This window comes from Cetorhinus maximus, chromosome 19, assembly GCF_964194155.1.
Source record: "Cetorhinus maximus chromosome 19, sCetMax3.hap1.1, whole genome shotgun sequence".
NCBI lineage: Eukaryota > Metazoa > Chordata > Chondrichthyes > Lamniformes > Cetorhinidae > Cetorhinus > Cetorhinus maximus.
The window spans coordinates 35701210-35845388 of NC_135897.1; the positions used below are offsets into that span (position 1 = coordinate 35701210).

The following is a 144179-nucleotide window of genomic DNA, read 5'->3' on the forward strand; positions in this document are numbered from 1 at the left end:
TGTACGACTGACAATTAATGTATGCATTGAATACGAAATGTACCACCTCAGAGTGCAACATGATGTACGTCGATAACGCCAATACCATTGCACTGTCTGACTATCTGTAATGACCATATTGAAATGTCTGTAATATTCATTGAATGTGTATTGAAGCACCTCAAGATCCATGTGTAAAAGTTGAATATGATTGCACTTTTTGTGATGGCCATTTAGAAGTGTTTTGTAATGTTCTTTCAGATATTTTATGAATAAAGTATATTTTTCCTCAAAAAAATTTGAAGAAGATAAGAGTAAGTTAAGTGAGTGTTGGTCCTTTGGAGAGTAACAATGGGGAGTTAATAGCAGAGAATAAAGAAATGACGGATAAAATGAACAAATATTTTGCCCCTGTCTTCACTATGGAGGATACAAAAAACATTCCAGTAATAGCTGTAAATCAGGAGGTGGAAGGGAGAGGAGAACTTGGTGGAAATACAATCACCAGGGAAGTGGTACTGAGCAAACTGATGGAGCTGTGGGCTGACAAGTCTCTGTGTCCTGATGGACTTAGTCCTAGGTTCTTAAAAGAGGTGGCTAATGAGGTAGTAAATGCCATTAATGTTTAATTTACCAAAATTCCCTAGATTCTGGAAAGGTCCCATCAGACTGAAAAGTAGCAAATATAACCCTTCTATTCAAGAAAGCAGGGAGGCAGAAAACAGGAAACTATAGGCCAGTTAGCTTGATGTCTGTCATAGGAAAGGGTTAGAATCGATCATTAAGGAGGTTACAGCTGGTCACTTAGTGAAACTCAAGGTAATCGGGAAGAGTCAGCATGGTTTTGTGCAAGGAAAATCATGTTTAATCAATTTATTGGGGTTATTTGAAGGAGTAACATGTGCTGTGGATAAAGGGGAGTCTGTGGACATACTGTACTTAGATTTCAAGAAGGCATTTGATAAGATGCCACATCAAAGGAGATTGTGGATAATAAAAGATCATGGTGTAGGGGGTAACATATTAGCATGGATAGAAGATTGGCTGGCTGGCAGAAAACAGAGTATGCATAAATGGGTCTTTTTCTAATTGGCTGGATATGACAAATGGAGTACCGCAGCGGCCTATCTTGGGGCCTCAACGTTTTACCATTACACCAATGACTTAGATGAGGGGAGTGAAGGCATGGTAGCTAAGTTTGCAGGTGGCACAAAGATAAGTAGGAAAGTATGTTGTGAAGAGGACATAAAGAGGTTGCAGACGGATATAGACTGGTTGAATGAGAGGGTAAAAATATGGCAGATAGAGTATAACATGGGAAAATGTGAAGTTGTTCACTTTGGCAGGAAGAATAAAAAAGCAGAGTATTACTTAAATGGAGAACGGCTGCAGAATTCCAAGCTGCAGAGGGATCTAGGTGTTCTAGTGCATGAGTCACAAACAGTATACAAGCAATTAAGCAAGTAATTAAGGAGGCTAAAGGAATGCTACCCTTTATTACAAGAGGAATTGAACATAAAAGTAAGGATGGTATGATTCAGATATATAGGGCATTGGTGAGGCCACATCTCAAATATTGTGTGCAGTTTTGGTTTCCTTATTTGAGGAAGGATGTAAATATATTGGAGGCGGTTCAGAGGAGGTTTACTAGACTGATACCTGGAATGAGTGGGTTGTCTTATCAGGAAAGGTTAGACAGACTATGCTTGTTTCCACTGGAGGTTAGAAGAGTGAAGAGTGACTTGGTTGAAGTATATAAGATCTTGAGTGGTATTGGCAAGCTGGATGTGGAAAGGATGTTTCCTCTTTTGGGTGAGTCCAGAACTATGGGGCACTGTTTTAAAATTAGGGGTTGCCCTTTTAGGACAGAGATGAGGAATTTTTTTTTTTCTCTGAGGGTTGTGCAACCTTGGAACTCTCTGCCTCAGAAAGCAGTGGAGGTGGGGTCATTGAATAGTTTTAAGGCAGAGGTAGGTAGATTTTTGTTAGACAAGGGAATCAAAGGTAGATGGGAATGTGGAATTTGAAACACAAATTGATCAGCCATGATCTTAATGAATGATGAAGCAGGCTCGAGGGGCCAAATAGCCTATTTCTACTCCTATTTCATACGTTCGTAGGTGTGTATTCTCTGCACTGGTGGAGGATGTGGGTGACTGCTGTGTCAGTCTTCAATTGTGGTATCATCAGGTTCTTCTTCTGAGGTGTCTTCGGGGCTTGAGTCAAGGACCTGGGTCATGGACCCCCTCGGCTGCTTCCCAGGTGTGTCTGCGAAAGCAAGGAGAGATAATTAGTGCATGACAGGGGACTGCGGAACAGGGGAACTGACTCACAGCAAGGTTGTCTGATACATGGTGCACTGCAGAATCCTCACTTGGTTGAGCACCATAAACCTCTCCGTCAGCACAGGAACAGTCCAGATCCTCACCGGCCAGCTGGATGACCCTATATTCAAAGTCTGTGAGGACCTTGATGCCAGGCATTCCTCCACCAGTCTGCGACCTCTCCCTTTTGTTGCGTGCCAGCTTGTCCTGCATGAAGGCAGATGGAAAGATTGTAAGCAGGACGCCTGTCAGGCCGGATGAGAAGCATGCCTGGCATATGTGGGTGATGAGTGGTGCCATGGATGGAATGAGCGCACAATCCACAGGGCAGATGAAGATGTGTGTGAGAGAGTGAAAGGTGATGTCTTTTGAAACTGACAGTGAGTGAGATCCCTGTGAATGTGTGATGGGTTTGTGATTGTGTGAGTTGAGAGTGATGAGAAGAATGATTTACCCTGGCGGAAAAGAGATCATTGATTCTCTTTCGGCCCTGGGTGGCTGTCCTCTTTTACAGGGCATTGGCGCTGACCACCACTGCCAATGCCTCCCATGCTATATTGGTGAGCTTGCTTGCTGGTCTTTGCCCAGAAGTGGGAGTAGAGGACTCCACAGCAGGCCTCCACTGCATCCAGTAGGCTCCCAAGAGAGGTATCGCTAAATTTGGGGCAGCATGTTTCCTCCCTTTGGCAGCCATTATTTTTCAGCACCTTCCAATGCCTTAGAGAACGCTAGCTCTTTGCAGGGGTGCCCTTTAAATATGGCATCCGGATTACTGAAGGCCTGAGGTGATGATAAAGCTGGTGAGTCAGAGACCATCCGCAAGCGATCTGGTATGTTTGCCAGGAATGGGACAATATAGATTGAAAGCCCGCCATTGCAGCTAGTGGGTAAAACGCCCTTTTTCCTGCCAGCTACTGCACTTTGTGCAAATCTGGGATGACTCTGCTCTAAGTCTTCTTTTTTCTAAAGAAAACATGTCCAACATGTTCAATCTTTCCTAATCACTGTAATCTTTCTGTTCTGGTCGATGAAGAGTATAAGGGAGCCAAAGATCAAATGTTGGTCTCACTGGGCTTGACTTGTGAAGGAGAAAGCATTGCCAGCAATGATGATATGAATGGAACCATAGAAGTGAACCATAAAGGAGAAGTACAAGAAGAGGAGAACATTGTTGACCATGTTCAATGGTACAGAGAGGTTAAGGCTGACAAGCATGGACACAGAACGTTGTTTTTGACTTTGAACGGGATGTTCTCATTGCTATGGTAGGGATGGAATCCAGTCTGGAGGGATTCAACAAAGAATAGTTAAGGAGATGAGCACGGAGCTGGGTGTTCATGACATATTCCAAAATTGTAGAAAGGAAGGGGAAACTGGAAATGGGGCAGTGGTTTTCAAGGACAGAGAGGTTAAGGGAAGGAGTTTTAAGGAGCATGGTGATTACAGTAACTTTGAAAGAGGGAAATAAATAGCTGAAGAAAGGAAATTGACAAAAGCAACACTCAGTAGTGGGTCAGGTAGGGGAAGATGAGTAGTTAGAAGTTAAGTTGTCAGAGAGTCAAAGGGGCATCAAATGGGTCTCTTGTTGGAGATGAGTCTGGTGAGGAGTGGGATAGGGATAGGCGAGAAAAGTATTGTGAGGCCTGATCTGTGGAAGGAGGTGATCCAAGGGTGATTGAGGCAATTGCAGCATGTGAACGGGAATCCACAAGTCTATTGCATCTCGTGTAAGGACAGAGCTGGCAGAGGAGAGGGCTCAAAGTGGTTCAGAGAGGAAAGGACGAGGCTGGGTGTGTAGCATGTAACAGAAGTACAGGAATCTACCAAAGGTGCAAAGTAGGGTCTAACCGACTATAATAGTTTCTACAATGACTTAGAAAGGGTAATTCAGGACAGCACAATGTTGGAAGGGTGAGAAAGATGTTTCATTTTGTAAAACACTTGCCTATATCTCCTTGCCACTTATTGATGATCATTAGCTCTGATTATGAAACTTGTTTCTATTTAATACAATGCGATAGATTTTCAGCTTGCAATTTGAGCGTAAAACTAGCATTGCAGATAAGATGCCCATTACAGAAACCAGCTGGTTTTCATCCCCAAATCTTTTACTATTAAGTTGTTTTCTCCATAGCATTATAACAATTGCACTGGAATAACACAGGTTATTGTTTAACAAGTCAAGATTTTATTTATGCTTTCATTGCATTTTCCAGAAAACCCATTAAAATTTTAAAATCGGAGATTAATGTGCAGAACAAGCAATCATCACTGGGGCATCTTGATCACCTCTTGCAGTTGACTGGAGAGCAGAAAGTCAGAAGGTTGAGAACCTGTTTTCTAACAGTCACAACAGGGGTATGACTAGAAAGAGAAAAGAAATGAAATGGACGGATGGAATCGGAGCTTAACATGCCTTCATCAGAAAGATCAAAAACTAATGATAGAGAGATCACCATGTGGTGGATTGTACTCGGTGATTGATATCCATTTTAAAAACACTTTTCAGAAAGTGTGATGAATTATATATAATGTTATTGAGGTAGTCCTCTGCAACTGGCAATTTAGGCCAAAATAGTGTGAGCAGGAGTTTATTTGACAGCAGGTTTCTGGCAGGAACCTGATGTTTTCGTGAGATTCCTGCTTGCAACTTAAAATAGCAGTCAGGGTGTCATCAGCCATGCTTTACATACTTAAATAAAGTCTTTATGGACTGCAGACAGGTTCATAGCTACCTGCTCAAAATAACAGGTTAAGATCAAAGACATCAGAATCCAGGCAGTACATCAGCTGGTATGTCATGTGGTCGATTCCAACTGCCTACCTACCCGGTTTCCCAGCCGGTAGGATTATATTTTACTCTGCTATACCAGTTTGTATTTATAATTTACCCTGCTATACCGGTTTATATTTATAATTTACCCTGCTATACCAGTTTATATTTATAATTTACCCTGCTATACCGGTTTATATTTATAATTTACCCTGCTATACCGGTTTATATTTATAATTTACCCTGCTATACCGGTTTATATTTATAATTTACCCTGGTATACCAGTTTATATTTATAATTTACCTTGCTATACCAGTTTATATTTATAATTTACCCTGCCATACCAGTTTGTATTTATAATTTACCCTGCTATACCAGTTTATATTTATAATTTACCCTGCTATACCAGTTTATATTTATAATTTACCCTGCTATACCAGTTTGTATTTATAATTTACCCTGCTATACCAGTTTATATTTATAATTTACCCTGGTATAGCAGTTTATATTTATAATTTACCCTGCTATACCAGTTTATATTTATAATTTACCCTGCTATACCAGTTTATATTTATAATTTACCCTGCTATACCAGTTTATATTTATAATTTACCCTGCTATACCAGTTTATATTTATAATTTACCCTGCTATACCAGTTTATATTTATAATTTACCCTGCTATACCAGTTTATATTTATAATTTACCCTGCTATACCAGTTTATATTTATAATTTGCCCTGGTATAGCAGTTTATATTTATAATTTACCCTGCTATACCAGTTTATATTTATAATTTACCCTGCTATACCAGTTTATATTTATAATTTACCCTGCTATACCAGTTTATAGTTATAATTTACCCTGGTATAGCAGTTTATATTTATAATTTACCCTGCTATACCAGTTTATATTTATAATTTACCCTGGTATAGCAGTTTATATTTATAATTTACCCTGCTATACCAGTTTATATTTAAGCCAAATTGAGACCAGCAGCAGGATTTTTCAGTTGGCACACAGGGGCGGGCCCGACACGCCGATGCATAAAATGACACACGATGACATCGGGCGTGCATCCCAATGTCATTGCGCTGAGTTGCGGTGTTTCGTTCGGCGAATGCGCACCGGGTCGGCTGCGCGCCTGCCGATATGTAAATGGCCTATTAAGGCCATTAAGAAAGTAATTGAAACTTAAGGTTGGCGGGCAGGCAAAAAGGCCAAGCGGCCTTCAAGTTTTTTAAGAGACCTCATCCACGAGTGGAATGAGGTTTCCGAAAGCTTTTATTAATTAAATTATTAAAATTTCATAAATATGAACACATGCCCCATCTCATGTGACACAGTCACATGAGGGGACATGTTTAAATACATTTTTCAACCATTTATTTAATTATTTCAACATCGATTCAATCCCCCTGAGGCACGGAGCTGCCCTCTTCCCCCTGCCTGCCCAGATAGCGCTGAGTGCTATGGCTCGCGTATTACGCTGGGTGGGTCTTAATTGGCCTGCCTGTGTAAAATGGCGACGTGGAGCCGATCGCAGGTGGTGATCGGTTCCATTACCTCCCCCACCCACTCCCAGTGAGTCCACATGCTGCCTGAAAAATTCAGGCCCGGGAGCACTCTTGTGAATTTTAAAATTACCTGCCATAACCCCTTGTTCAGATCAGCTCACTCACACACAAAGAAGAATAGAGCTGGAAAGCTTCTTGGTCTGTTTGCTCAGTTCAACAGTACATAGTGAATTTACCTAATGAGTGATTGGAGAAGTGCAATTTCCTATTTTACCTTTAAGTGGCTGCAGCCCCTTATATATTCCCAAAAGTATACCAAATGTCCTTTCCTTTCCCAATAAATATCCTGCCACATCCCCCCCACTCCCTGTATAAAAGCCCACCAAAAGCCAGTGGGCCATTCATTCATTTTTGACCACAAAACCAGGGCCAATATTATTTGACATCCATTGCACCATGCATAGCATTATATGACAAATGGGACTCATATTCGGTTGGTTGATTTTCTTAGCTGTTTTATTTTTTTATTATAAATAGTAAATATTCACTGTGTTTGTACAGGAAAGAGAATCTTTACATCAAGGCTGTATTTTGCAGTCAAATGTCAAACAGAAGGTTGGATGACAGACACCACAAAACATTCAGTTCCATCACCCTTTAAAACCAACATGTGACAGAAGAGGTCATATTATCTAGATCATTGTACTTAATGGCAGTAGTTATCTAATTTGTTACTACATGCTAAGCAAAAATGTACATATCATGAGATACATGCTAAATTCTAAAATAGTTGAATATATAGGAATAAATAATAGCCTCTCTATGAATATCTATGTTGCAATGCAACAACTTAACAGGTTGATATTATAATCATAATTAAGTTTATGGACAAGGTCATGAGAAATGTTACCACAAACTCCTACAAGGATATAAACATCAAACTACCAATCTTTCTGTGTGATTCTGGAACCATATTTGTAAAAGGTTATATGGAAATGTCCAAATTGCCACTATATTTTAAGCACTTAGCAGAAAGGTAGTAACAGTCCATTAAGAACAATTTCTGAGCTTCCTGCTGTCTACACATACCATTCCTCTAGTCTTACTAAAATAAGATATGGTTTTCAGTCTGTAATATAAATGTTACAATGTTGTTTTTCTACACATCAGGTTTTACAGTTAAGAATTTATGTACAATATGAATGTATATTTTGCTCAGCTCTTGTATATCCAATGCCCAAAGCACCTGCCAGTAAACATCTTATATAGTCAACCAATTAAATTACAATGATGTCAAGAAAAATAGAATACAGTACAATACTTTCAAGGAATACCATGGTAGACACAGAAGTACATAATATTGCACATTGCTGTTTCATCACTAAAGGTGGAGTTAATTTGTTGCTTTTGTTCTTTTTGCATTGAAGATATTTTGATAATGTACCTAAATATGGAACTTTAAACAGCTCCATTTATTTCTGACTAAACAAAACAGTTCCTTCGTATTACTTGGTCCTTTATTTGAGTAATTTTTATCCATTCATCAGCAGAGATGGAAATCAGAGTGGCTCTTGTGGTAAACATTTAGATTTTTTAAAAACGGTGGTTGTTCAGGTGTTGTTTTGTCATTGACTACTATTTCAAAATGCTTCAGTTGTAGCTTAATCTATTTACATGACAAACAATCCTTCAAATGATCGGTGAAGTGAGCCCTTAAAGTTAATTTTGGAGCTAAGCCACATATGGATGTCACAATTTAATGAGAATCAATGAAGCATTGATGACTAAATGAGTATTGTTTGGTACACTGGTAACTAGCAAATAGGAATTAATGTAGTAAATGGCTACCATGTAGTGGATAGGATTCCACTAGCCGGGTCATTCACACTTAAATGAGTAGGATGTTTAAAAGTAGAATTGTTTTTCTTTTATGAGAGTGGTCCAATTGAACACATACTTGAATTAACGTTCGCCAGTAGAGTTAGTTGTAAATCAGTTTTTCTGATATAGTTCTGATCAAGTTACACAGACATGATTAAACTGAATACTTGAGAAATGCACAATATTTCATTATTGTGGCAATAGCTTAAAAAGAGTTTTTACTCATCATTTACTGAATGCTTGCCACAAATCCTTAATCGTCTGTGTGGGCCACAAGTGGGAATTAATTTTCTCCTTCTTCTCTAAACAGAAGAGTCAACGTCTAAGGCAACAGAAGTAATATTTATACCAAAACTTAGAACAAAGGACTCTTCCTTTGATCACAAATGAAAACCATTATCAGAGAAAGACAAGAGTTGGCTTGTTTCTGGGGAACAGATCCAACCGTTGTGGGTACCATAGTCCCATTATGTTTGTAAGTCCAGAACAAGGGTCGTTTCAACTTTTTATGGACATTTTCACTCATGCTATATCTGGCTTCAGATAATGAAAGGCACCTGTAATGGAAGTAAAAGAAACTTAGGAATGCTTCTTGTGACAACATCGTTGCAAGGGGCCATGTCAAATGCAGGTACAATGTTGTCAGGGCTAATCATGACCTGCCAAAACTATGAGGGTTACTTTGTTTATATTAGGACAAGTTTGACAGTACCACACGGATCCAGGAATATTGTCCAAGATGATGCCTGATTTGGTTTTTATCGGAACATGTGTTTTTAATAGTGACATTCCAGTGGCTGTTTTATTTTTTGACAGACCTTGGCCTTAGGTTCTATATAAATGGCAAGCATATATTAGGTCTCGGCAATTAATCATATCAAGATGCTGCTGACTGCACTGAAGATAATTACATATAGTGCTTTAACTTAGCCTGTCAACAAAATTGTTTTATTAGAAATACGCAGAACTTTTAAGTGCATGGCAAAGTTTTTTCTGGGTATTTTGTACCCATTATCTGAACAATCTAGCCCAATTTGTTGACTTTCCAATGAGCTCATTATGATGAAGCTTCTTCTTCTGAAAATGAACTTTTATTCCATTTATGCTAACTCTCTTTTTTGAACCAACAGTTGCACTGTAATCACAGCCACGGGTTTATTTGGCTTCCCACTTGAGGAGGAAGGGAAGTTTAAAAGGAAAGATTTACCAATTAATGTGAACATATCATTTGTAGCGTCTTCATAAGTATAAAATAAGCATAATGTGCAAAATCGTTAACAGGTTGAAATTCCACTCTGTGCACTGGTTAATGTGTCCTCATCAATTTCTTCTGGATGTTTTCTTAATGGAGTTGTAAACCTGTCGATTTTAAAGGAGTTGGTGACTGATCAAACAGGATTTGACTTAATGCATTAACCAGTGCATTCATAAAAAAAGGCAGAGAGATTTCAATCCCAGCACTGATTTACTGAATAAAACTTGTGTCTGAAGTAAAATAAGTTGCCATTTACCAAATTTCCATTCCAGTGAAAATTAGGATTAAAAAATAATGGGGTGAAGTTTTGGATTGCACACCAATAAAAACAAATTCTATGTCATGTAGTTAGAAAGGAATACAATAACAATGCTGACTAAGCTTTAGTTAGCATAGTTCAAAATAAACATTTCTATAAAAAAATAACTGGTTTAAAAATATAATAGGACAGCCTTTAAATAATTAAACAGCAATGTTCTTTATTCATTAATTAAAACTATACCCCAGCTATTATAAGGAATAAAATATCATCTGGCTGCATGTTATAAAGACAGATGTTTACATCATAAGATTAAAGTATTTTCTTGGTAACAGATTTTTGGCAGCCTAATAGAACTAGAGGGGGAGAAATGCTGAATGTAGTCTGTCCAGAATGTGATAACTTCCAATGTCTAGAATGCTATCCTAATGCAGGGCAAGACATTATATTTTCAGTTGCCACAACAGCGCAGTATAGAAAAAAGTCAACTTTTATTTTGTTTCTCAAATTCAATATAATCTAATCCCGAAATGTCTCTATGGTGTTATTGACTCCTCCCCTCATCATGGTTTCTCTGAATCAAGTTTAAAATATTGACCGAATACTAACTTTTTTCCTGTTAACATTTGCATGCTCTGCTTGTGCATATGGCTGGGATGTTGCACTATGTGCCAAAACATACTAAATGAGCAATATATGTTGCAATTATTTCAAAACATATTTGTACACAAGATTAATAAGTCATACTGAATTTCACATTCATCATCAAAGTTTGTACACTGAGTCACACATTTTAATACAAATCGATGAAGGATGGGGTGGGTAGGCATTTTTATAGCTAAATGTATTGCTTAGATTTACATGGCACTTACTTTGCCCATATTGTCCATACTGGTATCCTGCCACTGAATCCATGCTGTAACCTGAGGAGCTGTAAGTTGATGGGCAGTATGTTTGGGTGGTGGGCAAGCTGTCAAGAGGTTTCATAGGGTCCAGCCGCTGACTACAGCTGGCAGAAACTGAAGTGGAAGGTTCCAGGCCCCCAGTTAATGGTGACAGAGCATAGTCAGTTTGTGGTTGGTGCGGAACACCACCAGGATTTGCCAGGAGTCCCATTACCTGCAGATATGAAAAATGGCACAGTTAATAATGTAACAAAGTCAAGCTTACATTTTATTCCCATATGCATGACTTTTTTTTTTGTACAGTATTTTGAAACATCTTCTCATAGATCATTATGCATTGGGGTTGAGATCCCTAATGTTAATGTTGCAATCTTGCCCAGCACTCTCTGTGGATCCCACAATATTAGCACAATAAGAATCACTGGTAGGTTTTTCATCCTATACTTCATTTTCAGTTCAAGCCAGGTGAAAAAAACAATGAAATATGATGTCTAATATGAGGAAATGGTGATGGAAACATGACCAGTGAAAGAAGAACTGATTTGATTCTGAGGCAGGATGAAGCTGGCACTGTGGTTTGGATTTTTCTACACTCTCCCACCTCAAATCAGGCAGGCCAGGGGTTGACGTAGTGAGGAAAAATCAGGCAGTAAGGCCTACCATTGCCTTCTCGCTCCAACATCATTTCCCTCCAGCACCAACCTTTGCCAAGTCAACTGCTGGCCACACTCTCCCTGCATCTTTTATGGTCCTTTTTCCTCCTGCCTGTCACTCTTGCCACTGCTCCCCCGCACCTCCATTTGAAACCGGGTGGTAATCTTCGTGGTACCAGAGCGAACATCGCAAAATCTCCTGATGGAGGAAAAGGGACTAGCACAGATTTTTAGCCCTCCAGTTTGGCTTAATCCCTTGCCCTTTGAAAGTCTCAACCAAGGGCTTCAGTAAGTGATTTGCTAAAGCCTGGCCCTTTAAAATGGCTATCTACCTCTTCTGGTGCTACGGAGGTTATGTGACTGCAGTATTGCCTGGATTTTCCTGATGGCCTCTCCTGAGCCTTCCCACCATTCGTAGATAATAACATCTGACCCATAAAACTGGACTATGGCCATTGAGGCACTGGGACAGCAGGTAAGAGTCCTGCCCCAATCCGATAGAGGCAGATTAAAGAAAATCCAGCCCAGCCCAATGCCAGAACCTGAAACAATACAAAAAGAATGAGCTGAGTAGTACACATGACCTTTTTCTTCTTCCTGATAGTCCTTTTATTCTCATGTGGAGCATGTAGAAAAATGAGAATGGTTGCTACTGAATGTAATATTAGGGTGTTCAGGATTGTAAGGGTTAATGTGGGACTGGAGAAACAATACCACCCACATTATGATGTAGAGAGTCATATGGGAGCAGTAGACTGCAGTGGGGGTCTGGTAGAAATCAGCATGGAGGTAGCACCTAGTCAGGACTGTATCCTGTATATTGTTACATAATTATGTGTTTTTAATAAACAATTAGTGTTCAACCATACTAGCCTCTTCATGAGACAAGATTCAATCTTATAACATGGTGGCAGCAGATGAAGGACCCCAAGATCCCTAAGAATTAAGAAGTAAAGAAGCACAGCTGGAGATCACCTAAGAATCTTTATTACAGACGTGGAGGCTGAAGGGCAGAAGAAAGATCTACTGTGCAGCATAAGAGGACTCCACCAGAGCATGTGGAGATTCATTGCAAGACCCGATCAAAAGCAAAGTCAAAGATCTAGCCAGATCACAAGAGGATGAGCAAACTCCCAAATAAAGACTGAACTAAGTTTTAAAATTTGGCGCAATAATCAGGCAGCGCTAGCAGACCAATTGTTTTAACGAGCTTGGGTGAAGAACGTTGCAGCCCAGACTACACACAGACAATAAAAAAATTAAAGAGAAGTCAGAGCAAAAAAAATCAGTTTCAATTCGATTGTCCAAGCTTAGGAAAGCAACTAGCTGACCAAAAAGATTCGTTCAAAGATTTTCAGCAGAATCACTGGAGTTTAAAATGTCTCTGTAACTGTGATGGGAGCCCACAAAATCCTGATAAGCATGGAAAGAGAAATGAAACGATTACCGCAGTGCCATTTAAAAAGAATTAAAGGTCTATTCCCTTGTGCTGAAAACAGCCATGGATGGTAAATCAACAATGCTGGACAAATTAAGGAAGATGGAAGGGCCCAACCAGGCACAAAATTGGGCGTTATGGAGAAGGAGATTTTTAAGACACATGATAGCATCAGGTTTGAATAAGAAAACAGAGGCTGAACAAGTAAATACACTATTATATTCAGTAGATCCAATAGCCGATGACATAATTGCCAAACGAGGAATAAGTGAATCTTCCAATAACTTTGAAGAGGTCATTAAGTCCTCTGACACCTACTTTAATCTAAGAAGCAATAAAATTTTGGAGCAAGCAAAATTTAACAAAAGAGTTCAAAAGCTCAGGGAACTTGTAGACTCATAAACAAGTTATACAGGTTGGTGACCTTAAGTCAGAGTTCATACAAGACCAAATAGTAGTGGGAGTGACCATTGCTACTCCTTCAGATGCACTCCAATCTAAAGAAGATCTGACTTTGGAAAAAGCCATCCAGACAATCGGAGGTCCCCAAGCAAAACCGATCCATTTTGTGTCACAAAGTTAAACCATGGTACAGAGCAATCACAACGATCCAGCTCATCGCGCATCATTTCGATATTTTGTTTGGTGGGCGTGCTCTGGTGGCGGCTGCGCACCCACTGAACTGTCAACAGCCTATTAAGGCCATTAAAAGAGTAATTAAACGAGTTTAGAACACTGCTCGTCCAACCTTAAGGTTGGCCGGCAGGCGAAGAACCCAAGTGGCCTTCACGTTTTTCAGGGAAACCTCATCCACGAGCGGGATGAGGTTTCCTGAAGGTTTCATAAAATAAATAAATACATTTTCCATACTTCACAAACATGTCCCAGCTCATGTGACACTGTCACATGCGTAGACATGTTTAAATATATTTTTACTTTATTTATTGAAAAGTTTTATAATCCATTCAATCTCCCTGAGGCGGCTCCGTGCCTCAGGGAGATTTCTGTGCTCTTTTACACGCATGCGCGAAAGACGCAAGCCCTGACTCTCCCTCCTTCCCTGCCCACACAGGTAGCACTGAGCCCTACTGGCCGTGCGTTACGCTGGGTGGGCCTTAATTGGCCAGCCCATATTAAATGGTAGCGCACAACCGATCGCGGGCAGTGATCGGCTCTGCGCCCGCCCCCACCCGCTCCGGCCCAGCCCGCTCGCCATAGGAAAAATTCTCCCCCATAAAGCACAAAAGGGCAAGGAAACTCCAGGGTAAGGAAAGCAATACCCAAGCAAAACACAAGATGATGGCAGACCATGTTAGTGCTGTGACGCCAAAAGACCTCACAGGAGCAAGCATTGTCCAGCAATCACTGTGAGGTATTTTCACTGCAACCGCCTGGGACACTTTAGAAATATGTGTAAGTCCAAAATTTCAAGCCCTGTAGAGGGTCCCAAATGAGTCCATAAGATAGAAGAAGTCCAAGAATGCCTCTTGGGAGAAATTAAGGATCCCAGATTCACATTTTGGAATGTCGACATATCTTTGAATGGTCACTTCACAGATTTCAAGTTAGACACAGGAGCTAGTGTGATGGTCCTGTCAGATCAGGAACAATAGCTAAAAGACCTCTGTTTACAGATGACAGACACACCACTGTATGGTCCAGAGGAATCCAAATACCAATCATAGGCATGATTCAAGAGCCACTCTGGTATGACGACAAGCAAATAATCAGAATTCTGTGTCATCCACAACCAACCCTTTTCTCTCCTGAGCAGAGATGCCTGTGTTTCCCTCAACCTTCTAAAACAGCAGAAGATGTCAAAACAACCAGTGTGGTCAAATACATTGAATTGGAGACTTCCAATAAATCCCCCAATGCTGATGATCTCAACTGAGACTTCAGCTCTGAATTGTCCTCACTGTTTGCAGAGGCTCCTTTGCAGATGGGAGAAAATACTCTTCTTTGGTCAGACCAGCCAAACCTCCAGATAAGCACCAACATACTTAAAACAGAAGATACAGACGAGAAGGAGCAGCAACAGAAGATTGAGCCCGCACTTCAAAGTCAAACAGTTGTTGTCACAGAACCAGGAGAAACTATAGCAACAAAGCTGGAGCTTCGAGCTCACACACACAACATGAGCTCGATCCTGGAGCAGGAGAGAAGTGACCACCAACTCATCAAGACAAAGCTCAGGGAGGCACAAGTGCACATGAAGAAACAGAGTGCAGCATTAGAAGCCGAACTGCAGGTTGAGCTCAAGGATGAGGAGCACACAAACATAAGGGAGGAAAAACTTCCACTTCCAGAAAGAACATGACGGACCCCACCAAAAAAGAAAACCCGGCCCACTCTATGAACGAACAGAGTGAACATTCCCTCCAGAACGAGAGGGATAAGCCCATGGTATCCGACCAAGGAAGTCAGATTGTCAATAAAGAAAACATACAACACTAAGGAGCACAGGAATCGAACCAGAAGTTGTCTCCCGAGTATTTGGAACACCAGATACCACAACTTCAACTCCAGATCAACAAAATCAGTCCAAAGCAGCTGAGACTACCACTCCTCCAAAGCTGAAAAGAATGAGATCTGGAAGAGTCCTAAAGCCTCCAGACCATCTGAATCTGTAAAGTCAGAGATGTGGTGGGGGAGGAGGGGTCGCATATAAGTATTATTGCAAATACATTTGGGTAAAGACTTGGGGGATGCAGAGACATAGCATTAGGGTGTTCAGGACTGTAAGGATTAATGTGGGACTGGGGAAACAGAACCACCCACATTATGATGCAGAGAGTTACATGGGAGTAGTGGAGTGCAACAGTGAGTCTGGTAGAAGTCGACATGGAGATAGCACCTAGTCAAGACTTATCCTATATGTGTATATAGTTATGTGTTATTAATAAACAGCGATTGTTCAACCATACAAGCCTCTAGGCCTCTTCATGAGGCAATATACAACCTTACAACAATGACTGACTTGGGCCTGAATTTTTCCTGTGTCGGGCGGGCTCGGCGGGAGCAGGCAGGGGCAGTCGCGGAGCCAATCTGTCATTTTATGCGGGCCGGCCAATTAAGGCCCACCCAGCATAAGACATGAGCGGTAGCGAGCGCTACCTGTGCGGGCGGGGGGAGGAGCGGGAGCCAGCGCTCTTTCGTGCATGCGCGCTTCAGCACGGAGCTGCCTCAGGGAGATTGAAGCACTTTTGAAATAAATAAATAAACAGAATAAAAATGTAATTAAACTTGCCTCCTCATGTGACTGTGTGACATGAGATGGGTCATGTTTTTATATTTCATAAAATGGTTTTATTCAATTCATAAAAGCTTTAGGAAACTTCTTCCCGCTCGTGGATGAGGTTTCCTAAAAAAAAGTAAAGGCCGCTTGGCCTTTTTGCCTTAAGGTTGGATGGACAGCGTAAAGTTGACCTTAATTACTTCCTTGATGGCCTTAATAGGCCTTATAAATATCGGCGGGCGCACAGCTGACTCCAGCGCGCGCCTGCCGAATGAAACATCGCAAGACAGCGCGATAACCTCGGGACGCACGCTCGCATCATTTTACGTGCTGACGTGTCGAGTCCACCCCTACACACCGACTGAAAAATCCTGGCCTTGGAATTATGGTAGGTATCCATGTCATTGTGCCAGGATGTTGAAGCCAGGAGTACACACAAACACACAAGTGAAGGTCAGGAAAAGACTAGCTGATCCATTGAACTTGTTTGTTTGACTTCTACACACATCACCCTATCAACCCTTCCCCCAACCCCATCCCATACACACCAATAACAAGGAAGAATCTCCACTTGAACCAAACTAATGTTTCTATATTTTCCAGATGTTGATAATTTAAGAAAGACTGCTGGATAATACATGATTCGTTTGTATTCAAGGTCAACTTCTGTGATTCAAATTGCTGACTTTAGAAAACATTTTTTTTTAATTGTATTTTTTTAAGAAATCCCTTAGTTTCAGATTAAACTTTAGACACAAAAGTAAAAGAGTATTGTCATCTCCTACAGATTTCTGTCAATTTTTGAAAGGTTACAATGGAATGTGTTTCTTTGCTTTTAATTTGTGAAGTATCATCTTCCACTAACATAAAAAGCAGCACTCGAAAGTAAAATTTCTGCCAGTTTATACACAGGCACAGACAGGGCAGTCTACTGAAGAGTCATTTCTTGTCAAAAGCAATTTACATCTATGGACCAATTTTGGGATCAAATAACAGTGAAAAGGTGAAATCCTCATAAGAATAATTTTAATTGAGAGTAAGTTTTTTGCTTCAGAAGGGACAATGCTACTTTTTCTGAAGAGGAACTCGATACACTCTACTTGATATTTCTATAACCTAAGGCTTTGGTATTCTTTCAATTGTATGAATCTACCCTCAGGCAAAATCTTAATATGTTTGGAGGAATGCCAGTGAAAGGATTAAATATTTTAAAGTTTCCTGTTGCTTAAAAAAGTCAGCTTTTGACCCTGAATGTCCACCAAGGCAATTTCTTAAGTGCTAATTATTCTTTGGCATTTTCAGAACAGGGAAAACTTGCAAGGAAAATTTTGCAACACAACCTCCAGTTCTGTGCAAGCTATTAAATGCTGCAGCATAAACAACCAACCTTGTGGCCTGGACATTTAGATAACTTAAAATCAACACATTCAATTTTAAAACTCTCTCTGGCCGGGATTTTCTGGCTCCGTTGTGGCAGGACCTGCCATGGGAGATTTGGATGCCCAGCCAAAAGTCCATTGACTTGCTGCGGGACTGGGCTGTTTCCTAATCGGTGCAGTTAGGCCAAAATATTTGCACTTGGCTTTCTATAAACTAGAGATTCTATTTTTTTTTAAATCAAAATCTTTGTGCCACAATCGGGTCATTCAATTGAAGCAAATGTGATGAAGCATGTTGAACAAAATTTTCTACTTACACAAAATGGATTGAACTTCTAAACTGAGCCACTCCCTCGAGGCACAGTTTTGATAGTGGATTAACCATATTTAGTTTGTTGAGGATTAAAATGAGATAAAATGGGAAGGAGGAGGATTGTATATTTAAGTGTCACGTTTAGAGCCTAGATACCAAATTAGCAGTCAATGGGAGTTGATTTTATATGTTGAAATTCAATGCCTGAATGAAGATTTTACTCATAAAGTGGGATGAATTTCCCCGCAGCTAACTTTGCACTCTTAATTTTTAATACTTTTAGCAGTTGATGTTTTAGTGCCACTTCAGGCTCAATTGGTAAATGCCACTACCCAGTGCTGAACTCAGCTCTACAGATCAGCAGGATCGTAGATTTGATCTTTGGTGTTTATTTTGTTAATTGATCTCAGCAGGAAAGTTGTGCACTATACTTCTTCACTGTGCCACTGGAATAGACAGGAGAGTAGGGGTGGCTGGAATGGTCAGGGGAACGATATTAACCAGGTACTTTGACCCTATCATTATTCATTATTCCTTTTGTATGTTCATTTGTGGGGTGTGGACATGGCTGGAAAGGTCAGCATTTATTTGCAATCCCTAATTGCCCTAGAGAAGGTTGTGGTGAGTTGCCATCTTAAACTGTCACCAATGGTATGGTGAAGATACTCCCATAGTCTTGTTAGGTAGGGACTTCCAGGATTTTGATTCAGTGACGGTGAAGGAACAGTGATATATTTCCAAGTTAGGGTGGTCCATGACTTGAAGGGGAACTTGAAAGTGGTAGTGTTGCCATGCACCTGCTGTTCATGACCTTCTCAGCAGTAAAGAGCATGAGTTTGGGAGCTGCTGTCGAAGGAGTCTTCAGGAGTTGCTGCAGTACATCTTGTAAATGATATAACATGCAGACATGGTACGATGGTGGTGGAGTCAGTGAATGTTTAAGATGATGGATAGAGTGCCAATCAAATGAGCTGCTTTGTCCTGGATGGCATTGAACTTTTTGAGTGTTGTTGAGGCTGCACTCATCCAGGCAAGTGGACAGTATTCCATCACAGTCCTGACTTGTGTCTTGTATATGTTGGAAAGGTTTGGAGAGTCTGGAGGTTAGTCGCTCGCTGCAGAATTCCCAGCTTTGGACTTGCTCTTGTAGTGACATCATTGATGTGGCAGATCTGGTTAAGTTTCTAGTCAGGATGTTGAGGTTGGGGGATTAGGTGACAATGGAAATAAAGAGGAGGTAAGGCTATCTCTGATGGAAGGTAGTCATTGATTGACCCTTGTGTTGCATGAATGTTACTTGGAAAATGTGTGTCTACAGGTGTAGGATGGCATACAAGGTGAAACTCAGCTCTAACACTACCAAAAGTCCAATAACTTGTTAACATTCACAGCCTAGGCTCATACATCCAGGGTGACAATTCGGACAAAGTTCTGAAGGGTGACTAGTTCCTGAGGATCTACAGTCAAGCTTGAGTCAGCACCTTCAGGAGGAGAACAGAGATAGTTTGAGGGTAGGTGGAAACTTGTTTAAAAGATCCAGAAATGTGCAGCATGTTTTATGTTTGGCTTTTGTTGAATAAGTTTGGAAACTTCATTCGTTTAATTTGTCACAAGAGGTTTTTTTTCTGAAAAGATAACTCAGATTATTTTAAAAATTAATTTCTATGATTTCATGCAGAATTTTATACAGCCTGATCATAAAAGTTTTTTCGGATTAAATGCACCTTTTGTGTGTTTTAAGATAGTGGTCCTGCCAATACCGTATTATCACAAGTTAACCATCTACCAGTGATAGCTATTTCAAACGCAGGTTGACTATGGAGTTCATTAACTGTTTACATTGATTTCCAATAATATTTTAGCATAAAAATTCAGAAAAATCAATTCTTTTAGAACAATTTGTGATAAACCCATACAAGTCTATGGAGTAATGTTTTCTGCTCTGAGTGGTTTACTGCTGATAAGAATGCTCCAGGAATCAACCTGCAGTTGATTAACAGCAAAATAATTAGATTTTAGTAATTTCTGCATGGTTCTTTGAGAACAAGAAAAAGAAAGTAGCCTCGAGGCACAGTGTGTCAGTTAAGGTATTTCAATGTGACCTTCTCACTTAAAGCATGGAGTTACAGGAAGGGCAGAACTAGTCTGCAGCAAATCATACTGCAAGTACTGAATGAAAGCAGGGCTAGTCTAGAGCATCCACCCCCTGCCTCTGGTACCAGGGTGTTTCCATCGTAAAGAGATGATTCTCGAATGCCCGAGAGTAAAAGATGAATTTCCTGGAGTATTGACAATTTTCAGTTTTGAATTTTGCAAAGCTTTATGAAGCAAGGTACAGACAAAATAACTAAATATGTATGTTGGCATTCAATCAACAGTGCAGTCATTACCGCTTCTCGCTGAAAAAGAACCTTTCCAACATTTTCAACCTCTGGCCTCTCTCAGATGAGATTACTAAAAAAGCACCATTTTATTCAATAGAATAATGTCCACTGGGAACAAAGTTAAGACGGGAAAAACTCATTTAACTTGGTATTAAGCATTGAGATGAATTCATAAGTTCATGGTGAAATTTATAATGAATGGGAAAGAAACTAAAACCTTCTCAATAGTTGAAAGATTGTATTGGTTTTCAATTTTATGGCAATTTAACCTCAGATCGTTTTCAAAACGCTAATAATTTTATGATCTGCTTGTATGACATTCTGAACGAAATCCTGGAAACGTATTATGTACTTATTAAATCATATTAATGAGAAAGGAATGAGATAGGTACCTTTACTATGATATGAGTTGTATCGATCTTTTGTACACTATAAAACGGCAAACACTCTCAACGCACATTCCAATTGCAAAAGAGTTTGCATTTCTGGCAAAAATAGCCTGTGATTTGCCTTTTATAAAATTTGATATTTAAGTCTGTTCATTATTGCTTAACTGTGCCTACAAGAGAAATGTAAGCTCTATACTAGAAAGCATTAGCAAAAACAATGTTTCCTTTCTGTAAATGCTGCAACTCGTGTTCAAGGGAAATGCTGTCGGAATCAGTTGAAACACTTCTGCAAACGCTAAGAGCTAAATCTCAGTTTATTAGTTATGTCACGTTAAATGTATTCTCTACAGAAAGGCTAGAGGTTTTGGTTCCAAGGAACCCTTGTTTACATGAATCTATACAGCATTTCATATCAGGAAGTGACTGAGCATTGCTTACTGACCTTTAACAAACTGAAGGCAGTAACAAATTTGTGTTCAGTTACAGTTAACATCTCAGCTTAGGATTGACCAAAACAATTTTATGGTACTACTTTGGCAACTGTACTTTGTCCAGAATTTTAGTGTGCTAATAAAAAAAGTTAACGCTAACACAGCCTCCTGTATATTATATTTTTAATATTCCAAAGAGTGACTACCTGGTCAACTTGTCTCAACAAGTAAAAATTTCATGAGCAATCAGAAGCCAGTCTAATTATGGCCTTTGCTCATTCCACAACTATTCTAAAACACAGCATTAAAAAACATTGTCCCCAAAAGCATACAGGTCTTCTGGTGAACTCCCCCATAACTTCAGCTCAAGTTCAGCAAAAGGTCCCACAAAATATGCCGGAGCTTGGAAACACTGGGCCACAGCCTTCCTTGCAGGTTTTGAGAAACCCTGTATGTCCCTACACATGGTTTCTTGCAAAGGGTGGAAGGCAAGGAAATGGAGTTTCTGCTTCTCCTGCCTGCTAGCTCAATGTTAATAATGTGCTCTTTCACTGACCTAGCAATCCTGGCATAGTCAGCGCTGGGGATACTGTAACTGCAATTCCAGGGTAACTGCTGGGATGGTGGCCTGTGACAACTCGGAATCAAGTGTGACAACTTGGAATGATCTAAGCTTAACCTGAAATTGACTGCATCTGTGGCAAGTATACATACCATGAAACCATTTCCTGTGGCTGAAGTGGAATCAATGTTTTAAAATGTGTCATAAATACCTTAAATATACTTTGAGACCTACATCATAGTGGATCTGCAACATTATTCTAGCAACCTAAAGTTCTAGTCACGTTTAGTGTGTGCAACAGTGCTTGGAAAAGATGATCCTGCATCACAGCATGTGTTTAAAAGATCTCCTATAGCTTCCTATTATAATTCACTTTCTTATCAACTTTTCTAATCATTTGGAAGTCTTATTAGTTGCCAGAAGTCAGTACCTGAAAATCTGTGCCTGTGTTTGTGCGTTTCATGGTATTCTACTCTGCAACAGTAGAACTACGCAACATAGCTTTATCTCCCCGAACACATTATATTCAAATTAGTGATTGCTTGCTACAGTATATCTTCAACATACAGTATAAGATTCAGTGAGAGTGGAGATTATATGCTTTAAGATTCAAGACACTAGTTTCCATTGATCTGTGAGATAGATCGACTCCACTTTATGGACTAACAGTAGAGGATTAGCTCTACCATGGTAGGTAGTCATTTCATTATAATAAGAGCTGTATTTCCAAATTCATTTAAATTGTAAGTGAAGTGGGAGACTGGAATTGTTTCACTCTAAATGGAAATTCACTATATCGAGTTCACTTTAAGCAAGTTCCACTGGATAAGCCTTAATGCTGCATCTGTACTGATTGCTGGAAGGTAAAGTAGTAAAAGCTAAAATGATATGAGTATTAAATTTAATCATTTGACTTAATTATATTCAAACTTCCATTGTAACAAGGGAAAACACCTGAAAACCGAACTATGGAACTCATCAAATAAGCATTATAAATTCTTCCTAATTTACAAATGACCCAGAACTGTATGGGGACTGATAACACCAAAGAAGAAGTATACAATTTCTCTTTTCCTGGCCAATATTTTCAACTGGCCCTACAGCTGGCTTAAAGTAAATAAGCAAATAAACTTGAAAACATCACAAACTGCTCCCAGTGCATGAAATGTAATATTTGTCGTCATGGTTCACAAAATTGATCATCTATGCAAACTTATTCCAGCTGCTACTGACTAGGACAATAACCAAAAAAAAAATCTACACTTAAATCATATAAATCAGACGGAGATCATCGTATTCAAGATAAACAATCCTAGTCTACATAACAAATGTGCAACCTTAAAGTGCAGTTGACTAACAAGGATCAACTAACACCAGAACCCAGGTATCATTCTCATTACCCCTGGTACAGCAGTAAAATGCTTTGATGTTAACAACACCTTGGGTGCATTTACTATAGACTCACATGGCATAAATTCTTTATAATTCGGTGAAACAGTGCTTTCGTCAATCACAAGTTTTATGTTTTTTTGTAAAAGTACCTGATACCATATTATTTTGTCTTCGGTTTGTAACAGAACTTGTAAGAACTTGAGTTATATGTAAATCTGAGGAATGAAATGAAATCTGTTCTGTGACCTTTTGTAACTTTAAATTTAGAGTGTACACATCTGATGGTGCACCAGTACATCCAAATGAGTTACTAGCAAATTGAGGTTTTTTTCATTTTCTTATCAGTGACGTTATAAATATTTTGCTCTCTTCTGCTCATATGGTCTCAATCATCAACCTTCATAATATTTTCATATGAAAAAAATTTACATTAACTATGACTATACAACCTTTTTTTAACCATTGTATCATTTTACATTTTTAATATATCCATTCTGGCCGCTACATAACTTGAATGCGGATTTGTTTGGAATAAGTCAAAATACGTCTACATAAAAAACGTTGTGTCAATTCTACGTCAAAGAAAGCTAAAGGGGGAAATTGTTAGCATGAAATTTAAATCAATGTAGGCATTTATTCCATTTCAAAATTAGACAGAATTACATAAATAAAAATAAACACTACAATGCATAGTAATCACTGGGCTATAACTTTGAAAAATAATGATTAAACTCAATCTTACCAAAAAAGTATATTACATATTGGATTTTAATTTGTATATTTTACTTTGCATGTTATGGTTACAAAATACCTTTTTACTTTGAATAGTTTTCTAGTCATTAGTTTTGTATTCCATATTACAGCGTATCAATTTAGCATGCTAACGAATTATCTGATTGTTTAATGTATTAGATTGATAAATAAATAAAACAGATATGAACATTTGGATAAATTAGATTTTAGTTATCCTAAGATAAACTGGATAAGTCAAAGTTCAGGTCAAAATAAGGAGGTGCTCTTGGAACACATCCAGGATTGTTACCTTAATCATGATACTATACGATCAAGGAAGATGCAGTCCTGGATCTAGTTCTAGGTAATGCAGCAGGTAATTTACACACAGAATGAAAATGGGATAGATTCTGTAAGTGGTATGGGATCCATTCTCCCTAGGCAATATTTAACCAGACAATAAAAACTAAAACGTCGCTAAAATGTAACAAAGGAGATTGTTTTAACTAGCTGGTGAATTAGTACCAAGTGGGTATAAACTGGATAGTTCCTTGAAGAATGGAAGGGGAAGTTACAAGTTTTTCTTCACAAAGAAGCTTAATAGAACATGAAACACTTTATCACATGAAGCTGTTAGGCAGAGACTATGGGCCAATTTTTTTCTAAGCAGACCCGCACACAATGGGGAGGACAGTAATAGGCTGGAAACCTGTTTGTTCTGTCAGTCTGCTTTGCCATGGATCTTTAACCCCAGCCACAGTATTAGCATCCCGCTTCTGGGTTTCCTCACCAATCACAGATAGTGGGCAGGATGACATGCCAAATCCGTCAACAGAATTTTCATAATGGAAGCCTGGTAAGAGTCAGAATGGCTGAACTACATTGATTCATGAGGCATCAACAATCACCCCAATGGAAAGGAGATGCAGGAAGTCTGCTCCCCAGTCTCTCAGTCTTGCCTGGAGGTCCTGCTGGAGGATCTGAGGGACTGAATGAACTAATGTTTGCCAGGAATACGAGGAAAAGGCCATCCTGTCCAACCAAACAGATGAGAATGGAAGTGGCCGAGGAAGTGAGCAGTAGAGAATGGTCCCTCCAATCTGGAGACACTGCATTGAGAGGGTCCAGAACCTCAGGAGGGTGAAAAAGGTGAGTGGAGTATCACCTTCAGGTGCCAAGCTCCACACTCTTTGACTTTCCCAGCATTCTCCTGCACAGTACTACACAAACCAGCACATCTCCCAACTCCACTCATTCGTCTCTTCCCAGGCACTTCCTTACATCCCCATTTAAGCAGCCAACAGCCACATTTACCCTCAGCTTTGTGCCATTTCATACTCATGCCTCACTGTCACACTCCACAAGTGTTGTTCTGTCCTTAAGCCATTTCAAACATTCCTTGGAGGTGAAAAGAGCACACAGAGGCAGAGACCAGAGATGAGGGCGGGGTTGGGGGGTGGGGGGGGGTGGGTGGGCCCTGGGCCCCCCCAGTAATGGCCATCTTGGTAGCCAGCGACAATGCATGCCTGTCCGATCCACTAGGAAGCAGGTCTTGTTCCAAAGCGCTGGAGATGTCAGCAATGATATGCCATGAGAGCCTGAACTCATATGTTGAAAGAGGTGTTCCTCTGCCTTTAGATCAGGTGGGGGGCGGGCGTTTCACCTCCATGAAACAGCATCTCAGTGCCCATGCCAACTGCCTTGTGAAACAACATGCGGCTGCATAAGCTGCTCCCATGCCACAGTGAAGGCTGCCAACAGGGAAGTGAAGATCGAGGTAAATGAAGTTCAAGACAGGTGAATAGCATAGCGCTTCCTTGTGGGCGTCATGCCTTAATTGGCCCGCCCATGTAAAATGGCAGCGTGTCCCCGATTGGGAGCAGTGATCAGAGGCGCATCTCTACGTGCCGGTCCTGAACTTCACCCCCAATAGGGGGAAATTCTGACCACAATGTACACAGATTAGACCTGGTAGGAGCAGATCTAAACTTTGTGGAGTCCTGTGGAAATGTGGGGTACCCTTTTTGATGCCCGTTTTGATATGGTCCTGATTGGGACACTTTTGGGGGATGTCAGATGCACTTTGGGAGAGGAAAGGTACCCCTTTGGGGAGGTAAGGTGCCCCTCGGGATTGTTAAACGTAGGCATCAATGTGTGTAAAAAGTTGCATAAACTCATTGACTGTCAAACTCATTGGAACTGTCAAAAGGGTCAAAATAAACTGTTAAAGGCAACTGTCAAAAGCAGCTGTCAAGCTGTCGAGGCATTTACAACTTCTGCTCTTTAAACCTTTGAAAAAAATGTCTGGCATGTTTAAAAAAAATCATTGCTTGCTATTTTACCCTGTCTGTTGACAAACCTAAGATCTACCATTACTGGATTGGTGCTGCATGAATGATTTCACAACCTTCTATTATCACAGTAGAGTGCCTGTCATTACACAGTTTGATTGACAGCTCCAAGTGTTATAGACTCTTTGAAGCGGGATTATGAATTAGAATGCTTGTTTTTATAAGGAATTATGCACTGCAATGAAATATTTGTCCTTATAAGGGATTATCTAGTTGAATGAATGCAAATGTAATTAATGGGATTTTAAGAATGTGGAGTTTTTTTTAAAGTCTGCAACAGACACTTGGAACATTATCTTATTTCAAATAAATGACCACTGAGGTCTGCCCATAGTGGATACTGGGTGAGTTGGCATGGTAAGCATAAGGGCAAAGGGTGGTGGGTTGGAGGACATGAGTTGGCATGAGTTACCACTAAGTTGCCATAGGGGCTATAAAGGGCCATGGGGTGTGTGGGGCATGGGTTTGCATGGATGGGGCATGGGTATGTGTGTGGGGGCGAGGGAGTGTGTGGAGTGAGCTCTGGAGGAGCCAAGTTTTACTGTTTTTTTTAATAACTTCAACACAGTGCTGGAACACAGGCAAGCCTTCCACCTCTGCACCCGGCAGCCTCTGCACTCGTTCTAGGTTCACCTGACCAGACTCCTAGAGAACCCTGCCATCCCAGATCAAAAATGCCAACTTCCGGGCACTTTTTCCCAGGTTGGGTTTGGGGAGCCGGGAAATATCCAAACTCCATGCTCCCAACCTGGGAACAAAAATCCAGGCCTATAAATATTGTAATTACTTACCCCATAGCTCCACAGAGGTTTCCCACTCACCTGTAAACATACCCAGGTTAAACCCATATTGGCTTCACAACCTGACACCACTTAGCAGAGCTTTAGCCGCCCCCCGCCTACCCCCCAGCCTGCACCCAAACCCATCTCCCATTGACAGTTAAACTTCTGTCCTATGACTCCATTTAAAAATAAATTGTTTAAACATTTTAAAAGGAGAGAGTAAAAGGTAGGAGAATGGAATTAGAGTCATGAGTTCCAGTTAAACTGTTCACACTGGCAGAACACAATAGAACAAATGGCCTCCTTCTGTGCTGAAATTTATATAAAAATCAACTATCTTGTTTTAAGTCACCACACAGTGCAATAATTACCTCGACACATTTTCCAATATTTGAAGTCTATGTTGAACATCATCAACAAACCTGCCTTGAATGACTTCAACTCCGTGGAAAATGTAATCAACAACTACACAACTTGCCACCAAGTGTTAAAATTAATCTCAAATATGATGTGCCTATCAGATCTGTGTCATTCAACTGGCCTACGATAAGTGGCTCAGTAATAGTTCAATACTATAATGAGACGGTTGTAGCTTTGAATGAGAACTATAATTTGGACACACTTCATGGCTGTGTTAATTATTTTTGGGATATTATAAGAATACTGTATTATCAATTTTTTTAACAGTTGTAGAAAATCTTAACTTTATTCAAATAACTTAATTATTCATTTATATTTATTGGAAGATTTTATTCTCTGAAAATTTCATTTTCTTCACTAAAACCTCTGGTAAAAATAAATAATTAAGAGGTGTTGTAAATTTTCTCACTCTTCAGTACATCTTTTTTAACATGATAAATGAAGGGTTCAAAACATTTGTTTTTGGTGGATTGAAGGTATCCATTACAGATTTTACAAGGTTTTGATTGCCTATAAATTTATATAACTACTTGCACAGTCGTCAGCCACATTGCGGTAAGTATTCATGCTTGAGGAACAGGAAACTATGGGCTGCATTTTGCAGGGTGGGGGGGGGGGGGGGGGGAGGAGTGTGGGAGGTGTTGCGGACTGCTCACCCAACCCTAGCGCCTCCCTGCCCCCAACAGAAGGAAAGTCAGCCAGAAGCAGACACAACCAGAACAAGCCCGCCCCACAGCCATAATACGATGGGGGCGTGGGGCCAGCTAAATTGGTTGAGTGTGGTACTCAGTGGCTGTAAGTCTTGCCTCAGGAACTCCTGGCCAATCTGAATGGCCAACAGCTCCAGCAGTCCCGCCAATGCCAGAGTTCAGAAGTGCACATTGCCAGGATTGCAAGAAGGAGGACAAAGATGATCATGCCTGCCCCAGATAGGTAAGTCCCAGGGTCTTAGGGTGTGGAGGGATCCCAGAGTCTAGGGAAGGGGAAGGAGGGTCAGGGGGTGGGTTTTGGAGGCCAGGCAGTGGTGACACCTTGGCAGGGGGGTGCCCATGATGCGTGTAGGACACCCCCTCCCCCCCCCACCACAAGAGGTGCCCGCTTCATACCAGCCCTTTTTCATGTGTGCCACAAAAAACAGCCTGCCCAGTCTTGCCTGTGCCTGCCCACGCCAGCCATATCTTGGCATGAGCAGTGTATTATCCTGGTTATTAGGGTTGCTAACAAGCCTAATTAACCTTTTATTATTTATTTGCACACAGCGGGTGGGCTTCCAATTTCAGCACCCACCCACCTCGCATGTTATGGCAGTCAGCTCAGGGTGGGCGGGCAGCTCGTAGGCTACCCACCCGATCTATTTCATGTGCCCTTTCCCCCACCCCACCAAAAACACAGCCAAAGCAGCTACCAGTATTTCTAGTTTTAACTGTATTTTAATAAGTGAACTTGAAACAAAGCAGCATAAATATTTTGCTATTACTTTCATTTTGTAAATTATACTCTTTTTAACTTTGAGCATTGACAGGGAAGAAACAAAACTTTATATTTTTAAATTCATGATCTTTAAATACTATATTGAAATAATACTTTTTTTTAATCCAAGCAATAAAAATGTTACATTGGCAAAATAAAACCTGAAAACAAAGGCCCTTAAACTATACTGTGAAACATTGATACATGACTGTTTAACACAAATCTTTCAAATTCTCCTGTTAATTTAGCACAGGCACGAACCCAGTTAAAATAAATGGATTAGGTTTTTCCTTAAAAGAGTAGGGAGAGGAATTTCAGATAAATTCTGTGTTTGGGGACTCAGAACTGCAGTGTAATTTCAGAGCAAATTAAATTGTTAACCTGGCTACTTGAATTACTGTAGGTGAATGGCATTCAATGGATACAAACAGAAGCTGGAAAGTCAGTAAGCAAAGATATTAACATTTTTATTAGCATAACTACAGAATAAAATCTAGAAAAGTGTCACTCATTTTCTCCTAGCCAGGTTAGTTTCCCTTACATTTACATTTGAAAGCTAGAAAAATTCAGATTTCTGCAAAGAAAGGCATTGATCTGAATAGGCAGGCAGGAGAGATGATTGTACCTCCTCCAAACTTAATTGAATGAAAATAAAAAAGGGAAATCCTCAAAAACACACAAGACATTTCTCATGCACACTGTTCATTTGCCATCAGCTGATTTAAAAATAACATCTAATATCTGATGATCCTAGTATTCATATCTTGAAATTAAAATTTTAGTGTTTATGAAATGTCATGAATGAGAGAATTCTTCAGAAGTAATGAGAAATTATTGAAAGATCTAGAATGTGAAATTGGTTTTTGACGATTATACAAAACAGGTGATTAAGAATTAGTAGTACATTTTACACCTTACCTGATTATTTCATTCTGATTATTTTGTTTTTATATACTGGCAATTATTAATCGATAATTAGAATCAACACCGAATAAGCAAATTAAAAACAATAGAAGTAGAAAAATTGGAATCTAATATGCTAACAGGAATGTAAATTAAAGGATCACTGTGCTATTTGATTCTATCTAAATGCTCCTTTGTTTTCTGCTAATATTTTGCTTGTTTATGATTTGTAAAAAAATACTTTGAAGGTAACATGATCGTGTTACTTACGTTATATTTAGATTAGGTGTCTAGATATATATCTAAGTAAAATGCACAATCATCACGTAATTCACTTCTAGTGGTGCCAATTTAACAATATTCAGGGTTGAGACTGAGCAGCATTTTAATAGTGACAGAGAAACAAAGGGCTCTTAGCATAAAATTTGTGAAATCAAGTTCTAATTTGAAGTAAATGAAACAGTATTGCAATGCCCGCACAGATTCTGTGAGGAAGTGTTGAATTAAATTGCTCCTGACATCATTAAAATCACAGCCGTTAAGAGTAATTTGATGTGAATAAACAGTAAAATTTTCACAGCTAGATATCACACAAAAAGCCCATGGTACTGGTAAAGTCAGTGAAGGAATGCTGCCTTTAATACTGAAGCCCATCTGTGAAAACCATAGACCATGTTAAGTGAATCAAATTTTCTGATGGACGATTATATTTCATTTCCCTTTCCTCTGAACCAGAAAACTGCACTGTATTAAAAAAATACATTTTATTCACAGATTAATAATCCATCTTTTGCCGCTGTGGTGCATCATCTCAGGAATCAAATTGCTAGCAAAAGCTATACCATATTTCATTATTTTCAACCTAAATAAGGTCTTCCTCATACATATTTTCATGCAGTGAATTAACATTCTTGTTTCAAACTCCACTGACAGTTTTTAGATTCAGAAATGTATTATACAGGAGCTGATGACATACTCCTTTCTGACCCTTACACATTTGCTTTCTGTCACTTACAGAACATGCTGTCAGTGGAATCCTGATAAATGCTCTTGAAGATGTCACAGCAAAGCTTGGCCTTAATGCGAAACACATGCGGGTCAGTAACCCTCCATTCATCATCAAGAAGAGGGTCAAGCTACTGCTGGATCATTGATGGTCAAAAGCAATTAACCCTTTCATTTACTATTTCTGACAGAAGTATTCGGAGTGGGATTCTCCATTGCCCTAGATTAATCACCAATACTGGCAGTTTCATTTTTTTATTGCTTTACAAGCTGTTAAAGTCAGAGTAAACCTTGACAGGTCAAAATAATAGGAAAAAAATATAATAATTGATTTCCAAAACTGCATTTTGTATATGGCTTGAGGCTATTTCCTCTTTAAAGATCTGTTAAATATTTTGACATTTACCTTGCTTTTTTCACCTTATATAATCTCAATACTTCCATTAAAGTCAAAGGGAAAAAAATGAGCGACATGTAAAACAGGCAGACGATCCAGGCCCGTCAATTTCTTGTTGATCGGGTTAGGTTAAAAATATCCCCAGAGAGTTTCCTTTCTGTGGGTGTCCTTGTGGACTAGTCATCTATGTGGCACTTTATCAAAAGCTTTGCTGCAAGCTGATTAAACAACGTCCACTGTGTTCCCCGTTCCACAGAGTTTGTTATCTCCTCAAAGAACTCTAACAGATTTGTCAGGCATGATCTCCCACTTATAAAGCCATGCTTTAATGCCGTGTTTCTCTAGGTTCCTTCAGGACGCCAAACATTGCTTTCCTGATCTTCTTCATCTCAGTTATTTTTTAATGGATTGGGTGATTACACCTAAGATATTTTTAGATTTCTCTATGGTCTGTAGAATGTCTCAGTAAGGTCTCTGGTGTACACATTCCCACTTTCCATAGGTTTTCCACATTGCTCTGCTGCCTGATCCAGGGTGTCAATTTTGTTTCCCTACTCTTCACTGCAAAATGTTCAGTTAATACAGTGATCATAACTATACACAATTTTTGTGATGGAAGGGGAACAGACCTTGTTTTGAACAAGTTCATTGTCACTTTCTCAGACTTTTAAACTCAACCCTCCAGTGATGCAGTTCAAGATGTTGTTTTGCCCTTTTGTAAGGCTGCCACACACTGTTTTCAGTGAGTTATCTATGAGTACCCCCAAATAATTTTCCTGTGCTCTATTTTGTACATTAATCCCTTTTACCTTGTAGGTGAATCCAATGTTCCTATTTTTGGATAAATTTACTGACAAGCAACATGTAGCACTGATTATCTGACCAGTGTTCCCTTTCAGAGTGGGCCAGTGAATTTAGCCTCCTCGCTCAACTGCTTATTCCCCTTCCCCAGTCTGATCATTTGTACTATTCCACCACATTAAATGGCATGTGCCACTTGCCAGGCTAGCTGCCTATTCCAATAAAAGAAATTACCCTTTGTTTTACATGAAGTTTCAGAAATATTTAGATTTTCTATACAGTATTGTATCACTGATGTTATTTATTAGGTTCTTTAACCCTTTGCAGTTACTTGCCCTAGTGGTTCAATGTACAACTTAAGTACGATATTGCATCAATGCTTTTGGAGACTAAAATCAAGTATTAAAAAAATCACAAAGTCAAAAAATGAAAAGGTGGGACATGCAATTTTCAAAAATTTGTGGTTTGCTAAATAGTGGCGAGCATACTGCTTTTGACAGACATATTATTCTCAAATATCTATGACTCCCTTCCTTATCAACTAAAATATGGCTAAACAATATGTAAATTAGAGAAAAATTGCATGAAATGATTTGTTGCATCTCAATTGCATCGTTACTCAATCAGAAGTGAAAATTTGGATTACTCCAGTACCTGGGACAAACTATTTAGTTTAAAAAATCAGAACTCTGATTTGGAACTACAAATTAGATATCCAATAAGTATGGAACAGGGTATATTCAATAATTCTGCAGTTACAGAGATCAAATTTTATTTTTCCTACTAGTTGAAAAAACTTCCATTTGAATTCACAATGTATGAAGTTGACAATTACTTCAATTTGTGGTGTTATACTCCCTCCTACTCATGCACTGGAAACTTTATACTGATATCACGTTTTTTTTTAATTTAAAGAACACTCCTTGCATGTTAATGAAAGGCAGAAAGAAAAGGAGAAAAAACTGTTACTCATAATATTTCAAAAATGGAGACCTTAACAATTGTTAAGCAGCGGAATCAAACAACAAATAGTTGATTTGATGTTTCAATGTATTGTGACACAAAGGCAGGATAGGGTTTTTCAATATTGGCTGCACCTTCAGGAGAAGTACCAGTTGAAGAACATTTACAGCATTACTGGGAGATGAGAATCATTGGGAAAGTCTTCCAGGCAGGTTTTATTTATCTCCTAATTACAAGCTTTTACATTGCAGTAGGGACATGTGTCAGGTATGTTTTAATAAGCCAGCCAGTCTCCTATGATATTGGTCAAGGTAATCTCCAGTCTAGCTTTAATATTTAGTTGATAGGGTAGCATTGCATTTAAACTATCATGTCCCTTTAAGGCCACTCCTCAGGTATATCCTGTGGTATAGCCTAAATAAGCACATTCTAAGATTATTTAGAGAGTAATTATTGAAGATTGGTAACCCCTGCTGTTGTGAAGAGGCAGAATATCGGGCCAGAAAGAACTAGTAGGAAATGACTAGTTTTCCTTCTCTTTGATTTATACTTCTGATGGATAGAAGCTAGATTTAAGAATTTTATTATGAATACATGTAAACTATTTTCATAAAGAAACTACTGAGATTTTCCATGATGTATTAACTTTGTAACAGTGGCTCCCTACAAAAGAAAATGTACAATGTTGTTCTACCAAGTATTGCCATTTGGTATCATGCGTTGTAATATTTTTGTCACAATGGCTTGAAATATGTATTCATTCAAAACACAGATCATAAGGCAACAGATCAGCAACAAACTCCAAGGACTCTAAGACTGGGAAGTCATTTAGAGTCTTAACCTTTCACACATAAAAACTGCATTCACATGACACTCTCAATAAGGCTGTCTTTGGAAGCTACACAAAAAGTATGTTAGTCAGGGATGAAGTACAAAGAAGTTATTTTACTTGTTCTTATATTAAGAGTCATAAGCAATGAGGTATTTCAGACGTAATGATTTTTCTGAGTTTATGCTAAGTATATAGTAATGTATACTTTAAACCTATTTTTAAAATATTTTTTAACAAAGTTAAATACATTAGCATAACTTTGAATTTCAGATGATGCAGATAAAATTGTTCCAGCTTTGGTCTTGTGGTTTATGACATGATCTAAATGCTTCGACACTGCGTGCTTTGTAACTCATTCCTGTGTATCCATGATTCTCTATGTATCACATGGAGTTGAACTAGATCTTATTACCTATAATATCATTGCTTAGAAGTGAAAGGGCACTTAGTTCCCACACCAATATGGACATAAATTCTAGATTCCTTCATGGTTTCAAAACAGTAAAAGACATTTAATCCATACAGTAATAAAACTAAACTTGATGGATTACATACCAGAAGAGGATTCTGATCAAAGACTTGTGCGATATTACTGCAGTGTATATATTTTAACAACTGCTTATATCACTATCAATCAGGGAATGCAGCTTGCAGAACAATAGTCAAAAATAAAACTAACCTTGAAAAGTAGATGCATTGCAGCATCTCATGGAAAGGCCAAATAGTTTTTTAAATGTAATTGAAATGTTGGGATTTGTTGAAAATTATCAAATGACAGAGTAGAAAACATTGCCTATTTTAGAACACTAAATTTTTTTTATAGAATGGCCTTTATAAAATTTCTGCAACAATGCTGTTAGCCTGCACCTATTAATCTTATTCCAAGAAAGCAGCATTTGAAAGAAAATGATTAGCACATGTAAATGGTATATTAAAATGAAAAATGGGACCTGCTGCAATTACACAATTTATGTACCATATTCGTCCCATGAGTCAGTGATGATATAACAACCCTGGTTTAGCTCATCCTTCCTGTGTTCTAAAGCCCAGGGTCATAAAAACAAAGGTCCTCCCTCAGAAGCTATAAGGATGAAAGTAGATCAGAGACTTTCAGCCTGTCACCTCTGAGCAGACACTGGCTGATAACATCTACAGATGTGGAACTGCAAGTTAATTCTTTATTTATTTTCCAACTAAAATCACACTAACATTTATTGACTTTTACATGGATGCTGTTATAAATGGTGATTAAAATATTAGAGGAAAAGACGTTTCAGATGCTAGTATTTTGAATGCAGAGGTGACAGGCCAAATGGCCATTTCTCATCTTTTATACTTTCCTATGTTCTTATAAGATTAGCAAGAGTTGAAAGAGCAGCTTGTTTGCAGAAGTGTGTTTTTTTAACCGATTCCCTGGTGATATTTGTGATACTGAGGAGTTCCTTTGAAATAAGATGACATGGGTTCACAGGATTTATGGAACAACCAGCATCATTCTGGCATAGCAGGTCTAGTAGCACAGAAAGTCCCCAAAATTTGAAATTGATATTGATATGTCCATTGTGTTGGTGTATGACTCGATATTCCCACCACACCTGATTTTGGCCTGGCCATGAAATACACATGTGCTGAATTCCTGATTTTAGTTATCTGTACCCCATCCTGCACTCCCAGCTGGTTAAATGTATGCAAGAGCTAAAGAGAGCGCAAAATATGAAATTTTAAAAACCAGCAAAAAAATAGCAGATAGAACTGAAATATCACAAGCTTTTTTTTAAATCTGAGCCTTTTCTCAAAAGGGCTGGAATATCAAAAAGTAGGAGTTAGGCTTCAACTGTAGCCTTGGTCAGACCAAATCTGACGAACTGCATTTAGTTCTGACCACCACACCTCTGGAAGGATATATCAGCCTTGGAAGGGGTGCAGTTTAAGTTTCCAGAATTGTAGCAGGGCTTAAAGGATTAAATTGTGAGAACAGGTTGCATAAATTTGGCTTATATTTCCTTTAGTATAGAAGGTGAGGGGAAAGTGTAATCTAATTGAGGTGCTTAAAATGATAAAGGGATTTGAAAGGGCAGATAAAACAATAATCTACTTACTCTGGGTGGGGAATCCAGAACAAGAGGGCAAAACCTTAAAATTAGATCAATCTTTCTTAGGTACGATTATCAAGGGATATGAGTTAAAGGTGGGTAAATGTGAAGGAAATGTAGATCAGCCATGATCTAATTGAATGACATTCCATGATTGAGGGGCTGAATATCCTATTCCTGTCCCTATATGCTATAGTTTTACATAACTTGTGGGCATAATTTTAACCCATTCAAAACCATTCCACCTGCAGAATGACAATCAGCCCCATGAGTACATTTTCACATTCCTGAATGGTGAAGAGTTAAGATAGGCATATAGCAAAAGTGCACAAATGTAAATCATTTCTGAATAACGGACCACAGCTTGTCAATAATTATTCTTCATCCCAACCCAACAGTTTCCTCAACAGAACTAAAAAGCTGTAATACATGATGGTGCTGCTGTCATTATTTCACTTGAGAGGTGATCTTCATATCCTAACTCAGAAAATGACAGTATCAAAGCATCCCCATTGCAATGATACATTTGTCACATACAGGGGTCACAATATTCATAACAACAAAAGCAATAAATGAGATGGCAATGGGAAGAGCATTTGAATATTTTCAACACAAGAACATTCAAAACTTCTCATTCCATTTGTTTGATACGGCTATACGCCTAATCAAGTTCTTGTGGAAAAGGAAAATAAGATGTCAATTAATTGTATGCTCAATGTGAAAAGAAACTAGGAAGGTTCCTATTTGCCCAAAGGGGGAATTTGTTTATTCAGTCTTTATAGTTTTTACAATACTCTGAACCATTGGGTCTGTGAGTTATCAGTGTGCTGCAGAAAGCGGAAACAACATTGCATGATGCAACTGCACATTAAATAAAGAATAAAAAGCCACAGATGCAAGGAGTCATTTTGACCACCCTTTGTGCCATTAGAATCTAATTTTCTGCCTATTAAAATGTCCCTTACTGTTCAGGCGGTAGCAGTAGCCAATGATTGGTGTGTAATTGACTATAATTGTCTTTTCACTTTTCATTTATGTCATTCCGTGCTTCCTTCTGTTCTTTAATTTATAGAAAGATTTTCAAGAAATCGTACCTTTAACACTCTATCTCCTAGCTTTGAAATGACTCACTTTTAATTATAGGTTCCAGTCCCTTGTGACCAATATCAAAAATTAACTGGTGTACATATCAGATGACACCTGTGTCCAACTTATCCTGGCAAATGGAGACAGTAAATTTTAATAAAATGATAATGTCAACTTTCCACCAGCTGGTAATACGTTCAAAAAGTTTAAGGCTCTCCCAATGCTATCTGCGATCATTCCATCTGAGGATAATTTACTGACCCTCTGGTAACAATATGGATGTTCTGCAGAGTAGCAACATTATGATATTAAATGTTAAAATTGCTTAACAAAGCATTGAAAGATAACGCATACATTTTAATCAAAAGGGCAAGTTGATATTGACAGTTCCCATTTATGCACCGAATATCATTTCCGGAGCTACATTCAGAAAATAAAATGGCTAATAATCATGTAGAATCAGTTCAATCGCAAATAGAAAGGTTCTTGTAGTAATGCCTCACTAAGCATACTGTTTGTGAAGTACTCTTCTCTTTTTATTGAAATTCCCTGTTCAGTTTATAGATTTACTATATATCAAGTAGCACTGTTGAATCACATCTTAAACATTGTATGCTGCATATATCAGTAAGTGCCTGAATCAAAATGAAGTATGATAAAATATACCTGCTAGACACAATAGCAGAAAAAAAATTAAAGCATGCGTTAAAAAATAGTGAATTGAACGGCTATGAACATATATGAATTGTGATGCTACAGTAACTTAATTGTCATTGAATTTCACATTGGAAAATGGTTTTAGTCCCATTTCAAATATTTCTTTGTAAATGTTGTCAATAATTCTTAGCAGCTGTTCTTCATATCATGTCCTCAATACTTATCCACTGTGACTGAATTTTATTTTTTCCAATATTCTAAAAGATGATAGATGCAGCAAAATGTTTGTCTTAAAGTGTCAAGGAAAGCAAGTGTCTGAAAGATTAGTTTGAACAATGAATAGCCAGAAACTAGCAGTCACATGAGCTGCACAGACAGATTTTTGCAATGATTTAAGTTTAGAAATGCTTCTTTAGTTTTGCCTTGGGTAGTAAACTATTTGGTTCACAGATACAGTAGACACCCTGTTTTGAATCACAAAACTGACCTGAGGTGAGAGGCCGTTGCTAACTGTTGGGTTCATGGGATTGGTAGACCCTGTAGGAGAGACAAAGCTGTCTGTGTACCCTGAAAATCCATGCCTGCTGGTGGATAAGCAGTAAGCTGAACTGCTGTCTGGAGTAGAAGGGAGGCTGCTCTGGTGAACTGATGTCGGAGGCAGAGGCTGTGGCCTGTGAACTGTGTTGCTTGGATCTGAGATTGCTGAAAGCACAATAACATTTATTGTATCATTAATGCCGCATCATTTTCATTTCTTAAGAAACAGCTCAACTAGGTCCAAAAGCAATATGCTCATGTAACTGTTAACATTTAAAGTATTTTTTGACAATTTTTCACATTCATCACTTTTTATTTCAGAATTCAAAATAGCTTAATGATGCAGTGTCCTCAGGAAAAAGTGACTGGAAAGTCTTTTTTTTAATTTGTTTATAAACACATGTTGTAGTAATGTAAATTCCATCAAAATGTACCATTGTGTCCTTTGCAATTGATGTTACAGTGAACAAATGATTCAAAGACAAATTATCTGAGACTATAATGTTGGCATGGAGCCTTAATAGACAGAAACACAGATCAGAAGATCAGGCTCAGATCAACGTACCTGATTAGGAACCCTCCAATTTTCCAGTGATTTGACTTTAGAAGCTAGAAAACCAGGAGTGCTATAAATTGGACACACTATCCTGGATTTTCTCTGAAGAGTGAGTCCCGATGCCAGGATCACATGTGGGCCTCAAGCCCACACAGGTGGGTAGCAGGACTGCAGCGGCAGCAGGTAGCCTCTTATTGGCCCCCGCGGGGCCCACAGCCAAGGATGGCATGCTGGTTCTCCACTGCCAATCCAATCAGAGGGCCAGCAGCTCTGTAGCCTTGGCAGCGCCACTGAGAGAGATGGCCGATGCTGAGGCTGCAGGGAGAACAAGAGGCTGCCTCCATTTTTGGCACCCTCACAGGGGAGTAAGGAAGATTTTTTGATCTTCCAGGGCCAGACAAGCAGACCCTGATAACCAGAGGAGTAATCCCTCTGGACCCATTGGCCATGGAGATGTCCTTTTGCAGCGAGGGCCCCCTCCTAAGGGCATGGAATCTCTGGCTCTGATGCTCCCCTCCCCCCCGCACCCCAGATACTTCCTTGTAGCTGGTAACTGACCCACATGGCAGGGGCCCGTCCGCCCGAGGAAAATGCCAGCATATCCTCAAAGTGGTTCCTTAAAGGGTCCTTAATTATTTAAACTCATTGCCCATCTCCAGGAGGTTGGTAACATGACCCATGCTGCCATGGCTCCCCAGCATTTTAACAGGCACTTGCCTCGTACCCTGTCACCTGTGGGCAGGTAAAATTCTGCCAAATATCTTCTATCCCAAATCTTCAGTCTGTACTCTATCAAGCAAGGGTCCATATTGGGAGTATAATTTTTTCAAAGTTTATCCTATTTTTAAATTTTTTTTCCGTTTTGAGCAAAATTAGTATTTGCCAAATGCTTTTTCATTGCTTCTATAAAATCCGTTCAATCCTACTTACTATTGCAATTGCAATTACACCTCATTTAAACACCAGATACGTGTTATATGAAAGGCAGCCTCAATGTGATTAAGCCTGGTGCCTTAATAATGTCTTGTTGTGATATATTGTTGGATTGAACACACCACACTATAAACACAAAATTTAGCACAATAAACAAAATTCTGCATGTTCTCTGATCACAACTAAATATTTACAAATAATATTGAACTTCACCTGTATTGAAACATGTATGCATTTATTTTTCATCCCATTATCATTTTCTATCTGCATGAAGGGTGCAGGTGTAGAAAAATTCAAAAAGCCTGGCTTATGACCATTCAAAACCCATTCACTTCACAGAGTTAAAACTGAGCCCAAGCTTCTGGTTTGCCTGGAAATTTTGGAGATTTGAAGGTTGATTTTATTCTTCCACCATTATGCATCACTACCTATTTTAGTATCAGTTCCTACTATGTGTATTATCCCTCTGTTCTTTCCACTCTGGGGCCTGGCTTAATATCCTGCGCATGTTGATGAGATGAAAGTCTCCAATGTTTGCTGGCAGCAAGGGTCCCATACAGAAATGTTTGGCCCTAGTGAATGTAGATCCTTTGAACTAATTTGAGCTAAATTGGACATTAAGGATGAAATTGGCTTTCGGTTGTAGTTCGGAATGAGCAACTTCAACAGAAGAGAAAATTGAGCACAGTGTAAAATGGGCTGCCAATTCGCTTTCACTTGCTCTTCGGCTATAGTGTAAAATAATTTCACCCTACCCTCCATCCTTCATTCCTTATTTAAAGTGGAAAGGTAACATGAGAGCAGTAGAGGTGCAATTAGGTAAGGCATCTATGCGGGGGAATATTTCCTCCATGAGCTATGTTATAATGAAACACTTAGCATTCTTTAAAAGCAAAAGTTTATGATTTTGTTCCACATGGATTGCAGAGGCAATCTTCCACCATGTGAGGTAGTGCAAAGTGAGTTTAATTCCATATCTAATGTGATTGATAGTGACACTGGGTCCTAAAATGGTAAGTGTTCCATTTCCTGGTGCCAACATCTTGAGGATAAAAATTCACCCGAGAATGTTTTCTTAAATCTACACACTAAAGTTGTTTGATAGCTATTTAGCATAACTACAAATTATTTCAATGCCATGAAACATCCGGAAGGAATGACTGCAACAGAAACTTCAAAATGCTTTTTAGGAATCGTGCAGAAAAGCCTCATAGGCACGGAGACCAAGTCAAATGGGAAAACTTTATTTCTGGGGATTGGAAACAAATTAATAGCAATTAGTAAAACCCTTTTTAGTTTCCCCACAATTTTAAGAACAATTGAGATATTCTTAAATTACTTTACAGAACAGCCACTTTACCACCAGAATAGGGGGACTCCAATATTTAAATAGTAGGGGAGAAAAATTTGTCTTGGGGCATTAGCACTAGGCGAGTGTTATAACATCAGCCAATTGTTATATGCCCCACTTTTAGTTCTACTGAGGTGAATGTAATGAAACATCAGGCTGGGAGTATAACAGGCAGCCCAAATCATAATGACCATTCAACACTACCACTCAAGAAGAATTTCTACCCCTATCTTTATTCTCCCAAGCTGGAGTAACACAGAATGCAGCTGAAGGAAATATCACAAAAGATGGTGTAACCATTGCAAATCTGCTATATTTTTTCCTTTCTTTCTGGAACAGTCACCTATTTTTTTTACTCCACTGTTACAACACAAGTTTTAAAAAAACAAACAAATGCTAAATTCTGTTTCTTTTTTGGAAGTTTCTCGGGTTACTCTGAATGATTCTGGAGCACAGGTCTAGGCAGATGCATTTAATTGACAATTCTGAAATCTCATGCTGTAAGAGATACAGACACCAAATGTTCACATAGCTTAAATAGAAGGATTTGTTTTACCCTGTGGTATGGATGTAGGAGGATAACTGGCATCAGACAGCTGATAAGGAGACAGCGCTGGCATTGCTGTGGGTGGGAATCCTCCAGGGATCAGGTGATTAAATGCCAATAGTTGATTGGCTCCTGCTTGTTTCCTCCAACGAGCACGGCGATTGCTGAACCAAACCTAATAAATTAAACAGGATCACTTCCAGGACAGTTTTAATTGAATTGAATTTATTTTAGTACAATTATCACCATAATTAAAGTATGAATAATAAAATGAAAATAAACAAGGATGAACAGAGTAATGTACAGTTTATGTGTTTTTAAAAAAACCCCAATAGATATGAAGTGAAATACTCCAATAAGCTAATTCAATTTTGAGATATATTTACTTTTTTAAGAATGCATTGGGACTTGAAAATTAGCATTATGTAACTCAGAATACTCTGAGCCAAATATATATTTATCTACCAGTATTAATAATGCATTAAAGATTTATTTTATTAGGCAATTATTTGTAGCCATCCTGACAGCAAGATTTATATAAATTAAGCTGTTAAAAATGGTCTAAAACTCTCCAGGACCATATAAAGTAGATGCCAAATGGTTCCTGCAAAAGTCTCCTCTCGCCCTCTTTATCCAAATATTGCAATTCTCAGTTTGAGCTGTCACTGAGATCAGTGACCTTTTGGCTAACTCAATAGAGCCTGCTCAGACTCACTAGGAATGAGGAATTTTAGAGGAAGGAAAACCTTCAATAATCTGGCACAACTCTGGGCACGTTCCAGTTTACATACAGGTGTCTGTGCAGAACCTGAACACTTTCTGAACCAGTCCAAGGTCTATTCTTTTTATGAGTAATGTGTTTTTTCCCTAAAAAGATGTGCAGCTCCTGGTTTATTTCTGTACAAATGATAATTTTGTGGAATTAAACTTGTTGACATTCTTCGGTTAACCATTAGGCATTTTACTGTGGCGCAGATGTTTTGGGATAACATTCTAGATTTAAAAGCAGCAAAGAATCTTAGTATAACTGTCATTTAAAAATGTTAAAATTTATTACAAGAAATAAAAGTTTGCAGATTTGGTATTCCTACTGTCTGAGGGAAGTTAAATTCCCAACACTGAACCATCGTGAAGAAGTCACTGATTGACTTAAATCTGTCATTCATGCTGGGTTTAGTAAAAGATCCATATGTTAGTTGTTCTGGGGAATTTAGCAGGGAAGTAGATCACAGCAAGCCACATAAAAGATGATAGGCCTCATGAGACCAAATGAAGCTGTGAGGAATGCAGAGAAGTCACAGGGTTAAAGCTACACTGTGGCAGCTGCTGCAGTAATGTGGCTCCTGCATGCACTGAAGGGCAAGTACTTAGAAAGTGTTAGTGCTTGCACTTCACTCTTGATCATTCTTTGAGCTCTGAAAGTTGAATGTTTGTGTGGATGATAAAGATTTTGGGCAATGACAATTGCATTATGTATTGCAGCTTTGTTATTTTCCAGCACTCTTCTGTAATGTTAGACAAATGCTCCAACCTGCATGGGATAATACATACATAGAGAGAGGCAACTACCCTAAATGACTTCACCCCCCCACCACATGCACCACACCCCCCCACCCCCGAGCCAGCACTTTTCCTTCCTTGTCATCCCACAGGTGTCAGTAGCCCTCTAGTACCTCCACAAATCAGCCAGTTCCTTGTGTGCCCCTTGACTATAGAGTGTTGGAATTGATAGACTATTCAACATAGGAGTATCACAGTTGAGTCTGACAAAGTTCTTATCTGATGGTTGTTCATGCACACTTTCTAACTTGGTTAATTGCTCCCCTCTTGAGATCAATTTGTAGTTCTTAACCAAGATCAACTAACTCAACAAAATATAGGGATCAAACCTGACACCATTCTGATACATGTTACTCAGGATCCTCTTAGATAAGGCTGATAAGCCATTAGGGCAGCTATGTAAAATTATTAAGAATTCGATAATCTGCTTAAATGTCATAGTGGTGCTGGGGTGGTGCTGTCTTGTGGAGAAACAAACCATTGATTTTTGTTCATTACTCCTAACTCTCTTAGTTTTTGAGATCAACTATGCCATCAGGGAGAGATGGTGGCGGCTATTTTGATGTGGAGCATACGTTCAGTAGGCAGTGATAGAAGGCACGGACCATTTTGATGGCTTCACTTATATTTAAGAGAGGAGCTGTCCGTGCCTTCCCAGTGCTGAGTCACAACTCACTGACTAGGCATGGTGAACTGGTGAGAAATCCATCAGCTCATCACTGAGTATGGCCTGGAATTCTGCATTATAGGCGAGATCCAAGCTAATTCAGAAGGGTCAAGAAAGTGAGTAAGTAAACGAGTAAGAGAATTTTTGTTGTATAGCTAAATGCTAATATGCTTAGGCTGGCCTTGAAAAATGCTCCTGAGAGCATGCAGCAGCCATTTCATCAGTGACCTCCAGAAATCCCTTTAAGGCTGCATTCCTTGCAATGGATAGGGATTGTGCAATGCAAATACTACGTGATTACCCTTAAAAATTGTAGTAAGGTGTTATGTGCATCATAAGACCCCAATTTGCAGTTAGCAGTGAGATAGCACAAATTTAAGGCATCAGGACTATGGGTGGGCAAATATGCTTATAAGCAGCCGCTTTCTGCTGTGACCTACTCCTGGGCCCCTGCAGACATACTGCTCTGAAGAGGGTTCCAGCATAATCTCCACTTCTAACTTTCTTGGGTCACCCTTCCACTGGTGCATGCCAAATGTACACATAGAGAGGAAAATAAAATGAGAGGCCAGAGATGGACTCCCACCTCGTTTGGAGGCGAACACAGGGCCTGTGCTTAACACAGTGCAAGTCCAGTAATGCTGAATTTGAGAAGCATTAAAAATCCTGAAGGAACGGAGAAGTGACACAACAGTCTCTGCCTTCATGTTCTCTTCCCTATGCAAAATGAACAGAAAAATCTTTAATACTTTCAGGGAAAGAGCAGATAAGTGAAAATAGAGCAAATGGCTCTAGAGGAGGAAACTGATGCTGACGCAGACAAAGTCACCATGGGTTATTTTCCTCTCGTACTGAAATTCTAATTGTGATGCCGGGATGCACACCCAACATCACCGCGCGTCATTTTACGCATCAGCGTCAGGGACCCCCCTGCACACTGAAGAGAAAATTCTGCCCTAAGACTGCATTGTTCTCATCTACACTCAACCGCATGCTTAATAGCATTTTGTCATAGGTACTAAATGCATCTTAGCACAGGTGAAATTCCTGTGTGAGATATCAGATCAATCTGCTTTAAATGCTTGAAATTTCTAAACTATTACATTGCATCCAAAAATATTACTAAACAGGAGATCGGTTTATCATAGGACACTGTGTTCAATAATGTAATGAATTGGATTGTATTTATTAAATCAGCAGGAGATTTAAGCCCCACAAATTACTTCAAAATACACTCAACGAACCAAACTGACTAAACTAGATTTTTCATATAATGAACAAATCAAATTAATTTTGAAATAATTTCTTCAATGAAATTTCAGAAGTGATTAGTGTTTAGAATTTAGTATTGGTATTTGGAACATAATATGTACAGTGTACAATTTCAGCTAACAAATCATCATGTTACCTGTACTCGTGCCTCTGTAAGCTTAGCTCTCTGTGCAAGTTCCTCTCGAGTGTAGATATCTGGATAGTGAGTTCTCTCAAATGCTCTTTCTAATTCCTCTAGCTGTTCTGCTGTAAATGTTGTGCGACTACGACGCTGTTTCCGCTTCAGAGGCAGGTCTGGCTCCGAGTCAATATCTGATGCCTCATCTGAATTGTTTGCTGTGGAAAGCAGGTTAAGTTAATGATCTGTAGTGCAGAAACATGTGACGACAATTTCACAGTTGGGTTAATTCACAAAGCAAATGTTTGAAACCTGATTTGTGTTTACATGTAAACCCTTCACAAGACATCCATTCACAAATGAATTTGTATAATGTGTATTCTTCAAATTGTAGCAGAAAAGAAGTTTGCCAGCAATAAATAGTAAAACTTCAGTGAGCAAGAATTTTTGTTTAGGTACCTGTTGATTGCTTTATATACAGTTAAAAATAAACAAAGACTTGCATTCATATAATGCCTTTCATAACCTCAGGACATTCCAAAGTGCTTTACAACCATGAAGTGATGTAATCACTGTTGTAATGTAGGAAAGGCAGCAGCTAATTTATTCACAGCAAGATCCCAAAAACTGTTTTTTAATGATATTGATTGAGGAATAACTATTTGTCAGGACACTGAGAAGAAATCTTTTTTGAAAAATAATGCCATGTAATTTTTTTTTACACCTTGGAATGTAGAGAGAGCCTTGATTTGATGTCAATCTGAAAGATGGCATCTCCAACTGTGCAGCTTTCTCTCAGTACAGATATTCCTCATTTTGGGCATCGTGTTCAGAAAAAGTGTGCTAAATGAAAACGTGCTAAATGAAAATAACTTTCCCATAAGAAGGCATGTTACATGAGGGTTACATTCCTGACTTGTAATTTTATGTATTGATTTAATGTATTTTACAATTGAGGTCTGTAAGATTATTATATTTTGGGACTGTAGTTTTAAATTTGGGGTAAATGAAGGGGTCATGTGATCTGTTCTAAAGTCTGCTTAACTGCAAGCCTGGGTGGTTTGATTGTTAGAGATCAAAGGAAGGCTTAGATTTTTTCACCTAGAAGAAGGTGCAAGGTAGTCATGCTTGAAAACAATAGCAGCAGTCTCTGGATTTGCAATGAGTAGACTCTGGGTCTCCCAAAGTCCCAGAAAGGTGTTGAAGATATCGGTTTGTGCTATAAATGGCCCATTTACTTCTATAATGAGATTCAGTTGGGATCAAGGATAGCAAATTAGCATTTCTACCTTGATACAAGGTTAATGTGTTTTACATTGTCATAGGGTGGAGGGCAGAGGAAGTTATTTTAGGGATCAGATTACAGGCTTCCCTACAAATCAATGAACATCACAGACAACAGACGTTCTGCACAGTCAGCAGAGAGACTACTTGGCTTTGCAAGCTGCCACAGATGGAAGCAGAAGGGAGACAGTCTCTAGTCAAAGAGATGCATCCTGCAACCTTCTACAGATTCCAGGAGATTTTGTTCTGGCATGGCCAGGGGAAAGAAGATTCAGTGGAACAGGCTTTACTGCTGGTGGTGGATTTAAGAGACTCTCTGAAAACTGAGAAAAACACTTGAAGGTGGTCACTTGAAGTTACTACTCGGTGAAACGGAGATATGGGAACCTACTGGAAGCTGGGAGAAACTCTGAACTGTTTGCTAAAATTCTGTAATTCCACGCAGAGCGTGATGTGTAATAAGGATAAAAGGAAAATGTTCCTCTCTGTAGTTGAAAGTGTAAGTTGCCTACAAAAAGAAAATAGTGTTTATTCAGTAGTGCTTTTAGTCATTTCTCACAAAAGTTTTAAAACATGAAATCTTGCCACGTCATTCCATCAGCTAGTAACTGGAAGTTCAAATCTCTTTGTAAAAGTCTCCACAGGGACTGTAATAAATAGTTATGCTAATTTCATGTATTTAATTAAACTCAGAATCACAAGAACAGGTAATAACTTACCAAATTCAGAAACTCAGATGATTAGTTTTTAAATGCTGCTGTGACACATCAAATCACTTGCCTAACTGCTGGGACTAAAATTCTGTGATGAAGCTCGGGAAGTGTCAGTCGGGCCCCAAGAGACCTGGTAGAGGTGGGGTTTCTGACAAGGCCAGGGAATGCTGGGCCTTCACTCAAAATCCTATGTGCAACCATTTTCCATAATTACCTCCGCAGGTGTAAATTTGGTCCACTCCAAAAATGGCTCCCGATTTCAGAAAGAGTGGAGTAGCAGAGTCAGTGTCTGCCTAAGGGTCCAAGTTTGGACCTCTCATCAGAACACTAAAATCAAGAGAGTTATTTGGGCAGCAGGCTAAAATTGCACAGGTGGGCCAAAGAGCATCTTACCTTTGCCACAATGTGCACTCTCTCAATATGCCACTTAAATAAGGTGATTTAGCCATGACTCTGGATACTGTTGTGAGATCGGAAATATGCACAATAATGACTGACCAAATGCGCTTCTTGACTTATGCACAGTAACCATGCTAAATCGAAATTTTGAGGTTGTGTGTGTGGCAGCATTACTCAGGCAGTTCCCAACACGGTCTGAACAGATGATTTTCATATTGCACAGGAGGGCCAGCCTAGGTTCTCTGAGCGGATGTTTGGAGTGGCCTTAAACCCATGCTAACTTGGGGGCACGAGTGCCATTGCTGATATTCTATGTGTTCTGATTAAAGGAAAATTGGCAAAGGGTAAATAAACTCAAGGAGTTAAATGCATGGCTCAGAGATTGGTGTGGGAGGAATGAGTTTCAGCTCATGGGGCACTAGCACAAGAACTGGGGTAGAAGGGAGCTGTTCCGGTGGGACGGCTTTTACTTGATGGGTGCTGGGACCAGCGTCCTGGCGAACTGAATAACCAAAGCTGTAGAGAGGGCTTTAAACTAAATAGGAGGGGGAGGGTTCTAGAAAGGGGATACATAGGCTTACAAAGCAAAAGGAAATGACAGCCTTGCAGAGCAGCTATTTAGGTAATGGTACCCAGAGTGCGACAGGAAGGGGCAGAGCGCACAAACATTAAAAAAAAAGCAGCAAATAGGGTCAAAGGGGAAAAAATGGTAAAAAGGCAAAATTAATGGCACTTTACTTAAATGCACGTAGGGTTCAAAACAAAATAGATGAATTAACGGCACAAATAGAGGTTCATGGGTAAGATCTTAACATCTCAATAATGTGGTTACAGGGAGATCAAAGCTGGGAACTAAATATTCAGGGGTATGTGACTGTTCGAAAGGACAGGCAGGAAGGAAAGGGTGGTGGGGTAGCTTTGTTAGTACGAGATGGAATAAGTATGATAGCAAGAAAGGATCTTGGATCAGAAAATGTGGAATCCATATGGGTGAAGGTAAGAAATAACAAGGGGAAGAATACATTGGTGGGAGTAGTCTTTAGGCCACTGACAGTCGCTATACTGCAGGATGGAGAATAAATCAGGAGATGATGGGGGCATGTAAAAAAGGCAGTATATTAATCTTGGGTGACTTTAATCTTCATGTAGATTGGGAAAATCAAATTGGCAGAAGTAGACATGAGCAAGAATTCATAGTGTATTCGGGACAGTTTCTTTGAACAATATGTTGATGAATCCAACCAGGGATCAAGCTATTTTGGATCTGGTAATGTGTAATAAGGCAGGTTTAATAAATGATCTCAGAGTAAAGGATCCCCCAGGAAATAGTAACCATATTATGGTAGAATTTTGCATTCAGTTTGAGAGTGAAAAACTTGGATCAGAAACATCTGTGCTAAACTTAAATAAGGGTAATTACAATGGAATGAGGACAGAGTTGGCTGGAGTGAATTGGGAAAGGAGTTTATCAGAAAAGACGGTTGATGAACAATGGCAGACGTACAAGAAGATAGTTCATGACTCTCAGCAAAGATATATCCCAGTGAGGAAGAAGGATTCAAGGAAGGAGATAAACCAACCATGGTTAACCAAGGAAGTTAAGGACAGTATCAAATTGAAAGAAAAAACATACAATGTGGCAAAGATTAGTGGTAAACCAGAGGTTTGGGAAAGATTTAAAAATCAACATAAGATGACCAAAAAATAGGGAGAAAATAAACTTTGAGGGTAAACTAGCAAGTAATATAAAAACAGACAGTAAGAGCTTCTTTAAATATATGAAAAAGAGGGGAGAGGCCAAAGTGAGCATAGGCCTCTTAGAGAATGAGGCTGGGGAAATAATATTGGGGAACCAGGAAATGGCAGAGGAGTTGAATAAATATTTTGCATCAGTCTTCACGGTGGAAGATATTAACAGCCTTCCAAAAATACTAAATAATCATGGGGCAAAAGTGGGGGAGGAAATAAATACAATAACTATCACTAGAGAAAAAGTACTAGGGAAACTAATGGGGCTAAAGGCCAATAAGTTCCTGGACCTGATGGGTTGCATCCTAGGATATTAAAGGAAGTAGCTGCAGAGATAGTGGATTCACTGGTAGTAATCTTCCAAGAATCCTTAGATTCTGGAAAAGTCGCAGAGGATTGGAAAACTACCAATGTAACACCCTCATTCAAAAAGGGAGGGAGACAAAAAAAAAGTAATTATATGCCAGTTAGGTTAACATTTGTCATTGGGAAAATGTTGGAGTTTATTATAAAGGATCTAATAGAAAAGCATTTAGAAATACATATTCTAATCAAGCAGAGTCAGCATGGCTTCATGAAGGGGAAATCATGCCTAACAAATTTATTAGAATTCTGTGAGGCGGTAACAAGCAGTATAGATAAAGGGGGACCAGTAGATGTAATATATTTGGATTTCCAAAAGGCATTCGATAAGGTACCACACATAAGGCTACTTAATAAGATAAAAGCCCATGGTGTTGGGGGTAGTATATTAGTGTGGATAGAGGATTGGCTAACTAATAGAAGACAGAGAGTTGGGATAAGGGGGTCATTTTCGGGATGGCAACCTGTAACTAGTGGAGTGCCACAGGAGTCAGTGCTGGGGCCTCAATTATTTACAACATATATTAATGACTTAGATGAGGAAAGTGAATGTACTATCACCAAGTTTGAGAATGATACAGAGACAGGTGGGAAGGCAAGTGGTGAGGATGACACAAGGAGTCTACAGAGGGATATAGACAGGTTAAATGAGTGGGCAAAAACTTGGCAGATGGAATATAATGTGGAAAATGTGAGGTTATGCACTTTGGCAGGAAGAATAGAGGAGCTGAATATTATTTAAATGGAGAAAGACTGCAGCACAGAGGGGTTTGAGAGTCCTTGTGCATGAATCCTAAAAAGCTAACATACAAGTTCAACAGGCAATAGGGAAGGCAAATGGAATGTTGGCCTTTATTTCAAAGGGAATGGACTATAAAAATAGGGAAGTCTTGCTAAAACTATACAAGGCACTAGTTAGACGACACTTAGAATACTGTGAACAATTTTGATCTCCTTATCTAAGGAAAGATATACTGGCATTGGAGGCAGTCCAGAGAAGGTTCACTAGGTTGATTCCGGGTATGGAGGGATTTTCTTATGAGGAGGGGTTGAGTAGATTGTGCCTGTACTAGTTGGAGTTTAGAAGAATGAGAGGCGACTTATTGAAATATATAAGATTCTTAGGTGGCTTGACAGGGTAGATGCTGAGAGGTTGTTTCCCCTTGTGGGAGAGTCTAGGACCAGAGGGCATAATCTCAAAGCAAGGGGTCGCCCATTTAAAACAGAGATGGGGAGGAATTTCTTCTCTCTGAGGATAGTCAATTTGTGGAATTCTTTACCGCAGAGGGCTGTAGAGGATGGGTCGTTTTGTATATTCAAGGCTGAGATAGACAGATTTTTAATCAGTGAGGGAAACAAGGGTTATGGGGACAAGGCAGGAAAGTAGAGTTGAGGATTATCAGGTCAGCCACGATCTCGTTAAACGGTGGAGCAGACTCAATGGACCAAATGGCTTACTTCTGCTCCTATGTCTTATGGTCTAAAATATTGATCACAGATTTGCTGAAGCAATCTGATACAGACAGAAGTCTCTATGAACTAAGAAGTATGTTTTATGTGAGTGTTGAATAGTTGAGCCATTAACTACAATTTATATCAACAAGCTTTAGAAAACTTGCTTTACAAAAAGATTACTATTGTTCTCTAGCCCTTTGGTAAACTTTGTCCCCTGTGTGTAAAATGAACAGTTCAACACTAGTGCCACCCATTAATGAAGCTAGTTTAACAGCACCGGTCAATTCCAGGAAGATGTAATTTGTGACTCTCTACTCTCTGACCTTGGGCTCTGGAATTAGAGTTTTAGCAGAGTAAGAACACAAATTAAGTCTTCCCGGGATTGACCTCCACAGTGAAAAATTGAATAGATTGATAATGTACAGCATTAGGAATTAATTTTACAGTCACTCAGTCTGGGTACTTCTATTTTCTGCCTGTAGATTATAACACTTCAGCTTTATATATGAACAATAAAAGGAACTATGATCTTATGCTGATTATCCTTCTTAGCGGATGGTAATTCCAATGAGATTAAATAGGTGTATTTTAACTAGTGAAGTGAGATAAAAACTAATCTTTGTGTGAATAGTGGAAACACATCGTTCTAAATCAAATTTTAAAGGAAGCTGCAGAAGACTAAGTTCAAGCAACAACAGTGGTTTTAACTATGGCTCCAATACAACAGCTACATTGTGACTGAAGCTGAATAGCTGTCGTATGATTGTATCCATTCTACAAATTCACTTTCACTCAAACTGAGTGAATTCATAAACACTTTTTGTAGGTGTTACTAATCTGTTTGCGCAGACTTATGGAGGAGAAAGTAACAAGGCCTTTTAGAGGCAATTCAGCAGAAGCGCATCTGAATTGGAATCAATAAGCTTTTCAAGCTGCCTTGCTGCTGTAGCAGAGTTCCCCCGGGTCACAGGCTATTGGCTGGCAATGTCATTTTTAATTCTATGGACCTGAATTTGTTCACTTGTTTTGGCATACTTTCTGCCTTAAAGTGTACCAATGTTTTGGAAGGTGTATCCTGGAGCAGGACTTGTTTCTGCCCTGTAATGATTGAAAAGTAATTTACAATGATCTGGTATGAATTCCATACACAGATAACAGGACACAATGTAAGTTTTATGTTATATAATAAATAATACAAAATAAAAACAGAAAATGCTGGAAAAACTCAGGTCTGGCAGCATTTGTAGAGAGAGAAACTGAGTTAATGTTTCAAGTCTAACGTTTCAGAGTTGTAGAAGTCTTATGGACTGTATGAGTCATATGGACAGAATTTTGTAGAAGAGTCATACGGACTCGAAACATTAACTCTGTTTCCCTCTCCACAAATGCTGCCAGACCTGCCGAGTTTTTCCAGCATTTTCTGCTTTTATTTCAGATTTCCAGCATCTGCAGTATTTTGCTTCTACCGTAAGGTTTATGTTACTGACACCAGGAGCTCAAAAATGACCATAAGCCAAATTATCATTTCCTTACCACCATGTGGCCCCAGGTGTCCATACCTGCTCTTCCTTCCTCTTTTCATGTTTCACTTTGGTGCAATACAAGAGCCAATGTTGCAAGAGGTAGTTGGTTGCTCCTGTGCTTTAAAAAGCCTCATTGGATGGATTTGGCCCTCTTTGCTCGGCAGTTTAGTGCTGGGAGGGAACCATCACTGGCTGCATCTCTGAAGCAGGTGCCTGGGCACTAGGTATCAACTCCTATCTCCCACTTACATGGTGTATGATTTAGAAGCCTGATTGATTTAATAGCATATACTTGATCCTGAAAGATCCTGAGTGGCCCGCCACCAAACCCACTGAATCGAAAAGCCATTAGAAAGGTTGCTGTCTACTCCAACCCCTACTGCCACCAGGACAGCAGGCTACACTTCTGGATATGGTAGATGATGATTCCAAAATTCCAACTGTCAATTGTAGCACATGCTTGGATGCCGCCCTCACTGCTTTCAAGTGGGGTGAGATGTTCCTTTTCTGACTTTATCACCCAATTGCCAGTGCATTTCAGGTCCTACAACACTGAGGCCATGACAAATAGTACTTCCTCACCATATTTCTCCACCTATCTTGTGCTGTGGGGTTACCCAGTGCCAAATCGTCACTGCCATGGTCTAAATGACTCGACAAGGGTGAATGTTACTGAGATGGTGCATGGCAAAGGCAAGAAATGGAGAAATGTTCAGCAGGGAGACGTGGGATCAGATTTTATAGCTGGAACTCTTGTGCAGGCTAGTTCTCAATGCCAACCTCCTTATCATCATCAGAGCCCCGCAGCAAGAATTTTCTTCCGTCCTGATCCTCCTCCTCACCATCATCATCATTTTCCTTTTCTTCTTCTTCCCCTGCCCCCTGTCCCTTTGATGGATCTACAAGCAATTAAGGGCATAATCTAAGAATGTATGAGCATAACCTCCTTGGAAATAAGAAGACGGAGAAGGGTATGGGAGCTTCTTCCTATGTGCTTCTTCACAAATTGCCATGGCTACTTTGCAAATGTCCACACCTTATCTGACACCTGCACTGTATGACCATTTCCACCATGTTTCACAATGAGAGCAGAATGTTCTTTCTTGGAAAGAACTTGCATTTATACTGTGCCATTTAGTGACCTCAGAACATCACTAAGTGCTACGCAGCCAATGATGTGCTTTTGAAGTATAGTCTTTTTTAAATTCATTTATGGGATGTGGGTGTCGCTGGTGAGGTCAGCATTTGTTGCCCATCCCTAATTGCCCTTGAGAAGGTGGTGGTGAGCTGCCTTCTTGAACTGCTGCAGTCCCTATGGTGTAGGTACACCTGCAGTGCTATTAGGGAGGGAGTTCCAGGATTTTGACCCAGTGACAATGAAGAAACAGCGATGCATTTCCTAGTCAGGATGATGAGTGGCTTGGAAGGGAATTTGCAAGTGGGGGTGTTTCCATGTATCTGCTGCCCTTGTTCTTCAAGATGGTAGCGGTTGTGTGTTTGGAAGGTACTACCTAAGAAGCCTTGGTGAGTTTATTGAAATGTAAGGAAATATGGCAGCCATTTTGCACACAGCAAGGTCCCACTAATATCCAAAATATAAATAATTAGATAAGCTGTTTTAGTGATAGTAGTTGAGGATATAAATTGACCAGAATGTTGCCCCCTCAGTACCATACTGAAATATCAGAAATATGATGGCTCATCTGCTTTGGGGTGGAAAAGGTCTATATTTTAATTTTGGGATGGACATATAAGAACAAGGTTTCTCTCAGAGTTGATTTCTCGTAAAGCATCTGGCTTCCAGTAAATGATCAGGTGACCAAGTTGCCTGGGAGATGAACAATAGAATAACAAAGGGTCAACAAAAAGTTAATTATAGAGTTGAGTATATTATGGGTGTGACTCTGGTCTCAGGCAGGGTTTTTAGAAAAAATCTGGCTGCAGAGCAAGGAACATATCTTTCCTGCAGAATTCGTTTGAAATTTGGTGTTATGGCTTAAAGAGTTTTAACCTCTTGTTAACTAAAGGACTCCTAACAGTGAGTTAGACTTCTGGGAAAGCCAAGCTGAGAAGAGAGAGAAAGACTTATAGATAGAAGTCTCCAGAGTTAAAGAATATTAGAACCAGGAGAGTTCTGACCTGAGGTGGCTATGCTTAAGATGCTAGCTACACCTATGTTGAACTGAGAGTCTGCAATTGTGGGGCAGTTCGAGGAGGTTTGAAGTGAAAACCTTGCTGCAAGTAAGTGGAAAGTGCAAGAAATCTTCACCCTCACACAAATCTTCTTCGAAGCAGTACTTGGACACAGTGGTTAACCTTTCAAATTTTGATAAGTGACTTGAGTTTTAAGGGTGCAAGTCAAATGAGTGTGGAAGGAAATTGAAGTTTGGTTTAGAAAATAAATAACTGTGTTCATTGTACTTTTAATATTTTAATGTAACATTTAAGATAGTGTAGTTGTGAATATTCATGCTCTTTGATTTTTGGTTGGTAAAATTCTTTTGATTTCGACTGTGAACATTCTTTTAGTAAACACTGGGTTTTCAGACTCTTACAAAAAATAAATAAACACATTACTGGCCTTTACTAAGATCATAACAGAATACTTATGTGTTCAAATCTCCTAGAATGGGCTTGAACCCACAACCTACTGACTTAGCACCTTTCATGACTACAACCTATGTAAATGTGAGTCTTCCTTTTTTTTTGAAGAGGCCACCACTGAGCAAAAGCTGACATCATTCTTTCTGCCTCTTTACACTGACCTGCTGCCTCCTTTGTGTGCCTTTGCATCTTCCACTTGAGGACATGCTTTAAAAACATCATGAAGTTACATGTGAGCCACCCATTAAAGCTATCTGCAAGGTAGCAGTTAACTTACTGTATCAGACACTTCCCTACATTTCTGCTGCTCCTCCAGCCAGCTGTTAAAATCTGCAGTTTTTCTTGCCTTTTTAAAGGTGGGTGCTCCTAACTTCCAAGCCACCTCCCCATAGGTTACACTGCTGAACTGCAAATAGATATTTAAATGAACTGACCCCACAATTTATGGCAGGGTCAATGCTGGGGAGGATCAGTGAACAAAATGTTTGCCTCCAGGCACAACAGCAATATAAATGGCCCTATTGATTTTCAAAGCCTGTAACTTTACTGAATATGAAGCAAACTCATGGGGCTGCATTTCATAGGGGTGGGCATATTACTTGCCCCAAACCCCCAAGCCCCACCCTTGCAAAGAGTCGGCCGACAGCTGACATACCTAAAAAAAAAGCTCACCCTGCAACCATAACACATTGCCGGTGGGCTAAACAGGCAGAGAATGGGACTTCCGCCTCTGTGGGAGGAAGTCCCGCCCTCAAGAGCTGCCAGCCAAGGACAGCACCAGAACCTGGTAGCAGGAGCTATTGGCACTGTAAGCAGGCCCACGCAGAACTTCAATTGATCAGGTAGGTCCCTTGCCTTTAGGGCAGGGAGTGATTAGAGGGGCAAGGGGTTGGGGGAGTGGGTTTTGGAGGCCGAGCAGGGAGAAACAAAGAGGTGGGGAGCAGATGTAACATTTTGGGGGTGGAGGGGCTGTCCCAATATGAACAGAGCACCCCATGAAGGACATTCCCCACAATTAGCCCCCAACCCGCCATTTAACAACTAGCATTTTAAAAAAAAAGGCTTGCCCAACCCTGCTTACCCACGCCAATTGTTTAACGATGTGGGCAGCATATTATTCCAGTCAATTGGCTTGGTAATGAGCTCAATTGACCATTAGCTATTTATTTAAAAACTCTGGGCAAGCTGCCAATTTCCAGCACTTCCCACCACACCCCCCCACCCCCACCGCCTATTATATTATAGGGGACAGCTCGGGGAGAGGCAGGAAGGTGGTGAACTTGCTACCCTTTGTATTTTACATGCCCCCCCTACCCCAGCCAAAAACATGCCTGGCAGGGGGGTGGTAAAATCCATCTCATGGTGTGCAATTTTAAAATAGAGCAAATGTTTTCCTCTCTTAAACATATTTGCTGTAGATGAAACTTTACACTGTGGAATTCACCGTAAATGGACATTTTAAAAAGGGAAACTCATCGGAAAAGGATATTTAATACAGCGGAAGGATTCATATTGAACAGAGTTTACATAGAGAGCAGCGATAAATGGATACTTAATTGTGTAGGATTACATAGGATATTGGGCTTAGAAACAGCCTATCAGCCCAACCAGTCCATGTTGGCGTTTATGTTCCAATTGAGCCTCTTCTCATCTTTTCTCCTCTAAATCTACAATTTGAACCATTCTGCATCATATTCTCGTCCAGCTTCCCCCTAAATGCTTATGTACTTTTAGCCTCAACCACTTCCTGTGGTAGCAAGTTCCATATTCTTATCAGTCTTTGCATGAAAAAGTTTCTTCTGAATTCCCTATTGGATTTTTTGGTGACTATACTGCATTGACGTCCTCTAGTTATGCTCTCCTCCACAAGAGGAAACAAGGAAATGTAGCAGGGGGATTCACGGTGAGTGGTAACTTTACCCAGGGGGAGTTTCACCATACCTGTACACTTAATTTACAGTTTGTCTCACTGCTTAAAGTGTACATTCATCGTAAAACCTCCCTGCACAAAATTTTCATTTATTGGGAAATAATCCCTTGGCATAAAATGTCAGTTTAGAGCAAATCTTCTGGCATAAACATTTCATACCTAGTAGAACTTATTGTAAGTGGGCAAGTTTTACAGGCAATTTATTGGTAAATTGACAATTTCCAGAGGAGGTTCGCTATAAATAGACCATCTAGACAGGAGCAATTCACTTTACTGGAGTATTCAATTGGGAGAAGGTTCACTGTAAATGGACACTCAATACAAAGTGAACTCACTGTGAACAGACACTATATATGGCACGGAGATTCATTAATTCAATATGTTCTATTGGGGTACACAAGGACATTTTATTGAAGGAAGATTCACAGTCAATAGATACACTCTATTCAAGTTAAGCAGGGAGGTCCGCTATAAATATACTATTTATGCAGGGAGATGTACTATAAATGGGTCACTTATACAGAAGATGCATTTTAAGAAAATGTTTCGAGGGGCGGTTCATTGTAGATAAACAATCAGTGCAAATCAATCTCACTGATAAGTGGGCACTAAATAGGGAGATTTGATAATTCAACATTTTCTACAGGATTCACAGTAAGTTAACCTTTACATGGGAAATTCACGTAAACAGAGACTTAATATAGCAGGGAAACACTGTAAATGAACATTTATGCAGGGGATTCCAATTTATGCTTTGCTGCCGAGATTCAGTGTGAATCATACTGAACGATTTGGGATTCAGCATAAACACTGCAGGGAATTAACTATAGAGCACTGTACGTACAGCAGTTTTCTTTAATTATATAGGAGAGAGGGGAGTGGTTTATTGTACATGCGCTGTAAAACCAAATTCATTGTTAATGGACTCTTTGTAAAGCAGGCAGATTCACTGAACTGGCACATCATGTAAGGGGGATTTATAATGAGTAGACTTTATACAAGCAGTTAACCACCATTTATATAGAAGATTCACTTTAATAGAATATTTTGCAGCTGTGGGTTACTATAAACATAGAATGTGAGTAAGTAGACATGTTTTAATCAGAAGAATTTACTGTACTTCAGGATGTCCAAAAAAAGGAAAATGCCATCTGAACTTTGGCAAATGAACCTATAAAAACCCATTGACTTTCTCCCCTCTAACAGCTATCCACCCACTACTGTTTCCAGTTATAAATTGCAGGCTGCTGTCTGAATTTGGTGAGACAGGAGATTCTGAAAAATCTGTTCTCTGATCTGACAGATTTAAACAAGTGCATCCTGGAGTATTAAAACATAAATAAAGCAATGAATTTAGCAGTCCCACTAAATTCAACAGCTTAAATTGTTAAGGGATGCTTTTATACATTCTAATGTAAAAAGTATAATTAAATTTAAGTCAGAATCTTAATTTGAGGTATGCTTTTGTGGGTCTATTTAACTACACAAGATTTTGATTTGGTAGAGATTATCAGTTAGGACAATAGTTTTGCATCAGTCAAAACATCTCCTCTGTCCAGTCTGCAAACATGACCCTGAGCTTCCTGTCGCCTGTCAAAGGTGATAATGTTGTCATTTTTATACATGGTTCAAAGAAACAAAGCAGTACACCAAGACAGAATGTTTGGATTCCACTCCTTTTATGGGGGAGAGCTCATTGTAAATGAACATATTTTTGCAGATTATACATATACACTAAAAATGAGTGCCTTATGAAAGAAGGTTCATTCCAACTAGACGATTTGTAGAGGGAGAATCACTATGAATGAACAATTTATATTGGACTAAAAACAGGAAATGCTGGAAACACTCGGCATGTCTGGCAGCATCAGTGAAGAGAGAACCGAGATAATGGCCCAGATCTGTTGGTCTCCAGATGGTTGTAGACCAGACGTACCCCAGAGGATGCACTATGGGACCCCTTTGAAGTCCCAACGCCAGGACTCCGCGGAAATTGCCTGGGAAGTTTCAACTTCCAATGGGCAATTCTCCTGCTTCCCCGGAACCCACCAAAAAAGCCTTCAACTCTGAGTTAGAGTTGAAGACTTCAGAAGGTTCTGACTTATCTTATCAGGAAATATGAGACAGGGAAAAAAAAAGCCATGTCTAACTCCTGGGCAACTAAACAACTGACCCCAACCCCCGACACTTCCACTCCACCCTCCAACCTTCCAACTCCCCTCAACCCGAACTAACCTAACTTACCCACCCTGCAACCCTACCCAGCTGGCACCCTACATACTCTACCATGCTGCCACCTTATCCAGCTGGCACCCTACCACTCTACCCACTTACCTCACTCACACTCATTTACTAACACGCTGAAAAGCTATTTAAGTGTCCCAAAGCTTTTCAGCTAGTGCCATAAAAAGGGGGCGTCCTCCATCGATCCTGCACCATGAGGAAGGACTCCGAGAACAGGTACACTCCACATTTCTGAAGAGACCCAGTTCGGAAGTCCGGCCCAGAAATGCACAGCTCTATCTAAGAGCAGGGTGGCAAATTGGCAGTGATTGCCACGCCTTGGAAGATTCAGCCCAATGTTTCAGGTCTGTGACCATTTGTCAGAACTGGGAATTGTTAGAAATGTAATAGGTTTTGAGCAAGTGAAAGAGGTGCGGGGTGAGGGGAGGTGCAAGTGGGAAGAAGAACAAAATGGAAGCTCTGTGATAGGGTGGAGGACAGGAGAGATTCAATGACACAAGGTTTTATCGTGTAAGGCCAAAAGGAGTGGTAGCGGGACAAGTGAAGAAACCTCTTCTACAGGAGGTGTGAATGGCAGGATCTTGAATAGCTGCTGTCTGGAAGCAAAGTAAAGGAAATATGAGAGAATCGGGAGCAAAAAAAAACAAACCAGCAAAGAAAATTGGAAGGGAAAGGCTGCACACATTATAACCTAATATCGTTGAAATGAACATTGGGTCCAGGAGGCTGTAGTGCCCGAAGGATGAAATGTTCTTTGACCTTGTGTTGCATGTCATTGGAACAATGCAGCAGGTCAAGGAAAGAAAGATCAAAGTGGGCGCAAGGTAGAGAATTAAAATGACAGGTGACAGGAAGCTCAGCGTCATGTTTGCAGAGGTGATCTGCAAAGTCTGCATTTGGTCTCCCCAGTGTAGAGGCAACCACATCATGATCAATGAATATAGCATACTAAATTGAAAGAACCATAAGAAAATCAGTTTCACCTGGAAAGATTGTTTGGGGCCTTGGAGAGTGAGAAGGGAGGAGGTAAAAGGGTAGGAGTTGCATTTCCAGCCCTTGCATAGAAATATGTTTGACGAGAAGCCATAGATCCTGATCCCCTGTGTTTTCAGAAATCCATTCTAACTTCTTGTCTATAAGTATTTTACTCACAGAGGGGTCACACAAGTAAGTAACTGGTTACCCCATAATACATTGTTTAAAAACCATGGAGACTCATTAATGATTAAGGGCAAGATATTGACTTTTGGGTCAGGCTTCAATGTCAGAGTTAAATGGGGGTCTCAGCCCCCCCACTGGATGGAGCCCAGTAACCCAGCAGTGATTTTTCCCTGAATTTGCCAACAAGTCCAATTAAGGATGATGGGTGGGCTCTCGAAGCTGGAGGACCAATTGGCACTGAATAGGGAGAGACTGTGGCATAGTGGTAAAATCACTGAGCTGGTAATCCAGAGGCCCAGGCTAATGATCTGGGGACATGGGTTCAAATCCCATCGTGGCAGCTAGTGGAATTTAAATTCAACTAATTAACCTGGAAATGAACATTGTTGTAAAAACCGATCTGGTTCACTAATGTCCTTTAGGGAGGGAAGCCTGCCACCCAAAGCAATGTGACTCTTAACTGACCTCTGAAATGGCCCAGCAAGCCACTCTGTTAAAGGGCAAATAGGGATGGGTAATAAATGCTGGCCCATGTCCCATGAAAGGATAAAGAAAGAAAAAAATAAGCAGCAGGCAGCCTTTTCAGCCAAGATGGTGAAAGGGTGCCTCAAAATGGAAGAAAGAATGCCTCAAGGTGGAGGTGCCCTCTTGCTATTTTTTTAAACTTTTACATAAAAAATAGACTCGGCAGTTGGGCCACCATTGTGGAGGAAGGCCGAGGGCTGCAGCTGGGCAAATGGAGAGGCCTCAAAGCCTGTCTGGAAAGCTTCCCCCCACCCCCAACCTTGGTTTGTCACCAGGAGGATGTCACTAGGCAACTGATCTAGTCCCCAATGCCTTGGGTGGGCAGAGGATGTCAGGAGACAGCCTCTGACAATAGGCCTTAATTGGTCTTTAATTCCCATTTAATTATCTGCTTGCCACTGGTGCACAGGTAGTAGCCCTGCCATCCCCCATCCAACCACAAGGAAAATAGCCCCGAGGGCAGGATGAATCTGGCAAGCCAACATTCCAGCCAGCTGCAAAAAAATTTTTGTGCCCAATCAGGGGCTAAAAATGCTATCAAGGTTTCCTTTGGGGCAAGTGTCAATGTAGGCAACACTCAAAAATCTAGCCCCTTGTTCTGTTTCAAGCTATTGAATATGGAATTCTTATTCCTAAACTCCATATGATTCTTGATTCAGGGTGAGCACAAGAATGTAAATGATGATCCCTTTCTTTATGAAAATAATCATGGGCAGGATCTTCCGGTTGGCGAGCGGGGAGGCGGAGCCCGCTCACTGGCGTGTAAAATGACGGGGGATGACGTCGGGTGGAACTCCCGACGTCACCCGGCATCATTTCCATTTTCAGGTCGGCGGGGGCGCAGCCTATTGAGGCCATTGAAAAACTAATTAAAGCCATTAATGGACCTGCCTGTCCATTAAGGTTTGCGGGTAGGCCAGGAGCCCTGGTGGGCTTTGGAAAAAGCATGAAACCCCATCCACGGGTGGGATGAGGTTTCATGAGAGTATTTAAATTTTTAATAAAGGTTTCAATAAAAGTTATGGACATGTCCCAACTCATGTGACAGTGTCACATGAGGGGACATGTCATGGAAATTTTTTTACCATTTGTATTACAAATTTTTATTCCAAGCCGATCTCCCTGAGGCAACACTTGGCCTCAGGGAGATCAGTGAACTTTTTCGCACACACGCGTGAAAGAGCGCACTCCTGGCTCCCTGCCACCCCACCCCCCGCCCCACCCCCACGCCTGCACAGGGAGCGCATAGTGCTTCCAAGCAGACGTCACGCTGGGCGGACCTTAATTGGCCCGCCCACGTAAAGTGGCGGGCACCCCCGATCGGGGGCGCCAATAGGAGGCGCAACCACTCCCAACCGGGGAGAATATGTTTCCTCATAAGTTTGTCTATGTAGACAGGCATATCTCTGATATATCTGAATCATACCAAAGTTCATCTAGTTTATATTGGAATCACTAGTCATTTTAAATAGATTCCATTGTCTTTAATGTTTTAAATAACCATAGAATGATACAGCACAAAAGCAGGCCATTTGGCCATTATGCCTGTGCCTGCACTTTAGTAGAGCTATCCAATTAATCCCATACCCATGCCCTTTCCCTGTAGCCCTCAACTTTTTCTTTTTGAGCATTTATCCAATTCTGTTTGGAATGTTACTATTAAATCTCTCTCCACCACCTTTCAGGCAATGCATTCCAGATTACAGCAACTCACTAAGTAAAAATTGGTTCCTCATGGCACCTCTGGTTCCTTTGCCAATCTCTTTAAATCTACGTCCTCCGGTCCTGAGTCTTCTGCCATGTGGGAACAACTTGACCTTTATTTACTGTGTCAAAACCATTCATGATTTTGAACACCTCTATTAAATTTCCCCTTAACCTCCCCCTGCTCTAAAGAAAACAACCCCAGCTTCTCCAGTCTCTCTGCATAACTGATACCCCTCATCCCTGGTACCGTTCTAGTAAGTCTCTTCTACAGCCTTTCCAAGGCTTTGACATCCTTCCTAAAGTGTAAGGCCCAAAATTAACACAATATTTTAGCTCACATTTTCACTCCAGTATGTAAGAATGATTACTTTCAAATTGTTGCTCAATTTAGTTAAATGAATTGATGCATGCAAATTTTATAGAATTTCAGTATACTGTCACAGGGAGCCAATTTAAACCATACAAATAAATGCTAGACAAAAATAACCATCTTTCTGGACATTGAAGGGAGTGCAACCAAATGGATACCTATCTTGAAAGCATCTAAGCAATGAGGAGACATTAAAGATCCTCGGATTGTTTACCATGGAGTTGAGAAGACTTGGGAAGACATTCAAGTGTTCAAGTTTCTGTTATAGGGTTAAATAAAGGGGGCAATTTTCAACAGTCATGGGGGCAGAAAACTTGTCAGTAGCAGGTTGTCCATCCATAATACACCAGCCTGATTTTCCTTTCTAATTAAAGTTAATGGAAACCAGGAAGGTTTATACTGGTGATAGAGGTCATTGATTTGGGAGGTGTTGTCGAAGGAGACTTGCTGAGTTATTGCAATGCTTAGATTCTCTTTATTCTTTCATTCATGGGATGTGGGCATCGCTGGCTAGACCAGCATTTAATGCCCATTCCTAATTGCCCTTGAGAAGGTGGCGGTGAGCTGCCTTCTTGAACTTCTGCAGTCCATGTGCTGCAGGTACATCCACAGTGCTGTTAGGGAGGGAGTTCCAGGATTTTGACCCAGTGAAGGAACAGCAATATATTTCCAAGTCAGGATGGTGAGTTGATTGGAGGGGACCTTCCAGGCGGTGGTGTTCCCATGTATCTGCTGCCCTTGCCCTTCTAGATGGTAGTGGTCATGGGTTTGGAAGGTGCTGTCTAAGGAGCCTTGGTGAGTTCCTGTAATACACCTCGTTGGAGATGGTCATTGCCTGGCACTTGTGTGGCGTGAACGTTACTTACCACTTATCAGCCCAAGCCTGGATGTTGTCCAGGTCTTGCTGCATATGGAGACAGACTACTTCAGTATCTGAGGAGTCACAAATGGTGCTCATCATTGTGCAATCATCAACAAACATCTCCACTTCTGACCTTATGATGTAAGGAAAGTCATTGATGAAGCAGCTGAAGATGGTTGGGCCTAGGACACTACCCTGAGGAACTCCTGCGGTGATGTCTTGGAGCTGAGATAACCGACCTCCAACAACCACAACCATCTTCCTTTGTGCTAGGTATGTCTCCAACCAGTGAAGAGTTTCCCCCCTGATTCTCATTGACTCCAATTTTGCTAGGGCTCTTTGATACTATACTCGGTCAAATGTTACCTTGATGCCCAGGGCAGTCACTCTCACCTCACCTCGAATTCAGTTCCTTTGTCCACATTTGGACCAAGGCCATGAGGTCATGAGACCTCCACATTGTCCCGCACAGCATTCTTCAGAACAACACACTTTTCAGTCCCATTCATTCCTCTCTCTCCAGGTACCTCTCATTCCCATCTGAACAGCCAATGCTTCATTCACTCTCATCTCATTCACCTCTCACATCCACGTCCCACATTCAAGCTCCACAAATGTTGTTCGTCCCTCCTATCCACATGAGCCTTTTCTAACACTCAATTCTCCTGTTTGTCTCCTTACAGAGGAAGAGAACACAGAACTAAGGAGATCTTGTTCCAGGAGGTGCAGATGTGAGCAATAACCTGCAGTGAAAACCTGAGCCTCTTGTGGCACTGATGCTCACATATGTCAGGACAGCTGATCCTCTATCTTTAGACCCTGGATGTGAGAGGGGAGTGGGATGAGAGTGAATGAAGCATTGACTGTTCAGATGGGAAAGAGAGGTACCTGGAGAGACAGGGATGAATGGGACTAAAAAGTGTGTTGTTCTGAGGAATGCGGAGGTCTCCAGTATCACAGATGCCAGTCTTCAGCCAAGTTGATTCACTCCACATGATATCAAGAAACAGCTGAAGGCACTGGATACTGAAATGGCTATGGGCCCTGACGACATTCTAGCAAAGTACTGAAGACTTTTGCTCCAGAATTAGCTGTGCCATGAGCCAAGCTGTTCCAGTATATCTACAACACTGGCATCTACCCAACAATGTGGAGAATCCCAGTTATCTCCTGTCCACAAAAAGGACAAATCCAACCTGGCCAATTACCGCCCCATCAATCTACTCTCCATCATCGGCAAAGTGATGGTAGGTGTTATTGACAGTAAATTTCAAGTGATGCTTACTCAGCAATAATCTGGTCACTGATGCTCAGTTTAGATTCCAGTTTAGAGTGAGTCAGCTCCTGACCTCATGGCCTTGGTCCAAATGTGGACAAAAGAACTGAACTCGAGGTGAGGTGAGAGTGACTGCCCTGGACATCAAGGTAACATTTGACCCCCTGTGCTGAGGGTCTCACCTCCTTTGATCTGAATCTCTGCGCCCATTTCCTCTGTCCTGTGGCTGAGAAGGGGGAGGTTGATATAGTTGCTACTAGTGCTGTTGCTATTGGTGATGCAAGGTAGAACTGCAGAAGCTGTTCCTATTGCATGGTGAAGGCTGACAACAGGGAAGTGCAACTTAAGGTGAGTGAAATGGAAGATAGGTGAATTGGCTTCCAAGAAGCTGGTAATCACCTGTCAAATACTGAAGTCACTCTCTGAGAAGGAGTGCCATGAGCAACAGCTTCTCACGTGGTCATAGCTGAACTCTTCAGTGAAATTGACAGGCTAGGAAGTCTTTGATTAATGAAACTGAAGTAGCAGTCTCCACTATGCACTCACCTCAGTAACCCTGCCGAATTGCTGACAGTTCGAGAAATGGGTCCACTGGCTGGTAAAGCCAGAATCCTTGGTTAAAACAGTACTTGATTGTCAATTGGAATAATTAAATATCTTACCTGAAAGTTGCAAGGGGATTCCATACTCACCTGCAAACCTACCCAGGTGAAACCTGGAAGAGAGCTGGAGGATGTTGGGATCCCAACCCAAGGTCACTTTTAGGAGACTTAACTCCTTGCACGCACCCAAAACCCACCTCCCCTTGTCTATTAAAATTCCCACAATGTCTTTCTACAGTTGCACGCGTTAGCTTTCACTGCTATGGTTACAGAACATGTTCTCGTAAGCATTACACGATAGTATGAGTGTCCTTCAAATCACTGTTAAATTCTTGATTTATGATCATCAAGATCCTATTCCCTGATTTGAAAAGCTATTTATTGTGGTGTGGGAAACCTGCGTGTGCGCGTGTGTGTGTTGAATGTACATTTTTGAGAATTCAATAAAAAGGTAAAGCAATACTACCTGTAGTTGTTTTTTTTTTAATGCAGCTACAAAGGCTTTTTATTAACATCCTGTGCTTTTTACCTTATTTTGTTTAGTTATGATTACTGATTTCATGATCTGGCAAATTGCCTGTGGAAACATGCACATGTTGCATTGGAACTCAGTTAAAATATCAGGATTCCTGAAAAAATGTGATCATATTCACAGATATTAATGCAATTTCCTCACACTGTCAAGTTCAGTTTCTCGGGAAGTCAACTCTCCTAATGTTGCATCAACACTTCAGAACAAATAAAACCATAAATGTAACAGAAATTGATACATTAAAATGCTGCATTCAACAATTGGATTTTCTCCTTTTTACACTATTACCACTGCATTTGCTTCAAAACGCACCTGGTAACACTTTTAAACTAAAACAAATTCTAAGCAGTTTCGATGGCCTCATTTTCACTGCAATGATTATTGTATCAAGCATTTACTATCATGTTCATGTACTATTTTATTTTCAGCCCTTGGTACCTGAATCCTCCCAAAAGGAGCTTGCATTCAATCTGATCAAATACAAATTCAACACTAATAAAAACAAAAAACTACTGCGGATGCTGGAAATCCAAAACAAAAACAGAATTACCTGGAAAAACTCAGCAGGTCTGGCAGCATCGGCGGAGAAGAAAAGAGTTGACATTTCGAGTCCTCATGACCCTTCAGCAGAACTGAGTATAGTTAGGAGAGGGGTGAAATATAAGCTGGTTTAAGGTGGGGGGGGAGAGAAGTTGGGGGGGTGGGGTGTGGTTGTAGGGACAAGCAAGCAGTGATGGGAGCAGATAATCAAAAGATGTCAGTCTTTCCACCCCACCTCCACTAGAGCTGTACCTTGAGTGTCCTGCTATCCATTCTTAATTAGCACATTCTCTTAGATAATATCACCACCTTCAACACCTCTTTGTTCCTTTTATTTGTGACATCTTTTGATTATCTGCTCCTATCACTACTTGCTTGTCCCTACAACCACAGCCCCCCCGCAACTTCTCTTTCCCGCCCCCCCCCCCCCCCCCACCCCCACCCCCCCACCTTAAACCAGCTTATATTTCACCCCTCTCCTAACTTTACTCAGTTCTGCGGAAGGGTCATGAGGACTCAAAACGTCAACTCTTTTCTTCTCCGCCGATGCTGCCAGACCTGCTGAGTTTTTCCAGGTAATTCTGTTTTTGTTTTACAAATTCAACACTCTTAAATTATGAACATCCAATTTTCATTATTTCTGAAACTGCTTTACTGGAGTTGTTCTACTTGAGGCAACGAATTAGCAGTTTTCAGAAGTTCTGACCAGTGGCACTGGCCTTGTGAAATACTTTACAAGGTTACTGCAAAGGTGTGGATTGATACAAAATACATCAGCAAACTTTAGAATGCCCTAATGTACAGCACCACATGACGCATTCTCAGACGTATACATCCAGACCCAAACTGATTTGCAAACAATAATATCTGGCAACAACTGGAAAACTATGTTGGTTTCACTTAATCAGCACTTGGCCTACTCAGAAACAAATATGATTGTATTTTAATTTTGGAATTGGATTTTGACCAATTTTCTTACTACTTTGTTGCAGTACAACTTTAATGTAACTCTCAATTGTTTTTACTCAGCATATTCCTGCATAAGCATGCTATAGCCAACAAATTAGACAAGTGAACATCTTAATTCTGATCACAATTGTATTAAATGTTGCAGCCAATTGTTAAAGTTAAATATAGCAGTCATTTCTACTCAGTATAAGAAAATAAGTCATACGTCTTTGAACATAAATTGGAAAATTTCTATGGAAATATATTCGCTTTATTGAGGTCACTGAACATTATTACAGGAATATTATAAATATGAAGTATTGGCAGCAATTTGGTCAAATTTAAGAAGGTGTCATCAAAAGAACACTAACAAGCCCATTTATGTATCCATGACATTCTTCCTTAGTAAGGCTTGGTGCAGCTGAGGCTGCTTTTGTCTGGGGAGAACCCTGCTTAGGAGTAATGAAACTGGGAGAAAGTAGGAAAGACAGCAATTAGCAAAGGGATCAAGAACAGGGAAGCAATAACACTCCATGGGATTACAAATTCTTCACTATAGGAACAAATAAAAAAGGGAGGGAAACCATAAGTACCACCACCGGACAAACCGTGAAGTTTAATTAAACAAGGAATTATGGAATTAGAAGCAGTTCTTTCTACTCTGACCTTTACTGTGACTTCAGGAAATATTTGTCTTTGTTCGGACTGTGATATATGAACACTTCAAGCCAATTTCATAGGGAACTAAACACAGCGTGGCATTCTGGTACATAGCATCTGATCGAGATCTCTTTCACTTCACACCATTTGGCTGATTTTGAATAGCAGCTGCTGATATGAACACAAATACAAGTTGAGAATTGCAGAAACAGTATGGGTTGCCTCAAATTTTGAATGTTTAGAGTGAATATTTTTAAGTTCCAAATAAAAAGAAGTCCTGCCCCATGTATTTTTAGCTGATATCAAGGAAACATTCTTCCTCCATCTCAAACTGTTTCTTCCGCAAACATTATTGGGGCTGATGGTATTTGCAGTGAATAGATCTTGACAACAGAAAATTTTTAAAAAGGCACTGAATTCTATTTGTTGCATCTTTCCCACTGTTAATGGCAGAATAAATAAAACAAGGGATAGCAGCCCAATCGTACTGTATTATCATCTAGCTGCAATATCCCACTATTAAATTGTCTCAAAATGCAGTAATCTATTAGTAGGAAGAGCAGTGATATTAAACAATTATCCCATGACAAAATCACTTGCCAAAATCTTTAGGCATTGATGATCATTACCCTGTTCCCATTCAAGACAATGGTGATAACAAACATCCTGGAATTATGCTAGTTTTCTTGTCACACTTACTGACAATAGTGGTGAAGGTGAGCCCTTGGTCACCTGGTATTTGCGTGATTCATGATTCGCATGTGATTCTCAGCCGAGGGGGGCCATAGAAGCTATGAAACCTCATCCCTGCAATCTGGAATCATGTGAATGGAGATGGCATTTCACCATCAAAAATAGGTGTTCATTGTGTTCGTTGAGGAGTAGAGCTCTTAAGTTAAGCCACAAAATAATTCAGTCAATTTATTTGATCCATGAATATATTTAACTTTGTGTACAAAATGATTGCTATTTCTTGATGCATATAATTCTGATCTAAAGCTTATCCAAGCCACTCTTTGTCACTACATTCTGGATTTAATATATATTATCACTCCTGTGCCTATACATCCTTTGATTAAAGTAAGGATTTCATCTTAATCTGGAACTTTTTAGCTAACTTAAATTACTAATGTTAGCTTCTGAATAAATGGTACAAATAAAAAACCTCCAACTTAGAATGTTCCTGAAAACTGAATATAGCAGCTGATATGTCCATAACTCAGATCATTTTCTACAGGTGATCAAGATCAGCATAATGAAAGAATTTGAATTTCAGAATCCTATGACTCAAATCGTGCCAATATAGATCTGCTTAAATAGTTCATTGACACAGAGGGGTGAAGCCCAGAGCGAAAAAGCAGTTAAAAACTGGGAAATAAGAGTACTGATCTGTACTGTTCTTGTCCTTCTGGGAGGATTGGCTATGCCATATCTCAGGTACTGTTTCACCATTATGCTCTCCACTCACATTTCTTTTCCAGGAAATTTCAGCATAAATTCTCAATGGGAAGTTAGATACGCAAATAACAAAATTTACCACATACATTGCAATCATACCGTTCCAGGAAATTCTGGCCCATTATATTTAAAATGTTTTGAGCACACCCACTTTTTTTGAAGCTGCAGAAACATTTCCTATATGGAGTGAGCCTTTGGCTGAATGATAGCATTCTGCTTCTAAGTCAGAAGATGAGGGGCTCGAAACCCACTCCAGATTGGAAAGCAGGCTCTGAATTCTGGGTTGACATCCAGTGGGATACTGCCATCCAAGGGTTTGGGTGGCTCCCCCTTCCCACCGTCTGGAATCCCAACCAGTATATCAACTGATATAAAGATGAGTTACAGCCATGGAAAGAGCATTCACATTGTGACTTGTCAAACTGTTTATTAATCAGCCTGCAAATCCTTCCATTACTCCACGCTATTGTCCAAGGGAAGGGAGTGAAGATAAAAAATAAAAGCGACATCTTCCATACTTCCACAGCTGCTTCAGCTTTCAGCAGATTGTGGCTTTCTTAAAATAACAAAACAAACTTCAAACAAGATACTCAATGCCTCCTAGTGAAATATGATCTAATTTTACTCGTGGACCTGATTCTTCCACTTTCAAATTTGATATGCAAGACTAACCCTGTCAGGCACGTTGTGACACTAAAATTTCTTTTTGTGGATATCCATTGGCTGTCTGGTATACTACATTCATTATGCTTTGTGGATCTTTTTTGTCCCTTTTCTGTTACTTGTGAATGATTATCAAAAATAAATTTTAAAAACTAAAAGGCTTTGCTCATTAACAATAAATTGAATTCAAGTTAATCATATAAAAAAAAACCAACAAATATAAGGTGGTATATTTCCAGCTGAAAATTCTGCAAATAAATTGTAGTGTGCCAACAGCCACCTGTTCCCGAAACTAAACCAAACTTCCCATTCTAAAGAACCAGAACTATCATTTTTAGTTGCTTGAAAACTAGGCATGCTTTAGTAACTCTGATACCCCATCACTGGATCAGAGTTAATGACAAATGACACTTTCCTCTTTGTGGTTCTCAGGATTTTTTGTTGACATATTTGGCTCCTTTTGTTGGGGCCTAAGAAGTGGCCTATGGCAGAAGCCTATTCTGCCAATTTCCACGCTCCATCTGTGGTATACATCAACAGGCCCTTCCTCACAGTCAGCATTCTGACACCTGCCTGGCACAAAGAGACACTTAAGAGGAATGGAGTAGAGCAGTTGAGGGCTGGAGAAGGAAACTCAGCAGGGGTTAATCCAGCTCTCTGTTTTAGGAGCCTGTAGCACCTGGAGGTACTCCTGTCATACAATGTTTCTATACATTAAACAACTTTTTGTGTTAAGACTAATCAGCAGTAAATGTTGGTCTAATATGTTATTGGAAACAACATGTATGCACTGCAAAAGTTTTTTTAAGAAGTTGAAATAATCTTTAACTTGTAATATAGCAGAGGTTTAATTTTTTTATTATCTATAATTTAGTCCTATCTTATATGGGAGGGGGGGAGAAAGAGTAGCAGCTTGATAAAATCTATTGGTGTGCTTTCAAGCTTTTTTTTAGGCGAGTTTCTCTTCCATGAAGATGCATTTAATTCCTGCCATCCCCCCAACCAACTTTTCCCCTCCTCCATTTTCCTGACTCTCAGCTCCACAGCAAGGGGTCATTGATAACAAAATAAGCCCCTGACAGCTCTGCACTAACCAAAATGGTACAAATAAACTCTGACATGCAACAACTCCCACAGTGGTTTTGCTGTGGGTGGAGAATACAGATTAAATATGAATATAGTAAACAGCAGGAGACAAGTTCAGAAGGTCTAAAGTCAGTCAGGAGCTCCCCTCAAGGTTTTTGCATTATTACTGCATACAGGTTGATGGTTAACTGAGAACAAACATTGTTTAAACCAATTTCAATGATTAAATCCAAGTGCATGTTACTAAAGAGTGCCTTCATCTTTAACCTATGTCCATGAAAGACCTTTTTTATGCTGTCTGTTTCATGCTGACTGCTATTTGGAAGTGTACATGATTAAAAGCACCCACATATTTTATTCAAGAGAATTCATTTCCAACAGAAAGGTTTTAATGAATTACTTTACAGCCCAGTTGCATTTCTTTGTGGGAAACTCAAAAGTATTGCAGAATTTGTTTGTGATGCTTTTGCTACTGTATTTTGACAGACATGCAGTTTCTTTTTAAAAGTCCATCCAATTTTGCATATGTAAGAGGATATGAGCCAAAAAACTACCTAAATTTACACTATTCGGTCACCTTTCCGACATTCTGTTCAAACTTAAGTACATTTCTATCTATTGAATTAAGGTGTTCAAGATGTAAGGATTTTTCAAAGGAAAATTTTAGAAGGAATGCAAAATCACCACTTCAAAGTTTGTGTTATATCAAATGAAAAAGTTTCTAATTATATCTTCATTTATCTATGTGTAATACACCAAAACACAAACTTTTAAAATCACTTTAACCAAATATAGTAACACTAGCAAACATATAATCTAGTTAAACAAGTATGCTTAGAATATGGCACTGTATGCAAGAGTATCTTTGTGGAGAAAATCAAACCCAATCAATACAATTAAAAACAGTTGCTTGCATTGAGAGGTGTAGTGCTGGCAAAGGAAACATCGAAGATAAAGGCAGCAGTCATTTTCGTTTATATAACTATCAAGCGAAGGGCCTTTACAGACCATATGTGCTCCAAGCAGAGTTCCTATCATAGGCCAGGCACAAAGTCTTTTGGGAGCTGTTAATGAACTGGGTAATTGAGCTGTCGACATGTGTTACCAAAACAAAACAAAAGGGAAAAAAGACAAATGAACAATTTATTTGCAGATCAGACCAGTTTAGCTTCTCAGCAAATGGGACAAAGTAATTGACTGAGTACATATAACAGTACATTGAAGTAAAGCAGATGTACTCATGGCAATGATGGGATGACAGCTTCTGGCCCATCTGTGCCTATCGTTCTGCTGGTATGACTACGTGATCTACTAAAGAGATTAATTTTACACCTGCCTAAATTGTCTATAAAATAGATAAATCATTAGCAAAACTACTTTATATAGACCATGATTAAAAATCATCAACTATTTACTGAAAATCTATTGTCTCCACTGCCCAATACACACAAAACGATTAAAATACGACTTATTGGGATCATTGCACTTTACGCCATGCATCCAGTAACTAATAACATGTTTAGTTTAGAGTTAAACTCATTAAGATTAATTCAAGTGTAAACAAACATCTGGAGGAAAACAACTGAGCATTTTGACCAGGGATAAAACTTGTCACTTCTTAACCCCTCCACCGCTGAAAGAAACTCGAGATAGCATCCTCCAATATAATGAGAATGTCTATTTAAAAAGAATGTAAAAAGAATGCATCAGAGAAGTACAAATACCAAACTCCAACTTTAAGGAATTAAATATATTGCTTTTTAACAAAGCTGTCCTAATATAAACCAGTTGTTCAAATATATCACTAACTCCTTTTAAATTTTAGCTATTTCTGTAGGAAGTTGGAAAAGCGTGTTGGGTTTCAGAATTTAAGCTTAATTAAGTTCATGGCTATAGTGGACAGAAAGGAGTTGATTATTGGCCCTTTATCCTTAACCAAGTTTCTCCTCTCCATTAAGAACCAATTATTTTTAAAACTATTTAGCCACTGTTACCAAAATGTAATTAAAGTGATAGTATAAAGTTTATTTAATTGCATCTATTACCTTCTACGGTCCACTACTTACTTTTAAAAATAAAGCATTTGGTAAGCATGATTCCTAATGGATACGATCACAGCAATAATCATAGTCACATGTGGAGTTGGGACACATGTTCCTCTAGTGTGAAACCAGGAACAAATTTCCAATTGGCATCACCCCAGGAAAGTTTGTTTTTGTCATGCCAGAAAACAGGACAATTAGAAAAAGCCATGTTGAAAAGCATAAAATGGACACTTTTATGGCCACTAGGGGCCATATGAATGTTGAATTTTAATTACTTAAAACATGCAAAACTGATCCCTCTAATGACACCATAGAATTCTGTTTCATTATGACACCGATTCCAACCTTTTCGCCTTGTTCTTTGATTTTGTATTCTGATGTGAATTAATGAACCGTGAAAACATTTACTTTTTAAACGTAGGAACACTGAATATTTCTCTTGCTGTGGAAACTGCAAATCTACCATGAAAGTTCTGTATGCTGGCCTGGGGTGCTAACATCAAAAACAGCCTCCCCACAGTTTGTACGCTATAACTATGGAAGTAATTGCGTTGTTATCCACACTCTTCTCACAAAGAATCTACTTATTGCAGTGTTAAAACTGTTGATTGTAATTACAGAAATCTCATAAGAGTATATTTCAAGGATTAACTTCTGGCAGGCCCTGATTTTCACTGTCAGTTAGAAGTAAATGATCAGCTAATTAAAACTCAAACAGGGAAACACTGGTAGACATTGACCTTATGATAAACTTTGACCTGGCAGTAAGTTACAAATGTGCCTTCCAAAGTTGTGCTGAAAGATTTCCTGCCTTCAATTTGGATGAACAAGTTGCTTCCACTTTACGCTGGAATTAAAATTGAATTTTTATATTTTAATGCTATTTCTTCTCATATGTAAGGCTTCAGTGAATTAGTTTTAAGAGCATAACTTGTAGTGTCAGAAGATTAAAAACTGTTTAAATTAATGAGTCTCATTATATGTTGGGTTGACTTGGAACAGTTTAAAACTTAACAATATTAGATTTAGGGCATTGCACATGTATCTTTAAAGATTTTAATGTGGCTAAGTCATTTTGTTTTTCCCCTCCCTGTTTCTGTTTGCTTTTGTTTACTTTACTTGAAAGGAAGAATAAACAGGGAAAACATTTGACCCTTTAACCCAATTTCTTCACCTTTGACTTCTGAGTGATAGACATTTCAGACGCCAAATTCTCACTTTCAGAAAGAGGTTTCATTTGGAAGATTTTTAAACTCTTCTGTGCATATATAGGTATATATATGCTGCAGAACCTGCTTCCAAGTTATTCTCAAAGGTGAACAGCCTGAAGTAACCATGTCACATGACCACAAGAGGGCAATGGTGAAGAACCTTCTTTCACTAACTTAGTGCTTCTTTTCTCATATACTTATAACAGGTCAACAATCGTTGACTATAAACAAAGAGCTCCTTCAGACATTTAGGTTCACAGTTTATGTAAAAGCACTCATACAACCCTACATAGTTCATTTAAAATCCATATTTCAGTAATGGCGTAAAAGGACAGGTCACGACTATTGAGATTCTTTGTACAACAGATTCGTGTGGAAATTAACATATACATCAAACACCAGGCAAGGACCTGACATCTGGCCAGGGTTGTCCTGTTGTAACACAGCTTCCGTTCAATAACTGTTGACTACTGTACAATACCAAATGATATAACGGGCATGAGATCAAAAATGAGGATCTTGTTGCTGGAAACATATATTTTTCCTGGACGCCAAATGCAATAATGAAATTCTTTGGCTAGCACATGTTGTAAAAATACAAATCACACAGTGGAGATGTACATGGGATGCAATAGAAAAACTGATGTTTTACACCATCAACTATCATTTTTCACAAGATGTAACAACTTTTGGCTCCCTCCTTGAAATATTCTCAGATGCATTTATCTGCTCTAACTACACTAATGCCTTCTGTGTTTTTCTGGATATAAATAACAGAAAAATATTACAAATTACTTCTAATCCATTTACTCTGCAGGTGAGATCAGCAAAAGTTTGTTTATGTTGTTCTTTTATAAAAAAGGCCAGCTCTCAGTTCTGATAAACTCAATTTTATAATCACTGTATTTCCATTCATCAACTATCCAATCTTTACTGGGATGAACTAACTACATCTTTCAAAATCTAATACAAACTGGCCCAAATCCAATCAATTTGAATCTTTCAGTGTTAATCCAGTTAAAACAATTCAATCTCCAGATGCCACTTCTACCCACTACATCGAAGCAGCCATTGAATGTTCATTGCTAAGAAATCCAAATCTAGTTTTTGCTTTCAAAGTTCCAAGTACTCCAGCTCCTGGCACAAACAGAAAAGTTCATATATTTGAACTGTTCATACATTTGCTTAGGGCATATGGAAAACACTCTGTACTGATCACTTCAGTGGTACTAATGTTCCCCTGTCTTTCGTGGAGCATTATTACAAGATTCAATTCATTACCTTGAACACTCGGCTTATAAGTGAAAAAGGTCCAAGTTAATAAACCAAAATATTATGAACTAAATGTGCCTTAGACAGGTATATATTACTAGGTTTTTTTTGATGATACAGCGTAATTAGTACTAAGGGCACATATGCATGGGTCCGTGTGTGTAGTTCCATGCAAATAGATGTAATTTTACTTTATTGTATGGTTACCAGGGAAACCACAAAGGCTGGTAGGATCCTACAGCAGTTTCTCAGAGTATTTTACTCCCAAGAGATAATGGTGTGAAGGCCGTATGAAGCTCATAAACCTGGCAGTGAGCTTTAATCCTGTCTTCTGCTAGTATTGTTACATTAGTAAGACTTAAATTACCCGCTTCATAGAAAACAGGATCTGTGTCACTTTCATAATTATAAACAACTGAGATTAAAACCCTCAAAACATGATTTATTTTATCACGTGAAAAAGTTGTGTGCTTTACAAAGTTGAATGCTTCTTTCACTGCTTCACTTAAACATTCTGGGGGGAAAAAAATCAATGAATATGAGAAGAAAATGTTTATATATCGGCAGGAAGATGTTGATAGCTCACTGGATATTATCCTTGTAATTAATTAACAAACTCAGCAATCTGGAATGAGCACATTATCATCACAGATGCTGAGTTTACCAAGCTAATTGGATAAAACAGTGGGCTACAGTCTATTGCTTTCCAAGATTAGTGATTGACATGCCTCTGTCTGGCTTGTCTATTAACTGTGGTCATATTGTTGCTATTTGGAGTTTTGCTTGGCTAATACTTCTAACAAATAGAGTGCTTCTTTAGCCCTTTCTCCTTGACCTTCTCTTGTCCATTTTCTTTTAGTCAATTCAAACTGCCTTATGAAGGATTTGGTCACAGTAGAGTGAATCCCAATTCAGTGCATATAGTTAACTGAGTGCAGCCAAATTAGCGCTTAGTCAACTTAGTGCAACACCAATACAGCAACTCCCAATGTTTAATGCAGTTTGAGCACAATCAATTCAATGCAATGGGTTACAAAATATAAATAAACCACTTTCCAACCTGGACTGTAAACTGAAAAATAGGTGGAAACACTAAAATAAATCTCTAGATGCAACTGGCTGCAAGCAACACTGCCAGTACTCAATGCCAATATAACGCAATTAACAAACACAGAATCAGCTGCGCTACATTAACCACAAGCTGAAACAAAACTCCCTGAACTGGATGTACCCCTTATGAAGGGCTACTGAATGAATATAGTCCATTGCAGCCTCAGGTTCATCCTATTCCCTGCCCTGAATACCTCACTTCAAAGACAAGCCGCATTCATTAATTGCCCTTTGAATTAATATCAAAGGGTCACAATGCGAGTGCCAAAAGAGAAAGAAGCTTTAATGAAGCATAGAGCTGCCATTCATTTGCAGATAAGCATGTTTTTATGCTTGGATGGTCACCATGCTGAAGGCCTCATGAAGGGGGAGGCAGAAAGAGTTGAAGAAGCTTTGCTCTAATGGTAATTTGTACTGTAAACAAACAAGAGAAAACCAACATAAATATACTACTACGAAATAGTGCTATTCAGTTCAAGTCACAATGGCACAACAACTTTCTGTCACTAAGAGGTGTAGGAGAACAATGGACTTGCTTAAGTTAGGTGTTTCTTAGTTCTGTACTTTATTTTAATTAATATGTTATCTTAATAAATGCGATAGTACAGCGCTATCTTCATTGTCTTGGCATTACCATAAGCTAAATTAATTAAACATTGCTGCTTCTGCCATAAAGTAGTAAAGGTTGCATTTTAAATTACTAGAACCTTCTTACAACTTCAAATGCGCTTGGTTTTAAAATTCCTTTTCCCACTACTTGCTGCTGATTCTTTTTTATTCCCAATTCTATCCATCCTTTTTTTGGTAATTTATTTTTCATAATGTTAAATCTGTACTCAAAATAATTGCACATCAGCTTACAATGTTATTTATTTCACAAGTGAATTTATTTTTCACTTTCCTATCAAAAACAAATAGTTTGGCTTGGAAACTTTGAATAGTGAGTAGCTTCAGTCAAGCACCTGTATATATGGTGCAATCAGTTTTATAACATCATACAACTACTTCCTCTCATCCTGTGATCTGATAGTTACAAAGTTGCTACACTGTTTGTACTGATCTGCTCATTGATTTAATTTTTTTAAAAAGACAGTTGATAAGTATTGCTAAAAGTTTTACCAAGTTTTTAATGTGTCATGGTATGTTGTACTGAAAAACAGCAATTGCTGAAATATTGATGGCAAGTTATTCACTTTATTTACACAAAGTCCTTCTCAGTTTCTTTGATAAAAGCAGTTAAATCTTTTTACTCTTTCATGTTTTGTCAGAACTTGATTTCTTTTGTCCTCTGGCTATTTGCCTAGCTGCGGACAATGATGCAGGAAGAATAGAAGCAGATTGTTGGAATGGTCTTCAGTGAAACTAATTATGACATGTTGACTGCACTCACCATGACATATTTCAGAGATCCAAGCTTATTCAATTACCCTTTCCAGATTTCCCTTTGAGAAATATTTTATCCTTTTGAGTGTTTGTATTTCTGAAGTGCATTTATGTTCAATCTGCAAGCACAATCCCCTGATCTGTGAGGGATCGTATTGTTACCGTTATTATACCCATTTCCAAATTAAGTAAACACCAATGGGATATTGAAGACATAATTTTGTTTGAAAGGCTTAGTGGCGAAGAAAAAGATTTTTTTTCTTCTTGTATTTTTATAGCAACTGTGATATTTTGTAGTTCCCTCCTTATGATGTGGTGCAAATCAAGGGGCATGATGCTAAGGGCTGATTTTTTTTGAGAGCTCACTTCTTGTTGAAATAAAACACATTACGTTTCATGTTGCTAATCACAACAGGCATTGACAGTTAGGTGAACACTGGACTTGTAATGCCTGACGATCATGGTGTGGGTTTTGCAGATGCCAACTAACAGCAGCTGCTCAGCGAGAGTACATCAGAATAGGGGCAATGAAAGAAAGCAAAAACATCTTAGTTATATAAGTTCTGAAAATATGAGTGCTTAAGAACTTGGGAAATTAATTGAGACACTTAATGACTTGCACATAAATCTTAATGTTGCTTGAAAATTCCATGTCATTTTGCAATGCTAAATAACTGTTTATTTATGATGATATTTATTTTAATAGAATTCCTTCCTTCTTTGAGTCCCCATACACCATGCATCACCAGCTAATTTAGAAGATGGTGTTAATCTGTTCCCAGGTCTCTGCCAGTACTGTTCTGTTAGTGGCTGGTAAGATGTGCGTAAAATTGGTTCAGGTTAACTCACCCCTGATTATCTTTACTGCACTGAGAGGCAGTGCCTCATACAACCCCCCCCCGCCCCCGCCCCCCCCGCCCCACAACCCTGTGTCCAAATATAGTGGAAAGTTTACAGCATGGGGAATGCCAGACTCCAACATTCATCCTACCACTTGGAGTTGGAGTTGCTGTTTGTCTGAGTACGGCATTTAGTAATTATTACGGCTTCTCTGCACAAACATGCACTCTGTGTCACAGAGAAGCACAGTATAGGAAATATTGTGCTTGAGAAATTTGCAACTGAAAACAACTTATGTTCCCAGTTTGTAAAATGAAATACAGCAGCAGACAAGGAAAGATAGCACGTGATACTTTGCCAGTGATCGATAAAGCATCCCATCAAAATATATTTTCCTGTTACGCCTCTCAGGTTTCTTTCACTTAAAATTGTACTTATTAAATAAGAACAGCCTTGAGAGTTTGAGGGGGTCAAGTTCTAAATTAGTTCCCCTAATAACTTAGGGATATAGTGAGATGGGAATAGTATAAAAAAACATTCAGTGGTATGGGAGGCTGGTCCAACTGTGACTTGTACTCCAGTGCCCATCCAATGAGTCCCTAACCCCAGATTGGCTAAGGTGGAGGCAAACCTGCCTCTTCCATTTCCCCACTTCCCCTAGCCCACTGGGCCAAACTTCCTCTAAGGCTTCCACACCCCAACACACACCCCCCCCCCCCCCACCCCCACCCCCGCCCCCACCACCACCACCACCTTAGCCCTGAGCTCTCCTCTTTTTCGTTATTCTTTCCCATCTCCCCATATGCTTTGTCTGGACTTATCTTGTCCATAAGATCCACACCATTCCCCCTTGGTCCAATTCCCACTAAACTGCTGAACACCCCCAAATGCCCTTCCTGGTGCCATGTTAGTGGATATTGTTAACAGGTCACTCTCTGCAGGTATTGTCCACTGTCCTTCAAATCTGCCATCATCATCTTTCTCCTCAAAAATTAACCCCTTACCTGTCCATCCATGAAAACCACCCACCACCCCAACCCCACAATTTCCAACCTTCTTGTCCCCTTCAAAGTTCTTGAACACATTGTCACCTACCAAAGTAGTGCTCACCTTTCCCAGAACTCCAAGTCTGAATCCCTCCAATCGGGTTTCTGCCCCATCACAGAATCCAAATGACTCTTATCAAAGTCACAAATTAATCCCTACATGATTGTGATGAAGGCGAATTATCCCTACTCACCTTTCTCAATTGTCTGCAGCCTTTGACATGGTTGATCACTCCATCCTCCTCCAACGCCTTTCCACCATCATTCAACTGGGTAGAAAAGCATTCACTCGGTTCCATTCTTACCTTTCTAATTGTAGCCAGAGAATTGCCTGGAATGGTTTCTCTTCCCAACCCTGCACAATCACCTCTGTCCCATCAGGATCTATCCTCAGCCCCCTCCTATTTCACATCCACATGCTGCTTCTCAGTGATACAATCTGAAAACAGGCCAGTTTTCAAGTATGTTGATGACACCCGGCTCTGCCTCACCATCACCTCTCTCAACCCCTCCTCTCCCTCTGATTATCAGACTGCTTGTCAGATATCCAATGTTAGATGAGTAGAAATTTCTTCAAACTAAGTATTGGGAAGATCAAAGCCATTGTCCTTGAACCCCACCACAAATTACATTCGCCAGCCACCAACTCCATCCCTCTCGATGGCAACTGCCTAAGGCTGAATTAGACTGTTCAGAACCTTGGTGTCATATTTGATACTGAGAAGAGATTCCAAACACATGTACTTGATGTCACTAAAACTGCCTATTTTGACCTCCAAAACGTTGTCTGACTCCACTCCTAGCTCAGCTAATCTGCTGCTGAAACCTTCATCCATGCCTTTGCTACCTCTAGACCTAACTATTCCAATGCATTCTGGCAGGCCTCCCACATTCTACCTTTCATAAACCTGAGGTCACCTAAAACTCTGCTGCCCATGTCCCAACTCACAGCAAGTCCCATTCACGCATCACCCCTGTGCTCACTAAGGTGTACTGGTTCCCGATTAAGCAATGCCTCTATTTTAATATGCTCATCCTTGTTTTCAAATCCCTGCATGGCCTTGTCCTTCACTATCTCTGTAACCACCCCCAGCCCCACAACCTTGCGAGAGATCTGTGCTCCTCAATTCTGGATTCTACAGCATCCCAGTTTTAATTGCTCCAAGATTGGCAGCCGAGCCTTCAGCTGCCTGAGCCCTAAAATCTGTAATTCCCTCTGCCTCTCTACCCCTCTTTTCCCTGTTTAAAGCAACCCTTAAAACCTACATCTCTAACCAAGCATTTGGTCAGCAGCCCTTAAATTTCCTTATGCAGCTCTGTGCCAAATATCGTTTGATAATACATCTGTGAAGCACCTTGGGATGTTTTACGATGTCATACGATGTTAAAGATGATATATAAATACGTTTATTGTTGTTGTGGTAATGGTAACAGCCAGAGATGGAGCACATCTTTGCAGATCTGAGGGCTAGTCAATATTGGCCACTCTAGACTGATTAAATGTGCAAATGCTTGACACCAGCACACCTCAGTACACTGTACTTGATGGAATTGGGGAATTTAAGGAAAGAATGTTAATAAGGTGTCTAATTGTGGGAGAAACATTGACCTTATAAGTTATGCTTTGCAAATATTATAACAACTATTTGTGATTTATCTGCTATTTTAAAGGAGATGGCGCCTTGTTAATTTTAAAATTAACCTTTGTTAAAGTATCAGGGAGAGGAATTTCATGTGAAACTGCGGACTGCACGCTATTCCTACAATTTAATTTCAAGGCCTTAAAATCTTCTGGTGCACGCAACTTCAAACTATTTAACTTTATGTGTTCAACTGCCCCACCAAGTATTTCAATACTGATTTCCTGTGGATTATCAAACTTCAAAATTGTTCATAAAATTAACTCTGAATGTACACACAGAAAAGACAGTTTGACCAAGATTGGTGTTCTTCTCTTTCACTGGGAACCGCTAATCCCTTTTACTTCTCTGAATTTTGCCTGGGAATAGCCTAGTTTCTAGGTGAAGGGTTAGCCTATAACTGTCTACATTAAGCAGAAGCACAATGTACTTGGTATTTATGTGAAACACCTGTGCTCCACAAGTGATTTAGCTCATTGCATAATAACACATGGTGCAGACTGTTACACCACTCTCAAGTGCTGCTGCCTTCGATAGTTATTTCATTAGGATCTGTAAACCATCCTTTAGTGCATTCATTTCCAAAATATGGCGTGAGTCAGTATGAAATAGGCAATTACTATAAAGTTAATTGAAGTGTATGAGCCATTGAAAACCAACCACATTTCCCACTCAAAATGCAAGGGCCTGCTTTCAAAATTTGGCTTCTCTATGCACAAGTTACTAATGACTTATGTAGATGTTTTCAAAGTTGCACACTGCTGTATTGGACTAATTAACTGTTCTGTATAAATTACATTTTTATATTTGGTACAATCTGATGCCAAGGCATTTTGTGCAGCTATAATCCATCACGCAAAAAAAGAAACAAATTACATTTTAACATCGACAAATAACACAGGATGGAATCCACCAACAACACTGCACCAATCCCAAGTCATAGCAACAGAAGCAACCTCTAGATCTCTCCTTCAGGGAAGAAGTGAATTTTCTGCTATGTACTCCATTTACCAGAACAATCCTATCAGTTATAACTATTTTGTTTAGCCACATCACTACCGAACATCTGTTGATACCTTTTTACATTTCCTTTGTAAAATATTTTGTTCACAATATATTCTTGACTCGTACTTAAAATATGTTGCTCTGATACTCTGTAGCATAACCTTTCCCCACGTCAGCTGAATGTAAAACACAAGGAAATGGTTATCAAAATATAGCAGGTTGTATGTAGTTTGTCATGGATATTCCATTGTCTTCCTGACTAAATCTAAATGAATGTCAAATCTCAGTGAGCAACATGTTACACTGCGTGATCAATCAAAGAACCTTTAACCACAGAAATCAAAAACATGCAGTGAATGACAGTTCCTTTGCAAGAACAACAACAATTCTGAAGAATTGGTAAATGTTCAGCATTTAGGTAATTAAATATATATCTCTGGTTTCCCACTCAATTCCTGATAAGTTAAAACGAGTACAACTCATTTTCTCACAAATTGATGATCTATAACCATTTAAGATTTTGAGAATCACCCACCAGTGCTGATGTTTCACCAGATTACTTCCAGAAGTTGTGTTGGACCTTTACTTTATGCAATTACAACACTGGTACTTAAACTGACATTTAAAAAAAAAGTTGAATACAGCAGGAAAAAAATAGCTGTACGCATAATTTTCACATCAGTAAAAACGCTACAAACAGCACTGTGGAGCTGCATGCATTTAGCAACCAGAGATGCACTCCAAAATTAGAATTGTGGAAGTTTGAATGATATGGCAGTAATTTTAGTCATCACAAAATAATTCTCTCAAGTTCCATGAGAAAATAATCAGCCCCATGCCTTAATTCGGAGAAAAAAATTAAACTGCAGCATTGTCTAATGTGCAATTTAAAGCAGAGTTCATTACATTTTGTAGAGCATAATTGGCAGATTTTTGCAGACACTGTTATTGCAATGGGCAATTTTGAATTTGCAGAACAATTGGTAGTGACATTACCAAAGAAGGAGTAATAGTCAAAAAGTCCTGAAGAAGTCATCTGTTATGGCGTGAAGTTATTCAAAGCAGAACACAACAACCTACCTTTAGGTTAAACTGATGATTTATCCCAATCATTCGTCTAACTTGTTATTAGTGTACAGTGTACTTAAGTACATTGATCTTTCATTCCCTGTACCCTTTTACCATATCATTTTACAAGGGAAATGATGAGAATAATTAAAGCTGAAAAGGCTTCTTGCTCCTTTATAATTATTTTCTGGATTTTCTCTTGGTTCAAAGACAGTTCAGGGATGGTTTAAATGCGTGGTCGTGAAAGCCTTCTTAGTAATTTCCCAAATCTGGTGTTGATTTTAGGTAAAGGGTTTAGAAAAAGTGAAGAAAGAGAAAGTGCCCCACAGATGGAATTTATACCAAACAATTTAGATCACAATGATTTTAGTGAGAACTAGCTCTAATCAGATGTTTATTTTAAATCACAAACAAGACATTTCTATTATGAATTTAAATGAGCCAGTCATATGAAACCATACATCATACCACTGAAGTTACCATTCCATACCATTAAATTAATTCACTGTAAACTGTGAACATAGATAAATATAATGTACCAACCACATATTCAGTTTTACCATTTTCCCTCAACTATTTCATTGTCCAATTAAGTTAATGATTAAATTGTGAAGACTTACATTAATGATGTTTTCCACTTACAATATCCTACATTAGACACAATAAAGATTCCCTCTCTCTAATCAGTGTAAGCCAAAAAGATAGAGCTTTGATCCCTGTTGTTAAAAGGCAATGACAATAGAAGCTGAGCAACTAGGGGCTGAGCTACTGGCCCCTCTTCACACAACAATAGCATCAACAAACAAGTACTTGATCAATATTTGGCCAGGGCAACTGAAAAGTTTCCTTTCAGATTTTAATTCCAGGTTGTAAAACAGCTGCAGGGCAAAGAGGGACATAAAACTCCAATGAATTCACTTGTGAAGTACCTTTTCTGTCTCCTTAGCTGTAAATATCTGCATGATCACAGCCATCATCAGCATATTCTGCTCTGCAGGATTTTAATAGGCTATAATTAGTGACCATGCATAAGCATCTTATTGCACTTTGTCCTGATTCATACAGATTTCACAAATATGGTATGGTTTGACAAAGGAGTTAATATTGGTCTATTGCCTCACTTGACCGAAACCATACCATGTGCTGCAGGTACTCTGAATAAAAGCAACAAGACCTTCATGTAACAGTCATTAGCTGGATTCATTTATGTTCAAAAGAGGTTCCTTCTGATAAAATCTTACCTCATATTGTCATTCACTTCCTTACTTCAGCTAAAGTAAACTTCTGGTTGGTAAAATGAACATAATTAAGCTAAATTAATGTTAAATGAAGTTGATTCATGTATTTAAACAATTGTGTGATTCAAGGCATTAATTTGATATGCATGATACCAGTCAAGGTATATTGTGGAACAGAGAAATATAATTTTTTATAGTTCAAGATTGCTATCTAATCAATTCTTGTTGTCTTTATGTTGGTGCATATTATTAGAGGGAAGTGTAAACTGCTATTCCTTTTAAGTGATTCCTTTTACTGCATTTCAGTGTTTAATTCATGGGCCTACACACAAAAAAATCATCTTAGACATGCGCATTGAGACAGTAATTGTATGTTCTTTGGAATCAACCCCATTGAAATTGTTTGGTTGATTTTGATCATATTGCTAAAGTATGTCAAGGATTAAAGATCAAGGGAATGATTACAATTGGTTTATTTATCAGCAAAGCAGCATTTAATGGGAGCAAAAGCTGACAAATAAGAATTTCCCCTCTGTCCCTTTAAAATAATCTAAATCATTCAGCTTTTGCATATGTATCCAGTTATAACACTAAAAGGTAAGCCCAGTAAAATCACTTTCTTTCTAATGTTGTAATCCCTAAACAAATGTCAATCTGTATGCCTTTATATCCAATTTATCTTCATACCTGAAGTAAAATTGTTTGATTTATATCACTTCTTATGATAGGATAACCCCTGTTAGTGATAAATCTAGCTGCAGGTGCAATGGATCAATTTGTGTTGTGCATATGAGGCAGCCGTTCACCTCATTGAGACATACATTGCACTTTATTTCTGTTGCATTTAAAGTGCATGAAATTAAAAGGAAAATTCTGTATTTTCCTTTGTTCACTGTCACTGGGTCAAAATCCTGGAACTCCCTCCCAAACAGCATGTGGGTGTACCTACACCACATGGACCTCAGTGGTTCAAGAAGGCAGCTCACCACCACCTTCTCCAGGATAATTAGGAATGGGCAATAAAAATGCTGGTCTAGCCAGCGATGCCCATGACTGAATTTAAAAAGAGAAACTCAACATTAACCCAGTGTGCTGCTCGTTGTGATTATTTTGAGATTAATTACTAGCAAATAGTAATCCAGCAATTTTATAGAAGTGACAATGTAGAAAAGTTTATTTTATAGCACATTATATGGCAATTATTGTTATTTCAAAGTTTATTTTACTGCAACGAATGAAGCAGAAAATGGAATATAAATTTTGTGTATTCAAAATACAAAACCTGCAAAACATCTGATTTGAAAAATTGTGTTATGAGCTATGGACACGGGTAATGCTCCCTAGCAATTAAATGCCTGCTGGCATAAAGATACTGATGCCATCACCATGTGGCATTGCACTGCAGTGTCTCTTGAGTGATAGCTCTACCTCTGGAGGGGTGAGATTTCACGCTGGTAATTAGACAAGGTTATGTGACCAATTTCACTCCAGAATAGAATCCACACCAGGTTCCGTCCTACTTAATATGAACAATGAAAACAATTATGGCAGCCTTTGTTTTGCCCCCAGAATTTCAGAATATTTGATAGCTCCCCCTCATGCCAGTGTCTTTACCGAAAATAGTTTCTTTCTTCAGTTTATGAATGAATAAAATTCAAATGAACTATACTTATAAAATCCAGAATATGGAGGAGAAATGCTTTGGAGCACCGAAACCAGGGCCTGAAACAGATTGGTATAAATATTCACTCCTACTTTAATATACTTTTCTTCTCTCCTCCTCTCTTGAAAATGTCAACTTCTATGTGTTCTGATTACCAACTGCGTCTCACCCACGTGTCCATTTGTCACGTGAGCCGAGACAGGGAGTGCTGGCAGCCGACTCAACTGTGTGGAGCATTTCAACCAAGTCTGGTCTTGTCACCTCCTGGCTTCCATACACACACGCAATCAGACTTCCACTAAGTGCTACTAGATTGCCACCAAGGCTGGGAACGCTAGCTAATTTTCCTCTGTACAGTTTAGAGGTGCTGAAACTAATTATTTCACCCCTACCTCTATCCCAGCTGAGATCAGTTAGCACAACCCAGGAATCTAGCTTGAGTCTTTCTGGTCTCCATGGTGTGCCTTTCTCAACTAAGTCATCAATAAATCTTCATTATATTCTAACTGGGTGGGCTAATTCTTCGTGATTGCAGAATTCAAGTTACATGTGTAGTATATATTTATAGTTATTTTCCATGACACCGATCCGACATAGTACAGTCCCATTTTCCTTTCTTGTAAAGTTCCAATAATCCTGCAACTAGTTGGTTTGGAAGGTCTCTTGGTTAAAATTGCCTTTCACTTCTTTCCAGACAGAACAATCATTTCTCGCATTTGTTGCTATGTAAGCAAAGTACAAGAGCTAACTTGCACAGAACGAGGAGAGAAATGACCATCTAATTTCAAAGGCCAAAATCAGGAATTTCATCGGGATTCCGCCAACCGCTGGCGGGAATCTCCTAGGAAATTCCAAGAGCGATGGATCAGTCCTGCTCTGCGATCATTTCCACCCATCTCATCGGAAAGACCGCACCTGCAGCAGTGATGCACCCCCACAGCACTGCAGCCCAGCTAGAGTCCAGAATCTAACCACATCTTCGGCCATTGGCTCCCTGCGACAAATGCTTTGATTTTTACAACATTCTTTCAAATGTTCGTACTAAAAGGGGAAAGTGTACCAGTATCGTGACTCCCCAAAACATTTTTGTTTTCTGTAAATATGAATAGCTTGATGCCCATAAATTTCAAATGTTGCAGTAAGCTTTCTAAGGTAACTAACCATGGTTAGAATGAAGGGTCATATTGCGTCGGAGAATTAAATGGGAACATGTGTTGGGAGTATTGTTTTTTATTTTTTATCTTACCACCACAGATATGGTTCGTTTGTTTAATGCTGTGATTAACTGATTAGCAGCCAAATGTGATTAAATGTGATCGAAGGAAAACTGCCCGAGGAGTGGTAACCAGCTTGTCATTTTAGTATCTACGAAATCTTCTCAATTTTAAAATAATTTAATTTAAACGAATTGCATAAACAAGTTAAAATTGTGAAAGCAGGATCGGCGAAGGGCTTCACTTTACTCCAGCCCAGTTTTTTATGGGCTCCTCGGGTTATGTATGGACCGATTTGCAGCTATGGCCCATGTCCTGGTGTTTCTCCATTGATCCTAATGGGTCATTTAATATCGTTGCGAGGGCGGCTGATGGTCACAAGGGTCTGTCTTCGTATAAATCACCATTTATCGACTCAAAAGTTGTAGCTGGCCACACTTAGCTTGTCTCGAGATCTAGAATATATTCTTACAAGAAACAAGGCCTTATCTGCACGCTATCGCACTTTCAATCTAATTGCCTTCTCTCATTCGCCCTTCCAGTCCCTATGTCTGTTACTCCGCAAGCCACTCGCATCCAGCCAAAGTCAATGAACACAACTGTAATTGTAACTTTACATCTAAATATTAAGATAGGGCCCCGGAGTCGCGTGTCTGCAGTACACAGTTATCAGCTGTCAGGAATTCCATTACTACATGAACCAAAAAATACTTCGGCTCCTTCAAAACTCCCCACATTCCGCAAAACTTATTTCATCTTGTCCCCTCTCACAGCTTTACTTGTTAGCTGAATCCAACAGCAGTCCCAGCCAGAGAGAGAAAAAAAGGGGACAGAAATTTCACGAATTTTTGCCCCGGGCGAATTGGAGGCGGGTCGGGAAAAGATGAAAGTGAGAAGAAATAAAAGGCTCGATTTAATCAGCTTTAAAAGGCTTCGGTCCGGGTTTCTGATTGAATTTTGGACCTGCGCATGATTGCGGATAAATCGAGCCTGACCACGCCTGGAGCTCCGGGAAAACACAGTGTCCCATTCAAACTGGCGCTGGCAACCTCAATACACTCTTCAATCATTAAATATAACAGAAATATTTATAGCGCCCCATCCGGGATTTCATTTTTTTTAAAAAAAAGGACTACCAGAAAGAATTAAGAACCACGAGGCACTTTCAGCACAAGCGTCCTGTTTTTTTTTTAAATAGTTCCTAATTGCTCAAGTTCAGTTAAAAAAAATAAACCTTCAACATGATAAGTCTCACTGAAAACCGGCAAAATCTCGGCTTTCCATGTTTGCAAAGTCCCCCCATAATCAGAAATATAGGCAAGTGTTCACAACTTATTTTTTTCAATTGTTTTTAATAAATTACAATTATCTTTTGTTGCGATCTTGGGAGTAGTGTGTGTCACTCTAGACTTGGACAAGACGTGCTTAAATGCAAATAGCGAGGCTTCCTCGCGCCAGTTATTAGTTATAAATAGCAAACTGGCGCACCCCATGGTCGAGTGCCTCATGTGTCAGTCGCTGGCGCAACTCGGAAATGTTACCGGGGCGGTAGCGAGGGAGAGAAATCTCCAGTGGATGGGCAGTTTGTTTACTTATGAACTTTAGGTTAATTACAACCTAAACTGTTTGCTGGAATGATTAGAATGGAAAGCTGGCATTTCATCCTCCCCACCTCCGGCCAAAGCGTTTTCTTCCCTCTTTAAACTAATGACACTGTAATGACCAGACTGCCCCAGCTTTTACACATCCCGAGCTGCAATCTTTCGCAAAAACATAATATTACGGCGATTTGCCAAGGTTGAGCTTGAGTCTATTTGCTGTAGGAAATCGCCGGCATTCTTTGCAACTTTCTCTCCTCGCCTTCCAACCTAACGCCAGCCCCTAAATCAAAGCCTTCGCTCAATCGAATGGTGCCAATTGTATTTTTTTTTTTGAATGACAGTCGGCATCTTACACGTCTAAAAAGATGGCAAAAGAAACATTTTGTAGGTGAAAATGGCTAGTTTTCCACGGTGGCGAGAGAGTCCATAAAACTGCAAGGACTGGCTGCTACTGGCGATCACTGAATAATTCATCCCTCATTGCAAGCCCATAATGTCTTTTCTCAGCCTTTTGTTTGGACGGTTTCTGTTCTTTTTTTCCCTGAATTACAAAAAGGTTGCCTTCTTTTGTTGAGACCAAGCTGTCACTAGCGTAGGCTTTGTCCTTCCGAGCCTAAAGTGTAACTTTCAATGGACTCACGCTTCTTTGTTTTCCAAGTTCATCTCCAAGTGTGGATTGTGTATTCAAGGACTTCTTTGTATAGCTGGAAAAGTTGTACAAATGTTTGACCAGCTCATTTGGTCGTTTTTGTCTACTCAAGATCCTATTTGCAGAGAAATTCGGGCAGGTCTATGGACTCCAGCAACAAGCGACACTTTGTGCCAAAGCCTGTGCGCAAGGCTAATGTTAAGGACTTAAATTTATACACTCTTTCCAAGAGTTTTCTAGCCTTTTTTTATATAGATTCGATGTTTTGATTAACAAAACATGTCTTTGCGAAAAGGTACTTTGTTAGCGGGGAAAAAAGATAATCGAATCGCAACAATGCCCAACAAGTTAAAACGGGGCACTGTGATACCTTTTCTTGTTGCTGTTATGATGCAGAAAGGAGCTCGCCAAATACACACCAGGACAACTCAGATGGCAAATATGGTATATTAATCAGATCAATAAACAATGCAGACTACAAACGAGCTCTCACGCTTCATGAACCTGGTCACAGGCAGCTTCACCGTCGCCTCCAGTTCCATAGCCAGTCCCATGCAGACTGCGCCACTCATTCGGAGCCACTTTTCTGGTGTGATTCATCAAAATATTTCAGCGAATTATCATTTCCACATTGCCCGCTAAAGATTTTAGCAAACTACTGTGGACTGGATAGCAAGCAGACTTTTAGCAAGTAATTTAGGGACAATTTGCTTTTCTCAGTTAATATCTTATAACCGAAGTCTACATATTTCGAAGTACGTACAGATTATAACTGGAGGATATATGGAGGGGGGAGGGGGCATGTTGGGTTCTGTTTAATTTTAGCAGTTTAGTCTTGCACTATTAGTTATGCAAGAGCTCCACAGTCAAATATGCGAAATGTCATCTACATTCAAATATTAGACATCGTTCGACAACCCTTCAATCACAATTAAAGCCTTATTAGAATCTGTTAAAAGGGTTAGTTGCGTATTTAAACATAGCTAAAATCAAAGTACAAAACATATAAATGTCACTAAAGTATATTCGTTAACCTTACGAGAACTGACCAACCTTCTAGTATTTTTTTGAGAAGTAGTCTAGTTTTATATCTATAAATGAATCATTTCTTTGCCTTTGGCATCATCTTAAAAACAGTCTGGAGCTGCTGATATATGTGGCAAAGAATAGATAGCGCATTTAGTTCACAAAGGGTTAACCACCACCAACTCCCTCCCACCCCCCTCCCAAACTTCCAAGAAAGAAAGCAATCTGCTGAGGTCCCTTAATACTGCCTATCCCTTGTCTCTGAAGTGCTTTGTGGTACTTTTCAGTAACATCGATGTTCGATATATCTGAAGATATATAGAACAGAAATATTGGGTGGATTTCACAGATACCTCATGAAATTCAATCTATGGAAACAACTCAAATGCTGTGAATTTCCAATTTCAGTGAAATGTTAGTGACTATCAAGCATTTATGTAACAGTCACTATAAATGTTTTCTTTTAAATGCAGCTTTGAATTGATTAAAACATTTAAGGGCATCAGAAGATTTCTTTCGTTCTGCTGTTTATAGCAGATGCATTTAGAACCTGGTTCACATTAAAAAAAAATACTTTTGGACTTCGGTTTTCTTTAAAGATTCCCTTGTTTCTCACAATTTATAATTTCATGTATTCCCAGTATTAGAACATTAAAAATGTAATTCTAACCAAAGCAGCACGAGATCATTTCAACTTGTCAGGGCCTCATTGAAGCAGAATCTACTAATTTAGCCCAGTTCTGATCTAAAATCGTTCTGTAAAGGGGTGATAAAATTAGCCCGCATAGGCGCAGATGACGAGACATTTGTCTCCTTTATAATGCATTTATCGCTCTGTTTTCGAATTGTGCAGCAACTCTATATCGGTATGATTGGCCGTTTCAAATAATAAAATATAATATTAGTTGATTTAAATTTTGATGGCGATTCTGGCAATGATTTGATTTGGATATTTGCATCTGCGTTCATCATCGGTCCGAATTTCATCTTGGAAAACCGGTTCTAAGCTTCTTAAAGAGAAGAAAGGTTTAAAATCGCAGAATTTGCAAAAATACTGTAATTACAGAAGTTTACGGAACTGTTTAAAAATTAACGATTGGACTTTGAAATCGATACTGAAATCACTTTCTATTCCTCAAAATAGCTTGGGGTTATTAACAATGTCATTCGGTTGAGTCGATTTCCACATGCTCCTCACATTGAGGAAAATGTACTTACACGTGCACATGTTTTACCTGCGGTCTGAGTTTGATTTCTGTGCCTTTGAATTTAACAGGAAATGGGGTAAGAATGAACTGATCAGCTCCAAACAGACGCAAACTGTTGATTTTCCTGGTGGAGCTGACTCGGTGTAAATGGTGCTATCATAACCATTGTACACGGTCTACAGTACATGGGAAAACCCATGCAACAAAATTAAACCCATTCCTCTGGACAACATTCTCGGGCAGTAAATGAAATTGCAGTCAGATGGCAAAGATTGAAAAGTATCTCTTATTCTCTGCGCACAAATAAAGCGATAAACTAGCAACAGGTTGCTGCGCTGAGAGGGGTTGTCCAGGCTGGATGTCCAACTTTGATATCGCCGCCCCTCGCTACACTTTTTGAATTGTTTTAACACCTTGGCGTAAACTTTACCACCCGAACAAGCTCAATAAAACTCCCAGGACAAAACAAAAGTAGTACTTCCGGCCAATTCCCCTCACTTTGTAAGATACCAGAGCCACAAAACAAAGCTGAGGGCATCAAGCCATTTACAGCTGGAGGCAACTGTGTTCGTGGTCATTCTGTTGAAACCGTCCAAGGGGCAGCATGATTGTTACTAACCGCAGTGTGGGGTATATGAACTATCATCCATATATACCACATTGGTTAAAGTCTCTTTTTGCTTAAGCTTGTACGAAAAGCTGTCTTTTCCCCATCAAAGCAAGTAAAACAGACAATATTTAATCGCTCTGGGATTCCCTAATGCAAGTCTATAAAAATATTGATATAAATATTTAAAACGTTTGAATCGCTAATAATACCCAAGTAATTAGACGAATTCCGCCTCTTACCCTTGTTTGCCAGAATGCCGTCTATACTGTGTTTGGTCTTTTTATCTCCCTCTTCATATTCCTTTCTTTCACAGTCATCCTCTTCGTCCTCTTTCTTTCCGAATCTGCTCCTCAGAATACGGCTTATTGAACTCACTTGTTTGAAAGAAAATGTTTTTTTTTAATCAAACATTTTATTCATTTTAAATACCAGAACAATTTTACCTTTGTGCGACAAAACATCAAATAATGTAGGATTCAATCATTGGTTTAGAATTTCGAATAAAGCTGTTCAATTTTATACTTTTCTTACTACTTTTTTAAAAAAATAGAATCAAATTAACATAGGGTGAACATTACATTTCATAGTCAATATCTTCGGGAAAAGCAAATTCAAATTCCTGCAATGAATTATTTTTTCTGTGAAATATACAGGATATAATTTCAGTCTGTAGAAGAGTAAATTATTATCACAATGTTACACTGTTTCCTGAGAGTTCTAACATAATAATAGCATTTCATTTAAGATAGTATTTTTTGAATTCGAGGTATTGAAGTCCGGAACCTACTTGAAATAATTTGTTAACACCGTGACGTATTTATGCTTTCTTTATTAGTTTGTGCAGCTGGACACATTTAACATTTACAGGCAATTCTTGGCTTAGATGGAACAAGAGTAGTTATTTTTCTATGTTAATGAAATTGTTCCTGGATCTTCCCCCCCACCCCCCTCCCCCCAATTCGCGCAAATCATCAATATTGAACCAACCTGAGGGGATGGTGTTCCGGTCACACATGCCGTCTTTCAATAACTTATCCCGGATTTCCCAACTAAACATTCCAGGATTCTCTTTCTTGTACTCTTCTATCTTTTTTTCCACGTCTGGTATTGCCATTTGCTTTTATTAAATGTTTTTTTTTGCAAGAGAGAAAAAAAGGAGGGTTATTTACAACCGTGCTTCATTCCGACCTGCAAACGAACCTGACCTGTGTGTTATTTGCAGTCATATTCGGATATGCAAATTTGAAATAAGCAACAATGTATTTCCAAGTTCCAATTATTCCCGATATAACAGTACTGCTGTTACAATTTCTTATAAAAGTCCTGGGAAAATTCGGTTGCACATAAGATCATTTAAAACAAAACTAAAAGCGTGATGAACTTTTCAGATTTAATATGTAATGTGCTTTTTATTTGACGATAGTTTCCCTCTCTGAAGCACACAAAATTGGTTGCTGATCTAGACTATTTATTTAATGAAGTTGGCTTACAGTGAACGAAAGTCAAATTGGACAAACAAAATCGGGTGCAAACTCTTTAATGATTGGGAACTGTAGGTCAGTACTTGAACTTTGCAGACTCTTTATTGAAAAATGCGGTGTAGCTGTAATACAATTTCTGTGTTTAATGGTCTATATTACGATGATCGCTGGTCATTATAGCCTGCGTGTTTAATTGCCTGTGACAAAACCATCCACATTACAGATTAAACTGCGAATCAAGTACTAGCGTGCGTTTTTGGCAATGTAAACGAGCTTTGTACAATTTTGACTATCCTGCTCAACAGTGGTGAAGCAGTGTTGCCCGACAAGGAAATGCTGAAAGGCATTTAAATTAGCCGAGATTCTCTTAATTTCACATGTTCTAATGTAACATTCTCCACCAAAAGGTTAATTAAAATTCCAAGTTTAATGCACAGAATGAAAATATCAAACAATTTTCACTAGATATATTTTTCATATCCGAGGAAGATAGACATTAAACTGATGATAATTCTGATATTTAATAAATCCCGTTACTATAATGAACATTACATTTACTGTTATTTGCAACACACAAATTGTGAATCCAATATATAAACACGCTACATCGCTGTAAACTCATCATTTTAATTAACGAATTCTTACACGTATCTTCAATATTTTTTTAAGAATTATGTTATTAGTTCCTCAAGATGCCTGGCATAATCCCAGTTTCAGATGATCAAATTTTAATACACCTTTCCAATAAAACACGTTGAATAAATGGAATTGAACGATATGGGCCACAAAGTACAGATCTGATAATTATTATGTTCCAGGAACTTTATATTTAAATGGCGATATTTTAATGAATAAAACTCAAATCGTTTGCAATACTTCAATTATGACAAGCATTTGCGAGTATTACACTTGTACATGTATGCACATATATAGATGGGACGCATTCTGCAAATGCAGAATTTGATTTACAGTTTTAAACAGTGATACTACACTCCTCAGGTGGTTTTAGTCGATCTAACTTGCCTGCATTAGAAGTGCCTTTGAAAAGCACGTACAGATAGTAGCGCCATCCGCACACTTTGTAGGTAAACCATAACAACGTCTTTCATGACGCTGTAGCTTGCATCAACTAAGTTCCAATTCTTAATAAAGCAATTTATGGACTGGCTGAAGACTTTAGTCCGGCTTACCCTCGGTTTGCTCCCAGTGGCCCCTGGTCTGATAGAGCCCGTCTCCTGGTATCTGCAGAGGATTTTAGAGACACAGCCGTGGGAGACCCTGAGCTGCCGAGAGATGACACACGGTCTGATGCCGTGATGGGCCATTTCCACTATCTTGTGCCTGATGTGATTTGGCAGAGGCCGGCCATTTATAAAAACTCCTCCGAGCTGGTTCACTCTCCCTTGACCTAAAGGCGTTGACACTATTTGCAGTAAAAATGGCAGCATTAATAAACCTGGTCAAACTTAATCTCGCGGATAGAGAAGTGGAGAGGAAATCATAAGATATCACATCAATGCTAAGAACACATCAGTCGACACAAGTGTTTATATATTTTACGCCATTCATTTGCAGGAAACATGCTTAAATGAGACAGATTCTTGTTCCAGAACTTGCCCTTTTTCCCTGCTGTCACTTGACAATAATATTTTAAATCGCACAATAAAGTTTGGACCTAATAGTTTGGAGCGATTAATTCATTTCTTTTGAATGATTGCTCCGCAAGCTCAGTATTACAATACTTAAATATAAATCAGGTCCCACCCCTCACTTACAAACATTTTGTACCAGCAGAAAAATCCCACAGTTGCCTTAAAATATGCTTTCAATCCCATTTAAAAACAGTTCACGAATCGGGCGCAGCCTCTATTTACAATGAACTGTCTTAGCTCAGGAGCTGGGCGCCCAGCGTTTTGATAGTGGTCAAGGAGCAACACACAGGACTGTAAAAACAAACTAAAAGATATTTGAAACAACAAAGGAGGTTTGTTTCTGATTGATTTCACAGTTTGTCTCCATCAACTTTAAGGTGAGCCCTATTGCATGTCATGCACCAATAAACTGTTGAAACACGGCGGTAGAATCTACTTACTGCATATATTGAACATAATACAGAAACGTTTAAAAAAGGCTCTCTCCGTGGGGGGGTGGGGGGAAAAGACCAAGACAGTTACAGCTACATATCGAAATGCATTACTGAGAGAGTGCAAGAACTCATAATGTATCGCCGTTGCCTCGCACAGGAGAGTTAATGTTCTGCGTGTGCGCGTTTTGCGGCTCCCTTTTTTCCTCTTTAATGAAGTGCTGGGGTAGAAAACGAAAGTGCGCTCCGTCAGCTAAAGCATGTGCAGGCTCACCTTCCAGTGGGAAACCGCTGCTGCGAGGATAATTCTGTCCCGGGGCTGGCCGCATCATTCTTGGGACCGGTCCAGCCAACGTGCTCATTTTTAAACACGTTCAGTCCCAGATTTTCCTGTGGGTTGTCGAATGGGGGCGGGGAGGGAGGGAGGGAGGGAGAGGGGGGGGTGGGGGGTGTGGGAAGGGGGGGAAAGGCAAAACAAATTTTTTTTTTAAATTTAAAAAAAATGAATGAACACTTTTAGGTAAATCCACGTAGGCCAGCCGGACTTCAGGGAAGCCGAATAGTTCTTTTCAGTTCTTCTGAATAGATGAGATACCCCAGACACTAAACCGGCGAGGGGAAAGAGAAAGTTGGCTGAGTTTTTTTTCTCTCGTTGTCGAAGTTTCGGAAGTTGGTGCGGATGTTTCGTGTGTTGCTCTGGTATGTGTGACAGGTACAACTATGGTCCAAGGGTTAGGAATTGTAGTCACAGCCAGGAGTCGATGGGACGGTGACCTGGAGAATTTATCAGTTCTCCCACCCCTGGCTCCATCGAGACCCCTGTCTTCTGATTGGCGAAGAGGCGAGATTCTTCTCTATGGAAACGTGTGCTTTGATTGGCCAATCCCCGCAATCTTCCTTTCCCATCACTGGAAATATGATTTTTAAATGAAAAGTGAACGTGCGGCCGCAGCAGTTAAAGCAACCTGTCCCATTGCCTTTCTAACACACGACAGCTTTCATTCATTCTCAACCACAAATCTAAAAATATATCCTTTTCTTCAGAGTAGATTGCCTACGGGGCAAAGTCTGTGTTTGGAGTCAAATGAAGAACTTCTCTGAAGGCAGCTCCCCATTCTTAGACACTCTAAACTATTATTAGTAATAGAATTCGCCAACAATTAGCCCACAAGTGTCTAAAACCAAGCTCTATTTTGGCTAAATGAAGTTGCTGTTTGGGGGCGAATTGTAGGACACTCCTACTGGAGGAGAACTGAAAAACAAAAGGCTCTCAGGTAAAAGGCAGGGCACTGTGATTATCACAGACTAATCAAGCCTTCGCATATTCTGGGGTTTATATGTGTAGTATTAAGAACCAAAAAAAAAGAAATGGTCTGGCTGAGAGCAGAAGCGCCACAGCAGGATATGACGCCAGGACTGTTGTAAAGCCCGTCTGTCCTCAGAGAAGGTACTATTGTCTGAGTCCTCTATTTATAACTTGGTAACTGCCGGTAAACTCATCCTTTACACTCTGATCTTCAAGCACAGCCATCCAAGTGGGCTTTATTTGGAAGTGGCTATTCAAAAAACCCTGTCAGTCTGGCGCGGAACTTTATTCAAAGCCTTAATCAATCAAACGATGAGATAGTTAAGACTATGCTTTGTTTGAGAGACGGTTGCAAAAGAGAAACAACCTCCTTTTGGCAAAAAGTCATCGCTTTCACTTACTGATTCTTAATCTCAACAATTGTTCTCTTATACCAGAACACAATGATTATCCAATGACGTAACACAAAGAAAGATTAAAAAGAGTCATTCGCTATTATATTAATTCCCCCTTTTAAGTTGTTTAAAAACAGCACTTAAAACAGCATCACCCTGCTTACAGTGATCATCCTGTCCAGGACCAGAATTAACCTATAGTACAGAGAAAGAATGGTCCCTGCATTTTGGGGATTGAATCGGCAACCAATTACTGCAACAGAATTCCTCCAACAAAATTTTCCTCAAGGATTTATTTCACTTTTGTTCAGAAGGGTTTAGATTCTTGTTTTTTTTTTCGTTTTTGGCTGTGTGAATTGATACACGTAACGTGCACACAGTCCACCCTTCCCTTTCGTTTACTTTACAAACTATATCAAGTGTACAGCCAGGTTGCATTATGCCCCGTTACACACGTGGATTTTTTTTAATAGCACGCGCTTGCAAATTATTCAAGAAAAGAAAATTGTATTCATAAGCGATGTGACAGTTATTGCATATAATAAAACGCGCTAGTTTTAAGGGATGAAGTAAATTAGATGACAAGGCATGGGTGGGGATACAAAATGCCAGAATTGTCATTAAAGTAACCAGGGAAATATGAATTATAAAATAGACAATACACCCCAATAATTTAAAGAGATCCTCCAGACCAGGTGCCATTTAATTGGATCAGGGTTTGGGATGAATACGTCAGTGGCTACCAGTTACATCAATCAAGCATATACGGTTTTAAAAAAAAGTGGACCTTGAAATAACATTCTGCCATTCGTTTCAGCTAGGAAAACTTTTGCAAATATGTGTCCATTGGATTTTTATTAAAACTAGAATAATTTTTAAACAAGGGACCATGGGTGGATCTTAAATACAAATAATCGAAATTCTAAGTGTTGTACATTACGTTCAACAAAACTTCGACGTTTACGGTATTTTTTCATGTTGTTTGTTGCTGTGTGGACATGTTGGGCTTTGGAGAAAGCACAGTTCACAAATAAGATATCATATACGTTAAACGTCTGCCGTTTCCAATAGAGGGACTACAAAGATATGTTGCAACATCTCGTTTTAAACTACAATTATAAATTTAATAAAAAATAACGTTTGATCTGTTACATTTCGTTTTATCTCATCCCTTGCAAATATTGGCATTCAGGTCGTTTCTTTCGTGTCGCTTTATTTTCGTTTAACATATCATTTGTCTCAGCAACACATTAACAACTAATTTCGAGCATAATTATAATTATTTGCTGTTATCCAATTATGGCTCAAACTATTGTTATGCAAAATGCACAATGATCTTTTAAAACTCCATCAAGTTTAATTGTACTAATTTCTTGCAATCTCGTATCTAGCTCAAAAATATTAGGAAACCATTCATTAAACAATGCTACAAATAATCAAAATAATTAACTAATTACCAGTTAACACATGCTATGTCAAATTAATATATTAATGTGATACATGGCATTTAATGAATAATCATGCAAGAAATAACATACAAAAATAGCAATTTTGTGGAATTCAAGGAATTAATTTATAACAAAACATTCGCAAATAACAAAAAAACAAAATAGATACTTCCTTCAAAATAATCAATAGTAGTTATTGACAGATTTAGCACATCATATCTTTTAAGGCACAAGATTAACTTTTTCCGTTGTTGAATTATCTTAATTCTAATAAAAGGAAAATAATTATCACTATTGATATTTAAAAGTTATATATCAACAACACAACCAATGTGTTATAATGATGCTGTCACCTGGATCCCAAGACTGCATTGTTTTGTTGTCTCTAAAGCCATTTTAACACTTTATTTCTTTCCGTCCCATCAGATACCTAACTGATTTCCCTCACTCAACATGATAGGAAAATATAGAATGCAGGCTTCATACATTGGTTTACTTCTGTTTGGAAGGGGATGGGGATTATTGGCAATGTTTTGCATTCAATAAAATAAGCAATTTTAGTGCTTGGGAATTGAACTTTATCCATATCAGAAGCCCAGCGTCAGCCACCAGCTCTCCCAGGCTATATGCAGCACAGTTAGATGGAGAATAAAACTCCTTCTGCCCTGCCTTAAGAATGTACTTAAAAATTCCAATCTCAGAGAGCACTTCCTATTCCACCAAGATGGCATTGCTTTCATTTCCCACTCCAATCATCCTTGATTCTCCCCAGTTGAATTGTCAATTAGTGTTAAATTAGGGATAGTTTTGTGTCAAGGGGCCCATGCTCTTTTGGAACTAGGTTAAGGCCCATTATAACTAGGAGTTGGAAAATATATTTATCCCAACAGTTTGAGTTGGATTGAAATGGGTCCTGTTAGGAAAAGGTCAGTATCTATTGATTGCACTATCCAGTTTCCTATATAGATGATTTAAAACAACTTAACAGTGCAGTAGATCTGACCTAGTTTTTGAAAATGGCTCTGCCTTTGTAGTGGGATAAATTAAGAATATAACAATGTATAGAGCAAGAAAGAGTCATTTGGTTCATCATACCCACTGTTTATACAGACCATGCACAATTCTTTCTTTCAGGGTTTCTGTCCAAGTAATTTCATCTTTTAAGGAGATTGTCTGCAAACATGATCCCCATTCCTCAAGTTCCCTCTCCCAAAAGATAAATCAAGTGAACTTCTAGGTTTAATGGTCAAAGAAACAATGCAGACAAAGCATTAAGAATATCAGTATCTTACAAAGGAAGGTAGATTAATAGTTTATTTATATTATATTTACTGCGATTGCAGTACACTAAAGTATAAATCCCGGATGAGGGCCCAAACTAACTCCAGCTTTTGGCAATGTGAGAATTTCTGGTGGAGATACCTTGAATTGCTATGTATACATGGAGTACTCTGCGGCTTAAACCCATTCGGCAGCAATAACTAGTACTGGTTTCAACAAACTGGCCAACTGCTGGATTCAATAATAGCACATATCACATTATATCATCATCCAAATGATTTATCCAAGCATTAGAAATCATTTTTTTCGCAGTATATTACTGAACACAAGAAGACTTTGAATGTTGGGTTGGCATTTATGTGGATGCAAAACAATCAATGAGTTTGCAAAGAACTATATCACACAAAGTTATAAATTGCATCACTTGTTATCTGAGCAGTTAGCTATTACATTTAATACTGTACACATGTATGTTTCCAACCGGTATCAGTGTGTTTCTAATACAAAAAGAAAACAATTATTGATATTGTACTGCGAAATGAAGTGGAGCAAATAACTCCCCTGACAACAGAACAATTGAGAAATAGTGACCACAAAATCATTACATTCAATGTGAAAACAGAAAAGGATAATGAAGAGTGAAAGATAAGGGTGCTAGACTTGGGGGGGAAAGAATCAGTGAGATAAGGGTGGGGTCAAAATTAACTGAACAGGTAAGTTGGCAAATAGAACAGCTGATCAGCTGTAGGGAATCTTCAAATGTAAGGCGATAAGAGTGCAACATATACATAAAATGAAATTGGATATATCAAATTGTAGCGTATTAAGGGTAAATAAAGAGATTACAAACTAACACTTAAAATTAGACATCTCATAAAAATAAAGTTCACATTACCAAAGGAAATTGTAAAGACTATAAAGGGCCAACTGGTAATATAAAGGAAAATAGTAAGAACTTTTTATAGTGTAAGTAAAGGAATGATCCAAAAGGAAGCAGGGTTGCTCAGGGATGAAGGGGAAAATGTAGTTATGAGGATGAAAATATTACATAAATATCATGAAAATGTTAAATAATTGTGAGTGAGCTTTTACAAATGATAAATAGAGACTGTTGTTGTATTAGAGAATGAGATGGAATGTCATTGAGGGAAACAAACTAAAAAAAAACAGCCGAGTTCAAAATGGTTAAGTCGCTGGGCCCTAATATGGATGGAACTGTTGAAGGAAGCCTGAGAGGATTTTACAGAGTTCTGACCACAATTTTTCAATCATCCTTAGATATGTAAATTATGCAGAGGATATGAAGGGTAGGCAATGTTCAAGAAAGAAGAAAAGGGTTTGTTGGGTAACGATAGAATATTTGTTGTAATGTCATTTGTAGGCAAACTCTTAGAATCTATAATGTGATATGAAATTACATTTGGAGAATTATGGGATAATCAAGGACAACCAGCAGAAAGGTCATATTTGGCAAATTTATTTTTTTAATCGACGAGAGGTAAAGGAAATTTGATATGGCTTAGATATATTTTCTGAGAGAATTTGTTAAGATGTCTCAAAGGAATCAGAAAAATTCAGGTATATGATATCAAAGATGAGCAGCATGGATAGAAATTTAATCAATAGATAGCAGGCAAGGAGTTAGGATTAATGGGTGTTGCTTGTATTCAAAAAAGACTGGAAGAGGTGCACCCCCAAGGTTCAGTGCTGTTTCCAAATTCATCTTCTTACATTTAGATCATTTGGATTTAGGCATGGGGAACTTGACTTCAAAGCTTGCTGATGACGCAAAAGTAGAGATTTGGGAAACAGCAAGAAGGACTGATATAAACTTCAAGAGGAAATAGGGAGGTTAGCAGAATGGGCAGAGAGGTGACAAATGCAATTAATTGTGGAGGAGTGTCCTTTTATTTATCCTGGGAGGAACAAAAGGGAATGGGAGTGTGCATATGAAGGAAGGACATTGAAGATTTTGGATAAACAGGATGACCTAAGGATTCAAAGACTTAATGCAATTGTGAGTATATAAGACCATAAAAGAAGACAATTGTGTTTCGTAAGTAACGAAAAAGTACAAGAATAAAGAAGTAATGAAAAATTTATAGTTGGGGCACAGATAGAGTGCTTTGTGTAGTTTTGAGCACTCGATTATTGAAAGGAGATTAAAGATATAGAGACAGTATGACAGGATGATACTGGGAATGGGAAACTGTAGTTCTGAGGGGCGCCTATTTCCAATAGTACAGATAAGGCTACGAGGAAAGTAAAGGTTTTTAAAAATCTGAAAGGCTTGAATTAAGCGATCAGGGAAATACTTCCCTCTGGTTGAAAATTCAGTGTTGAGAAGTCATCAGCATTGGATTGTCACTAAAATGACAAGGATAGAGGTTAGGAGAAATTTCTTTACTCAAAGAATTGTTGGAGCACAGAATTTTCTGCTATGGGGTGTGGTTGAGGCTTTTAAGAGATAAGTAGATAAATATTTGAGGCAGAGCAAGGTACTGAACTGTGGAGTTAAAGCTTTAGGGTCTGTATTGGAATACTCTAGTAAAGAGCTGTCAAAGATGCAATGAGCCAAATGGGCTCCTCCTGTGCTGTAAGTTTCTGTGTCTCCAAGAATATAAAAATCAAAAAGGCATTGAGTCCAACTAGGCTATTCCTTATCTTGGGTTGATGTGCAGGACCTGAAAAACAGTTTAATTTCTGCCCTGCCCTGATGTCAAGTCCCCTCCCTATCAAATCAACAATTCTGTTTAATTCTTCAAGTAAGATTGGTAATAGTACTAGATGGCAGTGAGTTCCATATGATAGTAATTCTGATTAAAGGCTTAAATTATATTTAGTTCACACTTTTCTTAGCTTATTATCTTGGATCTTATTTCACTCTGGTTCTGAATAAATAATTTCTTCAAACAGGTGCACTAGCTCCATGTACAATATTAACCAGTGGACCATATCTCCCTTTAATCTTTATTCCAACGATACTCTAGTATGAAATCCTGAAAAGTGTATTCAAAAAGAAGCTTGCAAAAACTCCTGTAAATATCATATGTTAGCAGAATGACTATAGTGTATAGAAAAGTATACTATTTATCACACGAGTAATATAATTCACTACTTCCATCAGCTTTCATGCATTATTTAATCCAAAGACACATGGCACTGAAGGTTCCAATTACCATTATCTCTTTCAAGTTCCTCATTTACATTTACACAGTGTATCTCTGTTTTCCTAAAGCTCTGATCTCATGTCCCCCCTGCTCACAACCCTAGGCCTTAACCCTTCTTGCATTTCTTCACCAGTAACCAGAAAGTGAGGAAATCAAACCATCGCCAGAAAAATTATGCTGTAGCAACATCAGCTCCAGGCATGAACCCAACACTTTCATTTCCATTTTATTCTCCTCCTTTCTCCTTCTTTTCTCTTTACCATTCCTAGACCTCACACTCCAGTCTCTATCATTGTCAGACATGCTTTCAACTGCCAAGGCCCTAATCCTGGATTTCCTTGCTTAATCGTGTCCATTTCTCCACATTAAGACGCTCCTTAATGCCTACCACTTTGACCATGCTCTTGGTCATCTGTCTGTATATCTTCAGATGCGTTTTGGTGTCAAATTCTGTTTGATGGTACTTCTGGAGCACCTTGGGACATTTTACTGTCTTAAAGGTGCTATATAAATGCAAGTTGTTGCATAAAATTCCTTTGTCCGTTATTTTAACAAAGTTGTTAATCTATTTAATTTAAATTGTCTCATGTTTCTGTTAAAACAGTGAACAAAGTAATTTAATATAAACATGTTAAGCATTAGTACACTATTATTGCAAAGCATAAATCAAAAACATGTATCACTACATTTTTATTGCTCAGGTATAAATGAAAAAAGATACGAAATGAGCAAGCAAGACATAAAATGTGGGCATAAACATGAATCTAGCATAAACTGGAGAATAATATCAAGTTGTCCAAAAATAATTGAATATTAGAGAAAATTGCATATAAAAGTTAAGCCATTGACAATGACCAATCATAGGAGACTGTTAGACTGAAGACATTTAAAAGAAGGGACATTGCACAACATAGACCCAGAAAGATATTTATTGCATAGTTCATTAATCTAAGTCCATGTCAAATAGAGGAAATTAGATAAAAAAAAACAAAAATAAAAATACCTAGAAAAACTCAGTAGGTCTGGCAGCATCTGTGGAGAGGAATACAGTTAACATTTCGAGTCCGTATGACTCTTCAACAGAACTAAGTAAAAATAGAAAAGAGGTGAAATATAAGCTGGTTTAAGGGAGGTGGGGGGGGGGGGGGGGTCAGGGGGGTGGTGGTGGTGGGTGGGACAGGTAGAGCTGGATAGAGGGCCAGTGATAGGTGGAAATTAGATGGTAGGCGTACCTGTACCAACCAAGAGGCCAGTTTGAAACATAATAAAGGATTTCAAAATTAGGATCTAGTTTGGAAGCAATAGTAAATGATTATGCTACTCAGCTGTCTTGAGGTCCTGGATGCGCTTGCTGCATTGTCACCTGCAGGGACCACACATCAGCTGTTGACTTCTTTGTCCACTTCCATCCATGACATCTCCTTGATGGAGCTCATCTTCCTGCAGCTTCTCAGATCCTCCAGGTAAGAGTGAGAGACCTGGGAAGACACCTCCCCAGGTTGCCTCTCCATTCCTGCATTTGCTGCAATTTGAAAAATCCAAGTGCTGCTGCGCTTTTCTTAACCATGCTGTGGTCCCTTTAATTAGAAATCCTTCCTCTGACAGAACGAGTGCATAATTTTGCTTGCCTTTCTTAATCGGTCATGGAGCACAGACATGTGATGACAACTGTTTTGCTCTGGTAAAGAGCAACTGGGTTCAGAGATTTGGGTTCGAGACCCAAAAATGGTCCTACCATTGCGGTGAGAAGATTCTGAGGAGCCTGATATGCCAATTACTGCCAGCAGGTGACATATGTGCAGTGGGAAAAAAAAAGTTTTTCACACATTCTCATCTTGGTTTACTATCAATAACCAATCAGTTCAATTTGCCTCTTTGCTAGCCCAATGACACAGAGGCAGCAGAAGTGTCCTCACTGCTCCCTCAACTTAAGATCAGATAGTATTAAAACTCACTCACTCAAATCCCCTTAATCTTAATTCTCAGAAAAATTCAAGGCGTGGAAAATGTTATCTGGACGTTTGTGTTTTGCATGTAGAACAGGCACAAAGCAAACCAATTTAGCATTGGGATGTCCTTTGCCAAATCTGCACAAGCATTTATCCTACTGTTAAATTTGTGGGTGCCTTCTTATAGTCATCCCAGACCGACACCTAAAACGGGCATTTGACTCCTTAAGTATTAAAATTAGGGGACTAAGGTTTGCTGAAGAAACCCATTACTAAATCAGTCAGTAATGAGTGGGGCAGGGTAAGGCCTGCCCTGCTCAGAATTCTTCAGCAGCTTCCACAGCCACCAACTCCACATATGTTACAAAAAATATTCTTTTAAAAAAAAGCGTCCCATGGAGTTTTTGATCAGATTCCCCCCATAGTGTTTTCCAATCCCTTTCTCTTTACCTGAGGGCTGTTGCCTATGAAGCAGGCAGCCCGACATTAGTGTCTTTGCTCAGATGGGATGTGTGGGAAGGCACAATCAGAGGCAACAGATCGAGGCAAGTCCATTGAAGAGGCCCAAGAACCTGTTTCCGTCAGTCCTCAGGCCTCTCATTATTTCGAATGTGCTGGTCATGCAGCATCAAGTCTCACCTCAGTTAATTTCTAGGCCTAAGTTTCTACCTTTTTTAGTAGTTATATTTAGAAACGTTTTGGCATTTACCATTACTATGTCAATGGAATTCCAGTGGAACAGAAGGTTAGATTTTGATTGATAGCCTCTACTTACTTCAATGTTCACATAAGACAAGACTTTTTTTTGTATTTTTGCCTTAATGTATTATTTTCTTGGGTAAATAAAGAATAAAATATTAGTCTGTAATTTATATGTGTGAGCTAAGGATTGCATGCATTTCTGTAATCTATCCTTCCTTATAAAAGGAGACTAAAACAGCACACAGTACTCCATGGGTAGTCTCACCAGAGCACTATATAATTGCAGCAAGCCTTCCACACTCTTATACAAAAAAGTCTAATGATGGCCATGAAACCATTGCCAATTGTTGTAAAAACCGATCTGGTTCACTAATGACCTTTAGGGAAGGAAATCTGCCGTGCTCACCTGGTCTGGCCTACATGTGACTCCAGGCCCACATCAATGTGGTTGACTCTTAAAATGCCCTCTGAGCTAGGGCAACTAGGGATGGGTAATAAATGCTGGCCTGGACGGTAATGCCCACATCCCATGAACGAGTAAAAAAAAATACGCCAAACCTCTTGCAATAAAGACTATCATACCATTTTCTATGGTTCCATGATAAAAATCCAAATAAATACAACAATATGAAACTTGAGTGTACTTAACGTGAATCTCAGGAAAAGTGGAGCTCAGCTTATACATCAGAAATGTCCTGTGGTTCTTCATTGATATTAAGGGATGTAGAAGGTCCACTGAACAAGCGTCACTGAGCTGTCAGCTGTGGTTCAGTTGGTAGTGCTCTTGCTTCTGAATAAGAGGGTTGTTTTCAAGTCCCACTCCAGCATTTAAACACAAAACTCAGGGCTGACATTCCACTGCCATACTGAAGGGGTGCTACACTGTTGGACGTGCCTTCTTTCAGATGCAATGTTAAACCAAGGCATCATCCCAAGGTGGGATTAAAAGATCCCATGGAACAATTTTGAAAAAGAGCAGGCAAGTTAATCCCTGGTGCCCTGTCTAATATTTATCCCTCAATCAACATCACTAGGACAGATTACCTGATCATTATCACAACGATTTTGTGGGATTTGCTGTGTGCAAACTGACTGCTGTGTTCCCTACTTAACAACAGTGACTACACTTCAAAAGTACTTCATTGCTGTAAAGTGCTTTGAGAGGTCTGGTGCTTTTTTTTTAACTGAGAAATATAAGTGAAATGTCATGGCACATAGCATAGGACACTAGCCAAAAGCATATTGAATTGATGCAGAAACTGCCATGCAGGGTGTAAGTGATTTATTAGGACTATAGGCTGTAGTCCAAAGTTGTCATAAAACAATGCAATTGACAGGGTTTTACAGTGAGCGTGATTTTTGAAAACCTCTTGCCTGTTTTCATCCTCTATGGAAATTCCTAAAATTTGGCCCTAACCATCTGAAATATATTTTAACCCCTCTACCTGCTTTCTCTGCTAGCCTTTAAGTATTTCCTCAAAGTTTATTCATAATCCATGTGTTCAGCTACCTAACTCTCCTAGTTATGGAGTACTGTGTTCTGTCAGCACTTACTTTCTCATCTGTGAAGCAGCTTGGAGTGATTTTTTATAAATCTTTATAAATGTGCATTGTTCCCGTTGAATTCATAGACCCGCCACACCAATATCTATTATTGCTACAATCGAACGGTAGAACACCAATAGCCTGTTCTGTGGATCAGAAGCTTAAATTCCAATAACTTTCCAAATACTCTTTAAGCCATCATTAGAATATTCTAAACTTTGTAGATTTTAAGTTGTTAAAATCTAGCTTATTGTAGATATTTAAACAGTAAGTTGTATCATATAATTGTTGTAATTACAAACAGGAGATAATTTGGTAAAATCAATGCTAACCCTAATTAGAGTGAACTAGAAGCAAACAGAATTTTGACCAAATAAATACTAAATTAATTAGCATTGGTTGACTTCTTCCTGCACATGAACAAACATTTCAGTGGAAATCATTTCTTGTGTTTAAATTGCTCCATGACCTGGCCCTACCTCCATATTAATGTAATATTGGAATATTATTCAGAAACATTGGAATCTAGTCATTGAAAATTAGGATTCATTTTGAAAAAAATTATTTTGGAGTTTATGAAAAATAATAAAATGGAACCTTTGGAGTTTGAAAATATCAGAATCTCTTCAATGTTAAATTGAGTCTTCTTCATCTGTGATACACCCATCCCCTCACTAAAGTACTTTCCAACACTTACACTGAGGTGTTTTTTTTAATACTTCCATCACAACTGAGGAGTGTTTTCCACCCCACTTCCACACCCACTGTTCCATCCTGAGGTAATTACCCCCAGTTCTTGTTTAAATAATTTTCCAGCCTCTCGCGCTAAGGGACTTCTCCAGACCCCTTTGCCTCCTAAGTACTTTTCTATTTCTCCACGGAGATAGTTTCCCCCATTTCCTTGTCCCATCCACCTCTCCTCACCTAATTTGCCACTCGCCTTTCCTCTCCCTCCAGTCGCCTCCTTGTAGCCCGTTCCCCCACACCCTCATTCCATCCTTCCTCTGCTTTGAGTATTTTCCCCACCTTCTCATCCTGCTTGACCTGAAGGCAGCACTTGAACTTGACAACCCATGTGCAACAGGAGGTTGACCAGTTGTACTAAAAAAATGACTAGAAGGAACAGTGGAGCCACAATGGGTGGAATTTAATGTAGGCGACAGCCGGCGGGAGACTTACATCACATCTTTCTGGGAAGGCCTGCTACATAAAGTGCCAATCAGGCAACACCGATAGGGCTTGCTTTTTGGGCTCCCCAGGTGGTGGCTCCTCCATCTGCCGCTGGTGGAATATCAGCAGTGGTAGGACGTGGCTGTCAAATCGGCATTGCCCACTTAAGGACCTTAGTTGGTGGTGGGGCAGGAAGGTCATCCATGAGCTTCCTGCCCCAAACTTAATCAGGACAAATGCAGGATGGCAGCTGGGTTTAAATGTTATTTAAATGGAGAAAGACTGCAGAAAGCTGCAGCACAGAGGGATTTGGGAGCCCTCGTGCATGAACTCCAAAAAGCTGACATGCAAGTTCAACAGGTAGTAGGGAAGGCAAATGGAATGTTGGCCTTTATTTCAAAGGGAATGGAGTATAAAAATAGGGAAGTCTTTCTAAAACTATACAAGGCACTATTTAGACCACATCTGGAATACTGTGAACAATTTTGGTCCCCTTATCTAAGGAAAGATATACTGGCATTGGAGGCAGTTCAGAGAAGGTTCACTAGGTTGATCCTAGGTATGGAGGGATTTTCTTATGAGGAGAGGTTGAGTAGGTTGGGCCTGTAATCATTGGAATTTAGAAGAATGAGAGGCGACCTTATTGAAACATATAAGATTCTTAGGGGGCTTGACAGGGTAGACGCTGAGAGGTTGTTTCCCCTTGTGGGAGAGTCTAAAACCAGTGGGCAGTTAAAACAGAGATGAGGAGGAATTTCTTCTCTAAGAGGGTAGTGAATCTGTGGAATTCTTTACCGCAGAGGGCTGTAGAGGCTGGGTCGTTAAGTATATTCAAGGCTGAGATGGACAGATTTTTATTCAGTAAGGGAATCAAGGGGTGTGGGGAAAAGGCAGGAAAGTGGAGTTGAGGGTTATCAGATCAGTCATGATCTCATTGAATGGCAGAGCAGACTCGATGGGCCGAATGGCCTACTTCTGCTCCTATGTCTTATTGTTTTATGATCTTATCAACCCCCTCCCTATTAAATGCCCCCCTGCCAATAAACTCATCATGGGGGAGGGAATTAAATTCTGCTATTTTTCAATAGGACAAGGCTTTCTAACAATCATTGTTTTCATACCAGAAGGAGCAAGTCTTCACCATATGAGGTAAAGGCGAAGTATTAAACAGGAGCTGGCAGCAAATGGTAGGGAGAAGAGGATTGGAAACCGACCCTCTTCACATAGTGGACAGGGAGGAGGTGGGACTGTTCTTCCATAGGTGTTGCCTATAGGCATAAAGAAACTGGATTCATATTAAATTTAAGTATCTAGAACTAATCACTTCTATAGTTAGGGAAGCTATTACAGTTTAAATACAACATGAGGTAGAGACAGAACAATTTTACTGTTTGAATAATACCTTGCCTGCCTTATTTCCTGCAAGAGAAATGTTATGTCTTTAAACTTAAATGCATCCAGATAAATGCGCTTTTTAAAAAATAGTCATGTGTAATTTCAAGTAAAAGAATTTCATGTTTCATGTCTGACAACATAATTACGGTGTAATACACCTAAGGTGTTCAATTATTGAGCGACCCAGGAACCCATACAACATTACAGTAGGCAGCTTTTTCTTCTACATGATCTCTTTGTGCTCATTAGGGTGTATCAAGCAGAAGAGTAGTTGTTGTTTGCAGACCCAGGAGAGGAGCTGCTACAGCCTCTGAGCCTGATTGGTGAATTACAAACATTGAAACTTATCTCATCTCCGGCAGATTGGTCCAAATCCTAGTCATCATATTCTCAACTTAGTTGTGTACAAATGATTCCTTTGTGTACAAAGCCACATTTAAAGAATTTCCACCAGTGAATTTAATGACTACAGATGAAAGTGCTCCCATGCCTCACAAACTAAGCTATATATTTAAATGTAATATACATAAAAGCACGAACAACCTCCAAGTTAAGTTACACACATTGAATTTGCTGGCCTGTTTTATTTCCTGTTGTTTTTTTTTTATAATGTGACGGATGATTGGCCTGTTTCACTTAGATAGATGCTCATTTCTCAGTGCATTTGGATTTACTTACCAATGGAGGGCAAGCACCAAGAATAAACCTTTCCAAATTGTCAGGCTTGCAAATTGAAACAGATGAAGACAATAATCAGAAGTAGAACCAGAGCTGGCAGCAATAGAGGATTGCAGGAGGCTAAGACACCTGGGCTTTATTTTACAATCCAGATTAATAATGTGCATGGGCTATGAAAGGCCTGAAGGCCATAGTATGGACATGTCCAACCTGTGGAATGATGTTCTCCAGGGCTCTTCAACTCTTGACAAACGCCTTTCATTAAGTGGTTGGCCTCAAATATCCAGAAACTCACTCGACCCAAGAACCATTTTGGAATGAGAATTGTGCTCCAATTCTGAAATATGAGCTTGACAATTTGCATAAATTAAGATGGCACCTGCGCGGTGGGGGCGGGGTGGGGGGGGGGAGTTGGAGGGGGTAGGTTTGCAGGAAATGTATCTCTGTTCTGCCACTCTAATGAGATAAAGTTAATTTGGTTGAATCAGCAGCCAAAAGTTGAATCAGCCCTTGTTATAAGAAGGATGATATCAGTAGGACCAAAATTTCTACTTTAGAGCACCCTAGACCATCCGCCCAGACTGAGCACAGCACTGGGGTAAGTTTTGGCTGTTCCAGGTAAGTGGATATTGGTAGAATGGATTCTGGTGAATGATGGCATTCCAATAGCCTTACCTCTTTTTCAAATACTGGATTTGGGGGCAAAGGGCAGGGCCAAATTTCCACTCACCCTGTCACCCAGGAAAAGCTGCCGTGATGTGCTGTTTGGGGCAGAGATGCTGTGTTGTCACGGCATGCCCCATTCCCTCTTCCAATCTCCCTTCACTTACTGGGGCATTTCCTCTGATATACCGTAGCCCCTGAGAAGATTCAGGGACAGGAGATATAGGCCTGAATTTTTCCTTTGGCGGGCGCACCCGATTGGCGGGCCTGGGGGCGGACAGGAAACGGACCGCTGACCGCGATTGACCCCCAACCCCGATTTCACGCTGGCTGGCCAATTAATGGGGCGGGTAGAGGACGGGCGGTGACCTCACTGAGGACCATGTGAGCGCTGAGAGAAAGCTCCCTGAAGGCAGACAGCTGTCTCAGGGAGCTGCAGACTTAAAAACCATCAAATAAAGGTCTTAAAAGCTAAAAACAAAATGTTCATGCATCATAATCAGGCACCTGAAAACGTGGCTGATAAAAATGCTGCCCACATATATTTATTTTTATTTTATTTAATAACGGAAACCTCATGCCCCACTTGGATGAGGTTTAATGAAAAATGCAAAGGCCGCCTGGCCAATTTGCCTGTCCGCCAACCGTAAGGTTCGACAGGCCACGAGAAATCGGAGACAATTGTGCAGTTAATGGGCTTAACTGCCCTCTTAATTGTCAGTGGGTATGCTTCCGGTATTTGCACGCGCCCGCCGAGTGAAATATCGCGCGAGTGTGCGATGACATCAGGACACTCGCCCGACATCTTCTCTCGCGATTTTACACCCGATCGGGCCATGTGGACGCCTGTCCGAGGGACGTAGCATTCTGCCTATTGTGTTGCGAGCAGGGGAACATTTTTTTGATGGTATGGTGTGATATATCTTTAAGCCATCACATGCTGGTGTCACGCATGCACTCATCATGTGATGGATGCTGGATGTACAACTCCATTTTTCTACCTATTTCTTGCATTTATCGATTAATTAGCACTAAAGACCTATGAAAAAGATAAACCAGCTGCTCGCAGGAAGAAAGCTCCACCAGTATAAGGAAGAAAGAGAAAACAGTCAAATCATGGGAAATATTTTTTTGAAAAACTTTTTTGCTTCCATCATCCTTAATTCATCAAGTTGAGGGCCTGTAACTGGAATTGCATTTTGAGACACAATAAAGACATAACTTTTTGGTAACTTTGATAACTTTTATTAAATACATCTATACAATAATATTTTCTGTGGTTAAAGTATATCTAACTATGTTTTCCACTGGAGGCTTGTGGTCGTCTGAGGGATGAATTGTGTCTGTGCCTACGATCCCCAGGTTATTTGAGTGGTGGAAGATTGACCATTCACAGAATGTGTCAGCCTGCCACTATTCTGGTTGATGAGGTAAGGATAATAACATACACAAGCAGCAAAGCCTGGCTTAATTTATGAGTGGCCGGCCTGCTGTCAATCATTTAAAAAAAGTCTGGGCAGTTTTTCAAAGATTACAAGTAAAGCAGGAAAACATTTTAAACTGGAATTTACATCTTTGTACAAAACATTAACATAAGCTAAAGCACCTAAGGAATTCAAACATTTTCCAAGAACTTTTCCTGAAAAAATGTAAATTACTATATTCAATATGTATATCAGTATATTACTGATTTATTTAGCAAATACACTATGGTCAGGATTTTCCCCTTGGCGATTTGGGGGCGGGGCCAGCTCGCTGAGGAGAAAATGACATGGGATGATGTCAGGAGGAATCCCCGACGTCATCCCGGTCCCTTTAAATTTTTAGGAATGCGGGCAGACAACGAAATCAGCTGTCCGTCCACCGACCTGTCAATGGCCAACTGAGGCCATTGACAGGCTAGTTAATATAATTAAAGACCTGCCCGTCCAAGCTTAAGGCTGGCGGGCAGACCAGGAGCCCCAGCGGGCTGCAGATTATTCATGAAACTTCATCCACTGGTGGGATGAAGTTTCATGTCTGTTTTTAAAAAATGTAATAAATTTTAATTGTTTATTATTAACATATTCCATCTCGTGTGACATTGTCACATGAGGGGGACATGTTAATAATTTTAATATTTTTCTTTTTTTAGAGTTTATTTACTTCTCATGAATCTCCCTGAGACAGGACTTTGCCTCAGGAAGCAGTGAGCTCTTTCACGTGCATATCAGAAAGTGCGCACTTTGACAGCAGGGGATTCCCTTCACCCCCGGCACAGGAAGCGCATAGCGCATAGCGCTTCCTATCGGCCAGGCTGCTAGGCAGGACTTAATTGGCCCGCCCACTCAAAATGTTGCGGTGGGCCCCGATTCACTGGCAGGGGTCGGCTGTCCACCCGCCACCGAGCCGGTGGGGCCCGGCCGCCCATCAAGGGCAAAATTCTGCCCTATATTACACATTTATTAAGTGAATTTAGTTTTTAGAATCTTAGTAACTATCTGCTTTACCAACTCCAAGTGATGGAGGGACAAGAAATTTTTGCAGCTTGACATTGATGAAAATCCAGCTATCCAGTTTCACTGCTGTCAGTAAGTGAAACTTTGCACTTTGAAACTTTGTATTATCTAGTCTTCCTGTTTTATATTGTGTTTTAAATTTTCTACCAACTGCATTCCATTTTTTTTTGTTTTCTCAGAACTCAAAAACAAACAGAAAAACGAATGATTAATGTAAATGAAAAAAAATTTCATTTTTTTCAAGTTTGGAAAAAAGTTATGAATAAAAATACGAACATATTCGAGACTTTCAGCAAAAGTATTCTCACATGAGTAGGTTAGCTTCCATATTTAAATGATGAGATCCAGCTTTAACTTATCACCAACTGTTATTTGAGCTCCATGTAATGGAGGAATAAGAACTTTTAGCGGCTTGACATTGGTCAGAATCTAGCTATCTTGTAATGAACTTTGTTTGTCAACCCCTGATTTCACTCCTATTCTTGATAGTTCAATTAACTGAACATAGTACATCGGCTTGGTGTCCTATTCAATTGTGACTGAGCTTCCAATTCCATACCCACTTCTAAATCCAATGTTCTCCTGGCCAGCCTCTCACTCTCCATACTCTTTAAACTTCAGCACACCCAGAATCTGCTGCCCAGGTCCTACACTTGTCAAGGCCTACTCATACATCCACCCTGTACTTGCTGACCCACATTTGATCCCAACTCCAACCCTTCCAATTTAAATTTGCATCCTCATGAACTAAACCTCTTCATGGGCTTCGTTTCCCCCTATTTCTGTAACTTACTCCAGACCAACTCTTCCACCAGTCCGTCCCACTCCACACACAAATCTCTATTCCTGCGACTCTTGACCTTTAATTACACTTCTGTGGAGCATTTTGGAGGTGCTATATAAATAAACATTGCTTTAATTGTTGTATGTTTATTCTGTTTATCAACTTTAATAGAATAGCTTTGAGGGATCACAGTGCTTGAGTGTTTTGGAGAATTACCTTTATATATACAGTTTAAATGACAAGCCCACAAAATGTTCCAGGTTGATATATATATAAAACAACAGAAACAATTTACGTTTATATAGCACTTTTATTATAAAAAATTGTCCCAAGATGCTTCACAAGAGCAATTTTAAACAAAATCTGACATTGAGCCACATAAGAAGATATTAGGTCAGGGAATTAAAAACTTGGTCAATGAGATACTTTTTAAGGAATATCTTAAAAGGTGATAGAGAGAAAAATGTTTAGGGAGATAAATTCCAGAATTTAGGGCCTATACAACCAAAGGTATGGCCATCAATATTGGAGCAGAGAAAATGGGGTAGCACAAGACGCTAAAATTGGAGAAGTGCAGAGATCTCGGAGAGTTGTAGGGTTGTAGGATGTTACAAAGATTGGAAGGGCAGAGGCTAAGGAGGAATTTGAAAATAAGGATGAGAAATGTAAAGTTGAGGCATTTCTAGACCTGGAGCCAATGTAGTTCAATGTAGGACCAGAGTGATGATGGATAAATGGTGGATGGGTGATGGGACTTGGCATGAGTTAGGACATGGGCAGTAGAGTTTTATATGATCTCAGGTTTACAGAAGGTGAATAATGGGAGGCCAACCAGGAGAGCATTGGGGCAGAATTTTTCCCTTGGCGGGGGTGCTCGGTAGGGGTGGACAGGGGCGGTCAGGAAGCCGATTAAGGCCCGCCCAGCGTGAAACATGAGCGGCAGCGCTGAACGCTGCCTATGCGGTGGGGGGGTGGGGGGGGGACGGGGGACAGGGGGGGTGAGCAGACCAAGCATGAACTTCATGCATGCTTGCAAGTGAGCGCTTCACAATCTCCCTGAGGCACTGAGCTGCCTCAGGGAGATGAAGAGATATTTTTAAAAATAATTTAAAATATAACTGTCACATGAGCAGGAACATGTTATTAATGAAAAATTAAAGTTTTTATTTTATTTTTATTTGCTTTTGGAAACCTCATCCCGCCCGTGGAAGAGGTTTCCAAAAAAACGCAAAGGCTGCTTGGCCTTTTCGCCTGCCCACGAACCATCAGGTTGGGCCGGCAGCGAAAATTTTAATTTAATTGATTACTTAAAGGTCTTAACAGGCCTTTTAATTGTCGGCAGGTGCGCTGCCGGCTCTGGCGCGTGCCCTGCACGTTGTGTAACTGCGCGTTGACGTTGGCACACTTGGCCGATGTCAACGCGTGTCATTTCATGCTCGAGCGGGTCGGGCCGCCCACCGAGTGAAAATTTCTGCCTTTGGAGTAGTTGAGTATGAATGAGTGTGTCAGCAGCAAATGATCTGACCTGAGGCATAGGTGGGCAAAGTTACAGAGGTGGAAATAGGCTCGCTTTTTGATGGAGAGGATGTGGTGTTAGAAGTTCATTTGAGTGTCAAATAGGTTACCAGCACTGCGAACAGTCTGGTTCCACCTCAGACAGTGGTCAGGGAGAGGGATGAAGTCAATGGCCAGGGAACAGAACTTGTCCCAGGGACTGAAGACAATACCAAATCAGCATTCTCACCTCCCTCAGCTTGATGCTCACTTGAAATCAGTTTATCCTGATATTGGCAAAAAAACTAACCATACTTATTGGTTTAAAACTGTGCTATCATGTCTGGCAATGGATTATTTTATGCTGGAGTGATTGAAATGACATTTTTGACTGATCTTTCAATGTTATATGTAATTAGCTGCTCACATTTTTCCTCGTCAATGACTTGCATGAAAGCAAAAACGTGTCCCACTGGCATTGAAGAAAAAAGCAATGGAACGACTTTGATAATAAGCTAAACCTGAACTTAGTTTTTAAATCAAATTTTACTGAAGTGGATCCAGCTTAGCAATCATCTGGTCGGTTTCTGGAGTAACAGTTTCAACTGAATCCAAAATTAGCTCTATAACCCCAGGTTGCCTTCCTCAGATGTGATTGGGCAATTATTGTGGTTGACATAGGCAGAAAGTGTCATGTTAAAGTCATGTTCGTTTTAGTACCCAGACAGACCTAAATACTGTCAATTCCTGTTGAAAATAATTGATTCATGACATTTTATCTGTTTATCATCAACATTCAAATATCAAATTATTGTCAATATCTGTGAGAATCTTTGGTTGCATTGTCTTTAACTTCTGGTTAACTTTAATGGCATGTTTTCATTTCTTTATCTTTAATACCCTATGGTCTTGATAATTAATGATACCAGTAAAATGAATGTGGATACTGACTCCAAATAACTTGGGGTGTGCTTTTAGTAAATTGTATAATCTGTATTGAAAGATACTCAGTAAGCAATTAAAATGATTCAATTAATGAGAATCAGTTCAATGGTGCAACCGTTACATTTTATCAGCTTCCTGAATCTTGCTCGCCCTCCCCCAGTTTTAAATGATATATTGATCTATAGGGAAAGAGAAAGGAAGAAAGCAGGTAGAGTTCAAAGGTTACAATAATCAATATGCATCTGACAGGTGCATTTTCGTTTGTCTAAGGCTCTGTAAACTAATGTATAATTTAACACATAATAGTAGCAGTCTTTCATTTAGAAATAAAAGTTTCTTCTTGCCTCATTGTAGTATCTAGTTTGAGTTTGATGAAATGTTGCCATGGGAAATTCTTTCAGGATTGCGGTATATCAGAATCACAATTTTTCCTTTACTTTTATTATTATTCTTTGGCAAAATAATATTTCCTACTCACAGTGCTAACTACTTTTGAGCAGAGCCAGGAATGGTGTATTCAGTGTGTTTAAGATAGGCATTACACAAGGATTGGAAATTTGGATCCCTTGAATGTCAATAATGATTTTTATAATGAAAATAGCACTTGCAGATAGAGTTCAAATCCAAGTTGTGCTAGAAAATGCTGTAGGCTTGTGCACAAAATAGATATGCAGCAGAGTAATTTAAACCACAAGCACAGGCATTCTATACAAAAATGTTCCATTAAACAAACATTTCCATGTGGTTGCTCATATCTCCTGGCAGCAGCCATTGATTTCCATGTGGCGAGTATCACAGGATGAATTCGTAACCAAAAGATAAAGATCACTGATCAAATGTATAGGATTGTACTAGAAATAGAAATTGCTTTAAGAAATCTGTAGTATGGTGTGTGAGAGATAGTGGGGTACGTTTTAATTTGGGCCACCCGGTGTAAATGAGCCAGATGTAGTGCACTAGAATACCTATTCAATAATTAGTTCTCTGTTTTCGCTAGCATTCCTGCTGCTGCTATCCTGAAAGTGGCCTACCACAGGACATTTGAGGGCCCTGGCTTGTTTGAACAATAGGCCCTTTTAATAAGGAGATTGGGGCTTCAGGACACACATGGGACAGAATTTTTCCCTCGTCGGGAGGGGGGGTGCCCAACCCGAACAGGAGAAAAATAGTGCGTGATGACATCGGGCGAGAGTTCCAATGTCATCATGCGCTCACAATATTTCGGTCGGCGGGCACACACAAGAGGCAGCAGCGCACCTCCCGACAATTAAGAGGCCTATTAAGACCCTTAATGAATTAATTGAATTGAATTTTTCGCTGCCTGTCCAACCTTACAGTTGGCGGGTGGGAGAATAGGCCAAGCAGCCTCTGCATTTTTCACGGAACCTTATCCGCGGGAGGGATGAGATTTTAACCATTGATTTTTTAAAAATGAAAACTTTAAAAACTCGTTTGTAACATGTCCCTGCTCATGTGACAGAGTCACATGAGGGGACATGTTTTCCTTAATCTTATCATCTTTATTTGTAAAGTTAAAAATCTTCATCTCCCTGAGGCAGCTCTGCACATTCAGGGAGCTTTCAGTGAGCCCACCCATGCTCTTGCACTGACTTCCACGCTCGCCCTCCACCCAGGCAGCGCTGAGCATTTCAACGCGTGATTCAGACTGGCTGGCTGTTAATTGGCCAGCCAGCGTGAAATTGTGATTGGGGCCCAATTGCAGGCAATGGTCAGTTTCGCAGCTGTTCCCAGGCCCGCCTACCATGCCCACCCAACAGGGTAACAATCCTGCCCATGTTTGTCATTTTGGGAGGTAACTGGGTAGAGTGAGCCTACCTATCTACAAGCCCAACCTATCAAATTACATCAATTTTGTTCAAAGCTATCAATCAAACTAGCAAGAACCACAATTGAATCCCTCAACAATGTTTTCCTATGACTTCAGCCTCCATTTTCTTTGTTTGTGTCAGTAACTACCGATTGAAATAACATTTATCACACACATACAAAAGTACACAACTCAGAAAAAAACTCTCAGGGATCTACGGCTTGAATTCTATTTCATTTGCAGCACCAGGAGTTTCACTTGGGTTGCAAAGGAGGATTTTCAGCTCCTGGTGACAAATTTGGTCTGTGTGATACAAAAACATCCGAAGGTACTTTACAATAATGCTTAATGTGCCCAACAACAATATGTCACATGGCCACCAGGTTAAAATGAAATAAATAATAAAGTACTAAAGGAAATATTACAATTTCACGATGGGGCATAGAGAAAAATAAATCTTGAAACCTTAGTAAGAGAGAGAGAAAGATTTGGGAAGGTAATAATTACCAAAGCTACATGTGTCCTAAACAAGTTTTGTAAAGTAAATAGTGCTAGAAATATTGGCCAGGAATGTGCAGTCAGCACCAAAGTGGTGGTATTTATCACTGACCTCGAAGAAAACTGCCCACAAATACTTAGCGATCTCTGTGCTATGGGTTAATTTTTCCCGGTTTTAATTTAATTCTGGTGCCAAACATGGGAGATCTCTAGCATCCAAGAGCAGTGATGTCATGATGCAGGGCAAGTAGCGAATCACATTGAAGAATTCTCACAGACTGAAAACCGGGAAGTGAAATGTATTGATTATCCATCACTTTTTAATCATTTTACAAAGTGTGAGGTAAAGATTGGGACATTAACATGGTATTAAGGTAAAAGCTGAAGGATCACAAACACACTTTAAGAAATACATTATTATATTAAAACCTATGGATTTTTTAAATCATAATGGAGAAATTTGACATTCCACAAATAGAAAATTAGTTTTTCTGGATCAGAGAGGTTTTTCAGCAGCACCTCAGACTAGTATGCTATTAAATACCCAATTACACCCCATTCAAAAAGACATAGCTTTTTAAGGGTTTCTTTACAATGAGACTAATAATGTATCAGTGGAAGTTCATGTCAATTCAAGAGATTTCAAAAGATTTCCATCTGTGGGACTTCAAAAGCATGTCCTGTGAAGGAGCAAGCAATCACTGATAGAAACTTCTGAATTTCCATGTTTAAGTAAAAGTTGCTGTCAGTTTCTCAGTTGCAATAATAGTGAATACTGACAGCTTTTCTGTCATTACAATAACTATATATATATAATATATATATCTATACGTGAGACACTGTCTTTCAATATCAGTAATGTGAAAGATACCTGCTCACTGTGTGAGTCACATGATTTGTACTGTAGCAGTGGGAAACCAGTTGTTGCGTTTATGTATAAAGGCAACAAATATCAGTAAATAAACCCCAAGGGCAGGGAGCAGCCGTGAAACCAACCTCTGCCTGCGATCGGTCCCCGACCATGATTTCACGCTGGCTGGCCAATTACAGCCAGCCAGTCTGAATCGTGCACTGAAAAGCTCAGCGCTGCCTGGGTGGAAGGGAGGAGAGCGAGGGCGGAAGTCAACGCATGCATGCGGATGCACTCACTCAAAGCTCCCTGAAGGCACAGAGCTGCCTCAGGGAGTTGAAGATTTTTAACCTAACAAATAAAGCTGGTAAAATTAAGGAAAACATGTCCTCTCATATGACACTGTCATTTGAGTAGGGACATGTTAAAAATTAGTTTTAAAAGTTTTTATTTTTTTAATCAATGGGCGAAACCTCATCCCTCCCGTGGATGAGGTTTCGCCAAAAAGGCAAAAGCCACTTGGCCTATTCGCTCGCCCGCCAACCACAAGGTTGGACAGGCAGTGAACAACTCAATTCAATTAATTTATTAAGGGCCTTAATAGGCCTCTTAATTGTCAGTGGGCACACTGCCACCTCTTGCGCATGCCCACCGACTGACATATCACACGAGTGCGCGATAACGTCAGAATTCGCCCAACATCATTGCTGACGATTTTTCTCCCGTTCAGGTCGGGCACGCGCCAGCCCAACAAGGGAAACATTTGGCCCCAATCCTGGATTACCCATGACGAATATCAGGAGTCATTTACTCATCTAGTACACTGAAATCACTGTTACTTAGCTACATAATCATACAGGCCCATTAATGTACAAGTGTACAAAAACATTTTCCTCAATGTGTTTATGTATGTAATATTTTACCTGGTTTCTAGAATGGGTAATGCATTCTCTGTGAGCTTCACATCTATCTTTGATATCCGTAGCACCTTTCTTAAAAAAAACATACTGCCATTGCAAGGGATGTTGGCTTCTGACATTTTTCTGCACAGCTTACTAAGCTCCTGGCAACACCAGCACTCCCAATCACTGGGCATGCCACCACACAATGAGTATTGGTGCCAGGCTTTATTTCCCAGCCATGTAACTGCTGATTCTGGAATCTCATTCTCACTTGCACTTTTCTTCTGAAATTACTGGATGATCAATCTACAGGTCGCTTAGTAATAGTTCAAAATCAAATAGTTCTCAGTAGGGTCTTTGGGAGAGAGAAAAAAACAAAAATAGTGAATTATATTTTTCAAAAGTTATTTGTTTGAAAAGAAAAGACAGCCAGAAATCAAAGCTTCCTCATTGGTCTAATGGGTAAAGGGGTTACCTGATATCGCACTACTCCACAGAGAACCCCCAGTTGACCCAGGAATTGATTGCTGTTTGGGATGTGTCAGTCCTCTCAGTTAGGGTGATATAATTGACTGCTTTCCTGATTGCTATCAAAAGACTCCTATTGGAAAATTCATGTGCATGGATGTCATGTGATCATTTGGTGGGGTGCAGTCTTTCAATGATCACTATTTGGCCTCAAATGTGGAAAAGGAAGAATACCTGTTTCATTGTGTCCCAACAGGAGTCGATGTCACCTGAGTCAATGGGAGGGGGAGAAGAAATCTATTTATGCAACGTAGAATTATTGAATGTATTTAAATTTAACATGAAATCAATCATGTCAACAGCAGACTTTTTTTCAGAGGAAGAAATATAATCAAAAAAGTTATTAATACAATGGCTAACCTTACACAAAAGAAACGAACAATAATCAGAAGGATTAATTTACTAAATACCAAAAAATAAAGAAAATTCTAGTGAAGGATCCCAACTGAAATATTAACCTATCTTTCAGATGCTAACCAAATAACATTCACTTTAATAAAGCTATTTTTTTACTTTTAATCCCAGTTCCCTGACTGCTCTGCTCTGGATTATAAGAATGTTGCAGTTCAGAGACCCTTTTCCCAGGCTTCAGTGAGTGCTGTTCAGCAGGGACCAATCCTTCCCAATAACAGCAGCCAATTAGTCTGTTTTAAGAACATTAATGATATATGAATTCATGGATCTGTATAATGTCAGCAAAGACAGCTCATAAAATGCTAATCCACAGCTTCAGGAATGTTGACACATCAAGGCTATATTACATGTGCAAACTGAGCAAACCCAATCAGCAAAAGGGAGTTGAAAAAAACAAAAAGCTAAAAGCTACTGCGGATGCTGGAAATCCAAAACAAAACAAAAACAGAATTACCTGGAAAAACTCAGCAAGTCTGGCAGCATCGGCGGAGAAGAAATCAGTTAACGTTTTGAGCCTTCATGGCCCTTCGGCAGAACTGCAGCATAGTTTCAACAAGGGAGAAATATAAATTGGTTTAAGGTGGGTGGGGGGGGGGGGGGGTGGAAGACACCCTCAATGTGTCTCTTCCCCCCCCCCCACCCACCTTAAACCAATTTATATTTCTCCCTTGTTGAAACTATGCTGCAGTTCTGCCGAAGGGCCATGAAGGCTCGAAACGTTAACTGATTTCTTCTCCGCCGATGCTGCCAGACTTGCTGAGTTTTTCCAGGTAATTCTGTTTTTGTTTTGAAAAGGGAGTTGAATTAACCGGGGCAGGAATTGCATTCCATAACAGGCAGGAGATTCACTTAACTATTAAGACATGGTGTATTACTTCCTGGTGTGAGGAAGGTATCCATTTATAATTATGCCCATTAGAAATAAGTATCCAAGGGCACAGATAACAGTAAAACTACAAAGTTCATCTAAAGAAGATGGTGATGGTAAGGTAAGTGTATTCTTATCATTTCTTGACTGTTTTACGACTGATTTCTTACTTGCCTGTGCTGGCACTTTTTTTTTCCATAGGTCTTGCTATCAATTGTTCTTCTAATCATTTTATGTCGCCAGTACCATCCTGCTGGATTTCCCAATTGAAATCTCCTGTCTTAGTTTTCTCTCTACCTAAGCACGGGAGATATTATATATATATGTATATATATATGTGTGTGTGTATATATATATCGATCACTTAAAATATTCTGGAGATACATAAGATAATTAAGGGAAAGGATAAGTTAAATCTGGAATAATGCCTTAAATATATTCATAAATATCTTGTGATTTTGCAACAGTGTCGTCACTCCATTGTTGAATGGTATATTAATGCTATTTGAATTATTACCAAAGTATTAGAGGTGGATCATTACTGTGATTTCACAGGTAGGTCTAATATACAGTGAAGATCATTGTAAATAATTTTTTTGCTGTTTTAGAGTACACACACTTGAAGCATATTTAGACAAAAATTTAAAATATCATTGAAAATTCAGGAAAGCAGTCATAGACAACTGGTTAAAAAAACTGAAAGATGTATTTCAATAATGGTTATAAGGAGAAGATGGGAAAAAACGGTTGATACAATGGGGTCGATTTTAATCCTACCCAGTTACAGAAATCCATTGGTTGATAATTAAGTACCCAGATTGCTTACCCAGACAAGAGGCACTGGGACAAGATGATTCCCGGTTTTCACCTGCTCAGCTGAGCAGACAAAAGCGGCAACTGTCCAAAGCCAAAAGTGTCCTTTTAAACATATGGATTTTGGATCACAATAATGTCATCAGGCAATTTTAACTCGGCAGTTTGATTAAGAAACTGCAGTGAGTTTCCCACCGAGACAGCATAGGAGCGGATTACAGGCAGAATAGGCCCTAAAAAGGACTTAAAAAAAAAACAATGTCCATACAAGGACAAGAGGTGCACCTAAACCTTTCCTGCTGTGGACTTGCGACCCTCCCCTACATCCTTTCTCCTTCCCTCCTCCCTTCCCCTCCCCTCCACTATCTTCCCCCCCACCCTTTCCCTTCGCACATCTTTCCCACCACCACTCCCCTCTCCCATCTTCCCCTCCCCTTCCCTCTCATATTTTCCTCCTCTCTTCCCCTCCCCAACTTCCCCCCATCTTCCCCTGGCCCCAAAGCTTCCCCTGCCCCCCAGCTCCCCTTCGCACCCCAGCCTCTCCTCACCTCCCCAGCTTCCCCTTGCCCCTCTCTTATATTCCCCCTCCCCTCCCATCTTCTACTCACCTCCCCTATCTTCCCCTCTCCCCATTTTCACCCCTCTCCTCCCCTCCCCTCTTCCCCTCCCCTCTTCCCCTTCCCTCTTCCCCTCCCCTCCCCACTTCCCCACCCAACTTCCCCTCCCCTTCCCTCTTCCCTTCCAGTGACCCCTTCCGCTCCAATCTTCCCTTCCTCTTCAATATTCTGCTTCTCTTCTCCCCTCCCCTTCTATTCTCCTCTCCTGTCTCCTCCCACCTTCTCCTCCCCTCCCCTCCACACCGTACCCTCTTCCCCTCCCCTTCCCCTCCAATCTTGCCCCCCAATCTTCCCCTCCCCTCCAATCGTCTGCTCCTCTTTTCCTCTCCTCTATCCTCCCATCTACCCTTCCCCTTCATTCACCTCTTCCCCTCCCCTCTTTCCCTCCTCTCCCCTCCCTTCATCCCTTCCCTCCCCCTCTTCCCTTCCCTTCCAATCGCTTCCCATCTTCCCTTCCCCTCTTCCCATCACTTCCCCTCTTCGCTTTGCTTGCCCTCTTCCTTTCCCCTCCCCCTTCACCTCCGCACTTCACCCCCTCCGCTCCCCTCTCCATTTCCCTGTCCCCTTCCCCTCACCTCTCCTCCCCTCTGCTGCTCCCCTCACCTCTGCTCCCATCTTCACCTCCCCTCCCTTCTTCCTCTCCAATCTTCCATTCCTCTTCTCCCCTCCCCTCCACTCCTCTGCTCCCCTCCCCTGTATTCCCATATTTTCCTCCCCTCCCCATCCCCTTCCCCTCCAAGCTTCACTTCCACTCCAATCTTCCCTTCTCCTCCAATCTTTATTTCCACCCCACTTCCGTTCCTCTTCTCTCCTCCCCTCCCCTCTTCCCCTCTCATTTTCCCCCCCACTCCAATCTTCTCTTCCCCTCCAATTTTCCCCCCTCCAATCTTCCCTGCCCCTCCAATCTTCTCATCCCTTCCAATGTTTCGCTTCTCTTCTCCCCTCCCCTCTCCTCCTCCCCTCCCCTTTTCCCTTTCCTTCCCCACTTCCTCTCTTCCCTTCCCCTCCCTACATCCCCTCCCCACTTCCCCTCCTCACTTCCCCTCCCCACTTCCCTTCCCCTCATCTCTCCCCCATCTTCATCTCCATTCCCTTCTTCCACTCACCTCCCCTCCCTTCTTCACCTCCAATCTTCCCTTCTCCACCAATCTTCTGCTCCTCTTCCCCCTCCCCTCCCCTCCCCTCCCCTCCCCCTTCTCTTCCAATCCTCAGCTCCTCTTCCCCCATCCCTCCCCCCATCTTCCCCTCCTCTCCCATCTTCCCCTCCCCTCCCCTCCCATCTTCCCCCTCCCCCCATCTTCCCCTCCCCTCTCCTCCATCTACCCCCCGCCCCCCCACCCTCCTCTTCCATCTTCCCCCCTCCTCCCACCTCCCATCTTCCCCATTAAAACTAGTCAGGATATAAAGGCTTTCAGCTCAATGTTCTAAATTTGTAGAACCAAATGATGACACAACAAGGAAGGAGGCCATTCAGCCCATCATGCCTGTGTCTATGCAATAGAGATAACCAATTGGTTTCACTCCCTTGCTCTTTCTCATAACCCTGTAATTCTTCCTCCCCTTGAAGTATTATCCAATTCTCTTTTGAATATTACTATTAAAATTGCTTTCCCCACTCATTCAGGCAGTGCAACCTACATCACAACAACTCCCTGTCTAAAAAATGGTTCCTCATGCCACCATTGGTTCTCTAGTGAATCACCTGTGTCCTCTGATTACCAACCCTTCTTTTTCTCCTTATTTACTCTATCAAACCCTTAATGATTTTGAACACCTCTATTAAATCTCCCTGTTAACCTTCTCTGCTATAAGGAGAACAGCCCCAGCTTCTCCAGTCTCTCCACATGACTGAAATCTCGCATCTCTAGTACCGTTCTAGAAAATCTTTTCTGCATCCTCTCCATGGCCTTGACATCTTTTCCAAAATGTGGTGTCCAGAATTGAACACAACACTCAAGCTGAGGTCGAAGCAGTGATTTATAAAGTTTTAGCATAGCTTCCTGGCTTTGTACTGTATTCTCTAGTAATAAAATCAGGGATCCAATATATATTTTAACAACCTTCTCAACTTGGCACCTTCCATGATTTAAGTACTTATACCTCCAGGTTTCTCTCTGTTCCTGTGCCCCTTTAAACTCACACCATTTATTTCATAGCACCCCTCTTCATTCTTCATACTAAAACGTATCACAACACTTCTCTGCATTAAATTTCATCTGCCCATTTCACCAGTCTATGTCTTCCTAGAGTCTGATACAATCCTCCTCATTGTTTACGTTATTTCTGAGTTTCATATCACCTGTAAAATTTGAAATTATGCCTGGTATACTCAAGTCCAGGTTATTCATATATATCAAAGAGCAATGGTCCTAATACTGACCCCTCTGGAAACAGTACTGGATAAGTCCCTCCAGTCTGACAAACAACGATTCACCGCTATTTTAATGCTTTATGCCCCTTAGCCAACTTTGTATTCATGTTGTCACTGTCCCCTTATTCCCACAAATTTTAATTTTCTACCATGGTCTAGACTAATGGAGTGCTGCATTGTTTGTATTCAGGTGAAATTGTAAGCCTTGATCCCAGTTACTTGTTTAGTAGGTATAAAAGATACTTTGTGAAGATTAAGGTCTTCTTCTGATTCCTTGATCAATGTTCTTACTTGAACCAATACTGGCAAAAACAGATTAAGTGAAGATTTATCTCATTTATTTTCTGTGGGATCTTTCTGTGTACAAATTGGTTGTTGTGTTTACCTACTATACTGTAAAATAAGTCATTGGCTTTGAAACTTAATAGAATCTGAGAATGTGAAAGCTGTTATATAAATGCAAGTCCTTTCTTTGAAACTATTTACACAAAATATAATGCTATGCAATTATGTATGTCCTCAGTTTCCTCATCATCATTTAACCTAATTAAGGAACCTATCTGTACATAAAGCAGGCAACTGAAGATGTTCTTTGTTACTGGTTATGAAGGGAAATTACTCCATGACACAGGAAAAGTGACTTTATTACATCAGAGATGTTGCGTTCTGATTTTAATGTTTTTGGAATTCGTCAGGTTCAACTTTCATTTTGGGTTTGACCTTTCAGCAACGAGGTGTCCATGGAATTTCACATGTATCCTACTTGCATATTATTAAATGAGCTCTAGGTGGCACCCTGTTGGGAAGTAAGCACATTGTAACAATTACACTACAAGATCTCTCTTGTATTGATTTTGTAATTTTTTGGCAGGGCTTCTCTGGAGCCCCTGGAAATAAAATCATGTTGTAATTACCACACCAGTTTATGCTCGTTCAGACATAACAAGATTTAATCCTATTCCGATGTCTGATTTATTAAACAGTATCCTATAGGTACTCGCTGCATATAGGTCCCTGGCCTCTTGCTTTTTATCATTCCACTACTAAAATATGGGATTGTGATATTCCTTTAAGAATTTATAAAGATTTTTTCTGGAAAAGGAATATATTTAATAGAAAGTAAAATAGTCCAAAGGGATCCACTGAAATGCAAATTGTTGCCTTTTAACCTATGAGTAAATTGTTTACCCGTACAGGAGTAAAAAACGTAACCAACAAACAACATATGTTTGAATTTTTTAAACACTGCATTTTTTACTAAGCTGGTCGGGCACATTGAGCGCTTGGAATCCAGATTCCGTTTCTTAATGATAAATTTTGCTCTTTGAACATATCAGAAGCAAAACTGATTCAAATTGTCAATCCTACTAATGATTAATGGTAGAAACAGAGACAAAGGAAAAGCAGCGAGTGTTTGATTTATGAATGACCTTGATATACAATACTGTTTTTATAAATGCAAGAAAAGACTATCACATATTTAAGAGATCACGTGTACAAAACGTTTAAATGTTGGAACCCTGTACGCATATCTAATCGATTCTCTTCATATCATTTAAAAGCTACAACTGCTTATATAGCTGACAGTCATTAGCTGGATGGATGAATACATGTGTAGGAATGTTAAGGCTGACTGACTGGATCCAGCAGGTCTTTTCACGGTGTAACGATATCCTGGATACACAAGATTTTTAATTATCCAAAAGCCGTGTAATTTAGAATTTACAGTACTTCCCTAAACCATTAAATGGTACATGAATTAATGTCATTCGGAGGATATGCAGTATCTCAAGTCAAATTACGTTATTTTACGCGAAATTCTATATTGTTGGACCCTTCAGTTAACATCATACATGTGTTATCTGACCAAATGAAAAACTTCGACTTGCACACCCACGGTCCATATCACATTTGATTTAATCCCACTTGAAGCCTTAAATATGTGACGCTGGTTATTCCTTGCAATTGTAAAACCGTATTGTGTATCACAGTCATTAGTCAATCAGCTGCTAACCCCGCTCCTGTCTCCAGTTTAAACCATTAATCAGAAGTGAAATTGACAGTGCCTTAATCGGCGTTATTTCAGATTCTTTCAAACAGCAGAAATCAACTCGGTCTCATCTGCTTCAGGAAGGTGGCGCGTTCAGTTTCTTTGTTGGAGATAGACAGCTTTCCTTGCGATGTCGGAACGATAGACGGCTGAGTCAGAATGGATCTCGCCAGATGGTTAAAAAGTCAAACCCAATAAAAGTGTCCAAATTCCTTCCTATTTTTCTATCTGAAGCTCTTTTTAGTTGTAATTTTCTGTGGAAAATACAGTCTTACATCATCACTGGAAGGTATGTTTTGACAGACATGTGGATCATTAGTTTAACACATCACAGATCTGTCACAATTTATTCTTCCAGGTGTGAGCTCTCCGGCGAATCTTTCTCATCTACAGTATCGTCTGAATGGGCTCATAAAGTAAGGCAAGGCGAGTGTCATTGAACAGGGTGCCTCGAATCGAGGACACTGGTGCAGCAGGCTCGGGAACGATATAACGGGGTTTCTTCCTTCATTCTCGGTTTCGCATGGTCATTCCGTTGCATTACTTGAATGTGATCGTTCCAGAACCGGCGTCAGCCTGTCTTGCGACTTGAAAAAGATGAAGAACCATTTAGATAGAAATTTGAACCAGCCCCCATCGTCACCATTGCACTGCTGAAAAATGTTGTTTCAACTTGTTATCTTTGCAGAACCATCACCATACTCCTGGCAGCTAGGAGTAGCTCATCCAGGAAGCTCCCCAACTCTAACCCCGAGTACAGTACGGATTTAAACAACTCTCAGCTGGGGCGGCGGCAGGGGCACTGCTATTAGCCCAGCACCCCCAGGTTGAGATGAGGGAGTTAGCCAGTGTTCCTGCTCCTGGTGGTTTTCCAGGAACCCCTGCTAGAAGTAGATTTCGGATGAGAAAAGGATCAGGCCAGGTTGTGATGACCCATGCAGCTGAATAGCCAGCCAATAGCCATGGTCCAATCATACATATGAGGAATGTCATTTGATAAGGCATCAAAGGTGGGTGAAACATATAGAACCACAAACTCACAAGCAGCCTTGGGGAGAGGAAGGAAGAAAATCGTTCAGAAAAATAAGAAAGAGGTACATCCAGAGTTAATGTGTAATCAACCAGGTTCACTGTTATTAACAATAAGTAAAAAGAAAACTCCAAAGAAATATCCTTTCAGAAAAACTAAACATGCCCCCAATCAAGAAAATAATTCAAAACTTACAGAAAAGCAATGGAGCTTAAACAGGAATATCAGGTTTGCTAATATTATCTTCCTATTGGAATTACATCCAAGATACAATCTGCGTAATTACACATAACCCAATGGAGAGGGAAAAAATGAAGTCATATATATTTAACTATTTATAAAATGATCTTCAGATAAGTAGAGAGATATTCTGATTTTCAAAAAAACTATCAATCTCGGTCAACATTGGAGTCTTCACATTGTTCTAATATACTGGTAGAGCCATGGAGACTAGTTAAAATCATTTTAAAATTAATACTTGCCTTAGAGAGTGGCAAAGCATTGATAGGCCAGTGACCACGAGAGCACCAGAAGAACAAAAGGCTGGTATTAAATAGCAAGAGGTGCATTCCTTGCACCTAAATTGCTCCAGATTAGGAAGAAGAGCTACAAACTTTCTTGCCAGAAATCTATGTAACATTGAGAGTCCTCACTGGAAACATTACACGTGCACATATTCTAAGGATTGATGCCTAATACAAGCTATTAAGGAGCTTGCAGAACAAATGAACAAGAGTTGTCTTCAGTGTGGGCACTGTAGAGACATTGGCTATCCAATGCAATAGTCAGGGGCTTTCCTACTTTTGAATCCAGAGCTTAACATGCTCTAATGGCATAGTGGTGTCCTATTACTAAAGAACATTGTTGTTTATGTACTTTATTTCACTCCAACAAAGCAGCAACAAAATATTTTCCCTGAAAATTGTGTTTGTTATAATATTTTGGCATAAAATATCATATTTTATGCTGCAGCAGAAGTACATTATATTGAAAGATAAATATCAGAAAGTAAGCAAAAATAAGATGGGATACCTTTTTTTTCTGTTAATTTCACCCCATATGTTGAACAGATTAGTGTGCAGCATACGTTTGATACATTTCAGAAACAAAACTTAAATACTTGCAATCAAACAGTTAATGTTTTTACTCATTCATCTCTCACAATCTTATGACAGAACCTAGCATTTATTTCAGCATTTATGGCATTTGAGTTACGAAATGCTTTTGGAAAAGTGGCCAAACTTGAAGACGTCTGTTTTTAACCAGTTGATGAAATTAAAAGACCTTTATGAATTATACATTATCAAAGTTTAAAGAGACTTATGTTTGTAAAAGAGAGCATTGTGCTTACAGATTTTTAAGATTCATTGGTGCATTGATGCTTGTAAATGAATAATAAGTTTAGCACAGTTTTTGTTATTTCAGAGACCTCACAAATAATGGATTCCATTAAGAATCGAGTGGGAAGATTTAAACCATTATGTCAATTTGCAACGGTTTCTGAAAGGAAACTGCTCGTTGACTGTATTATCATCAAGAGTTAAAATTAAGTTCTTGGATGGTTAATGGAACAGTAAGTCATCAATTAGAGTCATGAATTTAAAACAACTCTCAATATTTTTATGTTCCTATGCACATTGGCTCAAATTGTCAATGCTTGGCCTATTTCATAAGGCCATGAGGTAATTTTCCAAGTGAGTGGGTGGCAGATGAGGAATCCAAAATGCTGAAGTGGTATAAGTTAGCATATTTTTCCTTCTGTAGTGATCCTTGGGTAGTTTCCAGAACCATTTACCAGTGACTAGAATTCTGAGTATGTAGCACTTATATTTGCAAATTAATACCTCTAAAATCTTTCAGAAAATTACAAAATTTAAAAAATGCTTTTGTTACACTTATTTACCTCATGAGCGTGTTTTTGTCATTTTGCTCCAATGGCAAAATTAAACAGCCCGCTATTTGAAACTTCTCCAGTACAACCATTTTTCAATGTAAAATAACACTGCAATTGGATGGAACCATTCACTCACTATATTTAGCAAAATTTTAAATATCACATTTTCTCCAATTGTTAGTTCTATTAAAATCCCATCACTCATTCCTTTAGAATGGGTTTGATCACTTTCCTAGTAATAACACAAGAAATCTCCCTATTAGGCTTACCACAACATAAACATTAAGTGACCAAAGGATATCTTTCCTCATGGTAGTTGTACAGTTGTTGGAAGCTTCGATTGAAAATTAATTCTGATCCTTTTCTAGAATGCAGTGAAAGGGTTTTATTTCTGTTTTCAAGGACTGATAAAAAGGCTGCCAGTTATGGAGAAATGTAAGAAAGAAAGGGTTTGCATTTATAACAATAATTTGCATTTATCTAGCATCTTTAACAACAACAGCAATTTGTATTTATATCACACCTTATATTGTAGAAAAACATCTGAAGGTGCTTCACTGGAGCATTATCAAATAAAATTTTACACTGAGCCATTTGAGGAGATATTTGGATAAGCTCAAGTTTATGAAGAGTGGAAGATGGGAGGCCAGCCAATAGAGCATTGGAATTGGCAAAGCTGGAACTAGCAAAGACATGGATGAGAGTTTCAACAACAGCTGAGCTGAACTGGGGCAGAGTCAAACAATGTTATGGCAGTGGAAGTAGGTGGTCTTAGCGATGGCACAGATATGTGGTCAGAAACTCATTTTGGAGTCAAAAATGGCATGAAGATTGCAAAAAGTCTGCTTCAGCCTCAGACAGTTGCAAGGGAGAAGGTTGGAAATGGTGACTAGGGAACCAAATGTGTGGCAGGGACAGAAGACAATGGTTTCAGACTTTCCAAAATTTAGTTAGAGAGAATTTCTACTCACCAGTGCTGAAGGAGTCAGTGGAGTGGGTGAGAGAGGTGATGGAGAGGTAGAGTTGAGTGTCATCAGCATACATGTGAAACCTGGTGTGTTTGGCTGATGTCATCAAGGGGAAGCATGTAGATAAGGAATAGGAGGGAGCCAAAGATAGATCTTTAACATTCAAGTATATGTCCCTTAGCTATAAGGGAATAGAAATGAGGGCTCTACCAGGGGAATGGGCAGGATGAGAAAGTAATGGTTTTAATAGGGACTAGGGGAACAAAGGTGATGGAGCTGAGGTGTGATTGAGATTGGTCACTTCAGAAATGTCAGGGTGAATGGTGGGACAATGGCTAGACAGTTGGAATTTGAAATTACAGTTGTAAGTGACTTGGGGGAGAGTCTCTTCCAGGCTAGACATCATAAGAAGTGGAGCTGGGAAGGGGTAAGCTAATGTGGGTGAAGTGCGATAGAAGGAAGTGACCAGGGATAGCCTTATCTGTGAATGACGCAATCAGGATAACAAGGCCACATTAGCTGGCAAGGTCAAGGGAGATATGCAATTTATTTACAGTAAATAGAACAGGGTGGAATAAATGATATATGACAAGGTTTTACTAGGAATGGAGCGAAACATAAAATCCCTTCCTTTTGGGCAAGTACTTTTTATGTGTGCATCAGACCATTTGCTACAATAATAAATCTAGTTCCAGATGGCTGTGTTTCTTCAAAGTTCCACATAAAAGGCTACGAGTCAAGCTCAAACTTGTGGAGATTCAAGGAAAATTTTATGGAATGAATAAGAAATTGACTAAAGGGAAGAATACAACAGGTACTTATTAGACGAGTTATGTTGTGGTGGAGAAGGCACTAAGTTAAATGCCTCAGGGATTGATATTGGGACGGCTGCTGTTTCTAATTTATGTGAATGCCTTGGATTCAGAAACTCAATGTAAATTAGTTACATTTGCAGATTATGCCAAGCCAAGAGTGGCAGTGGAAACTGAGGAAGCAGCACAAAAGTTACAAAATGAGTTGAATAAATAATAAGTGGGCAGAATAAAAATCACAGATGAAATTTAATTTAGACAAGGTAAGACGCTGAACCTAGTGGGAAAAACATTTTTGACATGTCTACTCCTTGTTGAAATAACTAAGGATGAAGCTGAAAAATACAGGAGTTTTAGTAGAATCGACTCAGACACAACACAAACATTTCCAAAATCTGCAGAATATCAATTGACAAAACCAGTAGATTATTCAACCACATAGTCAAAACAGTGAAATACAAGTCCAGAGGAAGTCATGATGAAGTAGCAGTGCCCTGGTCACACACAATCTTGTAATGTGTCCTCTTCTGATCAATAAAACATGGGGTGCTGTGTTCCCCAACATGCCACCCTCCCCCCCCCCCCCCAACCCCCACCATTCCCATCGACTAATAAGCTGGTCGGAGCCCACCCAGGACAAAGTCAGCTGCCCCACAATCATTTTATGCTTGGCAAGGCATTAATTGGCTCAGGGAAAACTTCCACCCCCATTTGTGGAGGAAGTCCCTCCTTATAGAGCTGCCATCCAATTGGATGGCTGGCAGCTCTGTCGTCTCAGCAGCGCCAGGTTTATGTGGTGGCCACAGCTGGGACTACAGCCAATCCTTGAATAAGGAGAGGTTCCAGAGGCCAAACTGAAGATGAGACTGGTGGGCTGGTGTCGAGCAAGGTGTGGCGAAACTTCCTTTGAGGGTGCTCATCAAAGGCCCCCACCCGAGTTCATTCCCCCATTTAAGCCTCCCCCTGGGCTCTGAAACCCATTATGGCAAGGCCTGGCTGGCAGGCCCCAGTGAGAGAGCTGGGGGCTGGGGTCTGGGTTTCAAAGCCCAGGAAGAGGCTTAAATGGGGGGAATGACCTTGAGTGGGGGGGGGGCCTTTGATGGGCCCCCAAAGGAAGTTTCGCCACACCTTGTTCAACTCCAAGCTGCCCACTTGACATGGGCCTCCTCTGCCATATTTAAGATATTGGTGAAAGCAGGATGGGGCCCTTACGTGGCTATTAATTGGCCATTTAAGGGCCTCAATAGGTCCAAGGGTGGGTGGGCCGTCCAATGTCTCCACCACGCCTCATAAAATGGGAGGCAGATCAGGGGTGGGCAGGAAGGCAGCAGGCAGGCAATGCACTGCATTTTCGAGCCGCCCCAGCCCAACTTTCAAACCCACCACTGGGGAGTGTAAAATCCAGCCCATCGTGCCAGCCAGGGCCCACCAATACACCAGACTTAACTTCAGTCCAGCCCCATTAACCTCCCCTTCTACAGGAAGTGCCTGTAGTCCCAACAGTGGCCACAGTTTGAACATGGTGCTTCTGGGACTACAGAGTTGCTGGCCAATTGGATTGGCCGGCAGCTCTCTAGGTGGGACTACCTCCCCAAATGGGGGTGAAAGTCTCACCCTGAGCTAATTGATGCCCTGCAAGTGTAAAATGACTCCAGAGCAGGCGTGTTTTTCATGGGTGGGCTCCTGCCCAACTTTTTATTTGTGGTTCGGGGAACAGAGCGAGATATAAAATCCAGCTAATGGGCTAGATTTTACATTTGCCCATTGGCGGTTTGAAGGCAGGGGAGCCTTGTAAAATCCAATGTGGCCAACCCGCCGCCTCCCTGCCCAATCCCAACCTGTATGAAATTTTACAGGGATGTTGGAGGTGTCAGGTGGCCAGCACATTCTTGGGCCTATTGAAGCCTATCATCCCACCCCCAACACTGTTTTACCCGTGGCATGGGGAGGCCCACGCCAAGTGGGTAACCCGGCAGCTTTAGCTGTGTGGGCTGGTGCCAGGAAAGGAGGGGGGAGCTACTTTTGCGAGTCTCCCTGTGCCATCAGAGGCACAGTCCCCAAGACCCCAAGATCTTGCCTTTACCCTCCACTCCCCCACCACCCCCAAACCCCATCAAAATCATCACCAACAGTTGCCATCCAAAAAATAAAAAGGGGTAGAGTTCTCAATCTGAAATCGTTGAACTCAATGTTGATTCTAGAAGGCTGCAAAGTGCTTAATCAAAAGATGAGATTGTGTTCCACAAGCTTTCATTGAGCTTCATTGGAACAGTATAGGCAGCCAAAGACTAAGAGGCCAGAGTGAGATTAGGGCAGAGCACTAAAACTGCAGGCAACCAAAAGTTCAGGGTCATGTTTTCAGCCTGAGTGGAGGTGATCCGCAAAGCGGTCCCGCAACCTGCATTTGGTCCACTCAGTGTAGAGGAGATTGCATCATGAGCAAATAATGCAGTATACTAAATTTAAAGAATTACAAATAAATCGCTGGTTCAGCTGGAAAAAAATATTTGTATCCTTGGACAGCGGGAAGGAAGGAGATTTTGCAACTTCTGCATTTGCATGGGAGGAGGAGGGTGTTAAGATCATAGGGGAATGGTCCAGGGTGTTGCTAAGGGAGCTGCCCCTTTGGAATGCTGCAAGTGGAAAGGTAGTTTGGTGCTAGCATCATGCTGGAGGTGGCGGAAATGGTAAGGGATAATCCAGTAGCAGGGGTGGTGGGGTGGAAGGTGAGGGCAAGGGAAACCCGATCACGCTTCTTGGATGGAGGGGAAAGGTGAGAGCAGAAGTTTGTGAAATAGAAGTGACACAGTTAAGGCCCTGTCAACCACGGTTGAGGGAATCTTTGGTTGAGGAGAAAGGAAGGCATATTGGAAGAGCTTGTGTGGAAGGTGGCATTGTAAAAACAGATGCAACAGACCGAAGAAATTGGGAGATAGGAATAAAGCCCTTTAATGGGGTGCTCATCAAAGGCCCCCACCCGAGTTCATTCCCCCGTTTAAGCCTCCCCCTGGGCTCTGAAACCCATTATGGCAAGGCAGGGTGGGAGGAAATGTAGTCAAGGTGGCAATTGGAGAAAGAACGTGCATTTATATAGCACCTTACAGAATCCCAGAACAACCCAATTAACTTTTCAGCCAACAAAGTTAATTTGAAGTGTAGTTACTGTTGGAATGTTGGAACAATGGATCCTGAGAGTGGCTGGCAGGTTTATTTTTAGGAAGGGTCATATATTACTTCCTAAAAATTAAATCATATACCCACCTGCAGGTTTCCATTGGGATTATCACATTAATAATAACATTCCTTCAAGCCAAACACTCTGAGATGAATGTTCTCCCAAGAGAAAATATGATGATCAACCCTGAAGTGGCTTTGGCTACTGATCAGTTAGTCTCCTGTTGACAATCCATAAATCATTCCCTGTTCAACTCCCATTTTTGTCACTGACACCAATATTGTCCTGTATAATGTAATGTACTGTATGACAGTATAGTTACAATATATATAAGTTGTCACATAGATTTCATATCTGTACTTGGCATGGAAAAGTAAGTTAATTAGATTGTAAATTAAGGTCTAAAAGAAAAATGTTTAAGGACCTGGATAGCTGAGTCAACAAACCTGGAAGTGCATCTAATTAAAGTAATTTAAGATTGGTTAACTTTTTCTGCTTTCCTAACTCAAAACAGTAAATGGCTTTAACATCTGCTTATAGGCTGAAAAGGCCTTTCAGCATGCACTCATTACAGTAAATTGCTGTGATTTCCCTCACTTCCTCAAGCGTTCAAAATATTATTTTGTTGTTTAGATAATTTCAGTTAGTCAGGTTGCCCACAAACTAAAATCACCCACCCAAGCTGCCAGCTTCAAATATGTTCATTTTCATAGATACCTTCTTTTGAGGTTTGTGTGTTGTGTTTGGTTTGGGTAAACCTCTGCTTAAGTGCTTCATGCTCTGCTTAAAAAATATCGTTAAATCTTTAGAAGCAGAAGTGAATCATTTGCAAATGATTATCTCAGTTTCTGAAACTGTAACATTTCAAATTCCAAATGGCTTATCTGCAAAGTTAACTGGTGAGTTTGACTCTAGCCATTTGTTAAGCAGCCAACATGCTAACGTCTTTATGTAAGTTATTGAGAAAAGTAATTCTTGTCTTCATTAGATTTAGATTGTTTTGACCAAATGAGAAGGAGTGAACTGGTTCCCCTCTATTCAACCTCCTCAGTTGGTCACAACAAAGGTTTAAGACGTTTTCTCACAAGGATATGCCTTTTCAAATCAGAATGTATTTAATTATTTAAGCTGCGAGCAATAAGGAGCCAATCAAACAAGGTTTTCTTGGGTCAAAGCAGGAGCAAATTTATTAACACTAAACCTGAAAAAAAAATAATAAAAACATGACGTCAAGCATTCAGCCATCAGGCAGCCATTCAGGCCTACACACATGCACAAGTATCAGAAATGAGGGGAGCTAGAGACCAAAAGAAAAAGGTAAAAGAACATAAGTTCCCTTTGATTGTCCTTGAGGCGTAGATTTTAAATGCTGTGGCCAATTTGGTTAGCTGTTTTTTGGATGCGGTTAGATGTAGAAGATGTTACAATTATTATGAAATCTCAGTGCATTGGTAGATTTCTGGTGCAGTTGATTTCTAGGACTGGGTGGCATGTTTATTCCAAGAGAGAGAGAAAGGGAGAGAGACCAGCCCTGAGCCTGTTTCCTCTGCTGAAGACTTTCTTAACACCACCTCTGTCACTTGCAATCTCTCTTAAGTGGCTGAGAAGCCTTGCCTTGAAACACTTCACCCATTGTGAATTTCCAAGAGCTTTTGGGTGTGTCTGTCTGTGGCAGCCATTGTTTCAAGATCCAATATTTTGCATTTTTAATGTCTCTTCCTTAGACAGTTACGAGTTTTGGTGGGCGTTTGGATTATAGGAATTGTCTCTCTCATCTCACTCTTCTGAGGGCGATTTCTTTGTTTCTCATCTTCAACTTGGAATATAGTTTGCTCTGTCTCAGTTCAAATTGCAAAATTTCCAGTGAGTTGAAAGTTGAACAATCATATCTTCAAAAAATAAAGGGGCATAGCTTTGTGACAAAATTTATTAATATATTTGATTGCTAAATCTTAATGACTAACTAAGGAATTTATTATGTTTTTGTGTTGAATGGATGCTCAGTTCAGCTTCAATCTTTTTGGTATCATCACAAGTTTCCAAACTAAATTGAAGGTAAATAGCATACTCAGACTAAGAATTAGTGTTGTAGATATTGTTTGAATGTTTATTTTGAATTAGTTAATGCCTCTGCTAACATGGCTGACAAAACATGGGAGATGTTATGGAGACATGGTAAATATCCATTTGCTAATATTGCAGAAAGTAATTAATAAACAGTTGCTTGGTAGTACAGAATTTAAATATTGCTGAAAAGAGAGATATGCTGCTGAAGATTTTTGTCTTGCACTCATTAGGACAAACCCAAAAATGCCAAATTTCAAATGATCGTAACAGTTTATACTACAGGAGAAAAAGTGCTGATTGGTTGGCAGGTTGACACTGATTGGCTCAGGCATTGCCATGGTGAAAGCAATGGGGAACTATAAACTCCCCAAACTTCATGGTAATTCAAAAAAGGCATAAGGCTTGAACATACTCCATTTGTTTGCAGAGAACAGGTCCCTGCATATGAATGTATGTCACTTCTAGAAAGCACAAATGAGCCACGTTATGAGCTCAGCTGCTTATCTTAAATTGATCATTTGTGCAGCTATTAACCCACTCAGGATTGTTCAGAAAGTGCTCCCCAATTGCAGAATTACATCTAACAGTAGACATTTTGTTTTGGGTTTTCCACGTGTGGGCTGGTTGAGTACAGTCTGCACTCTGCCTATTACGAACAGCCAAAGGAACATGCTGTTTGATTCAATCAGCCAGTCTCTGGGACAGAGGGCCTGTGTACCTGGCATCACATCGGCACTAAAATTCATACATGACATTACTCAATTGTATGGTAGACAGAACATCTTTTTGGACTGAAAGCAGCATCCTGTTAGTGGAAAATATCTCTCACGTAGCCATTGCATAGCAGCAGCATGAAACAGCTTCCTTAACCTTTTGGTCAAATTATTGAGATGCTTAATTTGAGGTAGACCAGACTTTCAGGTCTGAAAGTGGTGGCCTTTGGCATTTGTGAGTTTCTGTGATTCACAGTGAACAATGAGCTGATTAGGATAGCTTTGATGCGCTCTATTTCTGCAAAAAGCTTGCAACATGGGCAAATGGCTAGAGCCCTATTTACAAGATTGCTGATAAGGCCAATCTTATAGCACATGAAGCTACCTGAATCCCAACATGTATACTGACTGGTGAAGGTAGACAGTAATAGCAAACCCATCTGCAGATTTCTCAACTAGCAATTTGAGGAAAGGGAATGCATTCGAACTCCATCTCAAAAGTGAATTTGAGCATGGCTTGGCATGTATTATATTCTGTCTAAAATACAATTGAGCAATGTCATGTATGAATTTCAGTGCCGGTGCGATGCCAGGTACATAGGCCATATGTCTCAGTGGCTGGCTGATTGAAACAAACAGCATGTTCCTTCAATTGTTCAAAATAGGTAGAATACAGACCGCATTCAACCAGCCCATGTTTGCAAAACCCAAAACAAAACATTTACTGTTAGATATGATTCTGCGAGTAGGCAGCACTTGCTGAACAATCCTGAGTGTGTTAATAGCTACAACCAATTTAACATAACCAGTCAATTTCACTTGCTATAAGCAACATACATTCATATATAGTGCCCCATTCTCTGCTGACAAAAGGCATATGTTCAAGCCTTGCGCCTTTTTTGAATTACCCAGGAGCTTCGGGCGTACACAGTCCCCCACTGCTTTCTCCATGGCCATGCCGCAGCCATCTTGCCAACCAATCAACACCCTTTTCTCACTGCATAAATTGTTGTGATCATTTGAAATTTGGCATTCTTGCATTTGTCCTGATGAGTGCAAGACAAAAAGTTTCAGCAACATATCTCTCTTTTCAGCAATATTCAAGTAATTTATAGTTTCAGTTCTCTACTGATTTAACATGACAGAAACAAAGATGCTATATAAGTGCTCTATCATCAATGCAACTATATATGGAGAAAACCAAATGGTAAGGTTTCTGAATCTCAGCCAGTAATGTTATATTTGAGAGAATTTGGCAACATTCCCAGTATATCTATTACTGAGGATTTAATGTTTAAAGAAACATTCTGAAGTGGAATTAAAAATAACACGGCATTCTGTCTCATCTAGGGATTCCTGAATATGTAGTGAGATTCAATAGCTTTCAGACAAGATTGTTAATGGTGTATCAAAATTAATTCCACAACAATTTTTAGGAAATATATATCTCATAGATGGCAACAAGAAGCTTGTTAAGGTACCATAATAATGAAATATTTAATTGGCGGCCCTGCCCTTCAGATCCAGGTTGTTTTTCTTGTGATAGCTTTTACTTTTAAATAAAACTTACTAAAATTTCCATCAGATTTCAACTTTTCGGGCCAATCAGCAGGAACGTAAAAGTTGGGCGCAAGATGAAGCTTATCTATATAGACTTTATCGTGAACCTGAACAATGAAACAAGCTAGGTAGGTTAAACGGCCTGTTTCCATTCCTACTTTCAAAGAAGTGATGGGGTGTTCTCCCCAGTGTCCTTGTCAATATTTATCCCTCACCAAACGCCACTGAAATAGATTTTCTGGTCATTACATTGTTGTTTGCAGGATCTTGCTGTGCAGAAATTGGCTACCATGTGTCCCTACTTTACAATGATGACTAACTTCAAAAGCACTTAATTGGCTGTGAAGTGCTTTGGACATCCTGGACTCACGAAGCTTCATGTATCCTGAAGGCCATGTTTGCAGGGAGTACTCTAGCTACTCAAACTCACACTGCAAGTTTCTGAGCTTGATGGGCAGCTAGATTTTCCGCAGGGCATACTTGTTGCTGAGTGGTCCCTGGATTGTAGGTTCCTGGAGATGGTCACCCCACAGCCAGACAAGAGTTCAGTCTAGCAAGTGGGTGGGCACCTGTAAGTAGGGGAGAGGCGGACAGTGCAGGAAACCTCCAGGAGTATGACACACCCAAACTGCTTTTTGACACTGAATACCAGTGATGGTAATGTTATGATGCGGCAGGTGATATGTGTCAGGTGAACCAAATCCACAAGGGGAACTTGGCCATGTCATCACAATGGTTTTGCCATGTGTATTTATTATGAGAATAATTGTGCACTGAATCCAGAAATAACGAGTCCACTAGCACCTTTAATTATTTAAAAAAATAAACCAAAACGTTTATTAATAAAAGAAAATAATTTAAACACATTCATATGATTACAGTTACTTGATATTATAACAAGTCCCAAAATTCCTGATTAATCTGACTCCCAAATACCCCCACCTTTAAGGCAACAGTCCAAAATAGATTTTAAATTTAAGTAGGCAATCCAGCAAAGTTACCACAGCATGCACGCAAAAGTGGAATTTCAAAAGCTTTTAACTTTAGTTACTGGAGCAGCATTTCTTCAGAGTGGCTAGGGGTTCTTCCAAGTCTGTGTCACACAATGTACCTTTCAAGATTTTACACAGCTACACCCACATAGCCTTCCATCTTTCTTTGTATATGTTTCTCTCTCTTTAATGTGTAAAATCCCATTGTTCTACATGTCTTTGGAAATGTACTTTTCCCATGATATAAAAAACCTTTCATGTCATCATTATGGTCAGCACATCTGGGGAAAATAAACATATTGCCTTGCCTCACTTATCTTGTTAGTTGTAAACATTATAGTATCCCTTTGAAAATCAAACAACCCCTTCACTTATCTAAAAATGCAAATCTCCTTCACACCCTATCTGTGGAACCTTCAACATAGCTTATCCATGTCCATTTCAAAAGTCTGTTTTACATCTACTCTTTTGATAATTTCAACCTTGCAGTCCATCTGACTCTAATTTAATTAAATCTGTCACCCACATAAGCCTTATTTACAATATCCCACAATACTACTACGAAAAATATGATAGTTTTATGACAGTAGCAACACTTTTGAAGGAGTGCAGTCCCGAGCCAGGTATAGTTAAACAAAGAAGCTGCACAGGACTA

General features: G+C 39.7%; 1 protein-coding gene across 10 annotated transcripts; it reads right to left on the reverse strand.

The window, feature by feature from the left end:
• Nucleotides 1–7107: 7107 nt before the first annotated feature.
• LOC144693738 (paired box protein Pax-3-like) lies at nt 7108–97513 on the reverse strand. Of its 10 annotated transcripts, none has more exons than XM_078563701.1 (10): nt 97426–97513; nt 96259–96491; nt 94575–94704; nt 93827–93961; nt 45123–45322; nt 41497–41662; nt 38047–38265; nt 17609–17616; nt 10860–11106; nt 7108–9030 (listed from the first exon to the last, which is right to left on the reverse strand). In XM_078563701.1, exons 1-10 carry the CDS (start codon nt 97511–97513, stop codon nt 8996–8998), a joined length of 1461 nt encoding a protein of 486 aa, XP_078419827.1. In that variant the 3' UTR covers nt 7108–8995. The 10 variants fall into 10 exon arrangements, with proteins under 10 accessions (XP_078419827.1, XP_078419828.1, XP_078419826.1 ...); XM_078563702.1 differs by lacking the exon at nt 17609–17616 and adding an exon at nt 91879–91887 and having other exon boundaries at nt 38051–38265; XM_078563700.1 differs by lacking the exon at nt 17609–17616 and having other exon boundaries at nt 38051–38256.
• Between the last annotated feature and the right edge of the window lie 46666 nt (nt 97514–144179).

Excerpts from the sequence above, each read along its gene's own strand:
- LOC144693738 (XM_078563695.1), bottom strand. The coding sequence starts at position 97,513 with ATGAGCACGTTGGCTGGACCGGTCCCAAGAATGATGCGGCCAGCCCCG. Across the intron at positions 45,323-93,826 it reads CGGCATTCTGGCAAACAAGG|CAAACAATTCAGATGAGGCA; the intron begins GTAAGAGGCGGA and ends TGCTTTCCACAG. Across the intron at positions 11,107-38,050 it reads GCAACGGCCTCTCACCTCAG|GTAATGGGACTCCTGGCAAA; the intron begins GTCAGTTTTGTG and ends TCATATCTGCAG.